Consider the following 144,179-nt stretch of genomic DNA (forward strand, 5'->3'; position numbering starts at 1 on the left):
GTAGAAATCTCTAAAAAGATGTCCACTGAAATAAATGACCACTGAAATTGAGTTGGCTTTTGTAAAATCAACTAATCCAAGCTGAGAGTTTACACAGTGTGCAGTCAAAACTGACTTACATTTTTTAAAATGTCAACGTATGCATTTTCCATAAGCAAAAATGTTCCAGAGTGACCCAAAAATGAAACACAATCCAACAGAACAGTTGTCCCAAACAGTTTTAAATGAAATGGGACATTACCGCTGTGCAAAACTGCTTACCCAACAATAAGCAACCTAAAAACATCCATTCGTCCTTCATGTCGCCCGTTCGTGCTACAGAAATGTCCTTCACCTGAAGCTGTCCGTCAAAGTCTTTGGGTTTTCTGGACAAACACGGAGCCTTTTTTTTCACATAACTAAAGCACATTTTTCTTTGTCGTAATTTACAGGCTTCAATAAAATTGTTAGTTGTTAAGACTTGGAGGATTAAAAATGTGCTCCTTAAGTAAAACATCGTCTGAAACATTAGCCTAATGTCTTGCATCCCATTGGACGCCTCAGAAAAAGATAACTTCCTCCTTGGTGGCTTCGTCGGTAAGAGTGTACTGGATGGTGGGCTGGGAGGTCTGCTCGTGGGATTTGAGGACAGCGGGCTCGAGGCTAGACTGGGTGTCCGTATGCACATCTGGAGGGCTGAGGGAATCTGTAGGGGCGAGCAAACAAACACAGGCCTGTCAGCTGGGCCTAATGACTGTTTACACAGCGGGATACGGCTCGTTCAGGCTCGGCCGGGAATGTCGGGTGCGGTTGTTTGTCTTACCTGAGTGCGAATGTTGAGGTTGGTAGGGGCTGACGGACCGGCGTGGTTTGTGACCTCCGTCCGAATCCTCGATGACAGCTTGACGGGCAGCATCTGCTTCATGTCAACAGAACCTACGACAAAGTGAAGATGGATTTAGGAATGGCAAATTCGACTCCCAAGGAATGACTTTTGTTGGTCGCAAACAGACCAGTACTAACCCCGACTGTCGGTGCGGTGTGAACTCTTGCCTTTCACACTCTTCTCCTTGCCTTTGCTGAGGGCGGCGAGTTTGGTCGGTATCTGCTGCTGGACGCCGCCCTGCTTGTGCAGCTGGTTTGTGGTGCTGATGAGATGGATGGGAACCTCCGTCTTGGCGGTTAGGGTGCTGCAGGAGCTCTCACGGCGCGACTGGACTTCGGACGCTCCAGGTAGTCGGCCTGGGATGCGGAGAGAGAGGCCCGCAGGTTTGATTTTTTAGGAAGCTTCTGGTCCCGAGCTCCGCCGAGCAGCAGCTCACCGTTGAAGCTGGAGGAACTGGAAAGCTAAAAACACAAAGTGAAATGCAAATGTTAGCACTACATGTGGTGAATGTCTCCATCCAATCATTAATGAAACACTACCAGGACTGACGTATGTGATGGATGGATTTACGAAATGGATTTACGAACAATTGAGTTGAACGCAACGAAATCATCCAAACAATTCATGCAAAAATGGATTTACGAACAACTGCAACCACTTACAAATCGTTTATGGAAACATTAAACATGACCGCAACAATATACTGAGCACGATGAACAACTGACTTAAATTCAACAGTTAACGCAAGAACTGATTTGTGAACGTGGAACATGACGATATACAGAATAACAGATTTACGAAAAACTGAATAAATGCAACATTTTACACTTCATAAGACTGGAATAACAAATGGCTAAGTTGAACATGACATTGTACACACAATAAAAAATGGATTTGACAATTGGACTATATGTCGTAACTTCCACAAGATTGGATTTACGAACAGTTGAGTCAAGCATGGAAAATATACACAACAGATTAATGGAAAACTGAATTGAATGCATCAGCAATTACCAAGTAAGAGCTTTACAAATGTTGAACCAAATTAAATAATTTAGATGAGAGTGGGACTACAAGAGAATCAAATACGACAAATTATAAAATAATGGATTTCTGAACCATTTATATTTATAAGAACGCCTTTATTTACACTAAAATTTGTTTCTGTCTGTTGGAAAGATCTAAACTGTACAGGAAACCATTTTCACGTAATTTGATGCACTGACCTCAATGACACAATGTATGTGAAATGAATTTATTAATGAGTAAGAACGTACAAACAACTTTACAACAATATTGTTGCGTTAAATCACTTGTTTTGAACTGCTTCATGTTGTTCTTCATTACTTTTAAATTTCTTTGGACAAATGCATCCTTTAAATGAATAAAATCTTAAATATTATGGGCCAAAAAGTTTGTTAAGATGCACCGTCTGCATTTAAATTACTTTTTTTGTTTTTTAGTCAGCTTCTGAAGATCAACTTCCATTTTTGAGCATGACATGCAGGAAATGCCGAGATAATTTGCTGTGCAGGAAATCCAGAAGACTTTGGGATTTACAGGACAAAGCTAAATTTAAAACACATGCTGCTTTGTGTGCAGAACAAAGACGTTTGATGTGCTCTTGAGCACACTTTGTCAACACAGGCATAAAATGTAACACAAATTGAAGACAGCTCCACATGAAAGGACTAAGTTAAGCATGAGGTAAAGATTATTAATGCACATCAGCAGCAAGCAGTAACTTTCCATCCAAAGGATATACTGTACAATGTTCGGAGGGAAAGTTCACATGGTGCAAGCAATACTTGCTCAAGGGCCCATGGGTGATTATGCAATTTTTAGGATGCACCTAAGAGCGAACCTTGAAAATGTACGCAAGGAGTTCAAATAATTAACCGTGAAATTACCAACACCCTAAGTTCGTGGAAAAAATGTGATAATCATAAGTGTTTATCACATCTACAGTACTTAAAGCTGTGAAAATGGCCAATCTTCTCCACGCCTCAAAGATGTAATTGAAACTAGCGCCACCCTCCTCAATCTGTACATTATGCTTCTGAAAGTCCCAATTACACCCGCCAATTTCCATAATTTCACAAAAAATGTGGTTAAGGAGAACATCTAAACACTGGGAGGTGTTCATCATCTAGAGCTGTGGTTCTCAACCATGTTCCTGAAGCCCACCCAACAACGCACATTGTGCATGTCTCCTAAAAGGTGTCCTATCAGGCTTTTTCACTTTTTCAACTTTAGTTAGTGTGTAATGTTGGTGTTTGAACCGTTTGTTCGCACTACACTGCGCTTCTTACAGATAGTGCAAAGTCAAAATGTCTCTAATTTAAATAATTTCCACCCACGGGCAATGCCTGGTTGAGCTGTGCTAGAGAAGACAAAGAAGAGTAGCGAGTTGTTGTCATGTCAATGAGATGCCGTTTCTTTCACCTTGGTTCCAAAACCCCTTAAATTCGTTTTTGCAAACGTTCTGCACGTTCTCCTCTTGTTCACAAATCTTCACATAGGGTGCGTCTCAATCAGAATCCAGTCACTGCTAAGTATCCTGGATCACTGCATACTGGGACAGTCATTTCTCAATTTCAGTTGGCATGATTACGTACAACGTCAATGTGAGAGTCAACGTGCATTGTGGGATTTTTTTGGGAGCAAGCGTTCCAGTGCACTGGAAGGATTCTGTTATTGAAACAGCCCTTAAAATGATCAGTGCCCTGACTACTGAACTACCAAGTGGATTGAGATAAACCCAGGGTCTGAATCGGACAGAAATGTGTATGACAAAATTGACACCATTGTAAATATTAACAGCTGAGTAGATTAAATTATGGTAAATGGTGTTACATTTCCAGAACATGCTCCAAGTGGTTCACCAATCACATCACACTGGGCCAGCTAACCAATCAGAGCACATTTTGTGTCAGAAGGAGGGGTTTCACAGAAACAGTAGGTAAACAGAATGTTTGAGACAGACTGGGAAGAGAGGTGCTGTAATAATGTAAAATATGTGAACAATTAAGAGTGATCCATCAAAATCAATCAAAACCTATAACAGTACACCACAAAAAACAATTCAAATTTGTTTTAACAGGATCCCTTAAATCACTCCAAGACTTAAAATAAGCTTCTAGAGCCATACTTCTGAATCTGTTCAATAAGCTTCTTCAAGTCATAATTGCACCCTCCAATTTCCATCATCCTACATATATATATATATATATATATATATATATATATATATATATATATATGCATATTTAACTCCGTCATCCAAACCTAATCAAACACAACTGAATCGACTCGGCAGCTCAGTTAGTAGAGACTCCAACACCTGATCGGTCAGATAAGGAAGACATCCAAAATGTGTAGTGTTGGAACAGGTTTGGGAAACACTGATCTAGAGGTCGGAAAAGGCTAAACTTCTCCAACTGGCCCGGGGCAACATCATCTTGAACCATCACACAGCGTGGCCTTTGTGGAGCACGAGTACTTTTCCCAAACGCTGGAATCCCAGCACAGATGCTCCATTGTTTCCAGTCTTTAAGGTGCCTTCAGTAAATATAAGGTTTCCAGAGCGTTAAAAATGCGAGGGGTGTGCAAGATTTTCGGCACAAAGACTTGATTGACATCACATAAACAATTAAGATTGGCCGAATTCCAGCGCTGGTATTAATGAAAGGGTGCTGGCAGGTAATTATACGTTGAGGTTTTCCCAACTCAAGACTTCCCTGGATACTTCGAGCACATATACATTTGCTGTGCATGGGCTGGTCGGAAGGGCTCGCTGCTGAAAACGTGGCTCTTAAATCATGGTGCTAAATACCTGTTTCTGAAGGGTTGTTTTGGGTGTTTTTACCTCACGACGAAGCATCACAAATACAGACTCCCTGGAAACAGGAATGTGGAATATAAATCTTTCAAAGGTAAAATATACTCGGCCATAAAAAGTTGCTTTCTTTGGAACTAGAGGTCAAAGTTGAGCATATATGAATGAGAGAGAGCGAGAAAGAGTGGAGCACATGAAAGACCAAAATTCGATGTTGAGCCATGGTTTAACATCCGGAAGTGACTAAGACGGTAACAAAAGAACAGGTCAAACAACCCCCAATATATCTGTGATTAAAGCTGACAGCGAGATGGATAATAAAACAATACAGCGCATAATAAAACTAGTCGAGCGAACGGTGGAAATGCTAAACATAGACAAACGACCCAATTAGGAAACCGTAAAATTGTAGTGAAGTCGTAAAAAACTACATTGGCATATAACCTACCTCTATGTTTCAAGTCTGATTCTTTCTCTCAACTAACATTTAGTAAAAATCATTATTAGGTCATAACGAATTCACTTCTTTGAAGCTGGAACTTTCTAAACAGATTGAAAAGCATATGCCTTCATTTCTGCACGCCATCATAATGAATCTCCTCAATATGGGATTTATTTGAATAAGGTCTGTAGCCTGGCACCACGGGTAGACGGTTACTATGTACTGATAGCCGTACAAACCTGAGATAAGCCGAGATCACAGGAAATCTGACAAGGACGGGCATGACCAGACATGCCTCCATGACCTCGAATACACACAATGAACAACAAAGCGGTGGTAACTTACTGTCAGATGCTGTTTGTTTCATTATAACATTTGAGAATGCTATATGCAAATGATTCGTAGCCTACTTTACTAAGAAAGGATTAGGACGGTCACCTCTTCGGCTTTTTGATTGAGCTTGAATAGTGAGCTTATCTAAATTGATGGTTTTAGTGGTGGTGACAAAGGGAATAAATTAGAGACTTGCCGTCTCTGAGAGGGTGTATAACATGACAAAATGTGTAACAGTACCTGAATGTCCAAATTAATTTCCGGTACTACATCCATTAAAGCTGGGCTTTTCTGACAAATTCACAGACTAGACAATTAATGTCAGAATCTAAAAACAGTGATTATCAGTTAAACTACACATGCAGAACGACATCTTTAGCTGTTGCATTGCACCTGGTGCAACAGTGTTGCGTTGAATGTTAAAAAATACAGTACAAATTGATAATAAAAAAAAAAACTTTAGTACTTTTAAATTTGTTTTTAAAAAAAGTCAATAGAATTAGTAATAATTATATGCATCAAAAATAAGATTTATGGTCATATTTTATAGATAATTACAAAATATTTTGCCAAATTGTGCAGCCCTACACACCTCAAATCTCACGATTTTTTAAATGGATTTTAAATATTAATCAATCACACATTTTAACAGAAAAATCTTAAATTAAGTTAGATTTTAAATATATGATAAATATTAGAATAAGTGGTCGATTTGTTTAATCATATAAATGCGTATTTGATTAATGCTGATGGCAAACAAGACGGTATTATAATGTTTGCCTTTCTATTACGAATAATATAAAAGCAATTGTTACAATACTATCAGTATACATTAATTCCTTTGTTTAACCCTTCTATCCGATTCTGATTCTATCTGATTTATCTTATTATTAGACAGACTTCTATTTGTCTTTAGACAGAACTGTTAACAACGACAGTAAACAAGAGAGAGAGCGTGAGCACTTTGTGCTTAGGCGCTGCCGCTCTCAGCGCTGTCAAAATAAAAGTCTCGCCTTGAACACATCGACCAAGCAGAAAAACTATTAAAAAAAAAAGCCAAATATCGGACAATATATCGGCCTTGGCGATATATTGGTCGGCCACTAATTAGTATTGTAATTTTACAGATGTACTATAAAAATGTATAACCTCCTTTGCTTTGATGTTAAATATTAATGTTTAATTCAATGTGTTACTTGCAAATTTCACAAATATTTACAAAGAAACGATAAGCAATTTCTGAGTGAAAAATATCATACACGTTTTTTTTATTTTTTTTTTTTACAGCGCATGATCTTAAATCATTATGATATAGGGCTTCCTTAAGATTTTGTCCTTTAGACAATTCATTAACTAGTTGATTTTGAAAATATGCCATTTCTCACATCCCTACATGCTATAATAGTAGAAAAAAACCTTTTTCCACAAGTGTTGAATCATATTCATGTGTAACCCAGCAGTGCAAACACACACACCCGGCTGTGTCTGTATGATTTTGGACCATAAACTTTAAATGCACATTCCTTCTTAATATTATAAAATGACGAACACTGATGCTGATTGACCCTGGCTTGATTGCATTTCGCTTGGTCACTGCCTATTAAATCGCTAACGTCACGGCATTACAGCCATTAGGAAAGTTCCCAATTTCTGTTAGCTCCACACGCACGTTTGAACGAACGCTGAAAGACGCCTTGTCCGGCTCCTTAGACGTCCTTTTCTGAGTAATCGGTCAAAATAAGAGGGTTAGTCATCAAGTACGCACACGTGAATGGACAGACAGGCCACTGCGCTCAAATCAGTTTAACGTGATTGAAGGAAATCATGAAAACCCATGAGTTTGATGAAAAACAGATGATGGAGCCAGTCAAACTGTGTGCAAATGAGCAAGAAAATGCTAAATGCAACGTACATATTTCTATTTTCTAAAGAAATTGTGGTTATTTGCCCAATGTTTTTAGTGTGTTGTCATCTCTGGGATGGTTTCAGTACTGCTTAGAGCTACAAATCACACAATATGTGGCTTTTGTTATACGCTGTTTACACAGAGGCTGGCTTTTTTTTGTGAGCCGGTTTATACTGTTCAAACAACACTTGTCCGAGTGTCTGTTTTTTTCCCAGAGAGCAAGCTGGGTAATCTGGCAGGCTGATTGGCAAACAGGTAGGGCAGGGTGGCAGGTAGATTAGCAAAGCCACTGCTATGTAACCTCACAGTGCCACATTGTTCCCTCTGATTGTACTGGTACAGCGGAGCTGAAAAGAGAGCGTGGGAAAGGCAGATGCTCTCAGCTGGCACACCTACACATACAATTTTAATAACATGTGGCACTAAAAAGGAACACAGAGGTCACATCGTGATAATTTCATATAAGCCAGCTCCTGTTTCCAGCACATTTAAAAAAATATATATAATAGTGTTGAAACCTTCCTGCTGTTTTGATTCTTGAAATGGAAATAATCAGAGTTACAACGTAAACTGAGAATAAAAAGTAATTATTGTTAAGAGGCTATGAATAGTTTTTTCAAAGAGAACAATGAAAGATGATTAGAAAGATTTCTAAAGGATCACGTGACACTGAAGAATGAAGTAATGCTGAACACTCAGCTTTGCATCTCAGGAATAAATTACATTTTAAAATATGCATTAAATTATAATAATATTTCACAATTTTTACAGTGTTATTTTATCAAGTAAATGTAGCCTTAGTGAACAGAAGAGAGAGACATTGGATGGTTTTGATTATTTGGATCTATTTAGTAACCTGTGAGGCCATCCAAGAGAACCAAGGATTCATGTGGGGACCAGTAAGAAAGTGTAACATTATAATGAAGTGAGGGATGTGGAAACAACTACAGTCAGGAGGCATCTCACCTGTCCAACTTCCTGTGCATAGAGTGCTGTTGTATTTGGCACCGTGTTGTGCTTCTTCAACTTCCTCTGTTGCTCTAATCGCTCTTTCTCTTTCTCAACGACACGCGTGGACTCTCTCAGCCTCTCCAGGTCTTGCTGGTACGTCTGCCTTTGCCTTTCGAGTTCCTGCCTCTCCTCGGCCAAGCGCAGCTCCAGTCGCTGACACTCCTCCTCCCGCTCCTTCAGCCGCTGCTCGGCCGCCTCCGCCTGCCTCCGCTGCTTCTCCCGCTCACGTTCCCAGCGGGCCTGCTGCTGCCGATGCTGGCTCTGTAGCCGCTGGAAGTCGGCAAGCTCCTCGCGGTGCTTCTCCAGGTTGCGCTGCTTCTCCTGCTCCAGAAGCACGTCTGTGCCACGGTTCCGGCTGCCGGGACGCTCCCGCTCGGCGGTGAGGAGAGAGGCCCGCTGGAGCTCGATGTGGCTGTCCTGCTGAGAGATTATGGCCTGAGGGGGAAGGAGACAGAAAGGACTTGATGTTTGGATAGCTGTTAAGAGCTTCCTGGTAATGAAGGCTTAGTTTAGAGCTTCAGCTGCTTGGTCTTGTATTTGCTCAAACATGATTTGTGTACTGTATTGTAAGGAGCTTTGGTAAGAAAGTGTCTGGTGAGAATGTAAATTTAATGCAATGCAAACAGAATGAAAGGTTAAAAAAAGAAAGCATGGAACTTAGAGGACAACAGACAGAAAGATTAAAAAAGATTTAAAAAATAAGTCATGAAAGGTCAAAAGAACAAATAAAAGCGTGAATGAAGAAAAGGACAAAACAGAAAGAATTAAACAAAAACCAAAAGAATAAGACAAGAAAATTAAAGGATAAAAGGCCAGATAAAAAACAAAAGAAAGAACAGACTGTCAACAAACGAGAACAAATGAAAGACAAAAACAAAACAAAACAAAATGAGCAAATAAACAAGAGTTCAACAAAACAGAAAAATAAGAACGAAACAAATAAGAGAAAACAAAACAACAACAAAAAAAAGAAAATGATTAAAAGAAAAAAAAATGAAAAATGAAAAACAAAACAAAAAGAAGATAAAAGGCTTAAAGAAAACGGAGTAAAAATGAAAGCAAAAACAAAAACAGAAAAAAGTAATAAAAACAAAACAAGAAGAACAAACAAAATGAAAGAAAGATTAAAAAGACAACAAACTAAAAATAAAACAAACAAATTGACTGAAGACTGGGTTCTGTGTACTTTAGTGTCCAATCATTTTCAGTTTTCAAATGCTCCAGTGTGTATTTATGTTTCAACTCTGGAGGTTTCTATCTTCAGTGTCTTTTCACAGCACTGATCAACAGCCAAACGCTGGCATTTTCTGTTGATATGAATGCAGTGGCTAAGCGTTTAAGCTAGAGCCAACTCTATGCTACAGCCTTGTTCAGTACTGTGCAGTCTCTCATTATAACCAACAAAGTGTGACATGGTGTAAATCAGAGATTCATTGAGCAGTGTAGAGCTTCACTGATTATAACGGAGCTTTCTGAGATTGTGACAAACTGAAATAAAAACAGCTTAATAATTATTATAAAGGGAGTGCTCTTTGCACGCTTCTTGCTAATCAAAGTTGTGTTAATCACGATGCTTAGAGGACCAGTGACATACTGCAAAGATTCGTGCATTTATATGTGGATGTCACTATCCAAAAATATTTAAAAATAGATGTACATTAAGGCTAGGTTCTAATTTCAGTTTTGGTTTTCAGCATAGCTTTTAAAAATACAACCATTGTTTTTTACTTTTTATAATTTAGGCATTTAGCAGATGCTTTAATGCAAAGCTATACTTTATACTGTTTTTTACCAGTATGTGTTTCCCCTGGGAATTGAACCTGCGACCTTTTGCGCTGCTAACACAATGCTCTACCGGAACAACATTTTTGGCATGGTTAAAAAATGAAAAATTAATCAATGGATGCAAAAGTACACGAACCGACAGAACAAAAACAAAAATGAATGAAAGAAAACAGCATAAATGAAAAACCGAATGACAGAACAAATGAGAATCAAAAGAACCAATAAGAGTAAATGAGAACCTAAATGCAAAACTGACAGAAAGAAAAAGAAAATGATCAAAATAATGAGATAAATAAATAACAAGAGCAAATGAAAGACAGATGGAGCAACAAGAACAAATTTAAAGAAGGAGCAAACAAGCAAATGTACAATATGAACGAATGAAAAAAGAAAATAAACAGAATGGACTACTGAACACAAGTTATCTAGCTATTGTTTAACCACAATTTTAGGGATGTTGTAAACATCTGAGCAAACAAATGACCACAGCCTGAGGAACCTGCCGATCCTGTCATGATTACAGGAAGTGTGTGGCTGACGTTATGAGTGAGACATGAGTGCGGTCATTCTGTTGTACCTGTAAACTGTACAGCCTCTGGGACAGCTGCAGCACTCGCTCATAGAACTGGAAAAACAGGAAGACAAGGGCAACATTACTGGCAGGATGATTCAATATACACAGATTATTCATTATTCTCACGAGACACAACGCCACATTCCTGCCAAGTGAAGTATCGCTGCATTAACTGACGATTAGGTGCGGTGAATGCAAAGGTTACCATTTCAAATATGTATCGAGCAGGGTGTGAGAAATGATATGCGCCTTTTATCTCGTGGGAAACAAAAGTTAGACATAATCACCTCAATCCTAATCCAGTGTGCGCGCTTACCTCTGACTCTGGAAATGGACAGGTGGAACACATTTTGTGCAAGTCAGGTGAAGAGGCCTCGTCCTGGGAGAGACGACAGATCGAAATAAATTAAAAACAGTTGTCTGGATTTATTCATGAATATCAATGTTTCATGAGAAAAGCCCTAAATTAAGTTAATTCGTAAAACATATTCAAAGATTATCATGGTAGATGAGTAATGCATTTCTTTATTAGAGTTAATTATAGTAACAAACATTAACTCCCATTTCCCTGTCAAACGTGGAATTTTTTCCTGTTATACACTTGGGGGCGCCATTACGCATCTCCTGAATGAGTCAGAAACACAGACGAGGAAGACACAGAAACCTGTGATCTCATATGGAAGCAGAAGCATATGAATCATAATGCGATCATCAACAATGAAAGCCAACAACAACAACAGAAACTGCCTTATGTTAGCAAGTGAAATGTCAATCCAGGAAGAGGTTAAAGGACTGTGGAGCTTTGGGAGTGATCGAAGCCATCTACTTCATCTTTGCTTTGATTATATAACAGAATATGACCCTGATGTAGTATTTGATAAAAATGCTTTTTGCTCAATTTTTATTTTTTATTTAAACTTTTTTTTTTTATGAAGCTTACTTGCATTCAAGTGTAGAAAAAAATAATGCTTGATTTTTTTCTTTTTGTTTAAAAGTAGAGGCTCTGTTCTTTATTTTGATGTATTGCATGTTCAGATATTCATACAACAAATATTTTAGTAGTCAGCAAATGATCAAAAATGCTGGCAGTAGCCGGCAATCTTTTTCCAAAACGCTGGTGGGGAAAGAGTTAAAGTATAATGCACTATTAATTTTCATATTTTATTAAAACTCAATTTTTTTTTATTAATTCCACTGTTAACACATTAAACTGCCAACATTAATAAAAATAGTGATAAAATAATGTTCAAATGTTATAATATTTATAATCTTGAAATGTAAATAATATTTTACTATAATTACATTCGCTAATAAATATTTAGTACATATAAAATGAAAATACACACTAATATACAATATACATCTTAATATTATAAATACATAATGTACTATATATACAAATATAGTATGTATAAACATTACTATATAATGTAATGTGAAAAATATTGTTTTAAATTTTAGATTTTATATACATATATAATACCAACTACAAAAAAATAAAAAGCTACATTATTATAAACATTATATGTAATTATTAATTTTATATAAATGTATTTACATAATTTAAATGGCTAAATATATATAATTATAAATTATAGATACTCTTATACACATTTATTAATATATTTTAACAATAATAATACACTAAATAATATAACCATCATATAATTGCCAGATCTATAGCCTGACAATGACTAGTGTGACAGTTTAAAATGGACAAGTGATCTGATGTCATTCTCGTTTAGTAAACACGACCATGTTCTTGTCGTCTGTGGGACACAGGCCTGCGTGAGTGTGTTCTCTCACCAGCTCTTCCCGGTCCTGACATGAGTACACCTCTTTGAGCTGCGGATCAGAGCTGGCACGTTGACTCCTGTCCCTGGACCTGCCGGCCGCTCCAGCAACCTTCTTCTTAACACTGCCGTCTGATTCAACACACAAACACACCTGATTTACAACTTAAACTGGAGAGGTACAGAGCAGACCTGCACATGAACCACACAAAGCACCCATATACTGTAACAGAGGGGGCAGTGAATAATTAACAAAAAATAAAAAAATTTAAAAGTACTGTAAGTAGCTTTGGGATGTGTCTGGTAAGAATACAGTGAAAACCGAAAGCAAGCCAGAAGGAAGAGAAATAAAAAACCAAGGTCAGAGAACAAACAAACAAACGAAAGCATCAACGTTAAGAAACAAAATAATAAACAAACAAAGAAACGAAATCAAACAAATCAAAGAATGAAGGAAAAGAAAACAAAAGAGTGAAACTAAATAATAAACAAAAGGCTATCATAAAAACTAATAAGTGAAAGAAAGAACCAACAAAAGACAAAAAGAGCAAACAAAGAAATAGCAAATTAATAAAAAACAGAACAAACAAAAGAAAGAAAAACAAAAAAACAAACAAGAGTGACAAGCAAGAAAAAAAAAAAAAGGAAAACACAATTAATGAAAAAAAGATAGCAAAAAAATTTAAGAGAACAATGGGAATATTTAATGTGCTATTTTCAACTATGATTTAACGCTACTCAATCATTATCTTCCCCACTGCATAGTACAGATAGCACGCAAGCTGGGATGCACATCCTTTAAAATATGCAATGAATATGGATAAAAAGATCTGATATTATGCAACAATGAGACATACGTTAAAATACTGCCAACTAATCTCCATTAATGCGAGTGTAAAATCAGTGTCTAATCACATGTATTGACTCTTACTCTTAGGCCGTATGCTAGGAGTGCTATCATATCCGCCGAAGGTGTCCGCTCTGCGTGGGAGCAAACTCAAGGACGGACTCTGGTTCCCCTCGGTCTGTGGAGACACATCCCGAGCTAAAGATGCAAGGAGGTTCTGCAGGTTCTCCACTACAGAAACACACAGATATACATTACACAATATCTACACTGAGCTTTTAAATAATGACATCGATGCATAAGACAACTGATTAATCAGGCCATCAACCTGACATGTTACCTTCAGTAATGGCTCCTTTGAGCAGCTGCTCCCCCTGCTGGAGGTCCGAGCAGTCGCCCCGCAGCAGCAGACGGCGAGAGCTGGCGTCCTCTAAACCGGCCACAGATTCAGACAGCTCTGCAAACAACTGCAGCTTCTCCGTGAGGCTCTGCACAATCTGAGCGTCCTTCAACGCCAGGCGATCTACAGAAAAGAGTCGCAGAAGGAGCTAGTTTGTTTCTGTTTAACGCCAATCCAGATTCTGTGGCTATTTTCATGGCGAGAAATATTATGGCTGAAATTGATCATGTTTTTATCATTTCTTAATAAATGTATTGGGCTTAACTTGTTTAAAAATGTCCTCAAAAGAGTCGTCATAGATGGAGTAAAATATGTTAAATAGACAAAATCACTGATTGTAGTATTTACCATTTTTCAATAAAGGGACATTATAAATCTAACAGCAAAACATAATGCAAGAAACAATCTTTTGTGGAAAATCTGATTTTATTACAGGATTTTTTGATGAATATGTCAAGAACAGTATTAATTAATACATTTTTTTTTTACTTTTTTAATAAATAATTTTGTTACTTTTAATCAATTTAATGCATCCCTGCTGAATACAAGTATGTCTTATAAAATATAACTAAATTACATCAAGTATAAATTACACATTTTATAAATAACACGTGACATATGACATACACATATATTTATAATATTTTATATAAGTACATATATTTATCTTAATATATTTCTATTATATTTAGTACTCAAATGTTTAGTGTGTGAGTATATATATATATATATATATATATATACTCTAAATATAACTATATTAATATAATAAAGTAAAATTAAATATAATAATATTAACTATCAAGTTTAGTCAATTATAGTTTGCACAAGTATAATATATTAATATAATAAGCATTTGCACTAAATATACTTATTTTTGGCAAAAGGATTTGAAAGGCTTCAGTATGAAAACACAACTGCGCCCTCTAGTGACAAAAGATAATTCAAACCTTATAAAAAAAACAAAAAAACAATCACACATCATCAAAATGAGCAGAAAAACCATGAATGTCATTAGGAATCAAGTTCAACAAATGTGTGGCGTTTTACCTTGAAACTCTCGGAAGCGGGCGACTCTGGCTTCCTCTTCCTCGCTAAACAATCTCTCTTCTATATGTGGGCAGCTGATGGACAGGAACCGAAGAGGAACATTTAAAAAACAATGCAGACAGAAGTACAGACACAAATGTGATTATCGTCTGACACAGACCTCTCCACGGCCTGACGGATGTGGGTGATCCACGTGATGCGGTCTTCTTTTGAGGCAGTGTGGATTTCATACATCTCCGGTTCGTTTGAGGAGGCACAGATGAGGAACATGGCCCTTTCCTCGTGCGCCACCTCACGGACGATCAACTTCTGCAGTGAAATAACGGATGGCTTGTTGTCCTAGCAGGAAAACAGCACAGATGAGTGTGTTAACAAAAAAATTATCTTCTTGTATAAACCAAAAACAGTGTTCTCACACTTACCACATTGGAGAACACGTATCGCTGGTCCTTTTCTTGCAACAAGACGAGAACATCAGTAAGCAGGAGAGCTAGAATATCTGCAACAGAGCAATCACACATTTCAATTGTGCAGGAAACAAACTTATGTATATGGAGCCCCTAAGGGGGACAAAAATATATATAAAAATGGAGAAAAAAAAATATTTTGATGCTTCTGCGTTCTCTGTCAAAACGATATGCCTTGATGGGCTCTGTAAGTATGCATGGGTATTAATGCTCTCATAATACCTTTTAGTCGACCAGATGCAGATTTCCAGTTGACCGTGCCCTCAAACAAGAGCTTGCGGCGCCCCTGAGAAAGGTCCTCCTTCCGGAAAACGCGTCCATCTTTGATTTTCCCAAGGGACTTGGACTCCACCTTGGAGGCGATGTCCCTGAGCCGTGCTTCCTTCTCGTAGAGATTGACCTGTGCATCCACCTGAACGATGACGTCTTTGATTAGACTGAGAGCCTGTGCCAATCCTTCATGTTCCTCTGTCCCGGCTGCATTGAGAAGAAAGCGTTTAGAACCTTGCAGATCCACAATATCTGTATAATTTCAGTGGACTTCAACGACCAACCTTCTGTGTTGTGCAGGATGCGCTCCACAAGAACAGGATACTTTGTGATTCGCTGCGTCACCAGTAAGATACACTCTGGAACGCCTAACCGCCGCACTATTGGCAGACTGCTCATTTTCTAAAAAGTAAGAGGAAAAAATGATTTAAAGCAGCGCTGAGGACAACCTGGCAAATGTTAGCCAAATAAGATCTCAACATACTCTCATGAGGTTCTGGAACTTCTTGTTGCTCTGCAGCTGCTCTTTGTAGTAGTTGACTGCTTCAGTGTGCCGACTGCAGAAATCCCCATAACTTTCCTTCATTCGCTCTCCAAGCTCTCCGGAAAACTAGAAACAGACGCAAATAAAACTTCCTGTTTCTTACTTCCTTCTCAGTGTTTTCTTCTTCACACTTCCTGTCCAACATAACATGTATGAAGCAAGAAATGAAAACAGGAAATGTCAAGCTGGAAGTGTAGGACAAGAAATTTAAAGCAGGAAGTGCCCAGGAAGTTTAGTCCAGGAAATGTGAAGCAGGAAGTGTAGTCCAGGAAATGTGAGGCCGGAAGTGTAAAAGGAGGAAACAACATAGGAAATGCAGGGCAGGAGGTGTAACTAGGAAGTATTACAACAGCATGAAGGCAATGGCGAAAGTGTGAAAACAGGATGTGGGAAGCAGAAAATGTAGGGAAGGAAATGTAGCTAGAGGATGTAAAACAGGAAATGTGAAGCAGGAAGTGTAGTCCAGGAAATGTCAAATCAGGATGTCTGAAATAGGAAGCGCAAGACAGGAAATATGATAGGATATGTATAAAGCAAAATATTTAGGGAAGGTGTTATGAATCAAGGAGGTATTCCAACAGCAGGCAATGTTGGTGAAAAGTGGGGAGGACAGGAAGTCTGAAGGAGGAAGTATTAGGGAAGGAAGTGTGAAGTATTATAAAAGCAGGAATTGTTGTAGTGTAGGGCAAGAAATGTAACAACAGAATGTTTGAAGCAAGAAACGTAAGACAAGAAATGTGATGATGGAAGTTTAGAGAAATTGTGTGAGAACAGGAAATGTAGGGAAGTATGAAGCAGGAAGTATGCCAACGGCAGAAAGTGTGGGGCAAAAACAGTATGTTTGAAGCAAGAACCAAAAGATTGGAAATGCAAAGTAGGAAGCATAGGGCAAAAGGTTGACAACAGGAAGCTGGAAATGTAGGCCAGGAAGTGTAAAGCAGGAAGTAAGGTGCTTAATTTAGGGCATGTACCTGGGATATAAGGATATCTGAGAGTTTATGGATGGCATAGTTGTGATCACTGCCCGGCTGCAGGGATTCTGCGCGACGTTCCCGGAGGCTGGACAGGAAGTGGCTGTGCAGCTCCAGCAGGCTGTCCAGCCGGGGAAACAGGCAGTCCAGCTTCCTGTCGTCCAGCTGTAGCACCTCCCGCAGGTCTCGAGCGTAAACACAGAGCATGGTCTTGAGCGTCCGCACGTGGTGTATCTCCGTCTGGATGAGCTCTGGAGGAGACAGGAAACCCATTAGAGAAGATCTGGAAACAGTTTTTCAAGGTTCTCAAAGCAGTGTAGGTAGCTAGACAACTCTAACCATATATAACATCCTGTCTCTTGATCATTTCCTTCGAATGTTTCTTCAAGAAGTCCTGATCCACAGCCAGACTCCAGGACTCCACTTCGAAATCTTGCACGATGGCTTCCAGTTCCCCTCGTACTGTTGCGTAATATGCATCTGTGCACAGTTAACAAAACTCAGTACAAAGTGTTGATCAATGCTTTACAAAATCCCTGGCTTAAACTACCCATGCCACTTTATCATACGTTCTGGGTGTTCTCAACGTATTGGCTTTGATAATCAAGGTCTCACCTTCAATGATGAGAGACTCGGGCATGGTGGAGGCGAGAGAAAAGGTGTCATCAGTGGGGCGCTTCATCCTGAATGCGTCAACCTCATCCATCTCTCCGGTGATAGAGCTGCCAGAGAACATGAGCAGGCAAACACCACAGTCATTACGAGGGAGAATTAAGAGAACACTTTCATTTGTGTTGATTCATAAGCCTCACACTTCTACACAACCTAACTGCATCATGACCAACAGTAATAATAACACTAAAGCAAAGACAGAAATTAATGTTAAAAATACTACATTATATTATAGTGAACGTAATTAGTGTAGTTAAGAGTAGTGAGAATAAAGTAAATAAAACATAAACATATAACACATATAATAATGTAATAATAATACAATAAGATCACAAAACCACAAAAAAATGACTAAAACTTTGGCTAAAAATTATAATGCAAACACAAAATATAAAAATAAAATTGATTCAAAATAAACAAAAACTATGATAGAATATCATTGATTCTCAAATTTCACTGGTGTGTATTTAGTTTATTTAAACATATGAATCAATATCAAATATCATATTAATTAATAAATATATGTAAACAGATTAATGTTAATGAAGTGCCATGTTAAAACTTATGGATGCACAACATTGTCTGATAAGCATATAAGTAGGTATTGGTCAAATTATTATTTAATGTTTTTTTTTTACATTAACAGCACAATATCAGGTTAAACAGGTAACGTTTACAAAGAAAGAAAAAAAACATTATGGTACGACCAATCATAAAAACTCAATAACAAATCAATAGAAAAAAAACAGACAATTAGTATAAGCCAAATCACATCAATATGATAATAATGCATTTATAAAGTTAATTAAGAAGCAGGTCAAACTGATACATTTATAGTATGTATATAATGATTTTAGATTCTGGTACATCCCAAATTTTTTTGTCATTTACGGAGACACATTTGTTTTGTATTGTTACCCACGGCTTGTGTGAATCTCAGTATGTATGACTGAAGGCACACGGGACTCACCTGCTGCTGTTGTTGTGGCTGAGCGTAGGGTTGCTGGAGGCGGCAGGCTGGGGCGTTGTGTCCTTTGGGTGGAACGGTCATACCTGGAGCACAGCGAGACGTCCGGGACGAGCCATCGACGGGGGTCAGGGCAGAGCAGGGGTCCCTCAGAGCTGTGGAGAAGCGAGATGGGTCAGTGCGGTAGCAGTGCCTTAAAAACGAGCGCGGCATCGAGTCGAGGAAACGGCAGGTGAGTAAGTCACGATGGAGCAGGACTCGAACCCCGAGCCTACGGGACAGACCCCAGGAGACTGGGACACGAGCGCTCTTCCTCTGAGAGCCACGGGCTCCGGGTAAAGCCAGTGCCATGGTGTCTGCTTCACGCTGGATAGCAGAAAACACTGATGGAGAGGAAGACGCTGGGCTTTATAAAGTGGAGAGTAGCTTCTAGAAATCCCGCATGTGCCTTCCTCCTCACCTCCCTCCCGTCACTGTCCTGTTGAGCCGGAGGAGGTTTAGATGCACAGACGAGAGTCTGAGTCTCACCGTCTGATTAGTGCGAGCGTATAAACCATCAAGATCCATTATCACCTCCAGAGAGAGCCTGACACCTAATAATTATAATGATAATAAAGATAATCGTTTTTTCTACACATATTATATAAAAAAACTAAATTATTATATCTATTTTTATAAATAATAAATCATTTACAATCAGAAATATTAATAAATTCAAATTAGATAATCATCCAAAACGTACATTTTGAAAAAAAGCTGCATTTAGATTTCATAAAATTACAATAAACATGCCGTAATAAAATATGTAATAATAATAATATAAAAATGTAATAGTAGTAGTAGTAATAAAAGTAGTATTAATATAATAATAATAGTAATAATAATAATAATACTTGAACATTTGTTTTTTTTTATATATTGAAAAAATATGGATAGATTTTACTTCAAATTAAACAAACTCTACATCCATACTCAAAATTACAATAAGCATGCTAATAATATATGTAACGTGTTTTAATACCTCAAATATCATATTTTTACATTAATACATTTGAAGAAATATTAACTTTTTTTAGCATATGAAATCACATTCAGTGGGGACAATATTTATTTGATCCCCTGCTGATTTTTTAAGTTTGCCCACTTGCAAAGAAATGAAGGGTCTATAATTTCTATTGTAGGTTTATTTCATTTTAACAATAAAAATGTTCAGAAAAAAAATGCATCATATTAAGTTTAGAGACTGATTTGCATTTCAGTGAGTGAAATAAGTATTTGATCCCCTACAAACCAGCAAGAATTCTGGCTCTCACAGATTAGTTATGTGTCCATGTGGAACACAGATTAGTCTGTGACTTTAAGAAGTTACTCCTAATGTCAGCTCGTTAGGTGTAAAGGACACCTGTCCACACAATCTGTATCTTCCATTTCAACCTCTCCCATCACCATGAACAAGACCAAAGAGCTGTCAATGGATGTCATGAGAAAGGTCAGGGATCAGCCCCAAACTACATGGGAGGAGCTTGTTAAGGATCTTAAGGCAGTTGGGACCACAGTCACCAAGCAAAACATTGGTAACACTACGTCGCAATGGACTGAAATCCTGCAGCGCCGCAATTTACGGTAGTGGGTGGAGTTTTTGCGCAAACGGCAATCTCATTGGCTGGCGTTCACCTTTTATCACCCCCCGTTTTGATTTCAGCCAATCAGTTCAAGGGAACGCACAAAACCTGATTAATATTCATGAACCCAGCAGCTCATAAATCTTTAGTAATCCTTAGTGTGTTTTATAGTTCTTATTCTTAGAATCCATATCATTATCTTATCAGTATTTTTGTTAGTTATTTCCAATTTTGTTTACATTTTTTTTTATACAGAATCACTGAATGACAAGAAAGCACCATTACCAGTCCAGTTAAAATGTTCAGTTAAATGACTAATATGAATTCAAAACATGGTTATCAAGTTTACTTCTAATTACTATAGTTCTACTATGAAATAATCCTTTATTATAAAGCTTGACTGACTGATGTTAATAGTGTACTTTCAGATATTGCCAAGCTGTCTGTAGAGTGTTGCATGTACTGTAAAATCTTGGATGAGAACACTGAAGATGGGTCTTCCAGCATAACAATGACCCGAAACACACTGCCAAGGAAACAAAGGAGTGCCTCAAGAAGAAGCACATTAAGTCAGTCTCCAGTCCTCAATCCTGTAGAAAAACTGTGAAGGGAGCTGAACCTTCGAGATGCCAAACGACAGCCAAGGAAACTTGAGGATTTAGAGAGGATCTGTAAAGAGGAGTGGACCAAAATCCCTCCTGAGATGTGTTTTCAGTCTCTATACGTTAAAATAAACCTACCTTAATAATTACAGACCCACCATTTTTTTTTGTAAGTGGGCAAACTTACAAAATCAGCAGGGGATAAAATAAATATTGTCCCCACTGTAACAACCTAATAATAATTATCATTATTATTATTAGTAGTAGTAGTAGTAGTAGTAGTAGAAGTATTTATAATTTAATATTTTAATGTGCAATTTGTTATGTCAAAAACTAACTTTATTAGCCTACGCATATGTAAAATACATTACAAAATTGATTTTATTTAAAACATTTTTAAATTATTGTATATTGGTGTCATAATGAAACGTTTCTTCAATGCATCGCGATGCAGAAGCAGATGATTCGGTATCGGTTCAGTAAAACGGTGCCACCTGATGGTTAATAAAAAATATTTCATCCAAAAGCCTATGAAAGATGCCGTGTAGAACGAGGCATCTACCACATATTCAACAGATCGAGTCAAGTTACACGCAGAAATAAAAGCCTTACTGTGTGTGAGCTTGTGTTTTTTTAACTTTCTGCCTCTGATGAATTCATTTACCCATTAAACGGTGCAATTTAACACCAGAACGAATATCAATATGATGTAATAAAAGAATAATGTACACACATGAACTGCATATGACAAATATAGAATTTTTCTGAAATAATTTGTATTCTTCATATATCTGACTGCTTGAATTTATTGACAACATTTTATAAATGTGAAGTAAAACTGAAAATAGAGGATGCGGTGCATCGTCAATGCAATATGATGCATCGTGAAATCTCCGTTTTTACGCTATCCTATCTCAGCAGCAATATAAACAACGCAGACATAAATGCGGTAAAATTACCAAAATTCAGCTGAAGTCCCTTTATGCATTTATAGGAAGAGGTGCTTCCAGAAGGCTCTGGGTGAAGCAGGACATTTCCAGATGTTTTCCGCAGGGAAGTGAAGCATTACAGGCTTCATCCGCTCTTCTTAAAGCAATTACCACCTCGGCCACGGTCACAGCAGGAGCTGTTTAACGAGACGTCCAGAGCTCAGGAGTAAATCACCGCCCAGCACTACACTAGCAAACCGCACATCTTCTGTAGACAGAGGGTCATCCGGTTTATTTCATGACACAATCTTACGAAACAAGATGAACGGCTGGGAAGGCAGAAGTCACAGTCAGCTTACTTGAAATGCTGCTCTACTACCGCTGCTAAACACAGCAGCTGTCTATTGTGTTCAATCCTCAGCACGAGACACAAATCTTGATCAGATTTGTGCGGTAATTAATTGGGGAAGCGTGATTAACCTCTTAAGTGCTTCTCTGAGTGCTGGTGAGAACGAGAACAACAGCCAGATGATCTTAATTTGCTATCAGGGGACTCCGATCAGCAGACAACAAAAACAAATTAAACCGAACAAGCTCCTCGTGCAGCTGCGAGACTGGACCAAACAGCAGATTAGCAGAAGAAGAACAGAAGAAAGTGTTGTTTTTCTGATCATTCACTGCTGCTTATTAACCAGTCACTTCTCACTTGTAGTGCGTTATTATGTTTGTAATACTGTATCATATGCCAGTGTTATTGTTAAAGGGATAGTTGTCATTAATTACTTGCCCTTATGTCGTTTCAAAGCTGTAAGACCTTTGTTCATCTTATGAACACAAATCAAGATATTTTTGATGAAATCCGAGAGCTTTCTGTCCCTTCATAGACAGCAAGGTAACTACCACATTCAAGGCAATACTTTGTGTGCAAAAATAACGACTTTATTCAACAATTCTTCTCCCCTGAGTTACCGCATTTCGCCATTATGGAGCAGCATGACGCATGTGTAATCAGCTTCGTTTACGTTCAGAAGAAAGCGTGCACTATGCAGGATCAGAGAGCGCTAAGATTTAATCAAAAATATCTTAATTTGTTTTCCAAATATGAAAAAAAAAATGGTATTATGGGATTGAAATGACATGAGGGGGCAGTAACTAATGACAGTAGGGGTGCGAATCAGCACTGGACTCATGATTCAATTCAATTACAATTATGTCACAAATCATCACGATTATATCAAATTTATTTTGTGCATTTTTATTCAATTATATAAGCAGGCTACTTAAATTAATAACATTAATTCATTCATATCTATAATTGTTAAGAATTAAAGTTAACACAGCTTCAAAACATACAAGCAAATATAAAGTAATAAAGGGGGAAAAAAAGACAATTACAGGTGATAAACAAAAAGCACTTTCCGTATCAAGAGTGCTTTTAGTTTCCAGATAATCATAGTAATGTTTTTCCTCAGTATTATTGCCTATAATAGACTGCATTCACACTAATGCACAGATCTATTTCCACATATTAGATGCTTTGTCCAGTTCTAAAAACATAGCTGTATGAGCTTCAGGACAAACAACACAAAGCGCACATGTAAGTCTGTCAGTACGTGAGTTTCCTGAATCTAATTTCGACACCCCTATAAATAATAGGCTACTAAAATAAAACTGTCGCATGTCTACTCTCTCACAAACAAAGCATTTGGGAAATTCAATTTACTAAATTGATTTGTTCGAGTGAATCCTTCAAATGAGCCACTTCAAAAATGATTAACTCGCTTAAAAATGATTAACTGACTCAAAAAGAATTTATAGATGCAAAAAACATTCACAAATTAAAATGACGATTTACAAACTCGACTACGATTCACTAATTCATGAATGATTTAGCAATTCAAAAACATTTCACTGATTTATTTGACTCACAATCCTGATGCCTCTTTGACAATTTACAGTTAAATTACAATTTTATAGCATAAAAAAAAAAAAAAAAAAAAAATATATATATATAATAATAATAATAATAATAATAATAATAAATATATATATATATATATATATATATATATATATATATATATATATATATATATATATATATAAATCTAATTCTATCATTCATTACTAAGTCGTCTGATTCATTGGTGATATTTAGTGTAAATAACTAGTTTCAATTGCTGTGAAAACAATTCAGATAACCGCAGTGTCCCTTAAATAAATGAATGCCCCATTAAACAAATTCAAATTAAACCCCATTGTTGTGTTTCCAACAGCGACTTGACTGCAGTTTAACTACTTCCAGTATCACATACAAACATTTACCACAAAAATGTTTCACAAAGTCTTTTGGCACGTCATCGGATGAAACAAACCCTGATTTGATCATCAAATCAAAGAGCATCAAATACAACACACGTACAAAAAAATTAAAACTAGTGGCTAAGAACTGCTTACCTGGACTATGAGACTGAGAAGCAGCGTTTGATGTCTTCTGCGGCGAGTCTTTTGTCTGCGAAAAACAAACAAACATGTTTTTACTAACACGGTGCCCAGCTTAGTTTATCATTTACAACAAACCACACCCTGCCACTCCTTTGAACAAAGATAAACTCTTTTATCATCTGAAGGAACCGAATTCATTTGGTTCAAACAAACAGAGTGAAGTCTGTTCAACAAAGTCTTAATGTGAACGAATCTTACCTTGTTTTTGTTGCTACACTCGGGCAGCAGGTTCTTGCAGCTCTTGTGGACGTTGACGGCGCAGTCTGACGTCCAAACGCAGATCAAAGCGGTGGAGAGAGGGACAAGTTAGTGCTTTCCTTATCGAAACCAGTTTATCAGACTGTCCCATAAACTGAATTTACATGTGAAGGAGAGGACTTGAAGAACAGGGCGGATGTCGCAACACTACGGGACAGTTAATGTTTCACAATGCTGCTTTCATTGTAAAAAAATATCAAAGAAGTTACAGTCAAAACGCACTAATAAAACCCGGGGACGATATTTGTATTTAAAAGCATAATTGGATATGAAACAAGTGTTTTTTCCCATAACGCTGCAACAAAGAGATTTGATAAAACAAGCAAACCAACTATCTGTGCAGGTTTATCAGGGATAAAGAGCTTCAGAAGTGCTTTATTATCCCTTCAAAAGACCTCTGCTACATCCCTGCGGGCCATTTTCCACATTTCACACCGCAAAGTGACCGATTCATCCATTTAGGCACAAACCTCATTAGAAACACAGCAAACAGAGGCTCTGATCGATGCCTGCTGCTTCACAGGACCTCCAGAGCAGAAAACACTGACATCTGACACACTTCACGTCATGCAACATAACTTTAAGACACTTGATTTCACAGAAACATGAAAACTGACAAATATCTACCATAAAATCCAACAGTCCATGACTATTTGCTTTGAGCACGTTTATAGAAAAGCTAGCATGAATGCTGAATTTCCAGTAGACGTATACATTTAAATGTACTTTAGGCTAATTCTTTCTCATTCAGTTCGCAAGGGCTTATCAAATTTTTTTATCCAATACAATGCTCTCAAAAATAAAAATGTCCCTCCAGTTTATGCTAGCTGCTAGCATCTAGCCAGAGCTCGCTGCTTGAATAATTACTCAACAACCAAATAACAATCATTCATACTTGTGTAAGAAATGTGTAGATTAATTATAAAGCTCAAAACAAAGATGAATATAAATTTGATCACTGCATAATTTAGATCATGAAACAACTCGTCATAAACAGTGGTATGAATAATAATAATTATTATAATTATTATTACTGCTACAACAACAACTACTTTTTTATTATTATTTGTTATTACAATATTAATAATTAAATCATTCATAAGTCTTGTTTGTATAATTATATCATAAATATAATTTAGTTATTGAGTCAAAAAAAATAGAAATAAATAAACAAATAAAATACAGAAGTAAAAAAAAATTATATTATCCATATCATTTATCGGACATGAACATGGAATTATTTATATAAGATAATAATACTGTTACGTTCAAATTATTATATTAGAATATTAATAATGTACACAAATTAATACAAATAAAACAGAAGTAAATTAAAAACAATACCCATTGTCCATATCTGTTATCAGACATAAACATGGCATTAATTATAATAGATAATAATATTATAATAGTAGAATTATATTAGAGTATTCATAATGCATAATATAATTACAAATAAAACAAGTTAAACATTTTTTATCAAGTTATCAGACACAAAAATGATCTACCGTTAGTAATAATAATCATAATCTCCATCAGTTATCAGACATAATCATGGTCTTAATTATATATTAGACAATAATGTTAATTTATTGGAATATTAATAATGCACACAAATTAATACACATAAAACAAAAGTAAAAAAACAACAACTATTCTCCATAGCAGTTATCAGACACAAAAAATGAACCTTATAGCAATCATAAAATTTAATCGTAGTTGAGCTCTATACTTTAATAGTCATTGTGTTAATAAATAATAATAATACTTTATATATATATATATATATATATATATATATTTATATATATATATATATATATATTTATATATATATATATATATATATATATATATATATATATATATATATATATATATATATATATATATATGTCACAACTTTCATATTTTTTTATTTAAAATAATTCAATTATATTCTTTTAATTTTGGGGGGAATGATAACATTAAAAAGTAAATTAAATTAAATGTATGCTTTTAGCAGATGCTTTTATCAAAAACGACTTACAGTGCAATCAGGCTAACAGTTTTTACCTAACGTGTTCCCTGGGTATCGAACCCACAACCTTACGCTGCTAACACAATAACATAAAAATAACAAAATAAAACTAGCAGATCACATTTAAGTAAGTTCCAGTTAAGTCCAGTTAATTGCTAAATTTTGCAGTTCAGCAAACCCCTTTAATTCTTAGTAATATAACGGAAATAAAACACTTCTGCCTGTGACCAACATTAAGGAACTCCAGAGAAAGGTTTTATTCAGAGCACTTTCAGCTCAATGTCAAGATCAAACAAACGTCTAATGACTTTCTGGAACGTAATATACAGCTGGAAACGGAACAGGAACTAGAAGTCGCTCGACGGGAGGATAATCCTGTTATCTTCACATCACATGATCCGCCCGCTGGAATGTGAACGTGGGCCGAGTGTTATTTATCATCAAAGCACAGCTCCAGCGGAGCCGACGGGACGGTGCACCTGACCGCGCTCAGGCATGCGGAGGAGGAGAATCTGGATGAACGCAATTAACAGCATGTGACCGTCCAGCTTAGGACAGCACCGTCATCCAAACTACACTATTCCTCCACAGACACGTCCACAAAACCACAAGAATCACACGGTCAAGAACAATGAAACTAACTCTTGAGTTTTAAATGACTCATATTTGTTGCTTCCAGCTTCTGTCACAGAATAACAATCTTCTGAACAATGCAACACTGAGTTAAAGGAGTCATATGATGCGTTTTCAAGTCTTCCTTTTTCTTTGGACTGTTAGAAACTGTTCATGAATCGATTAGATCCCTAAAGTTGCAAATACTAAAGTCTCAAACCCAGACAGATATTCTTTATAAAAGTTAAGACTCGTCCATCCCCTCCTAAAATGGCTCGTTTAAACACGCCCCCACATGTCTACATCACTGTGTGGGAGATTTGCATAACGCAACCCAAATGTTTATGCAAAGAAAGAAGGTGGAGCTTTTTTGTTTTTCTCTCGTCACACCGGGACACAGCATCACAGTATGGTGAGGGGTGAAACTTTTCCGTCACACGCTTGAGGTATTCGGCCAATCACAATGCAGTGAATAGCTGGCCAATCAGATCACACCTCGCTTTTCAGAACGATGAGCTTTGTAAAAATCTACACGTTTCAGAAAGGCGGAGCATAAAGGAGAAACAATAATGTACATTATGTGGAAAATAATGTATTTTTTAACCTTAAGCCACATAAACACATTGCATTACACCAAATAATGTTCTTTTTAGCAACATCATATGACCTCTTTAACCACTGATAAGACAGGAGGTAATATTCAACAAACTGTTGTCTAATAAAATGCTCGATTTAAAATTTAAATCAGATTTATTAAATCAAGCATCTCTATTACTATTCACTACTGTTTGCTTATTTATTTTCAGATTTAAAAAAATGTGGGGTATTATTTTTTTCAGATTTACAAAAGCAATGGAATAATTTAAAAGTTTATTGTCCATTGATATAGTATAACAATAATTTACTTAAAATCAGTTCTATATCTTTGTTAATGCAGAAACAAAAAAAATCTGCATTGTAAATAAAAACTTAAATACAATAATATAACTTAACATAATATAATATCACTTAAATAATAATATGCAATAATAATAATGAACGTATAATGCAAACCATTATTACACCCTAGCAACCACATAACAACCAGCCAGAACACCTCAGCAACACATTCAAGTAAGTACCTTGACGTCATTATTATTGATTAGATGGGTCTGACGTTGTAATGTTTAACTTATGTGTTAAATGCTGTTGCTACACACAGTAAACATAATGTACTGTAATTAGCAAAAATGAACGGCTATGATGAATAATTAAATGTGTCTGAATCAATCAACATCAATGGTCTGAAGCTCCTTAAGTCCTGCACAACACTGACCTGCTCGACTAGCCAATCAAACTCAACACAACGGTCAGCAACTGAGCCAACCTTCAGTTATAAGGTTAAAAAGAGCCACCTGTAGCTGAACATTTCCCTACGCGACGTCTGTAGAGTTTGAAAGTGTTTTAGCGGCTCGGTGTAGATTAGCTCTGTTAGCAAACACCTGTTGCTCTGAACAAACTCACCGTTGATGGCGCGGTGGACGCCTGTCACGGGCTCATCACCTCAGACATCACTCTGGGCTCTCTGACAGCCGCACAAAAACACACAACACATCACCTGGCAACCTAAAAACAGCAGCGCCAATCGCGACCGCTGGATGTAGAGTGACGGACTGTCCCAGCACTGCGCCGCGCGGGATTATGGGACATGAGGCGCATTCCACAGGTTCACCGAGTCCCACATTTAAAGAGACAGGCGCGATTTTACAGTGGCTCGGATTTTCAATGTGTTTACGACTTGTGAGTCAATAAATAAATAAATAAATAAATAAATAAATAAATATGGACGGACGGACGGATAGATAAATAAATAAATAAATGGATAGATAGATAGATAGATAGATAGATAGATAGATAGATAAAACACATTTGAATATATATTTTATAATTTTAATCTTCTATATAACTTCATATATTTTAATGACTCATTAATGGAAATCTGTTCATCCGTATATATATATAAATATATATATATATATATATATATATATATATATATATATATATATATATATATATATATATATATATATATATTTAGCCAACCATCCATTGTATTAATTCACCAATGTAGATAAGAACTTTAAAAAAAAATGTTTTGTTTGTTTTTTTTTTGGTGTGAAAATGTGATCCTTATATGGATATAGGGACTTACTTTATATTTTTGTTGTAATATAAATATTAATTACAAAACACACATAAAATATAAATATACTATCATTCTATCTACCAATATAGATCACTGAAATATGGTAAAAAAATATTACAAATAAATATAGGGTTTTTATCGAAGTGTAAACAAGCAAACAAACAAGTAAATAAATAAATATTGATCCAATGTGATCCTCCTTGTATAGTTTTTGTTAATTTCTAAAAAATATTAGACTTTTTCATGCTATAGTATGAATATAAAATGCTAAATAAAAATATAGCTGTTACACATTTCCACTGTTATAACATCTATCAGAAGTCAGTTAATGGCATATGATGTTGAATTAGTTGTCTAGTGTAATATTTCAAAGTCAAACTAGTGATTACTTTATTTCTTCTGTAATAAACCTGAACTGGTGAATGATCATGACTGTTTAAAGTGAGAATCCCTCCTATGAAGCCTAAGGAAATACATCAGCGTGACTTGTTTAATAAGCAGTGTCATGCAAAGAGTCATATATAATATTTCCCACTCGCCGCCAAATGGCTTTCAATTTACAGCTTGGACTTGATGAGCATGCTTCTGTCACTCTGAATAAACACATGATATGAGTCACTGTCCAGGACACACCACACTTGCCAACAAATATTAATGTAAATAAATAAACAAGATTCAAAGAACACAAATTAAGATGGAAATATGCAAAAATATAAAAAAATAAAAACTATTTTTAACGTTCTTATTTTTAAAGAATAGAATATGAGGGGATTTCCTACAGCATTAAGTGCCTTGAAGTAATGGAGCATAACAAACAAATTAAATACAGCAATACTTCTGTTTCTCCTTTTCTCTAAAGTCTCTCGGCCAGCCAACATGGACAAAGAACTGAGTATAAAAAGGTTTCCTAAAATAGGGAAATAAACAGTCTACAAATGAACACCTAGTTTCCAAATAAGCATCTTCAAGGACTTACTGAGACTACTTGTGACTTGACTTGAAGTGACGCTAATGGTAAACACCAATGTGGTGCTCAATTACCAATCAGGATGTCTTGTAACTCACTGATTCTTAAAGGGACAGATCTCTTGAACATGAATATTATAGCCTTTCAAACCCGTGTAAACCTTTCTCTTAAGTAGGACACAAAAACAACTCCAGTCCACATCGTCTATATATATATATATATATATATATATATATATATATATATATATATATATATTATTATTATTATTATTATTATTATTATTATATGAATGTTTTCATTATTTTCAGTATATATATATACTATCTTATAAAATAAATAAATAAACTAATATTTTAACAAATAAACAAATTAATAAATAATTAAAAGAATCTATTTTAATGCTATAGTATGCATGTTTATGTGTGCATCTATCTATCTATCTATCTATCTATTTAATTCAGTTTAAAGAAGACCAGGGCTAGACGCTATACATAAACGAAAACTTTTATTATGGATGGGATTAACCGCGATTAATCGTTTGACGGCACTAATTACAATAAAAATTTGAAATAACAAAGAGAAAAATTATAAAAATGACTATCTGAATTTAGGGTGACCTGTCCCTTTAAGTCTCAAGTATGTGCTCTTGTAAACCCCATCAGTCACTAGAAACCTGATCGAATCAAACTAGTTCATTTCTCCGCAGCGCAAAGCGGGTTGCAAAACAGCCGAAGCTCGAGCTACGCCGCGTCACGTGACAGTCTGAGTCAGTGGGTCAAGCGTCCGATAGTTTATCAGAACTCTTAATCTAGAGAAACCCCGTGAGAGATGCGAGAGCTGCGTGAAAACTGGCAGCAGCAGCCTGGGGTTGACTGGGACATGCGCTGTGGTGGAGCAGGTGCGAGTTTGTGTTTGTGGTCGTGTGTTACTCACTCAAACACTGCAGGCCATGCTTCCTCTGAAGGGTCTTGCTGCACAGTGAACATGTCGCCCAGGTGGAGAACGAGCCGAGCACGAGCTGGTGGCCGCTCACGCTGCGCCGCCGCACTTTCTCACGCTCGTGCAACTCTTTCTCTTTCTCTCTCTCTCTGTTTTTCTCTTTCTGCTGCTCTTTGTCTCGGGTCTTACCCTGAAAACAGAGGAATCAAGGGACGTGTTATTACCTTCTGATAGTTCTGATAGCAAAAAGACCGCCTAAAAACCTAAAAGTAAAGCAAAAGTTCAGCAGAATATAAATTTAATAAATAGAATTATATATGATTTTGTAGATATGTATAATTATATATACTATTTTATTTTATTTACAAAAATAAACAAATTTTTTTTTTTTTTAAATATAAACTGCACCGAGCACATATCACTATTTGTTTCATGTAATGTAATTCCCGATGAATTTTAATGTAATTATTCAATAACGTTTAACTTAATTTTAGGGAAGGCTGGATAAATTTAGGGATATATTTAAGGTTTTTCTTTATTATTAAACTAGTGCGGTCAAACGATTAATTAATTAAAATAAAACATTTTGTTTACATAATGTGTGTGTGTGAACGCTGTAAATGTATTGTGAATTTGCAAATACACGCTCATGCATGTATATTTTTGTGTGTGTATTTGTATATCTATATATATATATATATCTATATATATAGATATATATAGATATATATATATAAAACTTATTTTGGATGCGATTAATCGTGACTAATTGTTTGACCGCACTAAAATAAACAAAATATATAAAATAGAAAGCATAAAGTACATGTGAATGTGATTTTTGCTGAATTTGAATGTAATTATTTTAATTTAATTTTTATTTATATTAATAAGTGTAATTATAGGGAAGAGGAGGGATAGATAAAAATGTTTTAAATTATTATTTTATTTTTATTCCACCTAATTATCATTACTTTGATAAAAAAAAAAATTAAATCAATGAAATATATATAGAATATTATTAATATCTTCATTCTTTTTTAACATTTAATTTAATTATATGTTAGAGTGGGGACTGATGCTAAAATGGTTTATAATTTTTTTTAATCATTTTCCATCAAATGTACTTTTTTGTGTGCATTACGTAAATATTTTACTCACCTATTTTGCTGAACTGATATAGGAAAAGCATATAAATAAGTCCTAAAAATAGACTAACACTAACATTTTACAATATATCAGCTATATAACCAAAATAATCAATCATATCTGTTTTAGCTGATCTCTGTTTTAAAAACAATTTGACTGATTAATTAACTTGTGCATTATATTTTTTAAAAGACAGTATACAATTGGCACATTGTCTAGCTCAAAGATCAGGTCAGAACTTCCCCAGTAGTCTGCATGGGCGAGCTTAATGTCTCTCTACATTTAAGAAAAGGAGGAAGTTGCAGAGGTGCAGAAGTTGCTGCAAAGTTCAGTAGAAATGGACATGTTTTTTTTTTTCCCCCACAGTCCAGGCGAGAATGAGTGATGACAGCATGTGTGCGATTACTTTGTCTTTGTTGAAGGATCCGGTCACGCGGTTCCTCAGTGAGCTCAGAGTCCGCTTGACTTTGGTGCCTTTTTCCGGACGCTCTGGTCTGTCCTCCTCTTCTTCATCATTTCTACGAAACACATCAAACCAGTTTAAAATTCTAAAGAACAAGAGTATGTCAATGTGATTATTATATAAATAACAACATGAAAAGGTCAATGACTTACTCAATGGCAAGAAACTCGTACCATGTGAAATTCCCTGCCGCCTCCTTTTTTTCTGTGCTTGAAGTTCTGTGTTTAGCTCTGAGGGAAATCCAAGATAATCATCATCAGATTAGTATAAACTCAGTACAAGTCTCTCCACTGGCAATTTGCCTCTCTGCAAAATTATGCTGGATATGTTTGGAATGCAAACTACCATAACCTTATAGTTTTTACGGTATGCAGTATCTCGATAACGTACTATTTTGCCAAACTGTCAACCTTCCATACTACCGATTGATTTCAAATGCATTTTTGCCTCTTTACTGCATACTTGACCTGTTTGATTGGACTTGCAAAAGTTTTAAAGGAATTTAAAACAATAATACAAAAACTTTGCAAAAAAAGAAAAATGATAAAAAGTACATGCAACATGTTGAGGTGATATGACAATGTGCATACTACTGCTTAAACATATCATGCTGTAAACATTAATACATAGTGCTCAGAAGGCAGTAAGCAGCATGCTTGTATCCATTTTTATGCTCGGAATAGAATAATACCATATTATTTCTGCAGTATGCAAATTTTCTGCAACCCACAATGCAACATGTTTAAATAAACCTTCAATTTTTAGAGTGGCAACTCTTTAACATCTCTCGTCTCTCTAGTGTACAGTGTAGTACACTACTTTGTAATGTACAAATGCAAGTATGCACTCTAGTTTTCCATTCCGAACATACGCTCTTGCTAGTCTGCTGTTAGAAGCGTCAGTTACTGTGCACATGTGTCATGACCTTGTTAAAAGCATGCTTTGGTTTCTCATGCAGATAAACCAAGTACGTCCTAACCAGGAAAAGCCCCACCAGGTTTAAAGATACAGCAAGAGTTGTAAACACAGAAGACAAAATGCTGCATAAATATAAGCAAACATACACAACATGTTCAAGATAGCCAAAGTGAGAAACAATGCTTTCTATTTCGGGCCTGAAAACCAAACGTGGGCCGCTCAGTTAGTCTGTAGGCGAGCACGACAGGCTCCTTCACACTGTTTACTTACCCATGATACTGCTTAAGCTCCTGCAGAACATTCTGTACCATCAGCCTGAGACAAACAAGACACTGAGGCTAAGTGTGTGTGGCAGCGGCAGGGCACACAGTGGGCCGTTGTCCAAATAAAACCATCAGTAAAATCTACTGCCTTGTTCACGGGCAGACCACAGCCACGGTGGGATACAATCAAATCACACATTTTTGTTTAGATCAGTTCATCTAGATTTCTCCCTTTAGTTCCTATCTATTAGCCTTTAGGCCTAGCTATGCGCTAGCATGCTTTAAAAGTTGATCAATTTCAAATTTAAGTCTCCTTTAAGAAAACAGACCCAAAATTTTGATGACATCATCCTGCACTGTATACTTGTCCAATCAGATGGCTTTCAAGAATGAGAATGCCCCTCCCCAAATACTAGCTGCAGTTGCAAACAACTATTGGCTAATTAAGATAAGGAAGAAGTATTTCGATATGCCCCACCCTGCAACAGGAAATACATAAATAGGACTGAAATCTATACTTGGTTGTGTTTGTTATTAGAATAATAAGCATATACACATTTTGAGGACTCATAGTTTTATGCAGATAAAATAGGACTCCTATTCAGGTATTTATACAGTACTGGTGTTGCTAATCCAGCTATATGCTAAATGAATTCCAGGAAGCCATAATGAAAGCTTCTTGATCGTCTTGACAGATTCCAAGGTCCTGCAGTAATCCTTCAGAATTATGTAACTTCACTGACTCAAAACAACCTTGCCATGGTGCTCTTAAACAAAACAAAGATGTGAAATCTTACACATGACTCCGTCCTTCCTCTGACTGCAGCCCCTCTTCTGACCCCTGCTCTTCTTCTGCAATTCCAAAGCAACACAAGTCAGGATTACATGTATTCTGTTGTTCTTTGTAGCACTTTAAGATCAGTTTTCTAAGCAGAAAACATATATATGGCAGTAAAGGGTTCTATATAGAATTATAAAGTTTCTATATAGTTCCCTGGATGTTCAGAAAGTTCCGTTTCTGGGTTAGGGTTAGTAACAGAACATGGTTTGTTTAAAGAACTACAGAATAAAGAAGGTCTCCTTGAAAGACTTTAAATGGAAAAATTTGCTGCAGAGCAAGATCCCATGAGAACCTGACTGGATTGGAGAATCACTTCACTAACCTCCGGCCGCTCTGGCAGCCTGCTTAGAAGTCTCCAGTATGCGGGAGACTCTGTCAGCTTGGGATTTTTCATCAGTCGCAAGGATCTCAGATCTGGAATATATTGTCGTTGCTGTTGTGGTTGGCTTCTGTCATTAAAACCAAAGCATGGGAAATGTTATCAATGAGAGTTACGACATAGGAAGCCAACCCCGCTCCTTGAGTGCTACCTTCTGGCTAGAATTCGACTCCAACTCTCCAACACACGTTATTTTCAAGTGATCCTGAACAACTTGATTAGCTGGTTCAGGTTTGATTAATTAGGGTTGGAGTTAAAGTCTGCAGGACGGCAGCCCTCCAGGAGCAGGAGAGTGGTTTATAGAGCTGACCGAAAGTCTTGTTCTGGTCATATTAAAACCGAGATTGCAATAAGGACAGTTACTTGTGTTTGGGGTATTTCACTTTCCACAGCGCTGGTGGTTTCTTCCACTGAGCTTTCGGAGAAGGAGGAAGATGGTAGATGGGGACTTTTGTCCAAACAGTTTACCTCTCTTTCCCCATCACTGTCAATGCCGTTTGTGTCTAGACTGAATCTACACAACATAACAATGTTTACAGACACACATAGATCATTGTGACAAGAGAAATCTCTGAAAGAATAAGTCTTACCTTCTTCCCATGTCAAAGGGCGACACTGGCACTTCCCAGCTGTGTCTACGTGACGTGGACATGGATCGAACCAATATAGGAAAGTTATCTGTGTCCGAGTCCTCATCTTGATCGGATTCCGGATAATCCTGGAACTCCTTCTGTTCTGAGTTTCTGATAGAAGCCAAGCGTTTCATGGCTTCCCCTCCAGTGGAAATCACAGTGTCGGCCGTCTGGAAAAGTTGATGGGTGTTGAACCCGGTAGAATTCTGCCTAGATCCACTTTCTGAGGGGCATGCAGGAGGTACCAAAGGGGCAGAAACCGGTGCAGTTAAAACCGGAAGTTGTGAGTCCAGTGGTTCAGTGGATCCAAGTTGCAGGTCTCTGAAATATTCTGAATCTCTCAGAGAAGAGCAGAGGTCTAAAAGGTCCTCTTCACTGCTGCACTGGTTGCTCTCAGTCAAGAAATGTCTCTGAATGTAAAAACCCATAGGCAGTTGGTTTATCACAACAAAAAGGTCACATGACCCATGAATAATAATGTGAAGTCTAAGTAAGTCTCAACTAGTGTCATTCATGGACTGAAAGAGGATGCAGTAAACTTCTTGTGTGATACAAGAGGCACTGGCTAAGCCAGCGGTTCTCAATTGCTAATAACCACCCCCGAACCTGCTAAACAAGGTCTTAATAGGTATACCTGAAACTCCCAGGCAGGTGTGTAAGTTGGAGCTAAACTCTGCAGGCCACCGGCCCTCCTTGAGATATTACACAGCTCTTTTAAATTAAATTTCAGTTCGTTCCTCACACAAAGCTATGATACAACTTCAAAAAGGCATATACATAATGAACAAGTCAGATGGACTGATTTTGCCGAGTTCCATATATTCCTGGGTCAACATCATTCACCGTATATTAAGAGTCAAGCTAGGGTTAGGGTCTTACCTTGTCCTCAGGTGAACTGCTAAAGAAGACGTCTTCTGGGATGGAGGTTGGGGACAAGGATGAGGAGGAGCTGGGTGCCAAGACTTGGGCTTGAAGTTGAGAGCATGGCTTGCAATCTGAGGCTGAAACACAGAACAATCCACCAGGAATTTAGCAAGGAATATTATCCACAATTGTGAGCTCTTGATCTCAGACTTACAGTGTTGCTTTTGCTCAGGTGTATTATCAAACATTGTTGCTGTGCACCAGACAAAACACATTAATAGTGGTGAGACATTCTGGATATCTAATTACGTCATATCTATTATGTTTATTCCTGTGAGATAGCAGTAATAGAGATAGGGGTCTGGAGAGCCAGTATGACAGCATACTCTAATTAAAATAGCCTAAATAGCTACTGCATTCTGCAAACATTTCCCTGTAAATAGAATATCTTAATCTGATGCACTAGTTTACAGAAGCAAAACTCTGGGTTGTATTTCATAGTTGGTATATAATGGCCTCCAGCATGATGCTAAAGGAGAACCCAAGGTTCTTCAGAAAGCCATCAAGAGAACCATATTACCAACTGTAAGACCCCCCCAAAAACCATTGCAGAACCTGTATTTTTATAAATACAGGCTTAATGTTCTCCATCAACTCTCAAGAACCTTCCTTTGGAGTTAAATTAAAGCCCACCACTACTGGGGAATTGCTTAAGTGACCTTTCCAAAACTCAAGGTGATTATGACAATAATAATATAGACTACGACAAAACCCAGACACCAAAGTCCAATCCAGAACTGCTCTCCATCACCAACTGCCTGTCCTTAAACGATGGATGAATGAACTGTACAGTACTTTCTGGCATTAATCATCTTGGCCCTAGACGAATGACAGAGTCTGAGAGCAGTGCAGGTTGTTTGTCTCCAAATTAGACACGTAATATGTAAACTATAAGAGCACTATGATGGTCGTCAATGTTCAAATATCCTTTTATGGCCGCTGCTTCGTACCATACGCTCCAACATAAATACTTAAACAAAGGTACCTCTGAGCTTTTACAAGGGTTACTGTAGGTCTACCACAGAAAACATCTGTTTTTCTCACACCATCTGAGGTCGGAAACACACGCTATTAAGATGCAAAGTTTTATTTTGGTCTGAGTAAAAGGAAACGGACTCGAAATAGCCTAAAGCGGGCCGTGCACTTGAGTATCCGAATCCCTGGAGGAAGTTAAAGGTTTGCCAATTGCAATTTGCAGAATTATGTTATGTGAGTCTTGAGTTTTTCCAGGAGGATAACAGGAGCAACCCCAAAGCTGTAAAGAAATCAGAGGAGGTACTCTCTAAAAATGCACGCAATATTCGGAGCATCATTAACAGATGATTTCAAAAACTCAAGTACACTAATTGTGACTTCTGCTTATCTATCTATCTATCTATCTATCATATATAACTGTTATTTATAATAGACTAAACTAAATTAATAAGAGAAAGATGGGGAGCAGAACAAGGAAATTTGAGAGCAAATGTGCTAATGGCTAAATACTAAAAGAGCATATGGTTCAGTTTTATCTTGTTTTTTCTTTAAAGAAGAGTAGAGCAAAGAGAGGAAATGACATAGGATCAGGAAATTGCACATCAGAATCAAACTTGCATGACTTGTTCCGAGTACCATGTCTCAGAGTATACTGTAACACGCTAGCCGCCTGGGTTCAGAATTGAAATGCATATCCAAAATCCCTGTTTTTGAGTCTGGTGGTTTCCAGTTATTCTGTCTTTTATCTTAAAAATACAGTAATTACATAATTACACCCAACGGATAAGTATGAAAATGTGGTTTTGTATGTGCTAACAGATAGCGTCTGGTCATGGGAGCTGCATGCAAATGCTCATTCTGTTAGCAATGTGACCGGACCTCTTGAGCACCGGTGGTCTGACAGACCGCAGCTGCATGTACCATAACATCAGTGAGAGTCTCAACCACAAGCAAACAAAACACCTCCTCAGCTATTTGTATTTGAAGACAAAAAAAAAATCTCCATTCTGCACAATTCTGAAAACACATGGCCAATTCAGAAAGCCAAAATAAAACACTAGGCATACTTTCAGAGCGGAAATATTCTACTGACAGACTACAATTATATATAAAATAAGAACAAAATATTTATTAATTATTTATTTTATTTTAATTGTATATTTTATTTTAAATAGGGTAGCACAGGAAAAAAAAAGAGGAAAGATGCTAGAGTTCCAGAAAGACGCAATCATGCCCTCTACCTCTTTTGAAGGACCATCGTTTCATCCATGAGAACGAGGGCCAGGAGTTGTGAAGAGGTGGATCTGCCATGTGGACAGTGTGAACTTCTCCCAGAGGAGTTAATGACCAAGATATCAGGAAACTATCCGATATAAAGATATCCGTCCCACAGCCGGATCAGAGGAGGGAACCGCTGGGGATTATCTAACATATGATTCAAAGTCAAGAGGCACAGCGGTGGGGGCTCACAGTGGGAAAGAGAGAGAGAGAGGGAGTAATAAAAGAGAGAAAGGAAGCACCGCTTGATCTGAATGGGAGGGAATTGTGTGTGTTTAATACTACCCCGACAAAAAATGGCAGAGTGAGGTATTCAGGTGGTAAATATCACCGTATTGTCCCTTCAGAAATTTGGACACTCCACTTTATCAAATCATAACAGTTTGCTCCGCCCCACAACAGACTTTCTTTTTTGCTGACATCATCAAAGCTACTTAATTTTAGACTCCTCCTCTTCAATAATTTTTTTTTAAACATTACATCTTGCTCCGCCCCCAAACAACTTTCCTTTTCTGATGACATCATCAAGGCCTCTACTTTTAGACTCCTCCTCTTCAATAACTTTTTTTTTAAACATTACAACTTGTTCCGCCCCCAAACGACTTTCCTTTTCTGATGAGATCATCAAGGCCTCTACTTTTAGACTCGTCGTCTTCAATAACTTTTTTTGTTTTCAGAACGTTCAACTTGTTCCACACCTCAAAGGGTCTTTCTTTAGCAAGGAAACATTTTTTAGACTCCTCCCCTTTAATAACCTTTTAATCAAAACAGAACAACATGCTCCACCCCTTAAACAACTTTTTTCTTTTCTGCTGACATCAAGGCCACTTATACTTTGCCTCCTCCCCTTAATAACCTTTTATCAAAAAGTAACAACATGCTCCGCCCCTCAAATGACTTTAATTTTCTGCTGACGTCATCAAGGTTACTAAGCTTTAGACTCCTCTTCAATATTTTATTTTTTTTAAACGTAACAACTTGCTCCGTCCTCAAACGACTCTTCATTTCTGATAACATCATTAGACCACTTAATTAAATCCTCCCCTTCAGTAATCTTTTATCAAAACGTTACTTGCTCTGCCTCTCAAGCGACTTTCCTTTTCCACTGACATCATCGAAGCTACTTATTTTTAGACTCCTCCCATTCAATAACTTTTTATCAAAATGTTCAACTTGCTCTGCCCGCCAACTTTTTTTTTTTTTGTACTAACATCAAGGCCACTTATTTTTTTTAAGACTCCTCCCTTCAATAACCTGCCATATAGAGATATTTTCCTCTCCTATCAATCCCTAATAATGGCCCTATATCATTTTTTGGTTCCGCTTTGTTTTAAGGTGTAGATGCTATTACGCAATTAAGTACTGAGCAATATTACTTAACTTCAGTACATGTACTTACTAAGTTTAGGGTTGACTTTTTTGTAATTTTGCATAACTTACGGTTATTAAACTCTAAAAAAAAAAGCTGGGTTAAATACAACCCAACGGTTGGATTAAACATTTAACACACCTGTTGGTTGAAAACAACCCAATAGGTTTGACCCTATTTAACCCAGCATTTTTTAGAGTGTACTAAATCAAGTACATGCAACATGTTAATATGTCACATTAAAATAAACTGTTACTCATCTGAAATATCTCAGATTATGGGAATAAAATTTAAAACTGTTGATTTTAAATGTGTAGCTCAAACACCCAATTACGTTTGGGGCTAATATACTGTATAAACCATGTTATTGTGTAACTGACACATTCATGCAGCCACCATAGTGTTGAAAATATCATGGCATTCTTGGAAGTACTGTAACATTTACTATGGTACATGGTATAATACCATCACATGCCCCCAAAAAACACAGTTAAACCATGGTATGTTTCACATATGAAATGTATAACGGTGTGCGTGATCTGGTGTATAATAGTGAAAGTGGAAAACACCATCTGTGAAGTGCAGAAATGAGCATCACAACGGTTGCTCTTGAAAAACAACAGGTTTGTTTATATAAAAGAAAAGACCCGACCAACACCAAGTATGATTTTCTACACTTAGTCATTGAGTTGCACCACTGTGAACTGCATTTCTGCTTAGGCAGTTCCTTAAATGATACCAGTGAAGCAATAATGGATGAAAGCACCAGTGAAATCCATCTGGTCGAGCTCAAGTTGGGTCCTTACAGCACAAAACATCCAACCTTCATTCAAAAACTCAACGCATTAAAGGTTTCATGATAGCTTATCTAGAGCTGCAGAACACAATGCCTTACCAGAACAGTGGCACAGATTTAGTTCAAATCATACAAAGTTAGCATTTTTATCATCTATTAACTATGTTTTATGTACTCACCCCGATCCAGAAGTACAAACAGCACACCTAGCAAAAACGTCCTTCTCTGAATCTAACACAGCGCTTTCTGGCTCTGAGAAGAGCAGAGTGCTGCGTTAACCACAGCCTGAAACACACAGCACTGCTACAACTTCCTCTTCAGACTGACACTCAGTGCAGACACATGGCCTTTACATGAACACACACACACACACACACACAGAGGCCCTTCTTTCAGAGGTGTTACGATCAAAACGTGTCGATGGTGGAAGCTTGAATTCAAACTGAAGAAAAGCCCAGCCTTTCTGTGCCTATGCTGTGATGACTGCATAGTTCCCATACTAATGAGTGCACTACTTGTGCAGGCGTTCGGAGGAGATGAGCAGAAGCGCTGGTGGTTAACGTGGTGAAGGAACCCTGTGAAGAGCTTGTTTCGCTTAAACTAGATGCTGTTCACACTTTATTGACTACTAGAGATAAAACGTGCCATTTCCTGCTATCTAACTGTACTACTGCTCTTATGAAAGAAGTCTCTACAGACTTGAGTGTCTTTTTATGGTTTAAAAGATGTATAAATATGGTATATGAATAAGGCAACCATTCAGTTCGAGAGTGTTACTCTTAACAGTTACTAACACATTATTCAAATCAAAAGTTAATAGAGCTGTGCTGATTTGAACTGCTTTTTTTTTAGTCTACAGTGATTAAATACTGGAGGAAATATGTTTAATACATGATAAACAGGAAAATTCTGTAGTTTTTTTGAAAATCATCAACATTTCCACCAGTGTCATTTTTTACCACATTTCAGATCATATCTTCTGATATGGAAATGATGGTGGAAATGACATTTTATTATTAAAAAATAAAATAATTCCTTTGTCTTTTCTAATGCTGATTTTTATAGCCTTGCATCCCAAATTAATTAAATAATCAATTAATTCACTCAATTAAATAATCTTTTCAGTCTTCTGTGTTAATTCAACAAAATTACAGTTTGATTGGAAATGGGTCTTTTTTGGGGGGAAAAGAATTGTAAAATGATATTAATTTGTTATATATTTATATATGTATTTATATTTATTTTACAACAATAGTTTAAGATGTAAGCATAGAGTATACAGTAAGTAAATCTGTTCATAAAATGTCAGAACTTTACAAAAGTTTTTAATACGATATATTTACTTGTGAAGAGGTATTCACATTGTACAAAATTTTGACTAAAATTGACAAGTCTCTCTAAATCTGTGGTGCAAAAAAAAAAAAAAAAAAAAAGATTTCTTATAACAGAAAAATAACACATTTACAATACAGCTAAATCTTGAAATAAATACATTTTAAATAATTTACTCACCCTTATGTCTTTTCATTAATTTCAGTATTCCTTTGGGAAATTAAATGTCAATTTTTGATTTTGGTTGTTCTTTTGCATTTAAGGACGGTTGCCTTTATCTCTTAAATGTACAAATAAAAGCATTTATTATCTTGGGAACAGACACAACTGCAAGTCATTTTTTTCCCCCAATAATTTTTAATTCATAAATTTCATATAAACAGTTAATTGTTGAATAATTTACACACAGCAAGATTCATTTTCATTCCATTCCAACATTTGCTGTACATGTCACTGCTTGGCTTTCCTTGAAAAACTAAAGCTGTCTATTCGTACTCATTAATCATGGCACAGTGTGATCGTGGTCTGATGGATGTGTTGGTTTGTTTAAATAAGTGAAGGTGGTTTCTATGTGCAACATAAATGGCACATATTCAACCAGCGACGGGAAAGTTTTGATGGGAAGGTGTGTGTTGGTGATTAAATAACATTTTCTACAGTAAAGGTGAATGATGGGACAGGAAAACAGCTGTGGGGACCGTCTATGTGCACAGAGGTAAAAGCAAAACAAAAAACAAACAAAACAAAACAGCAGGGATAAACGAAACAAACCAAATGATCAAATGTTCAACTAAACAGAAAATTGTACAGGACAACAGCTGAATAAAATACACAAGGGCGCTGATTATTTGATGTTGAAACGGGCCAGACAACCTGAAACGTCCATCACATATAAGACCCCAAAAGATGTCTGATTTACATAAGAAACAAACATTTAACACATACAAAAAAAAAAAAAAAAAAAAAAAAATTGATGTTGTATGGTGCTTTTATTCAAAGTTGTTCTCTGTAACCGATGGAAGCTCGTTTCCGCTTAAAAAATAAACTATCACCTCACATTGCAAGTTATAAATTCACAATTCTAAGGGAAAAAGTTAGAACTACGGGATATAAACTTAGAATTTTCTTTTTTCTAGCTATTCCAAGTTTTTATCTGGCAAATTTGTACTTTTCTGTCTGAATTCGAAGTTTACACCTTATAAATCTTTTAATTTTATATCTTATATCTTGTAATTTGTCGCGTTAGTATTTCGTAATTCTGACTTTTTCTCTCACAATTCTGAATTGTTTCTCACAATTGTGAGTTTATAATCTGACAAAATGTTTTTTTTCCACACATTTCAGATTTTCTTTTTTAAAATATCGAGTTTACATTTCAAAAATTTACTTCTCAAATCAGACTTTTTTTCCCCTCACAATTGCGCATATATAAGATTTGCGCAAATATATACAATTGCGCAAGACTTAAAAATCTCTTTTTTTATCTTGTGGCGGAAACAACCTTCCTTATCAATCATTTCAGATATCAGCGATATCTTTATTTTTTGTGTTATTGTAGCTTATAATAAAGTCTGCAGTGGTCTTTTCCAGTTTTTCACATTGAAAAACAATTGTTTATTCAAACGTCACCTTCATGAACGTAGAGGAATTGTCCGTATTGTACAAAGAAAAGGGTAACAATTTACAAATACAAAATGCTGACAAAGGATATGCAATCATTTCTTGGATGGCAAACAAGTAGTTGTACATGAAAAACAAAAAAAACAACAATGCAATGTCATACAAAGAACATCATTGTAGGCCAAACCTCTGAACGGTTCGTCATCCGATCAGTTTGTAGAGTAAAATCGATGTCATTCATATCTCTGAATCACAGTGTAATGCCATGAACTAAAGACATCACAATTTCATCGAAAAGAAATCTATATACATTGATAATGTTAATTCCGTAATGTACACGAATAGTAAAAGTTTACAGTCAAAAAAGTAATTGAATTTGCCCTCCCTATTTGGACTAAAAAAATAGAAATTAATATCTCTAAGTGTAATACTTTTTCCTTTTAAGAACAATAAAATACATACAATGCCTTGCGCTCGACCTGTTCTGCTTTTCTAGCTTGCTGTAGGAAACCGCATTAGGGTTTTTGTTACTAGGTTAAGGTCATTCATCAAAATTATATTCTCTCAATTTAGAGCTGCCAAAGTTGTTGTTTTGGGTAACAGTGAATCAATCGTACGACATTAGGCGGTTTGTCAAGCCACAAAGCAAGCCTTAGCATATCCAAGAAGAGACAAGTTCAGCTTAATTAAAAATAAAAATAAAAGAATATCATTCACATATAACAATACAGTAAAACTGAGCCAAGCATTGAGCCAAAGATGTGCTAACCTGTCGAGAAATCTGTACAATAGGCTCCAGTATTTTGAGGATGTTGGGTGAAAAACAATCCGTTCCAGGGAGTTTGTTGGCCAGGTTTGGCTTGGAGGATACTTAGGTTTGTGCAAGGCACTATGGATCCACCAGGGGGCGCTCAATTTATTCCCCGAAACACATTGAGAGGCAACGAAAGATGCGAAATGCTTTAGAGATGCACGACTGGCATCCAAAAGGCATCGTTTTTGCAGTTTTCCATCCGTTCTTCTCGTACGATTAAGCTAGCAGTGGATAAAATTGACGCTCCTCCAGATAAACAAAACCCAACGCTCACATCTCCCTGAGGAAAATAAAACGTTTCTATGGCACATAGGATTGTCCGCGAGAGTATTTATGAATGCATGTGTAAGGAGAGGCAGGTGAAGTCCGTGTTTACTATAAACTATGGCATTGATAGAAATTTTCACAGTAGAAAACACATGGAACAAACAAAAGACATTGACAATCACAGTTGGTGCAAACCAAAAAGAAAAAAAAAAAGTTTTTGTATGTGAAACTACTTAACTTGGGGCATCAGAAAGTTTGTTCGTTAAGATACTGCAGTGAGCGAAGAAGAGCCGTTTCACCTAGTGAATCACAAATGGTTTTATGCCCACTGTAACTACATAGCCAATTTTTAATATGCAATCATTAAAAAAAAAAAATTCGCAAAATGTTTTTGGGCCATTTATGCGCAACAAACTGTGATTCAGTAGTCTCTCAGGAACTGACTTCAAAGGTTAAACTGAGCTTAAATCACAGAAAACATGCATACTAAAACGTTTGCAAATTAACAAGTGGCTTTACGAAAAATATTGTATTATTCAAATAAGTGCTTCATGTAATAGACAAACAAATAAAACTCTATAATACCTCATTCAGATTAGCAGAACCAAACAATGTACCGTAAAATTAAAAACCAGTTTTCCCGCATACTCAAGGTTGTACCTTAGTGATACTCTTTTTCGTACTCTTTTTCATTTGGATAAACGTAACTGCTCTGCGTATTTCAAATGACTTGATAGAAAGACATCACCCGTTAAAGTGAATCTTTGGGTTCTAAGCTTTCTCCAAAATTAAAATCGAGTAAAGGGAAGTGATCCGTAATCATAATTGTGAGACAGAACCTCTAGTGGCCGAATTTGGGATTGCGGACATAGTTTTTGCTGCCCCAAAACAAGCCTGTTAAAGAAATTCAAACAACTAAAGAGAGATGCACTTAGCTCTAAAACATTTCTAACAACATACTGAGGTAGACTGTGTCCAAACAACCAACAGAAAGACATTAGCGCTAATAAACCAACTGCGTTCGTGACCTCGCCAGCTGTTACTCTCTTTAAGGAAAAAAATAAACAACTAAAAGACTAGTTTTACCCGCCTTAGAGTATTGAAATAAAAGTTAGCAGGGATTTACATAATTATGAGGTTTATAGAATAAATAAAAGATCAATATTTGCTTTTTCAAATATATGGTTATCTTGTTATTTAGGAAAAAAAAATCTGCTCACTGCTACAGTAAAAAAAAAAGAAAAAGATTTGTAATAGTTCAAGAAAAGATACAAGCACGTTTGATTTCTTCGATTCTGCTATGTACATTTAAAATTAAGCCAATGGGACCAAGAAAGAGAACATTTACGTTAAAAGGCTACGGTAAAAATAAAAAAAGAGCAAGGTGAGAAAAAAAAACAAAGCATAAAATGGCAAACACGCTTACTAAAGCTTATGTGTGAATTTCAGCCTCGTTCTGTCGTTTTCCTCCCAAACTACCCACAAATAAATATAAATACACACAAATATACACGCACACAAAGGAAATGTGCACATTTTTGATGATGACAAGCAAGATCCAGTAAAAGCGCCATTTCTCTTGCCTCTGGCGATCGGAGAAGGCACAAAGTTGAGGAATTGAGCATCTGCCTACGAAAGCTGTCTGCTTTTTATCTTTAAAGGATTATTTGGGAAAAGGCGGCATTATTCTGACAGATAAGGAAGTTTACTTTCCCTGTGGTCTTCTAAGACTTCCCTTTCTCAGAACTAGAGCGTAAACGTCGTTATTATGTGAAGCCGTGCGAGAACTACACTCACTGTGATACTTTAACAGATACCGGAGCCTGATCGGGGATAAATTACAGGAATGTTTTAATGATCCAATTTAAATATTACCAGGTCGAATATTTCTGCTGTCGAAAAACGAACAACCTAGAATCGCTCGGTAAAGTATATCTTTCACAACAACTTCCTAAATCCACCTGAAAATTTTCCCACAGGAAAAAAACAAAAAAACAATCCATAACATTCCCAAAACATTCTCCACTACAGCTTTTGGAATCCCAAAAAATGTAACTGATAAACATCCTACAAAATCCAATTTAGGACAGAAAATTTGAACGTTTATTCCCTTGAATTGAGCAATCAACTATTTGTATCTTTAAATAATAATAACAATGATATTTAATTATTATTATTACGAAATGAAATCAGTTGAATATAGGCCAAACCAAAAACGCTCCCCACTGTTCGCTGGAACTTGACTGTGAGTCAACTCGCACGTTAATTAATGAGATTTTTGTTTTTGCTTATAAAAAACAAACAAACAAATAAACGGCTCATGAAAAGAGACAGTTGCAAAAAATATTGTATAAGCAAAGCTGATGAAGACATTAGAAAAAGACATTAGAATTATGTACAAAAGTTCAGATGTTGTGAATAGTATATTTAAAATACTGATACCAATCAATATTTAAATATATATATATATATATATATATATGTATATATGTATAAAATCAAATACCCACTATATATCAGAGCAGCAGCTATTGGTCAGTCTGAGGAACTCTTTTGTCCAATTCATAACTGTTAAATATCCTTCAGCCGGTAAAAAGGACACAGGAGTAAAAAGCTCAGAGAAAAAAAATAAAGCGAATAAATTAAACCTCATTCACAAGAACACCGTGTGAATATCATCTATGTGAATTCAGGAATTCTCCAGGACAAAATAAAAGTCATTCCTTTACAAAACAAAGGTTTGTTCTAAAAGAATATAAGCCATCCCATAGTTCCACACTGTAAAGTCATTGTTCTAAAGAAATTAACACAAGCATTGATAGACACTTCTCTTTTTATAGGCCACTTAATAAAAGGCCACTATCTTAACAGATTTCCACTTAAAAATAAAAATTAGAGAGACAGGAAATAAGCATCCGAGGGAGAAGGAAGTGGACTTTGAGGTGATGTAGCCAAAGCAGCTTTTCTGGTTGATTTAGTCATGTTCACAGTTTGCTTTTCCCCACCGCCCAACCAAACTGTCTTGGAAACTTGGCAAAAGTGTAAAAGTGTCAGAAAGCGATTGGTGTGTGTCGGTTGATGGGCGAAATAACGTCCGTTTTCATTGTAACCATACTAGTGTAGCCGTGAGACGGAAACAACAACAACAACATCGACAACAAAAAAGACCTGAGATCTGTATCTTTAAGGGCCTCTGCAAAAATAAGCCATTTAAAAACTTTTCTTTAAAAAACAAAAAAAACAAAACAAAGAGAAAAAGCTGAAGCAAATGTTAGGACGGACTAGATCTGGGTAAAGACAGGATTCGGCCGTTTTTCTTTCCACCGTTCATATGCGTATAGGGCACGTGCTCCTCGTAATTGCCCCGTAGGCCCACAGAGGGGCCGTTGTCTCTACTGAGGCTCTCCTCGCGTTGGGAATAGGATGAGGGGTCCAGTGGTATGCTCTCCATGTTCTCGAAGTCCATGTCGAACTCCTCGCTCTCAGGAGCTTTGTTCTCCTCGCTGTAGAAGAAGGAGACCTCTTGGAAAGTAGGATGCAGGTCCTCCTTGATCATCTCGATGATCTCCAGGAAGGTGGGCCGCATCTTGGGGTTGTACTGCCAACACATCTGCATGAGGCTGTGCCTGAGAGAAGAGTTAGAGCGAGAGAAGACCATCTTAAAACACATAAACCTCATTCTCAACGGGTCTCCATGATGGATGTAGAAACAAGAATGTGTTTTTTTTTTCACTTGTAAGATTTTCACATTTAATCAATAAATTCAATTTGAATAATAAGATACTGTTATAAGAAGCTGCATCTTGAGTGGCATTTAGATGTATCTACAGCCTAGATGTGACTTGAAAGTGAGTGACATACTCGATATCGTCAGATACAATATTATCATAGTAGACAAATATAATTCGGTATCATACATACTTGGATTTTTGAGTTATAGAAAAAATATGGACGTGCCTTGTTTTCTGCTGAAAGATCAGATTATATTGCATTTTGGATTGGGATGTACCAAAAAAAAAAAACTTTTGAGATTGAAATTGTTGAACGGAAACAATGCCGAAGAACGAAATTGTGCACGTGCACTTCTTTCAATTTCTGTTTTTCAGTAAAAAGAAAAAAATATATATGCACTTGTTTTGGATACTGGATCCCGACAAGGAACGCCAACCGCAAAACTTGTTGACATGCTTTCTTGCTGAAAAGATCAGGATACAACTGCGTTTTCGATTGTGATGCACTACATCTCGGAAACCCGAAATTTGGTTGAAAAAGCGAAAAAGAAATTCATTTTCACTTTCAGCCAAAATTGCTTTGGAAACTAACTAAAATAATGCTGAACAACTTTACTACTTTTGGTTTATTATTTAAGAACACAAAATACTGCATAGCATAAAATAAAATACCTAAATTTGGATACTGGAAGCCAAAAAGGTACATCAAATGGTTTCTTAACTTGCGAAGCCATCTAAACGTACTCGTTCAACCAGCTACAAATGATGGTCTAATATGATCTTAGCAAGTTTTCTCTCTACATCGGTACTTACATTCTCTCTGGACAGTTCTCCGGTCTGTCCAGGTAGCCTCCGTCCATGACAAACTTGAGCACTTGCTCATTGGACAATCCCTGGTAAGGCTGCTCTGCAAGCGTGCTGATCTCCCATAATACCACTCCGAAAGACCTAGGAGTCAACAGAATTTTTATTACAGCACTGCCAGCTCATTAGGCTGGGTGTGCATTCATTTTGGTGGACCCTCTGTCTTGTAACCCAAGAATCTTGCTCTTAGAGGGCCAGTGTTAACCAGCTTCAACACACTTGCTCTGAAGTTTATATTAATCCTGAAGAACTTGATTAGCTGGTTCAGGTTTGTTTAACTCTGCAAGATAATGGCCCTCCAAGAACAGGACTGGACACCCAAAAGGACTAGCAAAGCACTTCTTGACTAGCATCGTAAAGGGGAGCTGAATGATCTTCTAGACAAAAAAATGACAAAGAAACCTCAAGATATACCCACCAGCAGTCTGAGTGAGCGGTGAAGACGCCATCTTTTAGGGACTCTGGCGCCATCCATCTGACAGGCAATAAGCCCTTTCCACCCTTGCGATAGTAATCAGTCTCGTAGATGTCTCGCGTCATACCAAAATCTGCAAAAAAAAAAAAAAAAAAATCAAGACTTTTCATCCTTCGAAACCTGAGTTTCACACGAAATACGTTTGATTCTGGCCTTCTTACCTCCAATTTTCACAGTGTAATCTTCAGCCACCATGCAGTTTCTGGCAGCGAGGTCTCTGTGGACGAACTTCTTAGCGTTGAGGTACGCCATGCCGTCTGCGATCTCAGCTGCCATTTGGATCATCTCCTTCAGGGTTGGCGGTGGGCGACCTGGGTTATTCTGTAAAAAACAACAACAACAACAACTGAAATCAATGGTCACAGCTACAGGCTACTGTGAACGATTGATTCTGATGTTTCTAGACTCATACAGCCATTTAAGATAAAGGAAAACTGGATTATTTATCACGGAATGACAGCATTTGGTCTATTTTACTGCTATAACACCCTCAAGTGAGGTGCAATGAAACTGGGGGCTCGTCCGGGATACAACGATCGGGGATTGGGCTCATTCTACATTAGGAATATGAAGACTTGCCTCTGAATCAGGTCTCAGACATCGCAGGTAGCTTTTCAGATCTCCGTGCGTCATCAGTTCCATCACGACCAATGACGGTTGCCCCTTAGACACCACACCGAGCAAGCGGACCTAGGCGAACGCATTGAACGCTTAGACAAGGTGGTTTTTGCCTTGATTATTATAGTTCTCCAGGGTTTCCACACTCACCACGTGATGGCAGTTGAAGGCTTTCATGACCGAAGCCTCGTTGAGGAACTCAATCCTCTCGCGCAGGCTCGCCGACTCGTTGACGGTTTTAACGGCCACTCGTGTCTCCGGTTCGCCCTTCACGATGTCTTTAGCAATACCTTCGTACACCATTCCAAACGATCCCTGACCGAGCTCTCTCATAACGCTGATCTTCTCACGAAGCACCTCCCATTCATCTGGGATGTACACTACAAACACGCACATTCAAATTTTCGACAATTATGAAATCGAATTCATTTTTTGCCTTTCAACAACAACTTCAAATCGAAAGCTACAAAATTAAACTAAAGGGGTAAATATTAGCTAAAATAAGCACAAGCGTATTGACAATAACATGAGTTCACAATCTTTCATTATCAATTTAATGAAGTGGATTAAATCTATAGTATCTTACCATCATTTGCACTTAAATATTCTGGGTTCGAGGAAGCAATCAGTGGACCAGTCGGTCCTTCAGTTTGTCTGAGGGAAAAGGTATTTATAAATGAGAGCATTGTCTAGATGATAGGTAAGGGATTTATTTAAGAGTGTCTAACACATACTTCTTCTTAACGACAATGAAGATTGAAGTGGCCACAAACAGCATTATAATGAAGCAGATAAGCGGGCCGATAATGATTTTCATGTTCACGTCTCCTGCAAAACATGCATATTAGAGACCACAGTGGCAAAAACAACAGTAAAAAAAGTAATAAATGAGTGAAGCTTACTGTCTTGAACAAAGAAGTATGCAGGCTCCGTCCAGGAGCCGTTGCTGGCCAGCGAAGTGGCACGTATTCTCACGCTGTAATTCCCAGGATGCCCTACTCGTAATCGATAGCCATTCATTTTTTCATAAGCGATTCTGGACACACAGATCTGATCCTCCTGAAGAAAAAAATTCAGAAAAATATAAACACCTTCTTGAACAAATACATAAAATACATATATATGCATACATATTTAAATACATTAAGAATTAAATATATTTGATGTTTTAAAATTTTCCAAAAATATAAATGACTAATAATTATTGTATAAATTTAGGTCTTTTTTTTATATCTAAAAATATAAATGTTTAAATAAATAAAAATATTTATTCAACAATATATAGGCAAAATGCTATAATATACACATATTAAAGTGTGTGAATTTCTAAGAATGAATTGAACACCTACATAGTTTTCTGACATCCTCATGTATTTGACTTCGTACAGTATTATCATGCCATTGGGTGCTTTTGGCTCCTGCCATTTGATGTAGACAAATTCCGGTTCATCGGGGACAAATTCATGCGTCACTTTCCCAATGATGTTGTCAGCTTTTACTAAGAACACAAATGGAAGATGACACATTAGAAGGTGAATCCGAACCAAAAGAACAGAAAGGAGTGGTCCGGCGGTCTTACGTTCAGGCAGGGTGCGGGCGTTGACGTATGTGGGCATGCTGCAGCGGTTCAGATCCGAGGGATGGTTGCAGGCCAGGATCTCGATCTGGTAGCTGGTGAAGTGGACCAGGTTGGAGATTACCAGGAACTCTTTGGAGTTGGCTCTGAATTCCATCTTCAGACTCTCTTCCTTCTCTGGGCTGGACGTGGTGAAAAACTTGGGCAGGCTGGATGATGTGCTTGCAAAATTAGGCAAAGTAGCATTGGCCACGCCAACTGAGCGCCGCCGTCGGTGGGGTCTGTGGGTTAACAGTGAAGACCGAGAATCAGTCGGAGCCATTGGACCAAAATAAACACCCAATGATTTTAGTTCTAATGCCAAATAATGAAGAGCAGAGAAAAGTGTGTAAGTAATGTGCTTTATTTATAACTTCTGCCACAGAGAGTAATGGGAAATGTTTAGGATCTGATAAGAAGTAGTAAGAAATATATGCATTAATATTAATTCCATTACAATCATGTTATATTTGCATTCAAGTTTAATATTATTATTATTATTTTTTTTATATATTGATTTAAACCCAAGCATGTCAAAATTCTTCTGTCTCATGTGAATATAATATTTATATTTTATGTTATTTCCAAGATTATATTTTAATATTTTAAGGTAAAATTTGAGACTATAAATCATTAATAAAAATAAATAAAAAAAACCTGTAAAAGTGTGATACATTTGATTCTAGTGCTTTGAAAATCGTTGTCTTTCGACTGTCTTTGATTAATTGGATAAATAGGCCGTATTTTCTTTCCAGATCTTTACTTAAATTACGTTGATTTCATTACTTAATACATGTGTATAAAATACAATATATATAAAAACTAATACCAAACCAAATAAAATAATCTTGAACTGAATAAGCTGCATTGTGGCCGATGCAAAGCAATTAAACCGATCAACCAGAAGATGGCGCTATAGACCCTTGATGTTTCACGCGTCAATATTAGAGCGATAATCAATAACCGATCCAATAGAAACAAAAACGAAACTGAAATAAATTAAACCTAAATAGTAATATTCAAAAAATAACAAAAAATTACAAATTATTAAAAATGTAGCTAAAATAAACTGAAATTAAAATATGAAACAAATACCATTAAAACAAATCATGTTAAAATCTAAAATTAAACCTTAAGTATTTCTGACATTATTTCCTGTCTATAGCACATCACTATTCACAAGCCTTGTGTACCTGGGCTCAAACACTTCATTATGAAGGTAGTTCTCGAAGGTCTTGCGGAACTCGGTCTCTTCGGCCTCCTTCTTCAGCTGCGTCTCTGTTTTGGGACAGGCGCAGCAGCCGCCCTTCGGGTCGGACGCCTCTGTTTGGTTCCACTTCTGGTCTTCCTCGATGTCGTGGTGCGTCGGCGTATGGGACGGCACTTTCATCCCTGTTTGGAGAGAAAGAGGACAGAACCGTAATCAGCGGTTGTGCTGTGGACGTCTGGGTCTACGGATGCTTTGACGGATCAGGACCTTGCTGGCAGTAGTCGAACTTGTAGTGCGTGATGTCCTCATCCTGCTTCTGGCAGTAGACGATGTAGTGGGTGATGTTTCCGTTGGGGTCGGAGGGCGGTTTCCACTTGAGAATGATCTCGGAGGAGGAGTTGGACCAGGAAATGGGGTCCAGTGGTACCGAGGGTCCTGTTACACGTCAGAAACAGACGAATCAGCTTTCTGTTCTCAGGTAGCAAGCTTTCACGAGTCATTTCATTCACAGCACGCTACAGGGCTGATGGACTCACAACAACTGAGAAGAAACTGTTGCTTAACACACACACACACACACACACACACACACACACACAGTTTCCCATTCATTACCTGTGGCGGCCTGCCTCGGTCTAATCTGTCCCGCCAGAGTTTCATATTAAACCCAAAATATATTTCAACTTCTCATTGTAATATAAAAGCTTTTTAACACTGTTTTGCGACATTGCTTTGGCAGTATATCTGACAAATGAACTAAAACCGAAAGCACAATAGGTCTTTCTCAAGTTTGCGCTGGGTGTTTCAAAGCACCACTGCAGTGATAAGCTATATATATATATATATATATATATGAATATATTAATATTAGTTATATATGTCATTTATGTATATTATATATATATTTTTTTATGTGTGTCTCTTGACGGACTGATCGCACATTGCATTTCTGCACAGAACAGACGTGTCCGTACATTGACATGATAATGAATGGATCTGTCTACAGTAGACATAAGAAGTCAGCGGGTGGTTGTTTTAGGTTATTATTTATTTTTGGCATCTCCTTGTGGTCCTGTTCGGTATCGCAACTTGACTTCTCTGAAATGTGGAAAGGCTCTTTGCTGTTGTATGCACACACCTAGTATAAAATTCAGATTTGTTTTTCTTTCACATCTGCTCATATATGCGTTCCTTTGGTGTCCTTTTGGAGTTTGTTAGTGTCCTTTTTTGGAAAGACATCTAAATTTATCTTGAAAAAAGCCTGCCGAAAATACAGATTTTGAGAATCACCCTTCAATCTTTTGTTTTACTTTACTGGATGATGACAAGATAAACATTTGAAAAAAGATAAACGGTCTATGCTTAATTTCATGAAATGTGCGATTAAAAACTGTAATTGATTGACATCCCAAATATAACATATTTCATATTTAACCAACATTTTTCTTAAATAAATACATGCGTATGTGTATTTATATATACATAATAAATATACACATTACACACATTATGGAAGTAAAAACTTATTTTGGATGCGATTAACTGTTTCACAGCACTAATTAGACTTATGAAATAATTATATGTATACAATTAATATATGATATTATAATATCATACAATTTTACGTATAATTAATGTTTTATATATATATATATATATATATATATATATATATATATATATATATATATATATATGTGTGTGTGTGAATAAAATATCTATGCATATTCAAAATTGTAAAAAAAAAACATTTACTATGCATAATTCACTTAAACAAAATGATAATGTACATTACGATAACAAAACACAAAACAATTATCAATTATATATATATATATTACATATTTAGATTTATTATAATTGCATAATTTACTATTTTATAAACAAATGTACCTGAAAATATAATACAATTATACATTGAAAAGTAATACGTGTTTTTATGCATATAAATACTAATACATTTTATGCATGTATATCTATACTATTTTAAAATTTATAATGAATTCTATTCAAGTACACCCATAATATTTTATTGAAAAAATATACGTGTTAAAAATTAACACGCTTTTTCCTACCAACCTTTATTATATGTATGATGGTATAATATACATTTAGAGATTTTTAGGCGAGAATGGCGAGCTGTTTAAACGAAAAATATGGTGTTAATTTATAATGATTCTAAAATTAGTTTTTTTTCATACTAGGGAAGCCAATTGGGACCATCAACTATTTGGTGACCAAGATTCTTCAAAACGTCTTCTTTTGTGTTCTACAAAATAAAGAAACTCCTAGCGGTATGGAACAATATGAAGAGTAAATGATGATTTTTTTTTAGGTGAACTGTCCCTTTAAGAACCAAATAATGGTAAGAAGCGGCTGCTGTTGGTTTCTTACGGGTGGCGTTGGTGCGGACGTAGATGATCTCGCTCTTGGCCCCGCGGACGAGGTGGTCGTCAGAGGCGGCGAGCTGGGTTTTGACCATGATGGCGTATTGGGTCCAGGGCTTCAGAGGCATGATGAGGAGACCCGGCTCGCCCTGGCCTTTCCCCTCGGAGCCGCGCTCAGGAGGCTCCACGTCTGCGATCGCCCAGCTGTTCGAGCCACAGGCGTCCTGCCCGTCGTATTCAGTCACGTTCTTATAAGGACTGAACAGGAAGAGACAATCTTACACAGCGCTTCAATGCTCTCTCTGATTATGTCATTTACACACGTAGGATTTTAACCGTTTTAACATATCTGAAAGTTACAGTAGATTAGCAATACATATAAACAAAAATATAAAATTATATACTATACAGACATATACACACACATACACACACCCATATGTAATCATGATCAAAACACAGTGTTTTAATTATTTCAAGTTAGTATTTCAAGTGGCTGTAATCCAAGCATGCACACAAAATAACACAGAACATTTATATGAAGTATAGTTAAATAACAGAAATTATTTTTCAATATTAGTATTAAAATACAAATGAAAACAAAAATAAAACTAATCATCGCACACAAAATAACATTAATAAATCAAAATACAACCAAATATCAATTAAAAATAAAAACATGAAAATAAATAAATAAACAAATACAATGTTAATGTTAATAGCATGAAAACATTAACGCAATCGTAACACTCACGCTTCCTTGTAGAAGACCATGAATCCCAGCAGGTCTCTGAAGTCCGAGGGCCAGAACGCTTGCCACTTAATCAGGATTTTGTCGGACATCGTACGGATTTGGGTAAAATTAAGAACTTGGTTTTCACCTGAAAGAGAGGACTGATAATCAGATCTGGTTTGACGTCAAACTCAAGCTGCGCTGAAACCAAAAGCGCGGTGGCGAGTCTTACAGAAGGCCAGGTCCGCATACGCCGGGATGTTGATGTCGTTCTTCCGGTCCTTGGTCCCGGTCACTTCTTCCATCCGGAGGATCTCGGACTTACAGAGCTTGGAGTTGTAGCCGAAGTACATCCTGCCGTTGACGATGGTGAGGCTGTGCTTGTGCCAGTCCCACAGCTGTCGCAGGTTCTGGTTGTCAAAGGCATTGAAAGAAAAGTTCCTGCGAAGATCAGAAACGAGGAAGTAAGCGAGCTGTGAGCTCGGCGCTAGAGCTCGGCGGCGGATTACTTACTCGTTCTCCAGTGTTTCTCCGCGGATGACGCGCAGCTTGCGGAGGAAGGAGAGCGAGACGAGAGCGTAGGCTCTGCGGATGCTCAGATAGCCGGTGATCTCCTCCAGCTGACCCAGACTCGACTCCAGCTCGGCCGCGATATTGTCTGAGGAACACAAGACTGAAGTGTCTCCATATGCTCCACACATACACACACTGACACTTAGAGACATATTACTGGATGTGCTTTTTATTTAATTCATTTAAAATGTTATATGTTATTAATGTAAATTTGCAAATGAACAATATTTACGATATTGTTTATTTTATCTTTATAAATATAAAGAAAATAGCATTTTTACTTGTATATACATTTATGAAAACTTATATTTACATAATCTATAAACTGAACAATTAATCACAATCAGATGAAAATGTTTTTTAAAAATGTCACGATTCTCATTACACGCATTCTATGTATTTGAGTTCATATTCTGCTGTCTACTCATAATTAATTTCAATTTATTTAATATATATTAAATGTATTAAATGACTTATATCATGTAATATACATGTATGTACTGTTGATTATATATATATATATATATATATATATATATATATATATATATATACACACACACACACACACACACACACATATATATATATATATATATATATATACATATACATACATATAAATACATATATATATATACACACACATATATATATATATATATATATATATATATATATATATATATATATATATATATACAAAAAACACACACAAAAATATTTACATGTATATATTTATATAATTTATTACATATAAATATATTTATCATACAAATACAAAATATGTTTCTTAAATATATAAATGCATACATACATAATAAATATAAACAGTACACACACGTTATGTAAACAAGAAAATGTATTTTGAATGTAATTAATCAAGATGAAACGTTTGACAGGACTAAAAATTTTGTTACAGTATCTATCATTTATAATCTGTAATTAACATTTCAATATATTTCTAATTTGAAATATTTTTTAAGAGATGTTTTAAATATTTTTATGCTACTTAAAAATTATTTTGTGTGTTTAATGGTTGGACACATTTAATATTTATATTTGCATTTGTCTAATTAATCATATTTATTTAAAATGCTATTATGTTATCAATATAAATGCATTTTTTTATGATGTTCAACTAATAATAAAAGTATACATTTCATTTTCTCTTTATAATAAAATGTTGTCATTTATTTAGAAGATATTATAATATGTGCCATTTTGTATTTTATGTAACAAGCAAATCTTACATAAAGGAAAAAAACTTGCACGATAACCATTTTATGCATCTATACAAATAAAAAATGAAAATAATATTACTTAAAAATATTAATTTAAAATAATACTACAACAAAAAAGACAACCTGCACGTAAATACGATCAATGCGCTCGCATTTGAATGCACAATACTCACTTCCTTTGCTGATCTTGATGGTCAGACTGCCGTTGAGCACCGTACAGCCACGCAGAGCTTGAGCGGCGGTGACAGAGTCCACCGTCTTCACCCCCGTACACAGTTTGGGACACCGACCAGTGCATGGTGTGCAGTTCAACCTGAATGAACGACAGTGACGGGTTTGAATCAAGATGCTCAAAGCCAATGACCATTGCTTTACACATGCATTTGCCATGATGTCAGCAGCTGGCAGCACTTTTCAAGATTGCCTCGGGGACAAACATATTGTTCCCTGCGTGCTGAAGTCTCATGTCACCTGCACGGTTGTCAGTGTTGTGTTTGGAGCGAGCCCAAACGCGCTAGAATAGACTTGTGCTGCAATGCAGCAGTGCATCTGAATGGAAAGGGTCAGCGAGGGCACAATCCCACTGAGACTCAACTAAATACCACGAATAGTTATGTTGACTTTGAAGTACGCGACCTCCGCATGCATCCCGTATGAAGACATGACTCTAGAGACGAGGCCTTTTGATGCAAGAATCGGTAATTGCGCTGAAAGACGCTGTGGAAAGATCTAATCGTGAAACGGGAACATAATGAATCCCCGCGGTGCAGAGCGTTTGTATAATTCTGTTGCTTAATTTGATCAAAACAAGAGAGTAACATTGCATAATCGCACTCGAATCTTACTGAAATGTTGCAGGAGTGGGTGGGAGGGGAATACATAGCTATCTTTCTAAATTCATTTAGAGTTTCACCATTTAGACTTCAGCTTGATTTCTTTTCTGATTCCACTAGAAAACAAGTCAAAACTGTAAGGAAAGAAAGTAAATAAACATATTAATCTACACACTGTCTTTTGATTCGTAAGTTGTTAACTGTATGCGTTTGATTCACTCACATTCATAAGAGTCGTTTGTTCGGGAATCTGATTCAGTGGTCGCTCTATGTTTTTGATTGACTACAATGAATCAGCAGTTGAATCACTTGTTCGAATCATATTAAACTGGTTGTGTTGAATGCTTCTCATTAGCTATGTTTACATTCAAAGATTCGTGTGCAAAACTGAATATTGCATAAAAAAAAATTGTGAATGAAGTGTTTCAATTCAACGAGTTAGTCAAGTTATCCCATCTTATAGCGCAAAGTCACGACTTTTTCAATGTGCATGGAGAAAATGTATTCGGTAAATGTGTTTCCATCATAGTTTGTGCACATTTTTTCTTATTGGATAAAATGTTTATCATACTCAAATGTGCATATTTTTTTATGTGCCAGCATTTTTTAATGCGATATTCCAAAATGCATATAAAATTAGGTGGATGGAAACATAGCTATTGACTTAAGATTTAGTTGTACACGATCATTTGCTTTTTCATGTAAGAATCATTATATTGGGAATCAATTACACTGCTTGTGCTGTACGTCACAAATTCACTAAATAATCGGCTCAAAGAGTCATTTGTGTGGGACTTGTATTACATTGGGTCATGCTGTATGTTTTTGGTTCACTAAAAAGGCTCACAAGAGTCATTTGCTTGGGATATGTACCTCACGTATTGCACATTATGTTAATCTAGTTTAGATTCAGTAGTTCAGTTTTGCAGCGCCATCGAGAGTATTTTAGTACAGAGGTTTGTCAGAAGAACGAACCTGCGCAAACTATTAACTGAACCAAGCATCACCCGGTTCTGGTGTTAGTTAAAGAGCAACGGTTAACGTCTCAAACCCTATTCAAGAGTATAAGGTGGGGGGTGTTGGGGGTTTAGAGTTTGACTGAACTCTTTTCAACTGCAACTACAAAAAAAAAAAAAAAAACACTTCAAAGCATCACGCATTTCAGGAATTAATTGAACTGAAAACCCCCAAACAACCCACAGAAATGCTCAGCAGTTCATTCACAAATTAGCGTTTTCTCTCGTAGGTTTTTAAGCTCATAAACCCACTCTTTAACTCCCTTTCCAGTTTTGGAGATCCAAGCCACGCAGATTTGTTTCAAATGCACACCGACGCCGTGAACCCACGGTTTTCATATTTTAGGCCCTCTGAGCACCATTCACGTGCCGCTGAATTTTCGTTCACACTGCTTTGTCTTCTCCTTCGGAAAATAACAGGGATGTAAGGATGGGGTGCCCAGTTACGAAACTGGACTTACTGCCGCATGACCGCCTCTCAGAAAGGCGAAAGGTGGCCGAGGAAACGAGAAAAACAAGCCAATGACGTCACTTCAAAACCAAATTCCTGGAAAACCGAGATCCCATCAAGCTTCCACAACTGCAACGCTCCGACGTGGAGACAAAGGAATCAAAAGGCCAGTGAAACAGCCACCTTTTTAAAGCCCCCCGAGACCCCAGCGGACTCAAACAAAGGCTGCCATTGTTCCCACGAGGTTGTGTTTTACTCCCGTTCGCAGTGTTAATTCTCTGTTTATTTGTGCGTTAATAATTCCCACACATGAAGCTGGATGTGCAAACCAGCATGCGAGCAAGCTTCCGGACATTCCCGGGCAGCCAAACAGACTCGGGCTCAGAAAAAGGGCCACTAGTGTCGCTTTCCGTCACGCAATGTTGTTTTGGTTTGGCTCATTATACTTCCGCTTAGCTTGACAAATTCAGCCCGACTGCAAATGACTCGGTAGGAATAATCAGGGTGGCATTTTATCACGCTCTTAACACTTGACACCGGCCATTATAATCTGCTCATTTTCAATTTACCGTGACTGACGAAAAGACTAAACGATGTTATGATACTTCCAGAAGAGTTTTCTCTTCTCCCCGGTCAAGTTGAGCGTGACAACCGGTTCGTTAATTTTCTAAACGATCAAAACAAATCACAGCGTTAACCAGAAAATGGTACTTCATGCCTGCAGCACACAGTTCACTCTTTAAACAGTCGTTTATAAAGAAGGGGAAAGGGTCTCACGAAACCTGTCAAAAACAGTGTCAAAAGAGAAATTATATTTTTAATAAAGGACATAAAATTGTATTTTAATAATTATATTAAAATAATTTAATAATACTTTTATAACAATTTAACTTTGTTTTTTTTATTTGGGATTAATAATTTATTAATTTTAATAAGTATATATTTGTTTATGTAATACAGAAATGCAAAAAAGTCTTTATTTTCTTTAAGATTATTTTATACACAATTAAACGCCATCTTTCTTAAGTATTTAAAAATATTATTATATATTTAGATATATTTCATTTTAATGTATAATGCTAGAACAATTTAGAGGGAAAATGTGTTTAATTTATTCAAATAATTCAAATTAGCACAAAAAACTAAAACATTGCTTAAACTTTTTCATTTTTCGTTAATATTAGTTTTGTATTGTGAAATTTTCATGACAATTACATGTTCTGTGTCACGATCGCTGGCTAGTCATCGCTATTTTCCCCCTCATTTATACTATCATTTAATACTGTAAAACCTATTTGAATTCAAATATTATTAAAATATAATTAATTTAATATTTTAATTAAATCATTTCATTTAAAATGTTATTGCGGTGACTGAAATTAAAACTTCTAGAAATTAAAAAATAATATAAATAGTAAAAATAACCCTATAAAGTAAAATGTATTATGCAAATAAACTTGAGAGATTATGAAAATGTCAATAAAAAAAAAAAAAAACGAAAATATTCCTTTATTTCTTAAATAAAAATTTATTTCTTTTTCAATTTTTTTCTTGTGATTTCATGGTGAAATGTGGCCTGTGAGCTTTTGAGACTCACTTCCAGTTGTTAGACTGATTTTCATGAACATCCAGTGATACAGTTTATTTTCTATCATGAAAAAACAAAAACAAACTTACCGTCTTGGCCCTTTAATTCAACTTAGTGATTTATCGTCTAACTCATTCTGCCGCTGTTTTTAGTCAACTCATGTTTAACATGGAGCGAAGTCTGATTAGAGTTGACTGGAAAGTGTAATACTGTTTAATGGCAGCAGTCTGGCTGCTGTAGTTGCATTTCTTTAAAAAACTAAATGTGGTACTTACGAGGTTGAGTTCATGGTGGTGTATCCAGAAGGGCATTCTGGGATACAGGCTCCGTTGTGGATGACGTATGCGTGGCAGTCACCGCTCTTGCCTTTGCACTGGTTGTGGAGGTCCTGGCAGAATTTAAAGGACACGCAGCGCCATCCCTTGAAGGTGTAGTAGCCCGGCGGGCAGCGCTCCACACAGGTGTCACCAAACAGGAAGTTACGACAGGCCACGCATTTGGTCGAGTTTCCTGGCACAGAGCAGCCGCCCAGACACTGGTCGTGACAGCACTCCTTATGGGGGGTACAAGCTCCGTGGACACATTCAGAAGGGCAAACTGTGACGGGAAAAAGAGTGAGAAAAGAACTTGTTAGATTCAGTGTCTTTAATGCTGCAAACTACATTTAAAAACAATGTCTTTTGTTTTGTTTTTCATACACTGGTCAATTTTGAGATCTTTATTCATAACATGTTTCAGTCCAGTGGAAGGAAAACATCTAAAATGGCCTTCGTTTTACAGTTTACCTGTGGATTTCGATTCAACTTTTGTGTTTTTTCACAATACAAAAGTTTTTTCTCCACTTCAGCAGCGCTCACATACACCAAGACTTAGAGTTTTATTCTTGTTTATATTCTGAAGGATTTTACTGAGGTTTTTTTTTTCATATAGCATTCAGAACATTTTATTCCTAAAACAAGGTTAAAATGCAAATTTATTTGGCTGTTGAAAGTATTTTCTGATTTATGGAGAGATAAAAAGAGATATCCAAAATCCCCTCTGTAGAAACCTTCGACTCTAATATGTGAACAGAATTAAACAAGAATTTTAAACCCAGCTTTATCCGATGTTCTGGAACATTCTGTAAGAGAACGTTCAGAAACTCTGAGAACTAGAGAATGCTGTGCTTGTATATTTAAACATAACACAAAAACTTATAAAACAAAACAATATTTCCAATTCTTAATGCATTCAATCAACTGGAGAAGCACGAAAAAAGACAATAGGTGTAGAAACACTGTTTTATGAGAAATTGTGAGTAAATGTCACAATTACTGTACACAGAAATGACAAGTAACACATTGAAATAAACGTGACATTTTCAAGTAGAAAGACAGCATTTTCTTGTAAAAAAAAAAAAAACATATATATTTATAACTTTATATATAGTTAAATTATAGCAGGTGCTATGCTGTGCCAAATGTACGAAAAAACTTAATCTGATAAAAAAAAAAAGTGATTAATACATAAAAAGTCTTTACATTTTATTTCACTTTTAATTAATCGTTTATTAAAGACATTTTATATTTGGGTAATAATATTTAACATTGGTAGACAAAATTTGTACATAATTAGCTCATAATATAAATTAAAATATGTTATTTTATTTAACATCAATTTCTAAATATAACCAAGAATCATTATATAGATGCCTAAAAATAGGCAAAATAACTTTTTTTTTTTTTTTACAGTGTGGTGATGTCTATTAGTTTTTTATTTATTTAATTTGATTATTTAATTATTTTATTTAATTTTTTTACCCTGTTCACCTGAGGTGTCAACATTATTTCTTGTTTTTCAGTTGAAACAAACATCGCGAAACATCGCAAAGTCACGCATAAGATGCGCGAAAAGGCGATCCGAGGTCAGCGGCATCGCTCTACTCCCTTCGTCAGGCAGAAAGGAAGTGATTCAGTCGTGTTTGGCCACAGGGCCATCTGGAAGTGAAACTTGTGCATGGCAGGGTGCGAGAATTAATGAATACAGTGGTCTGTAAGTCATCTTCCTCGTCTCGCACTCGCTGCCTGATAGACCACAACAAAGACGCTCCGGGACAAATGTGTTCCAGAAACACGTAAAGAACAGCACCCTACACATACATTAGTATACATGACGCAATCAAAGATGTCAAAATAAATAGGTTATTAATAAAAATTATGTTAATACACTTTTGTTTTATTTCAAGTAGCAACTACACAGTACAAAGGAGCACACATGTACTCATATAAAGATCCATCTAAGCATGTTAACGCGCAGCATGTCAATGCAACCAAGCATTAAATTCAGCCCGAGCAGAAATGCCGCCTCCTGAGACTATTTCATAGATGTCGGACGCGGCCGGCCTTCCAGGTTACAGTGGAGAAGCAAATCTGTTGGACTTCATTAGTGCCATAAAACCCTCCATCATGTGACACCGGGCCGCCCCATTAGAGCAAAACAACATGGACCCTTCTGCCTGACAGCGACGGGGCGGACCATTCCACTGCCTGACAGAAAAAAAAAGGGCAAATGGGGCCGATAGGTGATGGCGAGTATGAGGATAGAAGATCCTGAATGCATTCACAACAGACAAGAATCAGAAAAATGCAATCCTAAAATTTTGCAACAGGTATCAATTTTAAAGCATTTTAGCACTTCTAAACAAGCATATATTTGAACACAGTCTGCCTCAGTTGCAAAGGCCAACCACGTTTATACATGCCACAATGTTTCCAATCCCAATCCACTCAAAACTCCAGTCCAGGTTTCGGCAGCAGCCTCAGATCCGCCCTCACCCTTAACCAATGTTTTTGCTGTCCGTGGAAGGCAGCCATTCAACGGCCTCTTCCAACAGAGAGAGATATCCGCCCAGCATTAACCCCCGACGCGCCGGCAGACAGGCGGCAGACGGATGCAGCGGTAACGACACGAGGACAGGCAGGAGCGAGCATGCAGACGGGCGCAGCCTCCACTCTCGCAGCATTCCTTACATACGCCAGCGATTGCAGGACGGTGTAACCCTGCACAAAACACCCCACCCCTCCACGACGCCTCCGAGGCGTCTCCCCAAGGATGATCCCTGTGTAAACACACACATCTTCTCTCTGCGGCCTTTGTAGTCCCTCCTGCTCTCATTCAGAAGCACTGTGAGGGTTTTGATGTCTGATTTCTAGTCCTTTTATGGATTTCAAAATTAAAAAATATTACACTATTAACGTATTTATTCCATTTAGCATTATAATTAAATTCTGCAACCAGAACCTTGTCCTTCCTGAAAATATTTGTCAGTAAACTTGATGTCAACAAACTTGGGATGTGTATGAATAATCGATTACTATACCTTGTCTGATTAATTTTATCTATTAATTTTTTATTATTATTTTTTAATGTCAAACTCTTAAAGCAGGCACTACGCTGGGAGAAATTAGTATGTTGCTAGAGATATAAAATTTGAATCTGATCACAAAAAATAAATAAAATAAGGATGCATCAAAAAGGAGATTATACTATTAGTAAATAAAAATTATTATTAAATGTATAAATTAATAGATGTTACATCAAGTTTGATGTTCTGTGTATTACTAGGTATCATTATGTAGTTGCCTATAAATAATTTAAATAAATAAAATATTATACAATTATAGCAGGTGCTATGCTGTGCCAAATGTGAATATTACCAGTTATTTTGGTAGTGATATAAAATTTGAATCTGATATAATAAAAAAAAAAATAGAAAAAAAATAATAAAAAGGTAATTTTTTTAGTATATTTTAATGTAAAATAATACTTTTAATTAAAAGTTTATTAAAGATATTGTATATTTGGACAATATTTAACATTAGTAAAGAAAATTATACATACTTAACATAACAACAAACTAATATATGATATTCAATACATACAAATATAAAACATTAATTTCTTAGTATTACTAGGTAGGAATTGTGTATAGCTGCCTATAAATTAAAATGCAAATAAATAAATAAAATACTTAACTTAGAATAGCAGGTGTTATGCTGTGAATATCCACAATAATTTTAGTAAAGATACAATTTCAATCACATAAAAAAAAATGATGAATAAATAAGTGGTTTTAATACAATATATAATTATATTATAAAATAAAGTATACTAAAATAAATAATCTAAAAAATTATTATATTACTGATAACAATATGCAATATTTGTAGAAAAAAAAATACATATTTAAGAATTATATGTTTTATAATTATTAATATAAATTAATTGCTTGGCTAATAACAAATAAACAGGGGAAAAAAAGACTATTTGGTCAAAAACCCCTTGAAAGGCATTGCAAATACAAACATATCAAGAACCAAAAGGTTGAAAAACATCAAGACATAATTGTTTTTGCCATATCGCAGAGCCCTAGTGACATGTGAGCGCGACACGGCCCATAAACACGCTTCCCTATATTCACTCTGAGGTCAAGGGTCAGCAGCATTCACAGAAAACTCATGCGGATTCCCCATAAAAACATGCTAATGCATTCACACGTGCGCACTGGAGCGCTTGGATGGCGTTTTACTATATTTGGCGGCGCTCGCATGTCTCAAGCCTCAAAAGATTTACTGTAAACGCTACTGATCATTTGTTCAGAGGCGTGCGGCTTACGAGAGCCGAGGCAGAGCGAGGAAGGCGGGGGAGGGGAGGCTGGAAATGTAAACAAAACAAACCCGTAAATAGGGGAGGGAAGAAAGCCTCCAGGCGCTCGCTTAGGAGAAAAGGAAAGAAAGCACTGGAACGCGGCCGAAGACTAGTTTATGCAACCTTGCCCTGGAAAACACACAGAAATGTGACAAACACACAGGCCGGGTGACCCGTCATTCAAGGTTCATCGGTCCAAGAACTCGACAAACAAAAACAAGCTTCAGAAGTGTCACCCAGGCCGCTGATATCACCAGATTACGCAAGGCAGGTGAACAGGAAGTGCAAAGGTTATGCGCTATCAGGCCGCCGTAAATTCCAAGGAGTTTAACGGTTGCTAATTTCAAAGGGAAGAATCAGCCTCTGAGAGGACAATTAAAATTATTTGTTTAATCGGTCAGATGATGTCGTTTTGTGTTTTAAGGGTGCAAGTGTGCACACTTTATCTCAGGAGTGAGCCGTGGACCTGCTTGGACAAGTCTGTAATGAAAACACGTCCCACAACACCTGACCGGTAAACACACGAGCACGGGCAGAACGTCCGTCACTTAGCCAATAATCAAATGCCATAACTTTGTTCTCTTGGAACAAAAAGATTCACATTGATTATTATTGTTCTTTTGGAATCTTGAGTGGTTTGTGTTTATTTTGAGATCTCCACGTTGGGTGCGTAAAAGTACTGTAAAACAATTCAGGACGAGCAATTTTCACGAATTGTCTTCAAAAATTGGTACTTTTAAGGTAAAAACTAAAATGTTGGTAAGTTTTTTTTTTAAGTGGAGGTTACGATAAGAAATTAACAACTGAAGCAAATGTAGCTAAGATAGAACCAATAAGTTATTTTACAACATTATTTTTCATAAAAAAATAAAAAAATAAAATAGCAAATATGGAGGTTACGATGAGATATTAACAATGAAAGTAAATGGGACCAAAATATAGCTTGTATATTTGTATTTTAAACATGGTATGGTAAAAAAAAAAAATAAAAAAAAAAAATAAGAACCACTCTTGTACATAGCAGGTATTTAGTTGGCCCAAATTAATATTCACAATCATTATGCTAAAATTTGAAAATGCAATTAAAAAAAAAAGTAAACAAGGAGGTCTCTGTGGCAATTGTTTTATTTTATGAATGTAGTATAAAAAAAAAATTCATATTATTTTTGGTCAATAATGTTTCATATTAGTTTAATAACAAATTAAATTAAATTAAATATAAATATAAATAAGTATATATTTTTTATCAATTACACCATAAAGTCCAAAACAACTATACAAATTAAGATTTAAACAGTATTATTACAATTTTTTTTACAGTAAATAAATTTAAGTGCCTTAAAAAATATATTAATCTTCACGTTTGTCATTTCCTCAAAAATTACATCCCGCATATAATGCACAAGGAAGTGTTTTGAGATCCATTTCTTGAAATTACAGTTGGGGTTTTCCCTCCATATTTGGTATAAACAAACATTAACCGATTTTAAATATCTAACTATCTTTCACACACAAACTGCTGAACAATTACCAACGTAGACTCTAACACACTAACCAAACACACATGACCGTTTCAAAATGGACTCATTTTTCAAGAGAAGTTGATACGAATGAGAAGATTAGCATCTCTACACACCCAAAGTTACACCATTTGATTAGGCCAATTAAAAGAAAACATCAGCATTGGCACCTGCTATACACATTCAAGGGTCATTCTCGGTCCTAAGCTTCCAGTCAATGACACAAATGTGATTATGGCACCGTTGGAAGGGGCCAAACAGACCATCAAGGCCATGCAGGATGTTCTGTGGCCGAGACAGTGATTCAATTAGAGGTTCCTGCAGAAGAACAGTGAGTCACCTGTTATCTAGATGGTTCCTCCGTGAGGGCATCTGTCTGGAAGGACTTACTCACAGCAGCTGCTCTTCCAGTGACTCACAGTGTCTCTCTGTCTCTGCTTGCCCTTCTATTTGTGTCTCTTTCAGGTAGTTTGCATATTGTGCCCACAAGCTGTAGCCAAACTATTGACAGTAAAGTCATATTTTATCCAAGTTTGCAGTCTAAACAAAGAGTGATAAGATCAAATGTTTGTGCATCACGGGGCTGCACGCAATAACTTCCAACGATGCCAATGCTTCATGAAGATATGACTGTCACGAGCCGATTCTTTTCAGTGAATCCAATACGAACAGTGGAGTCAGAGTTAGAGCGGTGCGTTTTCGAGTCGCTAAAAAAAGAATCAGTTCATAAGAGTCATTTGGATGTGAATCAGACTTTACTGGTTGTGCTGAATGTGTTTGATTATCTAAATGGAAATGTTCATTAGTTTGTGAACCTTCATGAATCATTCGAAAAGTCCCACAAACGAACAAGTTACTGTTCAAATCCCTCAATTTGTTTACAATATGACTAACTCTTCATTGTTCTAATAAAACTATTAGGCTACACATGAAACGCAATGGTGATGGCAAAAACGAACATCCATCAGGACTAATGGTTATTTCCTCCCTCAATTGATAAAAACTGGTTTCCAGCTTCTCCTTTAGGTCCAGAATGGGGCAGGCCAGACTGGACACTCGGATGACAGACACAACCGGCCAGTGAATATCATCGGGGGGAAGGGGAAATGATTACAATTCAACCTGGAAAGAAACGTGAGCGTTACAACAGCTGGAAAAAAAAAGCAAGCGAAATGTGAAATCCAAGAAACGTACAGTCCATCCATTGCTGTTGGTTGCCAACCTTTTGTTAAAGAAACCAATGCACTTGCTAGAAATAGCTTAGCCTCTTAACCCACCATCATAATGCTGTAGGAATTGGGCTTTGGTGGAAAATATATATATATTAGCTTAATCCATGTAACTAGATCTCCTCAGTTTAAAAGAGCTAGTCATGAGCAGGGCATATTTATCAGCCTCAAAGCAAACTGAATAGGCCATTATCTTCTCGAGTGAACAAACGAAGAGTATCCAAACTCGGGAAATGTCTGGGATTCGGGGTGGCCTTTATGCAGGTGGAATTGCGCCGTTCCAAGTCGCCGTGCCAAATGAGGACAGCGGGGAAAACAGATCTTGAGCCTCGTCTTAGCCTTTTTTTTTGGCCAGACTGCTGTAGTGGTTTCCATGGTGGGAAGGTTAACAGAAAACGGAGATAAATCCAAAAGATCGCATCCGATTGGATTGGAGCCAGTGCAGTACAGGAGACTCCAGAGAGGTTGTACATGTGCGGACAGGGCTGATGGGACGGGATGGGTTGGGTTGGGCTGACCCTGCTCTAGAAACCTGCGGCACTGCAGCGGCTGCATTGCAGATAGAGAGCTGCTTCATATTCAGGACGCAGCACACCGAGCCAGACACGGCCCTCGGTCTGGGATCACCTGGCTTTCTCTCGCACGAGCGCTCGTCCCCGGCAAAGAGAGCGCGACTGTTTCCAGGGTTACGGTGATATCCGAATAATCTGGTTTCCTTGTCAATGACCTCCGGGTGAGCAGGGGAAAGGGTTACGCATTTGATTGCACAGGTGCTGCCATTTCCAGACGAAGTGGAGAGCGTGAACTTTTCCCCTCGAGGATGTTTCTGTACATTTTTTCCGTGTGACGTTTACAAATCTCAGCCCAGCTGCTCGTACGAACTCAGAAAAACATTGATTTCCAACATTACATTAATCCAACACAACTCAGGGTATTTTATTGTACGTAAGAAATTACTGATGAAAATGTTCAGTTTTGGGATTGACAAGAAAATACAGATGACCATGATGAATATAGAAATGTAATGAAGTGTTGGGGGAAATATGACAACAATGTGAGTTTTTTGTAATTTATTATTATTTTAAATTTATTATTATTTTGTCATTGATAATGACAAAAACACATTTCGGTGATGGAAACAAATTCATCAAAACATTAATACATTGCTAATATTTGAATAATAAACTATACATTTGATCAATTTTTTTTTTTGTCACTTAAAAAAACGTATTAAAATGTTAAATAATTTTAAATCAAAACAGTGCATTTCTAATATTATGCAATGTTTTTGTAGTCAATTTGATCAACACCAAGTTTTTTGTCATTATTAATGAAATGCGCCTTACAACGATAAACAAATGATTTTAATTTGAACGTAGCGTTGGCGAAAATGACGAAATATGATCAGTGCACTAAATTGTCATTGATAATAAAAATACGCTTCACAATTATAAATCTAATTAAAACATAGCACATTCCTAATATTTTGTCGTATTTTTTCTCGACAGAACTTACATTTTTTGTCACCAACGATTAACACGCATCACAATGACAAATGATTTTAATTCACATGCTGTGTTGATAAACAACAAAAATGAACATGTTTTTGGGAAAATAAATATCCAGAGAGAATATGATTGTTTCAAATAATCCAATAAAGTCAATAATGACAGGTTTTCTAGCCAAGTTTACTCTGATTTAAGTATATGAATGACATGACAAAAATACGGACTAAACTGAACAAGATTTTCATCAAAAGACTGACTAAATCAAACAACAAAAAACCCTGTAAAATTTGAACGATGTATCGAACCCATTATTATTCTGTTGTAAGTGCCATGCTCTATAGTTTAACTAACTCAATTTCCTGGAATATGTATTAATAAGAGCTGCTTTGAGACTGTCAAATAATGAAAGTACAGCTCAGTTGGTGAGCAATGCCAACGGAGACTATGACTCACTTAAAGACAATAGGACAGTAAACGCATACAGCCAAGGACAAACAGGAAACAGTTTTGTTTTTTTATGTCAGGAAACTGGAAAAAACACGTCCTTGTAAAGCCGTGTGATACTGTATATTTGTCTCTCACCTTCAGCATCTGTGACCTTGTTTTTGGATCACAGAGTCTAAATATACTGCAACTTAAGATGAGGAAAGTTTTATGCACTCTGTAGTGTACTTGGAGCGCACCTAATAAAAGAGGTGCTGAATCCAAAATAATTCAAACAGGAAATGGCCTGTATATGCCCTCTATATATGGAATACTGGGATATGAAACACATCTACCATTGAGGAAATGGGGAAGTCTATAATGTGCAACATATGAAAATGTTTCAGTGTCGATGGTGCTGCTTACAGTGCAACTAAAGATGGCAACTACCCCCGAGAATGGCTGTAAATACAGTTCCTGGCTTATGACTTGGTGAAATTATTCCAGAACCCAAAGGGATGTGGTGGGGCTTTTATAATGGCCATCTAATGCAAGGTTTTTAAATGTTCATATTTCACACATTTTCTTATATAAATTTTCTTGCTTAAAGACAATGGCTACTTTAGGGACAATTAATTTTTTTGCACACCCATGCATTAGAAAATAGGCTTCATTTTCTTTACGCAAGACATATTTTCCATAATATTTGAAAATACATTATTTTTATTTCTATAATTAAGAAGCTGATTAAACAAAATTTCCATTACAAAAAAAAAACCCTTGTAATTTATTCACACATAATGGTGGTATTTGTTAAAGCAATTTTATTTAAGTTTAAAATGATTATTTGTTTTGTAAAAAAAAAGTATTATGATAGACAAACCAGTTCAAAAACATAAAAAAATTTACTCAATTATGAAAAGTCCCAGTGCACAAATATTAATGTTACCAGAATTATGCAAAATTATAATTATAAACTTAATATTTGAACAAATATACTACATGAAATATAAAAACTTATATTTTTATGCAATGTTTTCCTAATGAATACCTGCTTCCTTTTAAAAGCGTTCAATGTACAAAAACATTTAAATAAAATTGGCTTATGAACACTAAAACAAAGTACTAGAATTGTGCAAAATATAGTTATAACCTTATATATATATATATATATATATATATATATATATATATATATATATATATATATATATATATTATAACAACTAATGTTCTTTATGCTTTTCAAAACAATTTCTTCTAGACAGATTTCAAACTAATTATTTACTAAAAACTATTATTTTTCTTATTACTATTTCTTTTTCTTTGAAATTAATAATTTTCTTTTATTAGTATTTTTTGGGGGGATAAAACCAGCACATGTAATTCATCAAATCAGTAGGCTTGTAAGAGCACAAACGGCTAGACGTCTGCTTGAATAAACTGTTAGATGTGAAGCGAGGATGGCGGTCAGTGCCCAGCATGCCGTGCGGTTTGTTCAGATGGAGGCCAGTGGGCAGAATTGAATGTTAAAGATTAACCGCCGCCCCGCCGACCCACAGCAAAGTGATAACAAGAGCTGCATACGGTCACCTGACCACCCCGGCCCGGCCCTTCACACAAACACACAGACCAATGGATGAGGAGGAGGAGGAGGAGGGGGCTGCGCAGAAGAAGAGGCCACAGCGAGGCAGCCGTGATAAAGCTGTAAACCGTCATGGCGTGAGACGAGCACATGGCCTCACCAGCCAAAACAATTATAGCACAGTAGCCGATTATCAAAACAACAGCAGCGACTAACCTACGAACAACTCGCACGTCGATATCAAAACCAATTTCATCAACAGAGAAGAGAAGCGTTCTAGTCCAACACAGCTAATGCTAAAGCCCTGTAGTGAGCTCCTTGCTCCCTGATGCCTACACAGGCAGCATCCGAACTCAAACAAAACATCATGTGTGACTGATCTGAAACGCAAAAACATTAGGAGGATCGAATTATGATTCAATTTCAATAGAGTGTTTCAAGCTACCATAAATTTATATGCACAAATCATTATTTTTATGTAACTATTCTATATTCATCTATACGTCAGAATAAAATACAAGTTATATAAGTTGTATAATAATTAGTCAATAATTTGAGTCATCACTTGTTTTGCTGCAATATTTTAGATTTGAAAAATTTATTAGTTTTAATATAACATCATCTACATGGTTTAGAATAAAAGTTAAGTAGCTACAAGTGGAGCTATAATTTAAATTTTAATATTTGAATTTGTATACACTAATAAGCATAATTATTTGTATTTGTTTTTATGCCATATAACTTAACTTGAACCATCATATTCCACTGTATTTAAAAAAAAAAAGTATATACTAAGAATTACTTAATTTCATAAAAACTCATCTGTACCGTTCTGAATAAAATACAATTTACATAAATTATCCAAATGTAATATTTTCATATTTTTTATACACAATTTTTTTTTAAATACATTTATTATTTTTATACAATTTCATCTACACTTTTCAGAATAAAATTATTTAAGGCAATATTACATAGTATATACGTTTTGTTAATTTTTTCATATCTGAATTAATTTTATGCACAAGTATAAACATTATGCTAATAAGTATAAATTGTTCTCAATGTATTTTATAATCATTTAATGCGGCAATAAGTATGATTTATTATTTTTTAAATAACTATTCCAAATATACTTATACAAGTTTCCATATAAGATTAGTACATTTTTGTTGTAATATTTAAATAGTTCCAATTATTTTACACCCGTAAACATACATACGCAATTTATTATTTTTATGTAATTATTTCAGCTATACTTTCCAGAATAAAATACTTTTACATTTTGTCATTTATCAGAAGCTTTTATCCAAAGCGACTTACAAATGAGGAGAACAATAGAAGCAATGAAAACTTACAAAGAGCAACAATATGCAAGTGCAAATGACAGGTCTCTGCTAGTAAGTACACGTTAATACACGTAGCAAGGAATTATATACACACACACACACACACACACACACACACACAATAGTGCAACAGTGATAGTGATGTTTGTCATACGCTTGGCTAATAACCGGTCAATCTCTCTGTTATAATGACTGTCCGTTCAGTGCTGGCCGATAACAGCCGTGAGGATCCTGCCATGCCTGGCATTGTGTGCTCTCTACTTACACCAATTAGTCTACTGGCAGGACGGCTCATTGTGTCACGCTGGCAGGCCATTAATGAAAACACACTCATTCCTAATTAGAGAAGGTCTGTTTTATTCCTGGGGCCAGAGGAAACCGGTCCCACACGGGCAAAAACAGAAAAACACACTGCGAAATGTGGGATTTTATTTCGGCGGGAGATTGCAAAGGCTTGAGGTGAATCGAAACCGGCAACATCATGTACTGATCAAAGAAATTTCCCGCTGAGCAATCAGAAAGAAGTCATACTGTAGAAGTCGAATGCATTGTGAATGTTAAGACTATTCTACAGTGCATTGAGATTTTGTGTTTTTATGGTGCTGTGCATGAACTGGATGCAATTAGGACTGCGTGTTCTCGTTCAAACATGAAAAACAAGCAAAGATACACCGGAGAAGCGCAGCACATCAAATCTGGCTTATTTCCTGCACGCTCTCTTTTGTGCCCCTTCAAAACACCATGTGCTGTTGATCTCGCAGACCTCCATCTGATATGACTAAAGACATTTTCAGCCTAATGACGGGACCCACACGAAGCGCTTTCTGCTTCTCCTGCGCTGATTATGAGGAGAAATCTGCACAATTGTGTGGAATAGATTAAATACGGGAAAATGTGACGCAGATGAGCGTTCTGCCGTCTGTCAAAGTCCAAATGAACATAATTCGCATATTGAGAAGATTATCAATAAAAAATAAAAAAAGACTGCAAAATGGATTTCAGACATTCTTTTATGAGTTACAGCTGGAGAAGAAAAATACGCAAAATAAAACCAAATTGCATATTAAATAAATAAGCATTATTACTAAACTTTTCTGGGAAAGTTACTATGAAAATGCATGCAAAGTGAGTGAGTGAATTCAATTTTTTAAATTATTATTATTATTATTATTAAATAATTACTAATAAAACAATAATTATAAAATTTTGTAATATATATATATATATATATATATATATATATATATATATATATATATATATATACACACACACACACACACATTATATATATATATTTGTACATTATTTTATATATATATATATATATATATATATATATACATACATACATATATATATATATATACATACATATATATATATATATGTACATTATATATATATATATAAAATGTACAAATATATGTACATTATATATAAATATATGTAGAATTTTTTCCCCTTCATTCATTCACGTTTTCATGATAAAACTCTCCATTGTATAGTTTAATTATAATTTTATTATTATACAAACATTTATCTAAAGCTGCAGTCCATAGCTTTTTTTGGTTTAAAATAATCCGACACCAATATCTGAGCCAGTGCATAACCAGCCAGTGTTCGAAACTATTGCCTTTAGTCCGGCAGGTTTTCGTGGGAAATTACATTACATCACATCTGTAACCATAAAGAAATTGTCCCGGCTACTGGGCTATCGCATGTGAAGATATACTGTGACGATATACTGTAATGCTTTTTTTCCTCAGTTGGTCAGAACAAACATGGCAGACTTATTACTTACTTTTTCAGATGATAATATCTGGTGAAAATTCTCATTTGGGTCATATATTCATGAAGTACAGTGAATATCCACACTTTGAAAATTAAAACTGTAAATTATTTTTTATTAAAAATATTTTTAGAACAAAACTATTCTTGTTATTAAACTTTTACCATGAGAAAGTGTCAAACAGACAAAGAACAGCATGCTTATTAAATAACTGAAATAAATGAACAAATATTTTCATACTTTTATTGGCAGCGAAGTTATAATAATTAAATATAATAATAGCTATAATTAAATCAGTTAAAGTTACACTTATGTTTTTGACGGTAAAACCGCCACAAAGTGAGAGAGGCATACAATAAAATAAACAACAAAATATTTATTGTAACCCACCATATTAGCAAGCATTACCATACATAAAATAGTTCCCTTATAAGATCACAGTGTAAACAGTAGGGGACAAATAACTTATAAGGGGCCATTTTAAGCAAATTTCTATAGGAAATAAGTGCGAATATTAAGGCTGAAAAGATATTCAAACACAATAGTGAGTATAGTTGTTGAGTATAACATCACAAAGGGAAAAAGCATTAGAACAAGACCATGAAATAAACACAAAGACCCGTTCAAATTAATCACACACGATGCACAAAATGTGTCGGTCTCATTTACATAAACTTCATTTACACCCAAGGTAAGGGAATCCTCGCACGCAGATGCTACACGCAGCAGCGTTAATGATAGCGCAAGTGCTAATTTTTTTATCATGATATGATAACCCAAAAATACTCTGCTGTGAACCACATGTCCCCTGTTTCGAGAGATCTAAAAATATTTATCATCCTAAGAGCTCCGCCGAGTGTTTGTGTGCTCATCCCGCCTATAGTGCTAGAGATTGGGATGTTTACATGTTTTCTTGAAACAACTGTGAACTGGCAAGCATCTGGAGGCTCAAATTGGATCAGAAGAGCATTTTTTTGGGGTCTGACTCACAGTCCAGGGTTGAGTATGGCACGGTGACAGAATTCAGAGCTTCACTTAGCTTTCCCTTCCCAAACTTGGCTGATTTAGGAGGGAATTCCCCCAGACTCGCTGCAAGGTGACTCTCCACAGCTGTGCGAGTCGCGGCCAAACTCGCGAGCCTCACGCGGGCCAGGTGTTCGGGGCCGGCTGGCTCCATAATTACAGTTTAAACGAGCCGGCGCACTCTTAAATGGAGTGAGGGAGCTATAAAACTAGCCGTCGTTTAGGTAATAGCCAAACAGAGTAAACAAAGGCACATCCTGATACGCAACAAATCGAGAGTTCGACGAGTCCCAGACGAGTCTCAGAATTCAGGAATTTGGGATTTTAGATTAATGCTCGAAACGAACTCAGTCCCCTCTAAAGCGGACTGAACTTAAAGGGATAGTTCACACAAAAAAGACAAACTGCTTTTGCCCGTAGTCAGTGGGTACCAATAAAGACTTCCATTGCATTACCAAAAATAATTGATAATGCACTGAAATTCTGGCAAGCGGAACAAATCAAAATGTGACACGAAGTGAAACAAAACAATACTAAGTGAAGTGAAGTAAAACAAAAACAAAACAAAGCAAAGAAAAACAAAACATGAATTTTCATTGTCAAAATAGCTTTGGATTGTCGAAATCTTTGATGCTTTTTTGCCCCAAAAAGATTTAAATAAATAAATAATTCTATATCAAACAAAGACTTTTGTATGAAAAAAATCTTTGATCAAAACAAGTGACACTTAAATGAATGCTTTTTTGATGCGTTTCTTACCCACAGCGTGTCTTAGCTTATTTTACTCATGAACGCAAAATTTTGGGTGTTTCTTAAAGAAAATAAAGCTACAAATTAAGAGTTTGACTTCCCAAAGGAGTCTTTGAAATTTTTGCGGCAATTTGGAACAATTTTTACGAAAAGTTTTTTTAAGATTAAATTTTTTGCCAATATCTAAAGCTTATAAATATTATTGACCAAAATACTATTCAAATATCACTCAGATAACAGCAAATAAATGTAATATTATATATATATATATATATATATATATATATATATATATATATATATATATATATATATATATATATATATATATATATATAGATAGATAGATAGATAGATAGATAGGAGAGAGAGAGAGAGAGAGATCATTAATTGATATTAACTTTGTTTACATATTTTTATTATATACGATTATCTATTCTTATTGCTAATTGTTTAATTATCTTGCTGTGCTTTGGCTGTTAGATTCATTTTCATAATTGAACCACTTTGAAACATGACAAACATATGATACCGAAAGTACATAAATACTGACAGTATTTAGATTTTTGGGCGGGGTCCACATATTACGTCCTTTGTGAACACAATTTTAGGTCCAAACAGAATAAAGAGTTTGAGCTTTCTAAAAGCGGTTTGCAATTCAGTTTAAATGTGAACGCGACAAACAAACTCTTCAAACTCTTACAAGGCTGTATAAGTTCTTAGTCAGTTTGGCCTCGCTTTTTAGGTGTCACTTAAATGCTGCAGACACGGCTACGGATACAGTTAGAAATCACAAGAGTCTATCATGTTTCAGTGAGCAGAACACTGGAAAGTTTGCGGTGACTGCTCAGCTCAGATCCTTCGACCCGAAACCTTCTGAGCTGAGGCAGTGCTCGGTGTGGGAGCGGCCACAGCTGGTTGGTACTCTCGGGGAAGCCTCACGCTTTGATCAAAGGCCCGTAATCAAAAACTACCCACTGTCCTTTGCCCAACATTGGGGGGGACGAGCGTTCGGGCGAAGCCGGATCTCTGGGTTCTTCCATTCGTCACTCTCCAGCTGTGGGGTTTTATGATGGAGGCACCAGGCGTCCAGATGTACAGCAAAGTGGAAACGACAACAACAACAATAACAACAGGCCGGGAAAAACAAATTAGAGGGGAATCTCTGACAGCAACATGTTGCATTCATTTAACATTGCCTAATAACAAATGGACAAGTGATATATTCGCAGTAATGATTGTGTCAACATGTTTCTGGCTTAGAGTACAAACACGTTGCTTCATGTGGCGCAACAAGCGCCGGTAACCCAAGAGCCACGGCCTGGGCTAAGACGGAAACGCCCTTGTAAATGATCTCAGGGTTAAACAATAGGTAAGTTATCACCTGTATAAATGGTTTTGATGCTTTTGCTTTTGTGTCAGAGTGTCGATCAAACTTAGGTCATGACTTCAACCCAATTCGTAACGGATTGAGTCATTGGTTTGAAAGAGGAGCGGCTGACAAACATTAGTCAAACGTTTCGAGAGAAATCTCACATTGTTTGTCAAGCAAACAAGATGCTCCTGCTGCTAGACCGGGACACCGCATTTGTTTGGTCCACCAATGACTACTAGTCTGATGGGGTGGGAAGATGCAATGGCGGTTATGTGACACTTTCGAGGGTTGAAAACAATCCTCTCCGTCACCCGCCAGGAGGGAGGGCTTGTTTTGCTCACAAACAAGTTATGCAATGCCTCCTCCTCTCCTCAAATCATTAAACTCTTCCCTTCGGGCAGCTTCAGGCTACTTATTTTGCTCTCTGGTCCACACGTGCTGACACTCATTAACAATTACAGACGCCCCAATACGCTCGTTAAAACTTATTTTGGGTTTCAATTCTTATTTTTGGAAAGCCGTCAAGCCTGTTTTGTCTGTTTAATGGCCGATGACAGTGGCAATAATTAGGGACAAAATTGGTGAAATATAATGCATTCTTATTTTATCCAATATTTAACATAAAAAAAAAAAAAAAAAAAAACACTGCTCAAATATTGGAAAAATTTATATTTAGAACGCAAAGGACCAAGAGTTGTGAAAAATATTTTTGGCTTCTATTCTACCAGTATTGGAGATGTGTATCCTCTGCATTTAATTGGCATTAATTTGATTTGTATAAAAATGTTAAAAATTAATAAAAATACTATGCTGATACCTGAGCAATGTTTTCAAATAAGAAACTTTTATGGAAAAAAAATTACAAATGCCAAATATAGGAAGTTTTGGATAAGAAATCGCCCAGAAAGGGCAAAAATTTCTGGAAAGTGCTGAAATCCAGATTTAAATCCACAATGAACAAAATTGTGAGGAATTCTTTGGAAAAGAATTTAAATGTAAAATGTACATTATTTTGATTTGGTCGCTCAAAATAGTAAAATTTGCCGAAATATAATAACATTTGTGGATGACAGCAGTCCCAGTTTGGCACAGATTCTGGTAAACCAGCTAATTATGTAGTGTACCTAATAACCCTCTCCAATCGTGTCCATCCATGTCACTTCCACAACTCCCCTGAGACTCTGATAGCTGTGGAAGTGTGAGACGCCTCACAAAGACAGGAAACAATTCCAAGAATCTTCTGCACACTTCACAAAGATTCCGGATTCCCTGTCACTGTAGATTTGGTACGGTTTCTCTTTACATGAACACACATGCCTTTAAACACTCGCTCTTCATCACAGCCGCTTCACTGCTGCCTGGAAATCCTCAAAACAGGAGCTACCGCGTTTCCTCCACTAATACAACATCATGATATTACATGATATTCCCTACTATTATTAAATATAATTGACAAAAACATTTGCTCAAATATATATTGTATATTACACATTAGTATATAAATACTAAATAAATAAAATAAAAAACAAAAAATAAAATGGCAATAATATTGCATTAAAATGGTGTTATCTAAATCTATTTAGTTAATATGCTAAAACCAAATAACAAAAAATGTAATGATTACTATTATTAAATATTACTGACATATTATTAGCTAGAATATAAATAGTATATCATTTTAAAGGGACAATAAGTAACTTTTTAGGTATTTTATTATCTAAAATCAATATTTTTATTCATAAATATGCCCTCAATGGTGTGCAAATACCTATGCCAATGTTTAAACTAATCCTCATAAATGAAGAATTTATTATCTTTATATACATGGGATGGGTAGGTCGACGGAGGCTTCCATGTAGTTCCGCCATCTTGCAAAACTATAATAGCAGAGAGGGACAAAAAGTACTAAGCCAACGCGTTTTCGGTCAGAGCCAGAAAGGCAGGTGCAGAGCAGTGAGAGGCGCTTGAAACTGCACCGGCAAGTCTGGATTGCATTCTTATTATGGACCATTCATATGCCGCGCCACAGGAGAAGAAAACATCGTCGCCAAAACAGTCAAAAATAGAACGTAAAAGGAAACGTGACCGTAGATTACAGAAAACAAGAGTTAATGTCGGGGAAGCTTTTTCTAGGTGGAAAGAGCTAATGCTGGATAAAGATTTCAAAAGAGACGCTGAAGTGGCCTGTTTTCCTCTCGACAGGTAAGTCAGTGTTTGATGATGATATCTAACAATGCACATAATTCAGAAAATATAACGAATAAAGAAGACATAACTACTAATTACAATATTTTATGTTTTCCACAGTCCGTAATTCATACTGTAACATTCGTTTGTTAGTTGCCATGTTGCAGTTTGTTTGAAATAACACACCTGTTCACCTGAAGGAAAACTCGACGAAGTGCTATTAGAAGACATCCTGTCAAAGCTTTTTGGTATATATCGCCTACCGTAGATGCAACGCGCATTTGAAAAAGCGAGGCGCTGGAGAGCAAAATTAGTTTGAATGCAAAATACAATTTCACCACTAGATGGGAGTAATTCCTACTTACAGTCCCTTTAAATATATTTTTCATATTTTATAAATTTTTAATAATTTGAACTTTACAAATTTCATATCAATTTATATAATTAGTACACAAAAGGCCAAAAATAGTGCTATAAATATTTTTGACCTATACTGCAGTCAGGGGGCCAAGAGTTATATTTTTGTAAAAAATCAGGTTCTTCGATATTAAACAACTTTTTGTACCCACAAAAATAAATAAACAAATAAATACATTTCATGAAAGAAAAGCATGGTACAATAATAATTCAATGTTGCATTAAAACTGTGATAATTAATTTGCAAAACAGAGTTCTTTTGAAACAATTGAATGCTTCTATTCAGCAAGGATGCATTAAAGTGACATTTATAATGTGTAGTCATATATCAGTAATAATTAAACATAATACGGTAAAATAAAACATAATTAAAATGCTACAAAAGATTTTAATTTCAAATAAACTCAGTATTACTGTTTTTAACGGTATTTGTGATTAAACAAATGCAACCTTCGTGAGAATAAAGTAAATTAATAAAATATTTCCACCCCTACTGTATTATCAAAATGCACATGAAATAAAAAAATCTATCAAAACTGTATAAGATTTTATCATACCACCCAAGCCAATAATGAGCTGAGATTTGTTTGCATTTAACTGTCATTAGCCACATGCAAACACGTTCCCTCGGATATTTCCCATGTTTACATGCGTGTCAGAAGGATCTAGTTTCTGAAACTGTCCCTGCAGCTCTTCCTTTCCTTTCTCAGAAGAGCATGAAGCAGCGGGAATGAGCGAGTGCTAGACGAGAGAGGACGGGCTGCCTGTGAGAACAGCGTGTCAGTGGCGCGATGCAAATGTAGGGCGTTGAAACGCTGCCATTGATAACGGAGAGGACACGAGCTCCTCCATCTCCCTCAGGGCTTCCTGTTCAGCTAATGAATGGAAGTTGGTGTAATCGCAGTCGACTGCACAACCACGGAGGAAGTGCAGCTGCTAATGTGATTCTTCGGAAACAGCTAATCCAACACAGTCTGCACTTCATAATGCAGAGTCCACACTGCATGATATTCAAAATCATCGGATCATCATTGTTTTCACACTGCACGTCTATTTTGGGTAGTTTTCAGTTGCTGATAGATTGCGAACGAGCAATTTCGATTCCGCAAAACCTGTCGGCGAGTGAAAATCAGGGCTAAAATAATGCAGTGTGAACTCTGCATACTCCAAACACAAACCACAAGTTTGTCTCTGATCAAAATAGTAATACATAAAAAAATAGAAACATTTACGCATTGTATTTTTATGTATATATTTTACTTACATTATTGTTGTAATGCAATGATTGTAGACTTTAATGCTGGGTTCAGACTACACAATATTTTTGTCGGTCACGATAGTCGCCGTGTCAAGATTACACGATTGTGACTCTTGTTGTGTCACGGGCAAGAAACGTGTCAGACTACACTGTTGCTTCCCGACCATTCATCGCGTGCCGTCTTTAATGAAGTGCGTGATGTCATCAAGAAGGCGGAACTAGCGACTGACTTCGGGGAAAATAAAGGTGTGTAAACATTGCAGAAGCTCTTCCGCTATCGTTCACCAGTACTATTGCCACAGCTCCACGAACCATTCCTCCATCTCATGATTTTACCTAGCCGCACAATCATCTCTCTTTTGTTTCACTATGTTTGAAAACTGTGCAAGAAAGAGCTTTTATGCTGCTATTGGTCAACGTCACCAATGTGATGGAACTCGTTGTGGATGACGGAAAAAATTTAACATGCTAGTCATTCTGTCATGATGTCGTGAAGCATTTCAGATGCGGAATCAGTTCTCATCCACTATTAGACACTACATGAGCTGAAACAATGAAATCTTGCGTCCCGACGCCATTGTTTTTCACGAATCCCCACAACACCCTAGGTCAAGCAAATCATGCCAAAATCTGGCTAAAATTGTTAAAGTCTGAACCGGGCATTAGAAAAATATATATATTTATATAATATGTAATGTTGTCATCATACATATTAAAATAATTTTGTTGGCTCTTTCAAATTGCAATCGTTTTAAAGTTAGAATTTATGCCAGTAGCACCTTCCCTTACGATTGTTTTTAGAAATGTTTTTCTAATTTAAAAACTCATGTTATGATTCTAATTTATTTTATTTTTTCTATTTTATTTTCATACATTTAACTTTTTAGGAAACACATTCTACATAAAAATACACACATTCAATATTGCTTTATTATTTATATCATTATTGAATAAATATATCTTTTGTAAATCACATCTGATGCTTGAGCGTTTAAAAAAGTTTTAAATAAGTAAATAACAGGTTGGTGTTAATGATTTTAATGAGGAATATACTAAATATATGTATGCTCAATCTAACACACAGACACACACACATATACATATACATACATTTTATATATATATATATATATATATATATATATATATATATATATATATATATATATATATATATATATATATATATATATATTTATTTATTTATTTATTTATATTGTGTATAACTATTATTATACACATTTAAATAAAATGTAACACTTTTTTCTCGCATTTGATGATTGCAGCTAGTTCACTTTGGACCTGTGCATGCAGAGCAGAATGCATTTATGCCTCGTGCAGCAGTTTGTTGCTTCACTGTCTGTGAGGATCACTGGCTGGCAGCTGCCAGAGGGCCTCATACTTCCTGTCCTGACACAACATACACTCTTTACCTATAGGCACACGCATACACAAACTGCAAAACCAAAACAGTTCACACATTGACTTCCCCTTTACATACACAAACGGTCACAAACACTCGGGTGTTGCACAAGCCAGTGTTTCAGTGGTGCTAATGGGTTGGACGACTTCAGGAGCCTATACGATGAGAAAGTATCTGTGTCAAAGTTCAAACACACGGGTAACTAAAACCCCCGTGTTCACGTGCAAGCCGATCTCCGAGCGAGGGGATCATGCTTCGCCTCCTTGGCTCCTCGATCAAGGGGGCTTTGTGCAAAAACCACAGATTTAGCCTTCATAACTGTAAGATTAAAGGTAAAAAGTGGGAGGAAATTCACTGCTGGATCACAAAATCCAAAGAATGTGATTTCAGTGCGGGTTATTGCCACTTACAAAGCTAAAGCTATTCATTTTGAATAGATAAACATGTTTTTATATGTATAATTTAACGCTAAACAATTCAATAGGCAAAAAATGAGAAATGGAAATAGAAATCGTCAGTGTATTTCAATATAAGCTAAACAATAGTCAACAAAAATACAGCAATGACAAAAAGGACAAAAGGCGGGACTTGATGTTACTGATTACAAATGGTATACGATAGGCAGTCGGGGGGCAGAGCAAATAAAAAGGGCCTGATGATGAAAGTCATTTCAGATATAAGGAAAGCAGATATATATGTTTTTAAGACGACAAAAATGCATAATAAATTTTACATTATTCGTGATCACACATCGGTGTGAATACAGTTATCGTTCTTAGTGTGAATGCGCATCAAGACCGAAGTATAAACATTTAACAATAACTGATTAAATTAACACAATTTTCAAATACATTTTACATTGAATCGGAAAAAAACGAGCACAGAACACCCATCAATTATAAGAATTCTGTAAATTATCATCATGGTGTGTGCACACCAAAAGCAACGATTTACGATTTAACTCACTGGACATAACAAAAAACATTTACTATATAACTTTCGCAATCTTTCGACTCATTTGGGAAAACGACATATTACAAACAACCAAATGCTTCAACAATGAAAAAACTGCTCACAAATTTAAAGCAGCAGAAAACTAAAATGCACAATAATCATTATGTGTGTCATAATCATGTAAATATAGTTATTGTTTTAGTTCTCTTTCTTGGTGTGAGCAAAACTTAAGACTGGGGTATAATTAAAAAAGTAGAGTTAACATTAAATGAATGAATGAATAATAGAGCGCCAATTAAAAAAAAAAAAAATTTATTTGGAAAAAAACAATTAGAACGCTTCGGAATGTTGAAAAAAAAAAAAGCAGTACTTTCAGATCTGGTTAAGAACTTTTACTGAGTTAAACTCATTGGATAAAACCAATGGACAGAAAGAGTCATATTTCAATGTTCACTACTTTCGTAAAATTTCTAATTTTGAGTAAAATAACATTGCAATGCATTGTAATAAAAATAAAATTAAAAAATGGTGACAAAAGAAAAATCAAACAGTCCTATGACAATGACGATGGGAAGCTACCGCTTTCTTTCAAAATTCGAAAAAGAAATGTTACACTCAATTGGAATACAAACAATCGGAAGAGTAATCGTAAAAATTCCACTGATTATGTCTTTTGTTTGTTCTAGGCTAATTTATGCTAATTTGATGACCCTAACAAAACCACGATACTTTCGACTCTTACAGCATTCTTTCAAAACTTCAAAAGAAATGTTACATTTAATTAGAAAACAAAGAGATGGAGAATTCGAGATAGGTTAAATAGTAAAAATTCTGCAAATTCTCTGTCTCAGCACATTTTTTAAAAAAATATTTAAGCTAATTTGACAATAAGAAAGCTATACTTTAAGCTCGGTTTTGCTGCATTTAAACTAAAAAAAAAAAAACAAGGTTTTATCTGGGCCTTACTATAAGGCTCTCTGACTGACAGCAACCAATGAGTTCTCCTGCTAAAGAAAATCAAATCAAGTGCTTCAAGCGACTTCTATTCTGTCAGAAGAGGAGCCTGGAGATTTTTTCTTCAAAATTCGGAGAAGCCCCACAATAAAGCTTACAAACAATAAAGCTGTGGCTTGCTCAAGCTGTGCAGACGATGCCAATCTATTTTAGTGTGAAACGAGTGTCGGATACAGTGGGGAAGAGAGCAGAGAATCCTCACGGCTCCTTATCTGTCTCGCTGAGGGCCTCTTTACTCCGAGGTGGGAAGTAAATGACCCACTCTTAGACGGTTAGGAAATGCACACTTACCCTCCGGCACTTCCGAGGTGCTGATACTTGGAAAAGCGTTTCGCCTAACAGCAGACGGGAGCTATAGCATCCACCTGTCCGCAGGCATCACCCGACACTTCACGGATTTATGCACCATAGTTAGGAATTTAAAGGAGTTTGACCTGCAAAGTGTCCTTGAAAATCATTTTAAACCGAATTCAATCTGATTTCAGGGTCACCTATCTGGCTTGAAACGCCTGGAGAAACAAAGTAAGTATACAAGCAACTGTAAAGGGTTTCTCAGTCAAGGTCAGACTGAAGATCAGGAGATTCGATATCAAGCGCCTTCCAGAATCTTTTACCTGGACCATGAAAACAGAAGAAGAGCAGCTTCCTTGAACTCACTCAACCCTGTTATCTTCGCCGAGGTGAATGTGTCGGAGATTTATGACTGGACGTCAGCACTTGTTGAGCGCCACATTTTTCCTTCTGTTTTTATGGCTAGTTTTTTCCGCCTCCTTTTCTAGGAAACCAAAACACAGCTAAAACTCAGGAACATACCAGTGATTGTTCTACATCCTTTATACAATACAAATATATAACTAATAACATGTTGATAAAAATAATAATCATCACCATCATCATTTATATTATTATGTCATATAAAAAATTATAACAATAACACAATAAGAAATTATAATTTTTTTTACTATTATTATTATTTTAAATATTATATAACAACAAAGCTTAAATTTTATCTAACATTTTTCATATATAAAATATATTGACACTACTACACTACAAAAAAATAATGATTTATATAATTCTTTATATATTTAATAATATGCATTATTTTTATTATTATACGTTATAATTTTCAATTAAGTTTACAATTCTTATTTAAACATATGCAATTTTAATATCACTGCTAATGCATTGTTATTATTTACTTCTATTACGGTAATAATATTAATAACAACAATGATCCCAGTTATTATTTTAAAATAAAGTATTGTTGTATAACACAATATATTTCTAGTAAAACAAGAAAATAATAATAATAAGTTTGTATTATTATTTACTTTATTATTAAATGTTGCATTTATTATTAATAGTAGTATTTATTACATTATGATTATTCTTCATAATAACATGTTGATAGATAATGAAAATTTCATTTAAATTATTATGTAATAATATATCATATGAACTGTAACAATTATAAAATAATAACTAATAATAAAAATAAAATACTACTACTACTACTAATAAAAAAAATAAAAGTTTCCACAATTCAAAGCAAACTAAGATTTATGATATTATTAGCTTCTGTTCATTATTGTTCGAATATTACGTTTAACAAGCTGTTAAAGAACATTTCAGCAGTTTAGAGGAGTAGTCTCAGATTAGTAAGTTTAGACGAAAAACTAGTAAACGGAAAAAAAAAAGTCATTCTTGTCAAGTTAATTCAAAGCGACTGGTCCAGATGAACACTGACATCACGTCCACAAAGCTCTGAGCACAGAAGAACAAAATGGCTATGACAACAAAAAAGCGCAAATCCGCGGCTGCTGAACTTTGACCTGAAAACGTCCCGGTTGCGCAAGAGCCGCTGTCGGCGCAACAGAACAACGCTCACAATAACAGAACACGCTGTGCCAGAGGAGCAGATAGGACTTATCTGAACAGCTCATCTGTTTGTACTGTCTTCTGTAGAAGAGAGCCTTCGCCTCACGCTTTGCGTTCGTGACGCTTTTATGGAGAACAAGGAGGACGCATTTTAATGTTGTTACACAAGAACCAAGCTATTTATCTGAAAGTATTAAAATGAATGACAGATTTCTTTTGTTGAAAGAAAAATAAACGTTCCCTGGGTAACAAATGAAGCAAACACTAAACATTTGCTTTCTACTTGAAGCATGTGGAGTTGTTTTTTCTTCATCAAGCTAAGAATGGAAAGCGGCGCTTACAGAAACACCTGCACAGATTTTATCTTTGCACTCAAGCTCACGTCTACATCCACCGGCTCGATCTTAAAACACTTCCTGACACTGAACGCCTGCTTACACTCAAAACACTCACTGCATTCATGAATGAATCAAGGGCTCGCGCTTTCGCCACGAGAATTCATTTGCTGGACATTTTTACTGATTCATTTTTACTGATTGTCAACACAAAATGTTTTATGCATTTATGAAGTAATGCAAAACAGAATTTCCAGTTATATTTCATTGGTTATATTTATAAAGAATTGATTAAATTGTGAAAAGTGGGACAAGACCTGGATAAGTTAAATTATCATATGGAATTACTTAGCTATTTTCTTTTATTTAGCTATTACTTAATATACTGTGCTGACTGAATAACATCAAAACAAAATATGAAAAAGGAAAATAAACAAAAGGTATAATTGCATGAATAAAAATATTAAAAATGAATTTTATCAATGTTATAAATAAATTGCACAGCATAAATAAATGTTAAAATAATACACTACTAAAACATTTAAATATAGTCCACTATATTATTAATATTTGTAATAAATAACCAATAAAAACTTTTAATATTAATAACAATAAATAAATTGATTAATAAACAAAAACAATTATATCACAAGTTAGAATTACGATCTATAAACATAAATAAAATACACAAATACATTACTAGATTTAAAAAAAAAATGAGGCATAATTATTTTTTTATATATGTTTACTACTATTACTAAAAAACATTTAAATATAGTCCACAATATTGTTAGTCCATGTGATAATTAATCATCTAATGAATCATTTTTATTAAATAAATAAAATAAGGAAATAAATAAAAGGTAGAATGACGTGCATAATATAATTATGAATATTATGAAGGAAAAAACATACTGCTAAAAATAATAAAACAAAGATATGAATAAATAAATGACTTGCGTTTAAAATAATTAATATTTTAATGGTGTAATTTATTATAAAATATGATTTTTGTATTAAAATAATTAATATTTTAATGGTGTAATTTATTATAAAATATGATTTTTGTATTAATAACAACAACTAATATATATATATATATATATATATATATATATATATATATATATAGTCCACAACATTATTATTAATATTACTTACATTATTATTATTATTACTACTACTATTATGGTTGATATTGTTGTTTATCGCCACAACATCTTCACAAAATAAGATATTTTGAAGAATGATGGCATCAAACTGTTGACGGTAGCCATTGACTTCCATTGTATTTTCTTCCATACTATAAAAGTCAATGGCTACCATCAACTGTGCGGATCTTCTTTTGTTCTCAACAGCATTTCTGCTACTTACGTTTACAAACAGAGATGCTATTATGATAAAATATTATGATCATCTTTTTTGCTATTAATAGCGATAAAAAAGATATTTAAATATGGTCCACAACATTATTATTAATATTAGTTAAATTACTATTATGGCTGGTGTTGTTGTTTATCACCACAATATCAGGAGATGCAATCATGCCACACACTAAAACAGGGTTACATTTGCTTTTACGTTGGCTTGAAATAAAATAAAAATGGAAGAACACACCTATGTAGGAAACTTCCTTCTGGAATTAAATGCAAAGGAAAGTCAAAAACCTTCCATCTGGAACACAAACCATTTCCCCTTATTATTAGCTGCGGAGGAGCGAGAAAACATGAACGCCAGGCTAAACAAACAAACAAACATGCACAGGTTTTGTTGATTTGGCACGGGCGGAGAGCGCCTGTTTCTCTCGGGATCTGGAATCTTGCTGTAGGGTTATCTACAGATGCTGTAGGGTTATCTACAGATCTACGAATGCAGTTGTGATTTCACTCGTAAGGTTTGTACAAACTACATACTCGCAAAACCAAATGCTCACTGGGTAATCTGAACATCAGTCTTAAAGGAACAGATCACCCAAAAATGATGTCTGAGATGTAGCTAGATGAGTTTCTTCATGGGAGAAGATTTGGAGAAATTTAGCATTATTAGCACTTGCTCACCATTGAAGTGAATGGGTGCCGTCAAAATGAGAGTCCAAACAGATGATAAAAACATCACAATAATCCACACCACTCCAATCCATAAGTTAACGTCTTGTGAAGTGAAAAGCTGTGTGTTTGTAAGAAACAAAAATTCGTCAGATTCAAACCGTTGCTTCTCGATCCATAATGTTGCTTTCTCCAGTGAAAAAAAGTCATCTCGTCTGAATCAGGGGAGAAATCTGCACAGATCGAACAGCGTTTACAAGAGAAAACTGTTCTAAACAAATACGTTCGTGGATTTTGATGTGAGAGGACAACAACAGGAGATTTTTCTCTGCTGAAAGCAATTTTATGCATTACGGAGTCATGTCTTTGCAAAATGCAATGGTTGTAAAGTTAAAACTTCTTAATGATGGATTTGTTTCTTACAAATGCACAGCGTTTTGCTTAAGACATTTATTGATGGACTGGAGTCATGTGGATTACTTGTGGATTATTGTGATGTTTTTATCAGCTGTATGGACACTCATTCTGACGGCACCCATTCACTGCAAAGGATCCATTGGTGAGCAAGTCATGCGATGATAAATTTCTCCACACCTAACAAAGAAACAAGTTCACCTACATCTTTGGTGAGTAACTTTTCAACAGATATTAATTTTTGGGTGAAATATTCCTAAAAGGAAACCAGCAAATACAGTAGGTTTAGATTTTAGCTGCATGAAATTACATCTTTTAACTTGTTATCGACTGATTCCTGGATACATTTTAGGCTGAACAGACGCACTGAGCCCGTCCATATCATCCCCCTCCAAAAAAGGTGGAAGTAAACAAGGCACTTGAGCTGAATCAGGTTGAACGGGGTGTGAGGTGAATAGCGAGCAGGCGCTGTACACGTTGAACCGCCAGATGAGATTTGTATTGGCAGACTGTCCTGTAATGTACCAGAGAGGCTACCTCCAGCCAAACACCAGCAGCTTTGACTTGCAAATCAATCAGACCTATGTTTACTACAGAAACCTTCTCCTGCGTATTTCTCAGACAATGTTCAATATATATCTGCTCTAAATCTGAAAAAATGGGTGATTTTTAATCTATGGAACCTTCATTTCTACCAAAAAAGGCATTGTAGCCAAATAGATACGGACGATTTAAAGTGACAGTTCGCCCAAAAATAAATTCTATCATCGTTTACTCACCCTCAAGTTGTTTCAAACCTGTATGCGTTTCTTATTTTCTGCTGAACACAACAGAAGATATTTTGAAGAATGACGCTATCAAACTGTTGACGGTAGCCATTGACTTCCATTGTATTTTCTTCCATACTATAGAAGTCAATGGCTACCATCAACTGTGCGGATCTTCTTTTGTACTCAAAAGCATTTCAGCTAAACACAAAATAAGATATTTTGAAGAATGACACTATCAAACGGTTGACGGTAGCCATTGACTTCCATTATATTTTCTTCCATACTATAGAAGTCAATGGCTACCGTCAACCGTGCGGATCTTCTTTTGTGTTCAACAGCATTTCTGCTAAACACAAAATAAGATATTTTGAAGAATGACGCTATCAAACTGCTGGTAGCCATTGACTTCCACTGCATTTTCTTTTCCACTGACTTTTGGTTCCTTTTTAATCGAAAACATAGGCCTACTACCGTCTCCCAAGGAAGCTGAAAAGATGTAGTAAATAAATAAAAACTGAGGACGACCGTTACTCTAGAAACTTCAAAAGCAGCGCTGAAAGAAGAACAAGCACAACTTACTTCTTTGGCAATGGTTCTGGTTCCAGCAGCGCTCGCCGAAGTTCCCGTTGATGGTGGTTTGTTTGCAGGTGATGGTGCCCCTGATGGTTCCCGGGCAGATGTCTCCGCACTCCCGCTCATCTTTGTTAAACACGATGTAGTTGTCCTCCACAGAGTCGGAGATCTTGGACCAGTCCAGAGTGGACAAATAGCAGAGGTTGGGGTTCTTCTCGATGCGTACGGCTCCTCGCGTGATGTTGGTCAGGCTGTGGAGGCCGATCTCCTTCAGCTGGATCATTTCGAACATGACCAGGGCGTAGTTGAAGAAGAGGTTGTTGCCGCGGATGACGGTGAGGTTCGGGAAGAGCTGACCCAGACTCTCCACGCCGTAGACACGGAAGAGGAGCAGGTAGTCGGTGATCACCACCAGCTTCGGGAAGCTCAAGCCCCGGAAGTCCTCCAGTCTGGGCTTGAACATGAGCAGGATCTTCAGGTGGCCCTCGATCACCGTGCAGTTCTCCAGAACGCGCAGGTGGGTCGCATTGTTGCGGATATCCGTGCTGGGGCAAACTGCAATGACAGACAGAGAGGAATGCTATTAGGAAAGGAACGGTTACTTTTCTACTGGATTACATTTGGAGGAATCAACCGAAAATGAAAACTAGGTCACACACACAATCGTTGTCCCAAACCTCTATGACCTTCTTTCTTCTGTTGAACAAAAAAAATAAGATATTTAGAAGAATGTGTATGAAAAAAAAACATTATGGAAGCCATTGGTTACCATCTAGTATTTGGTCACCAACATTCTTCAAAATATCTTCTTTTGTCTTCAACAGAAGAAAGAAACTCATACAGGTTTGGAGTGACATGTTTAAAAAAAATTATGATTAAATATCCATTTTGGGGTGAATTATCCCTTTAGTTAAATTGTTAATGTTTCACAGTAGATTGGTATTAAACCATAAATTCAGCAAAACCTAAAAAAAAAAGACAAAAGACTTTGAGTAAATAAAAAAAAATGTCATAGGGCCCTTATATTGTGAATATTTGAATATATCCCTACTTATTAATTCAGTTGATCAGACGTGTGTTTTTATGGTTAAAAGTGCATTAAACCATTAAAACGGAATTATATTAGAAAACACAGGATTCCGGGAAAATTTAAATGGAATTGTTGTTCAGTGTAATACATTTCATGATTTCAATTAAAGAGACATGCTTTGTGATGATTACAATCTAACTGTCAAAAATGGGTAAAAAAAATTGAATTAAATGTTTACATATTAAAATGTAATTTAAAAAAAATGTAAATGCAAAGTAATTACTTTTTAGAAAAAAAAATATACTGATTACATAGAGGCCTAAAAGTCACAGTAAAATCTATTTCAGACAAAAACTATGATTTCAAAAGCACCTCTAAAAAGAAAGAAAGAAAAGAGCGAGAGAAGTTTGAAATATCCAAAATGTCTAGCACAGCTGCCTCTTGTCTTTTATTCTATTAATATTCACTGCAATAAATTAAAAAAAATTATAAATATTTATTAACAACTTGATATAATCTTCATTATCAAAGCAATGTTTTTTGTTTATAAAAATAAAAATGGTGCATTCACAAAAAAAATAAAATGTAAACATTTATAATACAAACAATTATAATAAAAATGCCATTTTAAAATTCTACAATATATATATATATATTTTTTAAATAATATACCTAATCTAACTTATCAATATTTGTTAACTGCGTCTTAATATTTTTTCTAAAATTTCTGCATGCGATACGGAAAAAAAGGACTTTGAGATGAAACAAATGTGTATTCAGCTGCACTTGATAAAAAAAAAAAAAAAATGCAAAAGCCGCAATTATTTGCATGACAGCTGACCTCCCGCCACAATTTGACGACGGTGACAGCCCTAGTGTAAACATAGAGTGCGTAAAAGCGCACGTGAAGGCCGTCCTAACAGGAGCATGAAAGATTATCAACACTGAATAATGCATAAAGCGTGTCTCCGCGCAGCAGCTTTTCGGAGTTCATTCATAATCCAAACCCGCGCACGCTGAGACGAGGCCGAGAGAATTCATTAGCAAAGCGCTTCGCGACAAGAGAGCATCTGCTAATGGATAACATCAAGAAATCCTTTCAGAGCTGCTCCATTGATTCACCATCAAAAGAAATCTCTCAGGCCTTTTTCAAGGGGTGGGGGGGGTTTCCTCTGGTTTGGCGCTGGAAATCATTACGAAATATTATTCACCGCGGCCTATTCATGCGAAACGCTGAAGTGTACAGAAACACCCATTCGAAGACATTTCCAGACGAGATCATTCAAAACAACGCTGGAACGTGCAATTTAGAGATTAGGACGAGTTCTCAGAGGCGAGATCTCCACTCAAAGGACATCGCAGGAAAACAAAGAGCTGTTCTGTCGACTGTGTTTCTGCAGGAGACAAAGGGAGCATGTGATTTGTGGTGTGAGCAGGTGTCAAAGTCTTTGAGGCTCGGCTGATCTCAACAGACTCGGGGTTTTCTTCCTCGTTTGTGCAGACAGCAGTTATCAGGGTTAATGGTTTTCACACCGCAGGCTGGAATGGCAGTTTTACCTCGTCTTATCACGGTGTGTGTGGATAAAACCAAAAATAAAACCACAGAGTTGCTGTTGAGAGATTCACAGAACAAAACTCAAGCTCATTGAGATTCAGGTGCTTCCTTCACGTGAAGTATTACTTTTTGGGTGAATTTTACAAAGACCATTTCAAGGTCGTACTACACTCAAACAAAACAACAACAACAACAAAAACTAAACAAAACTAAACAGAAAACCACAACAAAACAAAAGATAAAACAAAAGATAAAACAAAAAAAAACGCAAAACAAATCCATTTTGCAGAAAGAAACTTTTGGGGTGATTCTCAGAAAGAACGTTTCAGATCATGTTACACTCTAACAAACAAAAAGCAAACCCATTTTACATAAACTTCACGTCGAAGAAAAAAATAATTATGTTTGTAAAAAGTGTTAATTGTCTTTCAATTTAAATTAGTAGCCTATCTATCTATTTTTTTTTTTTTTTACTAAATAATATATTTGTTTTTCATTACAGTAATGAGAATAAAAATTGTTCATAAAACTCAAACTTTTTGGATATATTTCACAATAAAACATCCAGGTCGTTTCACACATTTTACACACACACACAAAAAAAATTACACTTTGCATAAAAAAAAAATAATATATAATAATAAAAATATATAAAAAGTAAATTAAAATATATATATATTTTAATTATTTGTTTAAAAAGTTAAAATTACAATAATTAAATATTAAAAAATAAATTGTAAACATCTATTTGCTATATTATACTCACCAAAAAAAAAAAAAGAAAACATCCAATTTGGCATAAATCAATCCTTCAGGTTAAAATGAACATATATTAAAGGCAGTACAATTTATAGCACCATTATAAGAACCATTATATAAAATATATATGAATAATATACAGTTTGTTTCAGATAACAGTAATGAGAATAGTACACAAAGCTCTAAAAGAAGTTTTTTAAATAATAATATTTTAAAATGTTTAAAGTTAAAATGACTATATATTGAAGGCAGTACAACTAATAATAGCATTACAAAAAATAAAAAATAAATATTAAACATTATACCATTTGTTTTGCATTACAGTATCTAACAGAACTCTTACAGAACTCAAAAATCCTAAAACCAGTCCTTTAATTCTTTCAAATCTACTTCCTTACTCTTTTATTTTGATTATGAGGTATAATATTACCTAGATATGTCCTTCAGGTTCTGTGAGATCATCACTTAAGCAACTGTGCAAACTTGATTTCGCTAAAATAACCGGCTGACGCAGACTACAGAGAAACCTGACTGACACAGAGACCATTGATCTCATAAAGGTCAGAAAAGCAGCACTATCGAGACGAGCTGAAGACCCTTCACCCTCATGACCTGCACACACACACACACACACGAGAATCTGTTACATCAGCTCCCTAAAGATAATTGAGCAAACATCATAAAACTGCAACATCTCTCCATAGCAACACGCAGCATGCAGCAAACGTTTGCCAGACACAAACACACTTCAGCCTGTTTACCTCGGAGGAAAAGTCTGGAGGGGAGAATCAAAATATGACCAGAAATCACAAATAATATCTTTACAACAATCTGGTGCCAAAATCCAGGACTGCCAGAAAATAATTCACACACAAATCTGATGAAATATCACATAAATAGGGTAATTAAAGCCTGAAACTCTTCAAAATGTGTTTTCTATTTTAAGAAATAGTCAACAATAGGAGGTGGTTTTATTTTCTGAGATTTTTATGAGATTTACAGCTTTTTGCAAGCCTGTTTCCCAATCTGGGATACAAATATTATTACCATTTATTTATTTTATTTATTTTATTTTTTTACATAATAGATCTAGGTCTACAACCTATTATTGTGTAGGCCTACTAGTTTTAATTAGAAAAAAGGTCATTACAAATATTCATATTATTCATCTGATGTTATTTGAGCAATGAACCTTTAACAGAATTTAATTAAAAAAATAAAAAACATGAAGAAAAAAAAAGAGATGAAAATGCCATCTAGTGACTTCATTATTTTTTGCTGTGAAATAATAAATACAATAATAAAAAAAGAAAGAAAAAATAATTAAAATAATGTTTAAAATAAAAAAGTGAGTGAGTTTTATTTTCAAAAAATATTTTTTAATCACTATCTGATCTAATAACTTCGGTAAAATAATTAAATTGTTAAGCATAAATACTACAGCTGTAATTTGTGTGAAAATGAAACATTTTTATCTTGTCATGCTATAAAAATTTTACTAAAGTGTCAAAATTTGAAGAATTTTCTTTGTAATTCTTTTGAGAAAAAAAAAAATAACGCAGTAACAGGGCTGCATGCAAAATGTCCCATAAAAAATAACTTTAATATTTAAACCAACTTTTCATTACTACAACATATTAAAGTTACTAAATAATTTTTTATTGAAATAAGTTTTTATTGGTGAAAAAACAAACATAAAATGCATGTAAACTTTTCATAGACTTTGTATACATTTAAATTATTGTTTACCTTTTTTTATGGGAACAAAAGGAATATTTTTCTCAAAAACACTAAAACATCTTAATCATAGCGTTTACAGCATTTTTACAAAAGTTTTACAAAATGCACGCAAAACTGTGGTTCATTGAAATAAATTCGAATATTTAGACAACAAACTTAACAGACTTTATGAATGAATTCCCATTATGCTCTATTAATCTCTATTGTGGCACGGCACTCAGATCTGAATGAGGACAAGGTTACATTTTATTGTGTTGGTCAACATTCCCAAGGTCGGCTGTAAACAGATACAGCACTTGTTTGTGTGATCGTATGAGACCTCACGCGCCCGTCTGTTCACACGCTCCACAAACTTCCTCTTTCCCTCTCCATCAAACCTGCTCTTCCCCCGTACGCCGTTCGGGGCGCGTCCTGCCTCGGCCCGACTGAAAGCAGACACCCAGCCGTCATTTAGGAGCCTGATTTATAGGGTGTCACTGCGGTGACGTCAGGTTTTAGGTTGCTGCCCGTTTACACCGCGCTCTGGGAACGAACACGGGGGGCTTTTGAGCTGCTGAAAAAAAGCTGGTCGATTGATCCTGATGAAATAAAGATGAACTCCTCATAAGTGCTGAAAAAGACAGAGAGTACCGAAACTGTACGAGAAATATCAGATCTGCGGTATGTACTGATCAACAAGTTCAATATTACACCAAGAGCTGCAGAGTCGAGGAAAACAAGCAAGAACTAGTGCATGAAGATCTAGAAAGATCTAGAGATAAACAACTGGCAGCGTGTCTGAAACTCGACGATGCGCTTATCATGAAAACCATCAACCAGAGCACAGACGAGTGTCAAAGTAACAGCTCTGCATTCAAACACACACCGACTGTCGTGCAAAACAACGAAACAGCACCTGACCGCAGCCGAGAGGGTCAACCGACGCTACCAACTGCGGAAAATAGACCACGGCACATTTTTAAATAAAGTCTGAGACGCTGTGTGCTGCTGAGGTGGAATAGATTCACAAAACAGCAGAAACAAACGCCTTATTATTCTTATTAAATTGTGACTGCATTCAATAAATATTAAGGACATAAGACTGTCATAAAAAATGTCCACTAGTCCGTGTGCTAAAATTTTCTTAAAATAAAATGAAATAAAAACTGGTAAAAAAACAAACAAACTGCTGAATCTACACTAGAATACAAAATAAAACTAACATACAAATGACGACAAATTATTTTAGTTTTACATATATACTATATTTAGTTATAATTTAAAATCTGTGCCACTAAACTACTTTAATCAGTATTATTTCTATGTATTTATTTATTTTTATTTAGATTTTTCCGAACATTTCTCAAATTCCAGAATATTTTTAATTGAAAAATTGAATGCATTGTTTAATTGAAACATTTAATGCATTTATTTTTTTCTTAAAATAAAGAAAAAAACTAAAAACAAATGAACCGAGCTAAATAAATACATACATAAATAAATACATTACAAGATACATACTTAAAATTTTTACAGTCAACACTGTGTAAACATTTAGAAAATAAGTATATTTTCTTTACTTTCTATCATGCTGTAAAAAAACAGTAAACAAACAAACAAATAAAATCTCAAATATAGTATAACTAATAAATAGCAACAAACAGAATCTTTTTAACAAAAAACATACATGAAAAAGTAACTAACCCCAAGTAAAAATAACAAAACAAAAGAAAACCCTAACAAGAAAACACTAATATCAATGATAGAATAAAAAACGTAGGAAAGAATGAGCGGAATTAAAAAGGTATTTTAGTTAAAAGACAAAAAAAGTACAAATATATAATCTAAACAAAAACAAATGAATTAGAAAAGCAATAATAAACATGTATAACAACAACATCAACACTGTTCTGATAGAAGATACAGATTCTAGAATGTTTCTTGAAATAAAATTAATATTTTCATCTAGTTGTCAAGCAAGCATGTCTTGTTTTCATTTAGCTTAATTTGATATGTACTTAAATAACTAGCGCTAAAAATCAAAATAAATAAAAACTACAGACATTAAAAACATAAAAATAACAAAAACACAACTAAATTACTAAATGTAAACAGAAAACACAATTCAAAACTGTCCTAAAACACCACTGGCCAATCGGCATCCAGGACGGTTTCTAACCACACATCTGACGGCGGATTCATTCTGCGAAGCTTCTTTGGGTAAAACCCAAAAGGTCATCTTTCCAAAAGCTCTCAAAAGATCTGGGCCAGCAGCTTGTGAGACACCAGAGCAGGGCCGTTAGTGAGTTTACACAAGAGCCCAGGGCCACACCAGAGAGACGAGGGGCCCGCCGAAGGTGCGCTGCAGATTAAAACCATTTCTCTTCCCCATCGGCCGGATAAAAGAGGGACACTTAAGCTGTAACATGAGCCGTGCTATCCATGACGTAAGGCGAGCGGGACGGTTAGCGATCACACGCTTGAATGGATGTGCCAATAGCCTCTTCTGTGAACACAAACACACGCGGACAATGCCGCTGGAAATGTGACTTCCATAACAGGCCTGGAAATGAAGCTCGAGGGAGGAATCCTCAGCCTTCAACAGCCACTCCAGGATCCGGTTTCACACTCAAACCTTCGCGCTTCAGACTTATTACACAAGAAAACGCATTAGCTGTGTGACGATCACAATAAACAAGACGTCAAGAACGACTATCGAGGCTACGATATCCTACTGTTTACATGATGAGATGCTTCCTTATTTTTAGCCTCACATTCCCAATGGAGAATTTAATACGCCGCTAGCAATAGTAACTAGCGCTTGGAAATGAGAGCATGATGGTTCTTACGCCAGATGTCAGGAAGATCACGGCCACTCGGAGAAGACTTCGCGGATGCAGCTTAACTTCACTTGCCTTGGTTTCCACAAATTCAAATTTATGATGTAATGAAGTCTACCACTGCTGATTTGACTGTTTAAATGGAGTCTTATGAAGAATATGTCAACAATATTTAAAAAACAAACAAAAAGAAAAAAACAAACAACAGTTTAATTCTCAGTACTGTAATGGAGTAATCAAAATTACCGTCTGGACAAGGACATTTCGTAAAAAAATAAATGCATAAATTTAACGTGACCACAAATCTTATATAACAAATATTACTATTACGTGTAATAATTTCAGTTGACGACTAAAAAAGAAAAAAAGAAAATCTGTATTATTTTTATATACATTTATATATATTATTGATTTTTCAGTAAAGCCGCGTTCAGACCGCACGATTTTAGCCAAGTTTTTGGCTCGCCGACAGGTTTTGAGAAATCGCCGAAAAATGCCCTAAATCACATGTAAATCTGAGCTTGTTCACGCGAGTGACAATCACGCCGTGTGAATGAGCAAAGACGCGATCTGAAAGAATAGCAGACGAGTCAAAATCATGCTGTCTGAAAAGTGTTCAGACTGAAAACTACATCTGCAATGACCGACAGCAAGTCAGCAATATCAGCAAGTATGGCTTCATTTCAGAAAAAGGCTTTCTTCTCGGTCTATTTGGACCCATGAAATGGAAGATAAATTAGTGTAAATTTAGCAGGAGCACCCGTGTCTGTTTGACGTTTCATCTGAGCTATCCCAGTCTCACGTGAAAACTCCGGTCCTGCACGTGTGATATCGCGTTGTTTCCTCATCAAATCTCGCGTGTGTTTGGTTATGAAACATAGTTTGCGTGCCAGACAGAGTTGTCAGTGATTCCTCCTATTGTAAACTCATGCATTGTGAAACCTTCTGTACGCCGATCCATCGTGAAGTGTGAACACAGCAGCGACTGAATGCTGGCCAAGATAGTCATGCAGTGTGAAAAGAACAGTGACCCAAGTCGACTACTTTGAAAATCGCGCAGTCTGAACTCAGCTTAAGTTGAACTATAAACTAGTCTAACTTTAAAAAAAAAAAAAATTAAATGGGGATAAAATGTGCTAAATTGTCATGAAAATATAAACTTACACACACAAAAAAATAAAAATAAGATAAATCAAGCTATCGTCACAAAATACCACATATATAAAAATATATTTTGGTCCTAGAATAGGCCTTATATTCTTGCTAAATAGAACTGATTAGTTTTTAAAATCCCAAAAAGTGGATAAAATATATTAAATGTCACAAATGCAATATATATATATATATATATATATATATATATATATATATATATATATATATATATATATATATATATATATATATATATTTATAAAAAGGTCCTAAAATAGGCATAATTTTCTTGCAAAATATTATATATATATATTCTCAATAATGCAATCTGAATAGATACATTTTTACAATTAATATTGGCAGAAAAAAAAGTATAACAAATACCAATATGATGTATACTAACTGTTGACTAGAAAAATTCTTATTTTATTTTATTTTAAGTTTATACTAAAGGTTTATCTAAACTTTAACCACAGTATAACCCTGTAGTAATTAAAATTTAGAATGAAAATGATAAATTGGAAGTAAAATGTAAAACATTTACCTTAAACATTAATCTTAATGTTACTTGTTAAATGTTAGCCTTATTTATTTCTAAATATGAAGTATTATTTGTATTAGATATAGATGTATACCGACTGACAGTCTTCACAAAATGTATACATAAAATGAAGCAACAGCTTTAAAAGACATGCTGAGGTTCTGCCTCCCACAATGCAATGAGTCTATTTCCAAACATCTCCTTTAGTTTACATAAGCTATTACAGAGAAAGGTCTGTTTGCTTTGTGCAAAACTCTGACAGACTCAAATGCTGTCAAGTCATCCTTTAGTAGAATCACTGAAATATCATTCGAAACGATACAAAAACCAATCACCGTTCCCAACAAAAGATGCAAAAAAACTGAGAGAACTGCAAAAAGACGTCCTCAAGCATTAGCTCGAGAACATCCTCATTTTCTGCATCATGCAAACGTGTCGTCAGCAGGAGCCAGGGAATGAACGGCTTTTTATTTAGGCTAGCTTTTGACCAGCAGAAAATGCTTTTAGCCTAAACACAGGAAAAAAAACAGTCTAGGTCTAAAAAGGCTGAAGGATTCATCCGTCAGAAGGCCGGGTCGCTACAAACAAGACATGAATTCGGTCCAAAACACGTTGCTTTTTGAGCAAACAAATGCATGGCGAAACAAGGAGCGCATCAAATCTGGATAGCTGTGGGGTAATTACGCTCTCTCTGAAAGGCTTCTGCCCCCATTAACACTGAAGAGATGCTAGAACACATTTCCTGGTGCTTCTAAAAGCAGCGGCGAGGCCCGCGGGTCATCGGGGACGGTATGAGGTACGTTCCTCATAGCACGCCGCTCCAAAACCAGATGGGAGCTGGCATCCTGACTATTTGGCTATTTCTCTCAAAGCCACAGCCTAGCCAGAGCAGGCAGCCACGTTTCTCACACGCCTGGAAGAGCTAGGCTTTCTCTAATAACCACCAACAAGGACTCACTTCATTAGCCAGCTCTAGATCGCCATTTTTGAACTTTCAAGCGAAAATTTGACAGCTGGGACAAAACTTTGACACACAAAACTAATATTCAAACTCTGTGTGAGAATCTGAAACAAACGTGCCACATTATGAATTGTGCTCGGACTCATTTCAGAACGTCAGATTGCTTGAAATCGATCTAAAAATATACATATTTGTGTATTTTTACATTACATGCAGCCGACATGCTCATTCCAAAAACAAAAAACAAAAAAAAGGTAATTTTTTAGCTAACATTTAGCCTTATGATTGAAGCGATGCAGAAAATCTGGATGGAATCACAAAATCCATTCATAAAATTGGAATTTACTGTAGAACATGAAATGTTCCAGAATTTGACTGTATACTCACCACTGTATAATATATTTTTATTAAAACATAAATCCAGAACAATTAAAGCAGATAATAATAACAACAAAAATAATACTAAATATAATAGTAAAAAAAAAAATATTGTATTAAATTGTTTAGATATTGTTGATTATTAAAACATAATTATACCATTAAATAAAAATCCAGAATTTATTTTATTTTATTGAGAAATAAATTAAACCTGGGCAAATTTTTTGGTCAATTTTCCATAAATAATTGTTAAATTGTGTAGGTCTTGTGGTTTTTATTAATACGATATGCTTTTTGTTACAAAAATGTAAACCATTAAAATAAATTACAGAAAAATGAAAAGGCAAACCCCAATTTTTTTTTTTTTTGAAAAGTATTGTACAAATTTATAAATTATTAAACTATTCAAAGCTCTATTAATTGAACTGATCAGACAATACTTGGGATTATAAATATTTAACTATACCACTTGATTAAACCAACCCAGAATTTTGGAAAAACACTGATCTCACAGGGCCCTAAAAATGTATTTTTTGTTCAACTTTTAATAAATGGTCCTTAAATCATAAGGGGTCCTTGTGGTTTTAAATACTCAGACATGCTTTTTGATTACTAAAATGTTATTCAACAATTTAGACGGGATCCAAAAAAAAAAAAAGAAAAAAAAAAAGGAGTTTGGTAAATAGTAAACACATTTTATAGAGCCTGGGTAACTGCATAACATCCTAAAATATGTCTGGGGAATGTTGTTGTTGTTAGCACGCTAAACGTTGCGTCTCTTAATTCAAACCTTTGGTAGCAGATCCATCGCTTTCAACAAATTTTCAAGGCAATTACTGTCAGACTTTAAAAATATTTCAGCGATTCATCAGCAGTAATGACTTCGCTCATAGCATCACATCAAACCATGCGTATTGTATTGATTAAACACGTTATGCTGTGTTTGAACACACAAACGTGCTTTGCGTCGACGCTTCATAAGAAACACATTTCTACAAGCTGCAGCACATTTTATAGCGCTGCACATGAACCTCTTATGAGGACAAAGGCAACTCACGCTACACAGCGTAGTTTGTGTAGTGGGGCAAGAGAGAATAAAGGATTATTGCGATGTTTTGCTACGTCTAGCGTTAAGCTCCTGTGCGAAACACGCGATCCTATCAGCATTTGCTGCAAACGTGGTTGCAACACAGCATCTTAAAAGCAGCTGTGAAGAGCCGGAGAGACAAAAGGCGATATTGATGAGTTCCTGCCGGGCGCAGTGTGTTTGGGTGAGAGCGTGCCAGATGAATATGGCCATTGCAGTGGCGCCCCTCCCTCGCAGCCGGCGCTGGAATCAGTCCACACAGTCACCGCAGGGACAGGAGCGGCCCGCCGGCTGCAGGGAAGCACAGGTCACTTTAATGGGCTGTTTGTCTGTTCTGGAGACCACCGGCTCAGACTGACTGCTGCCGGGTAAGACCACGTCTACCCATGAACCCACACGCTCTGTCAGACTCTGTGGCTCATCGCCGAGCAGCTTCGGGAGGCGTGTGTTTATCAGGGGTGAGCGACGACTCCAGTGAACCCGGAGTCGAACAAAATCGAACAAAACTGACTTCAGTGTTTAAAGAGTAAAGAATTCAATAAAACCAATCTGGACAGAATAGACAAGCACAGCAGAGCCAAACTGAACAGAAAAGAAGCAAAAAAAAAAACAAAAAAAAAACAAACAGAACCAAACCCAAGAGAATCAAAGAACATGAGACAAACAAACAACGCCAAAAGGAAACAAACAGAATAAAAATGAAAGAATCAAACAGACAAACAGAACTGGAATTAACCAAATAGAAATCAAATCAAAAACACAATTAAATAAATAAACAGACCCAACTGAAAAACAGAACTGGAATTAACCAAATAGAAATCAAATCAAAAACACAATTAAATAAATAAACAGACCCAACTGAATAGAATCAGGCAGAACCAAATCATATCTGGATATTATATATATTAAAAAACTGATTTATAATCAAACAGAAGTGAATCCAAAAGAAACTGAATCAAACAGAAACAAATAGAATAAAATAAAAAAAAAGAAATAGAATCCAACAGGCACAAACAGAACTGGAAAGAGCCAGATAGAAATCAAATCCAAAATACACCGAACTAAATGAATAGAATAAGGAGGAATTTAATAGAACCAAATATCAAAATACTTGGATTATTTTAAAAAGAAGCTAACAGAAATGACTTGGGCAAACTAAATAATAAAATAATTAAAAAAAAAAACAACAGAAAAGAAGAAGAAAAAACTGAAAAAAAAAAAAAAAAAAAAGAAAGAACAGAATTCAAAAGACGCAAACAGAACTGGAATTACCCAAATAGAACTAAACCAAACAGAACAATATCCAACAAACACCTAAAGACCTGCCTCGCACCAAATGGAAATCAGATTAAAAAACAAAGAGAACCAAATTAATAGAATCAAGAACAGCCAAACAGAACTGCAAAGTATTTGGAATTATCTTCAAGGAAACAGAACCGGACAGAACAGAATCCAACAGAAACCGAATCAATTAGAATCAAACAGAATTTAATTGAATGGAATCAAACCGTCAAAACCGAAGGAACCAAATAGATTGAACAGAACAGAATGAATCTGAAACTTATAGAGCCAACCAAAATAAATAAATAAATAACAAATTATATAAAATTAAAATGAATTAAATAAAAAAATAAAAAAAGTCACTGTCAAAATAAATCTAACAAAACAGAAGCTCATCTCCAAGAGTAGATGTCAATGATTTATTTTGCGGCATTATCCTTCAGCACCAACCTCTCCACTGCAGACTATTTCATAGCATGAAGGAGCCCCTTCATAAACAACATTCAACATTCAAGCATTTGTGAATATTAGAGCATGTACCTGCAGCATTACACGGCAATGAAATATCAATTCATTACACTCATCTAGCAGCTCAACTAATATTTCCACTATTTGTTTTTCCGTTAGACTGCCCTGGACACCAAACAGTTTTCGATTTTCAAACACACGTGAGCATGTTGGTTTTTCCGTTCTGGATATCCTTAACCCAAGCAAGGTGGGACACGTACAGAACCTACAAACCTCAATGGACCTAACAGATCCCAAACCCAAGTCTGAATGGACCAAATGGTGCATATTTGGATTTATTTACAAACAAAGAAGCATTTGCTTCACAATAAACGCCCAATTTATAGAACATCTCTGCAATGGATGGCAGATTCGTATGTGACGCCACCTCCTAAGCGTCCCGCCGTCTACACATTCTCTCATGGGCAGTTAGGCACTTGACGGACAGCTCAAAGTTTGCTGCTTTTAAACGTGTAACATGGCAAACGAAAAGGGAGAAAGAGACTAAGCAAAGCAAATAAATAAAGCTGTGCCGACTGTGCTTTACTTTATTAACAATAGATACTCTGTTTCCTTCGCCACTCTAGTAAACCACGGTTAATTTCTCGCCCTGGTTGGCTGCCAAGTGCAGTATGAGCCGTCGCCTCGGCGCTTGGCTCGCTGCAGAGTTTGGACACATTTCTGAAGTTTTCCTCTCACGGTGAAGCTTCTGACACAATGAAAGCCTAAAACATTGGGAGAAAGATTGCGTCACGAAACGGCTCGGTCTAAAATGATGCATTATGGCCGCGAACAGGTGATGAAAGGCTGAATATAAAGATATAATATAAATAATATAATATAAACATTACGAGAATTAACTAACAAAACAGTTAAGCCATGGCAACCAAATATCACGTTTCCCGCGTCTGACTGGATCAACAAATTAAGTTGTATTTAAGATGTCCGTTTCAAAAGAATACAATTTTTTAATGAGCTCATATTTCTGTCCAAACCTGCGCAGTGCGTATATATATTTAAAAAAAGTTTTCGAAGTTGGATTAAAATGATTATTAGAATATGATTTCAGTTTTTCTACCGCAAAATTTCAAGTTTGATTTAAAGTACTTGCTGTTTCTTTTTAATTAATTAGTTAATTTTACGTGCAATTTTAAGTTGAATTGCAGCAATAATTTTTTAATCTATCAATTCAAAACAAAGTTCGAAAAGTGTACTTTTTTTAATTCGCTAAATATTATAATTTAATTAATTATTAGCGCTTGTAAAGATTACTTTTAAGTGAGAATTTGATTCATTTGAATTGTACTGTATCATGGTTTTCGTAGAAAAATTAAGTAGCACAACTGTTTTCAAAATTGAAAATAATAAATGTTTCTGAAGCAGCAAATTATCATATTAGAATGATTTTCGAAGGATCATGTGACACTGAAGGCTAGATTTATGATGCTGAAAATTCAGCTTTGCATCACAGAAATAAAATTACATTTTAAAATGCATTCAAACAGAAACGTAATCATATTTCTCAATATATTTTTGATCAAATCAAGCCTTGGGACATCTTTCAGAAACTTGTTTTTAATTTTAATCGTTTCAAATTTTGACTGTTAGTTTCTCATTTTGTGTTGACTTTGAAACCGTAGTCTAAATACAATCAAAAAGCTACATGAAGAGAAACCAAGTTTACCGACCAAACATTATTTATGCATAACTGGACTGGTGGAAAACAAGCAGGCGTTGTAGGTGAATGAGTTTGTGTTCACACTTACAAAGCGTCCAGGGCCGGATTATTGTAGCCGCTCATTGTTTGTACGTGTTATCCAGGCAGGGACGGCTGCAAATACGTGTTGTATGAGGGGAAAAACAAAACGGTGAATGACAGTGAACTCTCTCACCTCCCTTTAAATGAGAAAAACTCTGGGACGACGTGCTGCCTGACAGCAGCGCTCGGGCACCAGGCCATAAACTCACAAAGACGGCCTCGGGTGGGGAACGCGGCCCAGTGACGGGAATGTTCACTTCTGTAACGTGGTCTATGGATTTAGAGGCAGAACAGAACTAAATATAAAGCAAATAACCTCTGATTTCTCATTTCCCGCCTCTACGAGAAGAATTAAACAGGTGGAGCGATCCAGTATAAAGAATCTAGACTCACTCCAGTTAGAGAGCAAAGACCGACGCTTCCACATGAGATTACGAGAGCAACTCAAACTTGGACTGCGTCCCGCTAGAGCGTGATCTAATTCTTCATCTGCAGCGATGTCTCCTAATGCGGTCAGGCTCAAGGCAATGAGATTTCAAGCCGAGAACAGAGCAGAGCGTAATACGACAGTTCATTTCAGGTCAAATTACTGGACGGGATTGGAGTGGGACTCTTCTGAAGACTTTAAACGTTCAAAGTCTAAATCAGACCAAACACCCTCCATTAGTTTTCACTCTTAAACTACTTGCTAAAAGCCTCCAAAACCCAAAGGCAAAATTAAACAGCCGCAAACTTTTCCATAACATGCAATATTTCTGTGTCAAGACTCAAAAGATAGGAGGAAAAACTTTAGTGAAGACAAAAATGCATCCAATGAATAATATACAAGTCCAAAACATTAGGAAAGTAAATGCAGTCAATTCTGAATTCATGTAGACTTGAATGCAATTATGCCTATAATTTCATAAAGCCTGTATTTATCAAGCACACACACTTCTTAAGCAAACTATAGTACTTCCTCCTAATGCCTGCTAACTTTTGTTTTGCTGCACGTACAATTGATGCAATTAAGTTACAATTTTAGCAACTTCTAAATCTAAATTGAGAAATTTCAACATTTAGACATCTTTTTTTTTTTTTTTCTCTCACACTTTTAAAAAGAACATCAAATTGAGGGTTTTCTCAAGACTGGTTGGCAAAAAAAACAAAAAACAAAGAACTGCTTCTGACAGTCCATAATCCATAATAACACTTATTCCAGTGAAAAAGTGCATCCTCTGTTGTCCTTTCAGATCAAAATCTACTTTGTAAACAGTGTTTGAACTGAGCATATTTCTCTCCTGATTCAGACAAGAGAACTTTTTCACATGACAAGATTGTACTTGATGGACTGGAGTCATATGGTTTACTTGTGGATTATTGTGATGTTTTTATCAGCTTTTTGGACTCTCATTCTGACGGCACCCATTCACCTCAATGGATCTATTGGTGAGCAAGTGATGTAATGCTACATTTCCCCAAATCTGTTCCTATGAAGAAACAAACTCATCTACATCTTGAATAGCCTGAGGGTGAGTCAATTTTAGGCAAATGTTTCTTTTGGTGAACTGTTCCCCTAAAAGCTCGTTTTCATTCATTACTTCGGAGTGTTTTCCTCCTGAGCTAACTGATAGTATTTACTTGCAGTGAGCAAGGCGAGAAAATCCTAATTTCATTTACCCGCAAAGTAAAACAAATTAATGTCACCCCTTAACCTTGTTGAAAGGTTTATTGGCAGAATAAAGATGAGTATCGCTCACATTTACGGCTGTGTAATTGAGGGAACAGCCGCGTGTTTCACCACACACATCGAGATATGCCGCTCAGTGCAGAAAAAAGGAGCCTGTCTTCACCTATTAAATTATTTTATATAATACTTCCTCTAAAAACAGCACTAACCTCTGAAGAAAAACAAAGGCTCCTATAGCTCAGCTTTCAAAATACATCATTTAGCTTTGATATTTAAGCCATTTATATTTCAGTTATTTATGACTGTTTAAAAGGCGACATTTAGTTAACATTGACTTTCATTTCTTAAAGGAACAGTTCACTCAAAATGACATTTTTCTGAAAATGTTCTCACTTAGATGAATTGGTATCTTCAACAGATTTAGAGATATTTAGCATTACATCACTTGCTCACCAATTGATCCGCTGAACATTAAAGCATTTTTGGTAAGTATTATTAATAGATGACTAATGCCAACAAATAGAGCTTTATTGTAAAGTGTTACCAAATGGTTTATTCCAGTTTCTATTAAATGCAACAATGGAATATTGCCGCAAAAACAGCAAAAGGCTTCAAAACAAACCACAGAACTTCAATTTTGATTTCTCCCTTGGGATCCGATTAAAAATTGAGGTCAAAAGAACCTGATTTCAGCAATATGCCAGCTCTCAAAATACATGTTAAGCCATCAGGTAGCGTAACGGAGCTGCCAAAATTCTCTAAAGCCCACGAATGCTGGAGACAAGCTGTCTTTCCACCCTCTCGTATGAGCTGAAAGGGCCCCAACTCAACGCTTGCTGATCCCCGCATTACTAGCATGGTTTGACAGAGACATTATGGCATGAGATCATTGACAGATAAAGCCGGACGGATACAAACAGCAACCGGCTCATCAGGTCAGATTTTTCAGGCGTGTTGTAAGAGGCACTGACCTCATTCGTGACCCACGACCCAACATGGAGAACGGTGTCAATACAAGAAACAAAGCTGCCGTGAATCTTTAGTCAATGAATATTGAGCAGAGGCGGGACTATGTTAAGACTGAACGAGTCAGTCGAATACTTCGATGGAGATGATGGCCTCTGAGAGCTGGAATAAGGGCAGGTTACTCGGGTCATGTCCTGGAACATCTTGACACGGTAAAGTGAGGATGTAGAGTTAAAACTGATGTGTTTGTAATAAGATCACAAACTCAAAGACTGGTTTAAAATGGTCTAATCTGCATAAAATAATAAACTAAATTTTCCTTGATTTCTCACCAAGTTAAAACTCAATATGAAGTTATATAATCAATATCAAAAAGTTAAAAAAATGTTGCTTGTTCATTAAATAAGTGTTAGCTTATCTTTATATAAAAAGATACAGTTGTGCATGAAAAAGTGATTAAACAATAGAAACCATGATTAAAGACACGTTCACACCAAAAAAAATGATAACTATATAGACTTCCACACCAATGCAAAATAATGTTCTGTTTATTATAATCACGCACTGCAGTTTTGTCATCTGTCACTTTAAATTCTCAAGCTCTTTAAAGCAGGATGGATCTGATTGGCTGTCAGAGTTTGCATCGGTCATCAGTTAGAAAACGTTGTTCTGAGAGCGATTCCAATTATGTCGTTTTTCTGTCGTTATTGTTTCAGTTTGATGTGAACTCTGCTGTTGTTTCAATTTTCGAAAAAAAAAATTCAAACTTTATCGTTATAGTTATTGTCCTTCTTGTGCTGCTTTTTGCAATTTTATTTGAAAGGAAACGTAGATGAGGGGTTTTTATCCACAAAAATAAACAGCAACTTCTAAAACATACAAAGTTTACAAAAGGAACAACGATTGTTGGAACAAAAAAAGTTTTGCAAGTTAAAGGAAGTTTTTATTGTTCCTCTGTGCCATCATAGTTATAGTTGCGATGTGGACAATGCTATTCTTTTAATATTAAGAAACCGATTTTTAAAACTACATCGTTCAAGTTATCATCCTTAATGTAGTTTTATTTTTTTGCAGTTTAGGGTTTTTGTTTTTAAGGAAAATAAACAACAATTGTGCTTTCCAAAACATGAAACAGCGATTGTTACTTGGCACTGTTTCTTTCGCAAAACTGCAATTGCGTTTTATCTTTCATTAAACTACTGTGTGAAACACTACTTTTTTTTTAATGAAAAATGCAACATCTGTGTATTCTTTTCATATTAAATGATTCATGAAATTTCCTTTATACACATAGATTCAAGCATTTTAATAGTTAATATAATGTAAAAAATAATGCATCCATTTTATGCATATATTCAAAGTTTCATAGATCTTATATATGAACAATGAAAAAATAAGTTTTGTAGAATGAACTTCTTTAGTTTCTTAAACATCTCTGGTCTTACTGTGGATAAACCATCACTTTATTATATTAAACAATGTTTACTTTCATATTCAGTCATCAAAACATAACTTTCGCATACGAATTTACATTTCCACTGGTAAACAATGAAAAAATAGGTCAAACACTAAAATCTGATTGGATGAGCCACAGTCAAAGTCATTGTAAAATTAACATTTTTAATAAATTCATTTTCTAACCTTTTATGCATGTATTCAAAAAAAATTTCCTTGTATGTAACTGTAGGACAAATAATTTTTTAAAATGTGAACCTCCGAGAAAATGGCCACACACAAATGAACAGAAGCCTGCGAAAATGCTCCGGTTTCCTGGGAAAAGCCCACCCTGGAAATTCGGAGAGCTGAACATAGAGCTCACATGCTACATGGCAAATGTTCAGATACATGACCTGGAAGACAAGAGGTCAGCAGGCAGCAGACACCGAAATGAGTCCCGAAACCCTCAACGGCAAGAGCACCTACAGGGTGGGCCACTTCAAAGACATTCCACACGCTTGGAATTCTGGGAGACATACCAAGGCAAACTACAGAGTGTCAGAGGATCCCAAACAGGTCCATGGAGTCAGGGAGGCAAACGGTAATGTTAAAACTATTCCAGCTTATTTTGACGTCCTAATCTTTGAGACTGCAACCAGGCAGAGTTTTCCAAAAGTGCAACAGTGAAAAAAGATGAACTCATATTTGGAACCAATCTTGGACAAACTGTATCAAATAGAATAGAGCAAAACATTCAAGAATTGCTCATTTTGCCAAGTTTCTTTACATGAAAAACAAACAGATTGCATGAACATTTATCAAGTTTCTGATGGAGAAACCACACCACCTGCAAACACCTCATGTTTTCCCAATCTACATTACAAATGGCTCGCTGGGATGCAACGGTTACCTATAATAAGGAAGATCTAATTATCTCCAGAGCATTATTTATAACACCGTGTTACTATTGCAGGCATCAGTCCAGCACTTTCTTGAGACAGCAGCTCTACTAAACATTAACAGCCCGCTATTGTAAGTGTGCCCATGAAAGTGCCTGTCCTAAATTTAAAATGATATTCAGAAATGGAAAAGCCGAAGGGGTTTAGATACAGTGATAAATTTCGCAGTAATAAAGTATCTAAACATGTGCTGCAGCCACTTTATTTAACATGTAGTTAATGATTAATACTTTGTTAGATAAAAAATAAAGCAATTTAGCACAAACCTGTAAACACTTAATTATATACACAAACACATAAACACACATGTATGTACGCGTACACTCAAAAATGTATCCGTGTCATCATTTACGTCAAATTCTTACATTTGATCAATACATCCAGTTAGAATAATAAGACTATGTAGGGTAGTTACCATTCAAATGAAATCACTTTCAACAAACTCCAAACTTGTCTCAGGAACAACTGAAGCTGCATAGAAAGTGCCATTTAGACGTATTTACACAGACTGTTTAATGATGATAAGAGGTTCCATAAAAGCATTTACACAGTAAAAATGCAAATGCATAATGTTAAAAGATTAATGTTTTACGTTTTTATCGTATGCAGTAAATATGAAATGTTGGAGAAATGCAATGGTAGTTTTAAATATGAAAGCAAACCACCAGTAGGTGGCTTCAGGAGTGAGTCACTGATTCAACCAATTCGTTCAAACAGCTGATTCATTCAGTAAATAAAGCAAGTGACTGTCTTTATGAATGGCTCACTGAATCACTAAATCATTCACGGATTCAATAAAAAAATGCTCATTCGTTCAGTAATGAAACACACTGCTGTGTGTTGCTCGGAGATACGCGACTGTACTGCTTTGGCTTTGCTTAGAACTATTTTCGTTTACAAAAATAATCAATAATGTGTCTAAAATGTAAGTCAGTTAACTGTTTATTGAACTACTGTTGTAGGCAACAAAATCAATGTCTCATTTGCAATAGTGCTGGTGTTAGGTCACGTGATGTGACCAAATGTTATATAAACTATTAAAAAAATAAAATAAAATTATATATATATATATATATATATATATATATATATATATATATATATATATATATATATATATATATATATATATATATATATATATATATATATATACACACACACATACATACACACACACACACTTAAAAACATGTAATATATACACACACATTTAAAAAATAAAACATAGGGATATGACTTAATACAGATACCTCCAGTTAGAGCAAGACATGTTAATAACTAACATGAATAATATAAAATAATATACACAAACCACGGTTCTGTTAATAATAATAATATTATATTAGATTAAATAATTATTAAGAAGGAGTGATTTAAAATATCATTGCTATACAGCTCTTATGAAAATTAACCATGTTTTTTTTTTGGCGTATTGATTACCATTTCTATTATTAATCTGTTTTAATACAAATACCATGATTAAACTATGGTTAGTGCAGCAAAACCATGGTTAATTTTTGGTTACCGTGGTTTAACTATAGTAAACCATAGTAAAACTATAGTAAAAAAAAAAAATTTATTTTGAATTTGTAGTAAAACCACGGTAAATTTCCGTAAGAGGTAATTAAACGTTAATAAAAAAAAATGATCCAAATATATAATTGCAAACACAACATCTTTTCCTTCTCATTGGGAATTCCACAGTTGCTATCAAACAGAAGTCGACCTGGGAGGAGACCCAGTGTAAGCTAATCCCACACTTATGGGATCTGGGAATCTTCTTAGGGCCTGTTTACACGCTTCCAGATCGAACGTGAAGAACGTGCGCCCGCGCGGCTCCGCGACAATCCAGGCGTGCGTGGTGCGCTCGCGAATCCCGCCGAGTCCAGTCACGAGCGCTAATCTGGCCTAGAACGCCAGGCCCGAGGAACGGCCCATTTTTAGCGGAAGCGGGGGGCGGGAAGACATATAAAAACACAAGTTTGGCTACAAAACAATACGTTTTCATTCCACGAATGATGTGAATGGCTCCTTTATGAAATATTTCACACATAAAATATGTTTCCGAATGATCAGATTTCAACACACAAGCCATTTTAAAACAAACAAATAAGTGCGACATCCCTCGCCAACTCATGTCGGAGCGGCCGAAGTCTACATGGAGTGAATTCCACAAGTCCTATCAGTTGTAAACTATAATATTACACACAGCACATCAATATTTTGCGAATTAAAACGTTAAAGTGTGTCACGACTTACTTTCTCCATGTAGAGGTCCGCAGAGGCACACGATGTAGGCGAAAGTGACCAAAACAACCGCAGATGTGTCCAGCCGCATTATGCCTCGCGACACGTTTTAGTTTTCTTGGAAAATTAAATCCACCTCTGGTGTGTCCAAAAAAAATGGTTGTTGAGCAATAAAATAAAAATAAAACCTTAATTAGCTTATATCCAGGCAAAAAAATGTCGGGGACAACTTAAATGAGACCCCCCAAGAAGGGGACCCAGGGGTCCAGCGTGCTTCAGTTGAAAATAATGTTCAATTAAAGTTGTTGCATACACAGCGTGAGCATTACACAACACGATCTTGCGCCCTAGTAAAAAATAAATTGATAAAAATCATTTTGAACTATTCCTCGGGTTCATATTTGCTTTCAGTAGATCAAGCATGAAACACGTCCATGCATCTCTTCCGTGGAATCAGTCCCACACTTCTAGGAATGAGGTACCCTTAAGGGTGCAGTGCATTGCAACTTTTTCATAACCCGATTTAGCTTGAAAATGTATGTTATGTTAATAATAATAACAGCAAAAATAAGGTACCCCAGGTTGCTTTAAAAACATAAATATTCCAAAAAGAGTCCCGATGTCAAAAAATCCCGAATTTTAACATCTCTGAGGAAAGAAGCAGGAAACAGGCGTTATTCCACAGGTCGTCTCATGCACTGCCAAATGTTTCTATTTTAAAAAAAATGGGCATCTCCTCATCTCCATATACACATGCTTGCACACACACACACAAAATATTTTTTTGCTCCTCTAATGACAAAAAAGCCACCGTCCCTGATATTAAACATCCACACACGTCTGTGTATATTCAAAGCGTTTAGACTTCCGATAAAAAATTTAAAAAAAGAATCTGGATGTCCCCCTTAAGCCTTTGCTTCCAGCACAATGCTCCAGAAGTGTGTGCGCGAGCGAGCGTATGCGCGTCACGGCCGCGTTGCGTTTTAATCTTCCACGTTAATCAAAAGAGCAGCGTCCAACGCGTGCGCGGTTTGCCCATAAACCCACTCAAATCCGTGCACGAGACCCTGGTGTGCGGTTTCGATGAACTCATTGGCGTGGGAATGGGCTGAAAGTGGGAAAAACTTCTCTGGTGTTGTCGGCGGTATGGTTTTCCCCCTCTCGTCTCTCCCTGTGTACCTCCACCAGTAAACAAGTACTGCTAGTCAGCTGGGGCAGAGCGGCGGCCACGCGCAAAACACGGAGCGGAGCCGAGTGGAGCGGAGACTGGGACGCGCACGTAAAGAGAACGCAGGAGTCGTGAAGTAAATATAACGACGCCTGTCCATTGTACTCGAGGGTTAACGTTAAAAATATAGACGGAAGTTAAAACGGATTTTGGTGGTTGGAATACGAATCACCGTGCAATAATTTACACGTGCAAAATGACTAAATGTAAATGTATTTATTGTTAGTTAATCAAAAGTATGGACAACATTTTAAATATTTTTTGTTGTTGTTTAATTATATTATATTATATTATATTATATTATATTATATTATATATATTATATTATATTATATTATATATACATTGTACTTAGGTCTGAACAATTAAAACAGAACTTTGTTGGTTGGAATCTAAATCCATGCATTATTTCATTATATTAATTGATTTATGAATACAAATATATGGTATTTATTATTAGTTGACAAATTAAATGGGCAACTTTTTAATGTTATTTTTGTTTAAAAAGTATTATATTATTGTCTTTCCATTGCATTTAAGACTTTACATTAAGACTATTCACTTTGATGCTTACAATATGAATAAATGCAATATTTTACATGTAAAAATGATAAATGAGTAATTTAGTATTTGTAATAATATGCAATTTGATTTACATTATGCATTTAATATTAGTCGGCAAATAATTTGGAAAACTTTTTAAAGATGTTTGGGTTTAAAATTTATATTATATTATATTATATTATATTATATTATATTATATTATATTATAGCCTACCTTTCCATTGTATTTAAGGCTTAACATTAAAACTGAGAATTTGGAAATTGAATCCATGCTATATTTTACATGTAAAAATTTAAATTTTAGCTCTTTTAATTATATGTAATTAAAATTTAAATATGCATTTATTGTTTACAAAATGAGAACATTGACAATGACGTTTACACAGTTTGATTGTTTTAGTGTAAAAAGTATACTTATTATATTGTGTTATGTCATATTAAATTTCTTAATATATAGCCCAAGCTTGATGAGATGCTTGAACTGCAAAATGTGAAACTGAAATGTAAATTGTTTGTACATGATGACTTTTAATGTACTAACAAGTGTGCATTGAAGGCAATGATTTGCCATTGATCGCTCCTAAAGTCAGTGTTGCACAAAGGCGTCTCTTTAATGTAATTGGACAATTTAATCTGTGAAAGCACACCGGAGCAGAACATCTCGCTTGCTTTAAAGCTGTGATTAATCTATCGGTTATACAAGAGCTCATACAGTGACAGTTCCAGCATCAGTAATCCAAAATGATTTCTGTGATCAGATTACTGCCGCCCCCCTTTATCAACCCAGCCACATACACACCTGTCAGCCGCTGAACGCACATGTCATTTCCTGTGCAAAATGTAAATACATTTAAATAAATGAGTGTGTATGGATAGATAAGTACAGATGAGAAGGAAAACTACTATTGATTTACATGACCGCACCTGCACAGAGACGTTTAAACCATAATTAACCAAACAAAACACACAAGCAAATGTCAAATGACTATTATTAAACATTGATGGAGCAAATATTGATTTGCCATTTCATCACTAACACGCCTTTGTCAATAATGAGAGATTTTTGCCAGTGGGATATATTGACATTGTATTAGAAGAATGAATGGATCTGATGATGTCCACTTGACACAGGAATGTTTGATTAGACACTCCTGAAGTATATTTGAATACTTGTCACGTCAAAATATAAGTGCTTTCACTCATGCATACAAAAGAGCCATATTAGTTATTTTTTATCAAGTGAGCTTTTTTTTTTTAAGATTCTTTGGTCAGTTGTAGCGCCTTAAAGGAATATTTCATCCAAAAATTTTAGTTTGCTGAAAATCTACTCGTCCTCGGGCCATCTAAGATGTAGAAGGGTTTTTTTTCTTCATCAGGACTGATTTGGAAAAATGTAGCATTGTATCACTTTCTCACCAGTGGATCCACTGCAGTGAATGGGTACCGTCAGAATGAGAGTCCAAACAGATGATAAAAACATCACAATAATCCACAAGTAAATTTATAAAAACATAAATATATTTTAAACTTGCCTTTGGATAAAATACAAGTCCATAAACCATACAGTGTAAAATTCATCCTCCTGTTGTCATCTTACACCAAAATCTGATGATATTTGTGTTTAGAATATTTTGGATCATTTTTACTTGTAAACGCTGTTTAATCTGCGCATATTTCTCTATTGATTCAGACGAGATGGCTTTTTCTTTGGAGAAAGCAATATTATGGATAGAGGACTTGCATTTTAGCTGGAAGCAGTGACTACGTTTACATGCAGCCAATAACCCGTTCAAAACCGGAATATTAGCAATAACCCGGTCGCGCACGGCCATGTAAACACCGGCAAAAACCTGGATATGCTCATATCCCGGTTTTTAAAAACCGGAATATTTGTTCTTGTAAACGCGTTTCGGCATATCCCCATCAAAATGTGTGTTCTGCGCATGTTCTATTCGCAAGGAATCTTGTTCTTTTGAGTAGAGACGGCGCATAAAATACAGGAAGAAGAATCGGAAATGAGGCATATTGCATCTTAATGTTGTCCGTACGTCCAGACGCTAACCGTGCGTCGCCGTTTACATCGGGATATTGGCGACTGATTACACATTCCATGTACACAGGAGTAACTCTCTCTGCTCACGTATGTAAACGGGTTATCCCGAATGTTTCAGAAACCCGAATAGTGACCTTAACCCGACCATAACCCGAATTTTAACAGCTTGTAAACGTAGTCAATGAAGTTAAAAGCATGTTAATGATGGATTTGTTTCTTACAAAAATGCAGCTCTTCGCTTCTCAGGATCTTAATTAATGGGCTGGAGTGGTGTGGATTTTTGTGATGTTTTTATCAGCTGTTTGGACTCTCATTCTGACGGCACCCATTCACTGCAAAGGATCCACTGGTGACCAAGTGATGTAATGCTACATTTCTCCAAATCTGTTCTGAAGAAGTAACAAACTCATCTACATCTTAAGGCCTGAGGGTGAGTAAATGTTCAACAATTTATTTATTTTATTTTTGGGGGAGGTGGGGTGAACTATTCCTATAAGACAACCTCTGATCAGTTTGCGGTCTACGTGGGAATAACAGAGATGTTTGCACACATTTAGAAGTCATGATGATTTTAAAAGATTAGCAAACAGCTGTTGCCAATATAGAAACACAGCTGCTGGTTTTTTGCGGCTTGATTCATGAGGAGCTGTGTATATAAATATAAACATGTTGGCAGCACATGTCAGCGGGTTTTAGCAACTCATTTCAGTTTTCTATATCTGCATGGTGTCTATCTATCTATACTTCCTCTAAACATTACCATAAACAAAATGGTCTCAAGATACACCTTGATGAGATGACTACACTTGGCCACCTCAGTCTCAAAACATGATGAGGTTATTTACCACAACACCAGGGAGGGAAGACTGAGAAACCAGGTAACCGAACAGCTTCCTGAACAACTTCCTGAGTGTTGCTCACCATTAGTGTTTACAGAAGGGCAGATCCCCCATACCACCCATCCTGGAGGACCGACGGCGTAATTATACCGGCTCCTTCTGCGAGGAGCAGCCGAGGATCAAAGCAGAGGAGCGTTTCCCACACTGCTCTTCCTGCTGGGGCATGTTGCAACAACTCTGTTTAAAACAAGCCCTCTGCCCCCCGCACACCACAGTGCCGTCTTTACTCATTCACCGACTTCAAAACTTTACATAAACCCCACATAAAAAAAGTCTCGACTCCATACATGACTCATAAGTGAGTTGTGAAATATGCACACAAAATTGTCTTTTTTTTCATTTGTTGGACACATTTGACCTTAATTTCTTCAAGTGGAACAAAACCTTTGACGTTTGAATCGACCTTGAGAAGACACAACAAGCTGCTTTCTGAATTCAAACATCGGTTTTGGCAGGTTCTCAGTCGTGACTAGAAATTTTATACTGTTTTTTTTGTTTGTGTTAATCAAGTGAAAGCTTTTCCAGTTATCGGTTAAAGAACGCATGAGAAGGCGGGTTCACAGTGTCTTAATCTCGGTGAATTTGAGTGGTTTCCAGGAGCTTTGCAGCACCTGCTGGGTTCCCCAGGGGTTGAGTGGAGGCCCGCGGCCGGGCGGAGGTGTCGCTTCAATCCCTTCACCCCAGCTAACCTGCCACCTTCCAGCCAGATCACAGCTTTCCCTGTCAGGAACCGCGAAATTAAAACTCACAGCTGCTTTATCTGCTCGCTTTACTTCAAAGGTGGGTTGACCTGGTTTTCGAAAATTAGGCCTTTGGGTCCACAGGAGTCCTGTGTCAGAGTAACCATGCTTTATGATGCATTAGGGGACTGCTAAGCTAACAGCAACAGGGGTCATAAAGAACATTATCCCAAAGTGCATAAATTTCCATGTACATCAGCATTTTTTTTCCGAACATAACATTTTTGGTGAAAGACGTAATGTTGCTTCATGAAGTGCAGTTGGGTCGTTCCCACCAAGTGAATAGATCTCAGGATAGGTTCTTGAACGTTAAAAAGATACAGTTCATTCACTCAAGGCTCCTACATATTCTCCATTTCAAAATTCCATACTTTTCCAGACTCAAATTTCCAAACCGACTTTCAGACCATATTTAACATAAATGTTTCATGAAGCATTATTTTCAGCTTTAAAGACCTATTTGGTGTAGTATAGTACAGTAATTTGTTAATATTTTCTCAGGGTTTTAAAAATTTATTTTCTCAAAGTAACAGCATACAAAATCCCTAAAAAAAATAAAATAAAATATTAAATAAAAAAGTTTAACATGCACAAAAAAAAAAAAAAAGTTTTTGTGCCCTTGAGTAACTATTCACATGTGTGTGGGAATGTTTTGCATGCTCACGCATTACAATTTCTAGTTTTATATAACCCATTTCCTTTGTGCATCACGGTCATCTTAAATAAAACAATAGCATGGATGCACATGAATTGACAGAGATCGACCCACTCAATTTTGCTTTTCTTATGGTAGTACCTCTAATATCAAGGTCTAATGTCCAATTTAACTCCTGCGGCAGGGGAGAAACGGACAGAAAATGACACGAAATGGGCCGATGGCATAAAATTGGCCAAGTTCAAGGGTCTATAAAAAAAAAGACTGTTTTAAGATTTGGCTTTCATTGGGGCAGTATGCCATATTTCAAGGCCTTAGGTCTCTTTAATGCATAGTCTGTGGAAGGCCAAAAAAACAAACTGTGAAATGGACCGATGGCACAACAGATAGCTCAGTGTGCATGGTGCAATGCTGAGTTTAATGGTTTCTTGTACTTAAAAGACAGTAATCTTTTTTTTTTTTTTTTTTGCAAAGGTCCTAGAGGTCATGTAATATAGTCCCAAGAATACAGAATACAGTAACTTTTCCAAACCCATGTAGGAACCCTCTTTACTACAGTGGGGCCTGTTGACAATGCAATTCAGCAAAGTTTAATGTATGGAAACATTTAAGGGTGACATACGAAAAGGCCAAAAAATTAATTTACTAAATTATATTTAGAGATAAAATAATTGCAAGATATAATCTCAGGATTTCAGAGGGGGGAAAGCCACAATTGCGTAAAATATAATAATTTTTTTAAATTACGAGCTGTAAATTCAAAATTCTTTCCCACAATTCTGAGTTTTTGGCCCTCAGAATTCACATCTTGAAATGGTTTTAAAAAGTCTGAATTGTGAGAAACTTAGACTTGCGAGGAAAAGTTCTAAATGTGAGATGAAAAGTCGCAATAACCTTTATTTTCCTGAATTTCGCTTGCAAAAAAAAATAAAAAATAGACAAGTAGGCAGATTGCTAATTATTTTATTAAAATAACACACCCTCCTGTTTTTTCTTCACAGACAACTTCGAACACATCTGATAGAAAGGAAGAGTAGCCTATGACCATCTGTTCATGTGAATGAATTACAGGAGCGAAAATAAACACACGGACAGATAAACGATGAGCCATGTGCTATATAGGGCTGCTTCAGATGAACATTAAGATCCATCAATAGAGCTGCGCAGGGAAACAAACACGTTAGCCATATCTGAGCAATACTTAATAGGCTACTCCGTCCATGTGCTATATAGGGAACAAGCACGAATAGATCGTTAGCAGCTAAATATGGGCCATTTACTCTCTGGGTGGAGAAGACAGTATCCATCTGTGCTTCCGACGGGCAAAAATACTTCCTTCTGTTTGCCAGAACATTTCCGGATCGACGAGGCGAGTCCGGACAAGTCCACCGGACCTTAAAACAGATCGGTCCGTTTTTATAGCGATCATACAGGAACTGTCAGTCATTTGTAGCTTCTGAAAACGCTCATATATAGTGTCAAAACCCATTAGCCTGTATTAAGCAATATTAGCCTGTTGGAAACGCGTCTTTTAAAAGATGAAAACGTCGGTCTCAGAATTAGTATTGAGAACGTTTGTCGTCAGATTATGTATTTAAATGACTGACGAACAGTTTGTGGGCTAGTTATCAAATACTAACCGTTAATAACAACCGAATCATTTAAAAACGTTCTTCACAGGGATTCGGCGCGAGTTCGTTATGACATCAACAATGGTTTTCGCGGGAATGGCTGAAGCTGACAGAACGATCGAGGCTGTCAATCAAATGTATAACTCTTTGCTAGTGTCTGTAAACCTGTTGTAATAGATAAATTAAATCTAGCGGTTCTTGTGGTGATTAACATCATCTGAGTCTCGGGAACAGTCTTATGAAGAGGATCATGCTGATGAACGTGAAGGAGACGACGATTAGCATCAGCCACAGGAACCAGTTGACGGATTTCTTGGCGTGCTGCTCCAGACGCTCTGATTCGGTCTTCAGCTTCTCGAAGTTCATGTCGGCCTGACGCATAGACTGATTGAGAGTCTGAGGAGGAAGAACAGCGTTTAGACTGTGTTCACGCTCAGTCAGATTAACACTGCATGTCAAAGGTTTGAGTTTAATGGCACTGTTGGTAGCAAAATCATTCAAAAAAGCTTATACTAGTTTATATACTGATTTGTAACGCCATGTTGCGCTGTAGTAACAGCACACTTACTGTAGGTTTGAAAGCTCAGTTATGAGTGTAACACTAATATATTGCTGCCCTCTAGTGGTCACACAACAAATACATCAATGATACGTCATGAGTCACTCTTTTTAGGCAGCTACTTTGTGATTTTCACTCGGAAAAGTAATCATATAATAATAATTATTATTAATATTACAACATAATATTAGAGAATATTATTATATTCATATATTATATAAGATAAATATGTGAAAATATTTATAAAATGTAATTATAGTATTATTATATTTTTTATAAAGTTGAATATGTTGATTTAAAAATAATCCCTAAAATCAGGGATTGAAAGGCATGAAGCTGGTGCAAGTAAAGAATAAAAAATTACATTTATAGAATATATACAGGTATTATAAAGTCAAAATATTTATTTAGTTTATTATCTTTGCAAAATATATAGTTTTTTTCTTCTGAGCTATATTACTGTTATATATATTAGGGGTGCTCCAATCACGATCGGCTGATCGTTATGCGCATCTCGTCAGTAAAGCCGGTTCTCTAATCAGCGGTTGATTCCATCAGGTGCGTGATTTCACATAGAGCAGCTGTTACTACATAGAGGCATTGTTAATAGAGAAGATGCGCAAATACACTTCATTTTCAGCGTTTTTTGGCGCATCTTCTCAGTTAACAACGGCTCTGTGTAGTAACAGCACCCCTAATATATATATATATATATATATATATATATATATATATATATATATAATAATTTTATCTTATTATTAGAATAAATATAATAATAATAATAATAAAAGCAATAATGGTAATATATGTAATAATGTTAACAGCATGATTTTATTAAGGGAATATATAATATCTATTATGTCATAACTATAATGTTATTATGTAATATTAACAACAACAGTAATAATAATAATAATTACAGCAATAATTATAATTATTGTTATTATATACTTATTATAAGAACATATAAAAAAGTAATGTCTTTTAATTAAAAACTATTTCTACAAACAATGTTAGTTATAATCTTTTGTACTCCCATTAATTAATTTGAAGTAGATAATTGGTGACCTTTTTTTATTTTGCTAGATAAAATATATTACATTAACAAGAATTGAATGTCATTCAAGAATGAGAAGGATAATGTTTTTTTTTTTGCTCTCAGAGGATGTGCATTATAATCCTAAATCTGCACAATTCTATTAACTACATCAGACCTGGTTGTCCTGCTTGATGATGTTCTGGGCCGCGAGCGTGTTGTTCTTCAGGTTGCGAGCGAGATTCAGCATGTCATCAGCCAGTTTCTCCTGCAGGTTGTGATGATGCTGTAGAATAGCGTCCAGCTCTCCCGCCGACTGCCGCTCATCTACAGGAATACTCCTGAAAAATCAGCAGAAATAACTCAACACTGTAGATTCCAGTGACACGTTCACATCGAAAAAAAAATCTATGCGAGAGCGCCACCTACTTTCTGTGTCTGAGATCCATATCCAATGAACCTGGCCATGAAGAACAAAGAAAAGTAGTGCTGTCAAATGAATAATCGCGATTAATTGCATCCAAAATAAAAAGTTTTGTTTGCATAATGTGCTATCTAAATATATTTAGTATACAAACATAACATTTTTCTGAAATATGCACATGCATGTGTGTGTGTATTTATACAGAAATAATCAATATAAACAGCACACACACATATTATTATGTAAAACAAAAACGTTCAACTTGGATGCGATTAATCGCGATTAATCGTTTGACAGCAATTCAGAAAAGGCATGCTTAATAATATCTGTAATTTAATTTCTCAAAATGTAGCATTATAATTACAATAGAATATACATCTTACCAGAACTTGACACAGCCTGTTAGGAAAAAAAGCACAGATAAAAGATTAAAAATTAAAATTTTTACAATGTAAAAAAAATTATTTTCTTAACCAGTATATATATCCTCAATCTGAACATCTTTAAATATATATAAGGATGTTCAGATTTAGGATTTATTAAGGTACAATTATGAGATGTTTCACATCATGTTTCCATAAATACATGAAAACATAAAAAAGCACATTAGTAGCTGAAAGAGGAAAGTGTCGTACAGTGCTCATCAGCTCCTTCCTCATTTCTCCAACGCATCGCGCTTTACTCTGGATGTGCACCGTCTTACTGGCAGGCATCCTCTCGCTGGATATCGTAGGCGTCCGTCCAGGAGCCAGAAACTGATTGGCCAGAGACTTCTCTGCTGGAGACGGCTGGATACAAAGTGTTTTTTTAAGTTACCATCACAGAAAGATGACTCATTGTACTCGCACTGAGCTAGTGGTGACCAAACAGCATAATTACTGACCAGTTTGTCTGCCTCTAAGAGACCCTTGAGGAACTCCACCTTGCGGTTGTAGTCCGTCAGTATTTCCGGTGTTGGTTTACTGAGAGAATAAATTCGATATAAATCATGACTCATCATCTACATCAACATCTGTTCATATCACAGCTGTAGGAGAAACACTAGTAGACCTTTTTTTTATTATCTTAACATCACTTAGACATTAATATATTTCTCTTTCATACATTAAATGTTGAAATGGTTATGTTTACACTTAAAATATGTGAATCATTAATGTCTGTAATCTTCAATAAACGTACCTTGGACGCTTTTTAAGGGCAACAAGCATCTCCTCAAGGGCACCAACGTACTAGAAAAGACAAAAGTAAATCTACTGAATATGATTTTATGCTTAAAATGATAGAGATTATAATACATTAATAATTGTACAAATATCCACAGCGAAGATAGAAAGCTAATAAGACATTAACTAATTAATTCTAGGGCATTAGGTGTAAATATGAATGCGTATCTTGTTTTTGACACGTAATTCATATGTAAATGACGCTGGCAATATTGCTTTGTTGTATCATGCAGAATTTATAACATTTACTTCAAAAGCACAGAAGTACACGCAAATGCAGAGCTGTTGTGCATTACCTTCTCTAGTCTCCATTCGGTCTCATTTCTTTTCTCTGAAGCCAGAGATTCACAGCGCGATAATAGCCGGATAAAATTAATCTCTAGTCTGGACGTGGCCATGTTTGACGCTTGAATGTTTGAAGGGGAAGTCGCGCGAGTTTTGCGCACAGCAAGGCGGAGCAGAGCGACAACTGAAGAGTCCCGGATGGTTACGCACGAGCGGTTGGTGGTAATAACCATATCCTGTATAAAAACAGGTAATAACTTCTGCAAATGTATTATAGATTTAAAAACAAACACATAAAAACGTGTACTTGTAACTTACGTTCATATCTAGATCTTAAAAATAGGTAATAATGCAATATGAGAAAAAAGCAAATTAAAAGTCCCCAGTGATTATGCAATAGCTCTTTCCTTTTACAAAAAAAATAAAATAAAATAAATAAAAACATAATTACATATAATGTCAGTCATGATGATTTAGGAATTTATAACTGTATATAAAGCTTGGCCATAATCTAGAGATCATTCATGCAGGCATCAGACTGCACACTCCTGTTAAATGAGAAATTACAATACATTTCTATATTTGGGATCTTTATTATTATTATTATTTATGCAAAATTCTGTAGATTTAAATTATCCAAACAATTTGTTTATCATTATTTTGTGCTTTTCTAAAGACACGTTTTATGGTACTAGACTTTACAGGACTAGAATAAATGTATTAATCTGAGATCTATTCAGAAGTCTCCCAAGATTGCAGTGAAGATACATTATAGCTAAGGTATGTATTGTGTTTTTATTTAGATGTGTGACAGAGGAGTAAGATCCGTTCAGACCAGCAGCGCTGTTGTTTCTCCTCAGATCCACTGACAGATCCTGAATTTCTACAAGTTCAGCCAAACTCTGTATCTCTTTATACTGAGAGATTGTGTTGATTTATCGCTGTTTGCTTCAAATGATCAGAATTGAGTGTTAATTCCAGTGAGAAAAACTGGTGGACTGGACTTGAAGCTGTTCTTCAAGCTGCACACAGAAGATCCACCTAATCAGTCTGAAGCTTTTATACAAGAAAGAGTTGGATGGATCTAAGCCATGCCATTGCTGAGCATTGAGCAGCAACAGCACTGAAACATGTCGAAAAGGTTCATTTTAATCACAACACCAGATCGGCCAACCTGTAACGTTACACTCTCACTCAAGGGATGGACGATCTGACAGGATTGTTACTAAGAGGTGGATCTCATCTAACGTGTATTATAAAGACAAACTCACCGCGTCTATCTAGTCATGTTGAAGATGTACATACATTTCAATTTCAGCAGGCAACTATTTTTATAGTTACATTGCTGTTCCAGCCACAATACATCACAACAATGTACATACAATTACAAATAATTATATAAAATTGTCAGTTTGTTGTTTTACACTCATGAGATACAAGAAACATATGGCAAGAAATCTGTAGACTCGTCCATAACAACAAAAGACAATCCTTTATTGAAACTTTTTATAAATGTGCGCTGCAAAGAAAAGCATTTTTGACGATCGTTTCTGTCCAGTCCACTCGTTTTATTGCATTTAACCATAGCTGTCATCAGTTTGTTTGTCTGGCAGTGGCAACAGATATGCAATCACATTACTAATTTGAGGCTGTATTACGTCGATTCTGGTACACAACATTAGAACAAGATGATATTTTAAGCTCGTTCGTAGCCATATCTGTGCTGGTTTGAGTGGGACACCTCCAGTTTCCCCTTTGTTTAACCTAAAATAAAACTCCAGAAAAGTGTACAATATGGGACCTTTAAAAGCAAAAAGTATCAATTAAATATTAGTTGAAAATTGTGAACAGTTGGGAAATCAGGTTATTTTAAAGGAGTACTTCACCCAAAAATGAAAATCAATTTCAAGTCCATAATCCATAATAACACTTTCTCCATTAAAACGTTGTCTTGTCTGAATCAGGAGAGAAATATGCACGGATCAAATATTATTTACAAGTGAAAACAGTCCAAAAAAGTTATAAACACACAGGACCTGACTCACATTTCACTGCTGGTTATATTTTCTCCTTATAACCGTGCATGTGACGAATACAAATCTTGAATCTTGAATTTTGATGAGAGGACGACAGGGGACGGACTTTCTCACTGGAGGAAGTGTTATTATGGATTATATTTGTCCAGATACAATGGTCTAAAATGAAAAAAAGTTTCCTGGACTTTTTCCTTTATAAACACAGAAAAAGATCTGACATGATTTATCTTACATTCAATTTCAAAGACTGCTATTTTAATAAGAGTGTGTAGCATGTATTTTGTTTTTACTTTGTATTTTTTAACAAAGTATCTCTGTATTTCGTCTGAAATATGTTAAGGCAGCAATCATAACTGGAAAGTTATTTTTAACATCTATAACAAGAACTTCAATCTTCAGAATATGATGCAAACCCACATGGTAAACACCCATTCCTCAAGAAAAACATACATTTTGGCAACTTCCTTTTGTTCTATACTAGATTCATGAAAACAAAAATAACATTTTATTTATTTAGCATATTTAGTTTTGACTTTTTCAAAATGAGTCATTATTTACTCTAGTAGCAGTAACTAGAAAACAAGCGCCAGTGGGGCCAGTTTAAGTTGAACTTACGTCACTTCATCATATTTGAATTATTTGGTCTTTTCTGCATCTCAGCAGTAGCACTTCCTCTAAGAGACACTATAAAGTTCAACCTGAACACAAGTTTAACCTGAACACAGTTCAACAAGCTGAAGAATGAAGACACTGCTGCTGTCTCTGCTCTGTAAGTTTATTTCTGTGTGATTGAGTGTGATTCTGTCATGATCAGATGATCTCAATGACCTGTTTTCTGTTTCTTCAGGTCTGTGTGTGTGGAGTCAGTCCACAGAAGCTTTAACTGATCAGCAGGTGCTTTTAGGACACAATGTGACTTTAGCCTGTGAGTTTAAATGTAAAGCCGCTATATGGTTTGTGACAAAACTACAAGCTCGTCCAGAGATGATAATGCGAACCTTTGGATCCACCGAACAGGCAAAATATTACCACTACAAATTCAGCAGCAAATATTCAGAGGGTGGCAGGAGCCGCTTAATAATCAATAAAGTTAGTGTTGATGATTTAGGAATTTATTACTGTATAAAACCAGGGAATGATCTACAGGTCAGTGTCAGTGATGGTATCAGACTGCACACCGCTGGTAAGTGATAAACTGCAATACATTAACACAACTAAGATCTTCATTATTATCAATATTTATGTTGTACATTTATGATTTTGGATCACAATTATCCAAACTGATTATTTCTGTGATGACAGTTATGGTCCAGACTGTGCACCACTGGGTTGTGTTTCCCAAAAGCATTGTTAACCATATATATGGTTCAAATTCATTCAAGGTGTTTCTGGTGTCCGTAGTTTCTGTTTGTAGTCGAGTTTACACTCTCGACCTGTGGTTAGAAGTTTACTAACTATCCAAACAATTAATACTTTGCTTTTCTAAAATAAATGTCTCTCAGCAACCGTATCAGACTGCACAACATTGGAAAGTCATTGGCAATAAATGTATTTTTCTGAGATACTACTACTACTACCACAGAATAATAAATATTTGTTTCTGTTATTATTATTACTAATGCTTTAAGAGCTCTCAACGTGGGGTTAGGAGCATAGTTTCTTGTTATTATGATGTGAATAAAATCAAGCACTTGTGAGCAAATTAAGCAAACTAACATGTAGTACAATCTTTATCTTTCATTACATTTATCCTACGTCAATTGGTAGAGCATTGGCTTAATAGAGCAAGGTTGTGGGTTCGATTCCCAGGGAGCACTTGATAGGTAAAAATTTTTAGCCTGAATGCACTGTAAGTCACTTTGGATAAAAGCGTCTGCTAAATGCATAAATTTAATTTAATTTAATTTAACTCAAGCAGCATGTTAAGGGACGTACTTGCTCAGCGAGGAACACCGCTAAAATAATTGAGAACAAAAATAGCTACAGTAAATAGTCATCAGATTCCATGTTCATTATTTACAAACCAAAACCTGAGATTACTGGATGATTAACAGAAGTTAACGTTAGTTTTTAACAAAGGACAGATGTTCGACAGAATCCCTAAGTTTTCGTGAAACAGTCAAAAACCAGTTTCTTATTGTACTATTAGTTACTGTGCTGTTCAGGAAATGCACCCCTGGTTATCAATGAATGAATAGATCTGAGTTTTATGTTATTTTTGTTAGTAGAAGCTAGGGGTGACCCCGAATAGTCGACGAATCGATGCTTTGATTCGTGGAGCCTGATTTCACTACCAATCTAACAGTCGAATATTCGCGGGGTGTTATTGATTATGCCATTTTGACTATATGGGGGAGCTCGAAAGTTTGATTTCACATAGAACTACCAGTTTTCTCCCAATAAGTTAATATACAGCCTATTATTTAAAAGCTGTAAGAATCAGAAAAGAAAGAAGCTTCAAATTAATATTTTACAGTGTGTGAATAAATCCAACCACCCCTATAGATTTATGTTTCACAAGAGGAGCATATTGGTGGCAGGGATTTAAAACTTTACCAAGACTCAAACTGACACAGGCAGAGACTGTGTTTTTTCGAACAGGTAGGATAGAAGTGATTTCAAAACATTTCAGCTGGTGTATATACATTGTGAATATATTATTTACCTGATATAAGATACATTTGGTTTTGAGTCAAGCGCTTCATTGTAGTACTACGGTGATATCTCTTCAGCGCACAGCGCGAGCAGGTCAAACTACAACGCAGAATATTAATAACTATGACTGGGACTGTTATATACATACTATTATAATGAGAAGACCATTATACTAAAACGCTATGAATTTTTTGAGTTTAGCTGCCGTGCTTCTGCACATTGTTGTGTGAAGAATGCGTCCACAAAAGGAGTTTGCATTCAACGTTTTAGGCTAACGTTATAATGAGAGCACTATTGTAAAAAAAAAAAAAAATTTATACAATTGTTAATTGTTATGGTTTCGCCAATGCTAAGTGTTAGCTGTCTGTTAATCAAAACATTAAACATTATTTATCTGCAAGGTGTTCGTTACACATTTTCCCTGTGTGTTAACATCAGTAATTATGTTGGCTGAATGTCTGACTTGACTCTTGTTAATGTATTTTGCCCCACCCACAAACATATGATTAGACTATCAGTCAAATATCGGCAATATTCTAAAATTCCGATTCGACTATGAAAACCTTAGTCGGGGACACCCCTAGTAAAAAGTCATAGTAGATTATCATGTAATTATTAGGGGCCGAGCATCAAAGGTGCATAGGCAACTATTGTATCCGATGGCGTTATTATTTTTGTCATTTTTCTTTGATTCCTTGGCTCAAGTTAATTCGATTACACTATATGATATAATTTTCCGTTATTTCCCCACCATTTTGAATTTGATGAAGAACTTACTTTTTCGAACTCCTCCTAGGCTGTTGATCTGATTTTCATGAAAATTGAACCAGATCATCATCAGACGATGCTGAAAAAAGTTATGGAGTTATTAAGTTGATTTGTGACCAAATTTTTTGTTATGGTTGTGAAAATAGGCGTAAGGCTGTATTTCCTCAATGGTTAATGTATTCAGACCAAACTCAGTCCATGTCATCACAACCATGACCTGAGATTACATTTCAGCGCAGCACCACCTAGTGGCCAGAAGACATGAACAATTTCGATTTTTGCTTATAATGTTTGAATGATTTGACCAAAAATTAAAACTGGTCTTTAGATTCAGTGGAGCATGCTGAGGTGAACCATACCCAATTTTCCCATGGCATTGTAATGAAATGGGTCTCAAAATATTTCTTGGGTCATGCCGAGAACAGAGATATCAATTATGCAATTATAGTCGACTGAACAAAAGCCTATAAAATACCAAGGAGGTGACACTCATATAGCTTTGAATGGAGAAAAATAAAACGCTCAATATTGCCGCTCTATCTAACGAAGCCCTGCCTTCTGAATGAAGGAGCCAATCACTAACCAGTAAAGTAATCACATCTTTTCAAAGATGGCCGTCCGAGTGACGTGACTTGTCTTAAAGACTTGTCTTCCATTTTTCTTAAAAACACACTTTTTTACCTCCTCCTAGATCATTTGTCTGATTGTCACCAAATCTGGGTCAAATTTGAGAATGCTGACAACTAGTTGTGGATTTTGTGTCAATAGATGAAACAACAAAGTTGAGGCATGATGCCATAATGACTCTGAAGTTGTATCTCTGCAAAGCTTTGAAATATTGACACCAAACTGTGTGTGTGCCATTGTCACCTCACCCAGAAAATACCACATCGATTTGAAAACAGTGTCATCTATTGGTCAAAAGTGATAAGCCATTAAAATCACATTACTAGAGGTTTAAAGCCATTTTGACTCCGATCAATCTAAAATGGCAACTCATTGTTGCAGCTGGTCTGATGCTCCATGCCATAATTAGCTCCTCATTCTGCCTCCTCATTTGTGGTTGTCTCCTTGGTTGCTGTGTTTGTCTTTTACTTTTCGTCCCCTTGGAATTATAAGGTTCTATCTGCGTTCTGAGTTGTTTTGAGATATTGAGCTTTAAAGTTTTTGTGTTCCACAGACTTCTGTAGATAGAACCTTTTTGTTTTTTCAAAAAAAATCCCAAAATGTACACGACTTAAAATAAAACATCACATAATGTAAATAAATTGTCACAGAATAAGAATATGTGAATAACTCAATTTTGACAAAAATGTCAGATAGAACCTTATAATTCCAAGGGCACGTTTTGTCATTTATGAAATTATATTTATGCAGATTTGTTTCCAATAAATAAATATATATAAAAAAATATCTAAATGTCATGAATGCATAGCATTTATTAAATTCTTCTTACAATTATTCAAACATTATAGAAGTTACCGGAACATTTTTCTAATAATTATAGAAACATTACAGAAGTTACTTTACCTGGCTGTAGAAGATTAAACTTGATATTTTTCTCAAAAACACAGAATCTCCCAGAGGTCACGATGAACCAGAGCAAAAAAATCCACCACAAGATCAGACAACACTTCAGATTCCCATCATTATTTTAAGTCTGTTGACTGTTGCGCTGTTTGCTGCAGTGATAGGTGAGTAAAAAATCAAGACCATTATATATTTAAACTATGTGATGAAAAGATATCTAAGCTTTAAAGATTTTTTTACATTTATTATAGATATTATAGATGATATAAAATAATTAAAACATATTTCTAATAATTATATTATAAATTATATATAAAATAATAATGAATATCTAATCTAATCTAATATTAAAGTACAGTTTGTTTGTATTTCATTTATAGATTAATTTAGCAGCATTTAATCAAATATTGTGTTATTTTAGGTTTATTAATGATGAACCATAAACTGTCTAAGAAAATTCCTAAATATGTCAATTTTCATCAGGTAAGATGTTTCTTATTGCTGTTTATGTTAAAATGTTGGTTATTATCACTGCTTTTACAAACTTTTTATATTCCAGAAAACAAAACAAAAAATGTTTAATTAAATAATTAATGTGTAAACATAAAGAACTTGCTTGATAAATGGAAATTATGGAAATGTTAGATTTTTTTTGTCATTTGTTTAGATTTCTACAATGAAGTTTGGTGAGAGTAATAGAGGAAAAACAGATCCTGTATATCTAGAGGTGCTGCCAAATATCTAGAGGTCCTGTGTGAAACAGTGATTTGTTGCTGATTGCTTCAAATGAGCAGAATTCTGTGCTGCTTAAACATGTAATTAAATTATTTGCGCTTGTCTGTTCATAATAAAACATGACTAAAATCTTTCTGAGTTGCTAAAATCTGATTGTATTGGAATGCAGTAACAGTAATGAGTTTATTCTCTCTCCTGTTTGATCATGTGACAGTGAATGTAATCATGAACAGCACTGATTACATTCACTGTCACTCACCATCATGAACAGCACTGTGACTGCAGTGGAGTCATTCAGGTTCCTGGGAACCACCATCTCTCAGGACCCGAAGTGGGACAATCACATTGACTCCATTGTTAAAAAGGCCCAGCAAAGGTTGTATTTCCTTCGCCAGCTGAGGAAGTTTAACTTGCCACAGGAGCTGCTGAAACAGTTCTACTCAGCCGTCATTGAGTCTGTCCTCTGTTCTTCAATAACTGTCTGGTTTGGTTCAGCAACAAAATCAGACATCAGAAGACTACAGAGAACTGTTCGGACTGCTGAAAGGATTATTGGTGCTCCCCTGCCCACCCTTCAAGAACTGTATACATCCAGAGTGAGGAAAAGGGCTCAGAAAATCACTCTGGATCCCTCACATCCAAGTCACCCCATCTTTGAACTTTTGCCATCTGGCCGGCGCCTCAGGGCCGCAAACACCAGAACAGCAAGGCACAAGAACAGTTTCTTCCCCCAGGCTATCTACCTCATGAACAGTTAAATGTTCTCTACTTATGCTTATAAACGTGCAATATCCTTATATTTATTTGTTAACCCTCCATCCTAGAACATTCCCGCATCTCACTCAATCCTATTCCATTATCATTTATAGCACAATTGTTTATACACGTATTTATTTGCTAATGTGTAAATCTCTTTTTAATTATTTTTTTTTTTTTTTTTTTTGTCTCTGTGTTGTTGTCTCTGTGTACTGGAAGCTTATGTCACTAAAACAAATTCCTTGTATGCGTAAGCATACTTGGCAATAAAGCTCTTTCTGATTCTGATTCTGATTCTGATTCTGATGTGAATGTAACGAACAAACAGCTTTTCATTTCACAAGACATTAACTGATGAACTGGGGTGTTGTGGATTACTTTTGGATTATTATGATGATTTTATCAGATGTTTGGACTCTCATTCTGCAGACTCACCCATTCTGAATGAATGACAGATTCAATATGGTTTATCTTTTGTATCTTTTTACTTTCTTCTGTTAAACACAAAAGGAGAAATGATTGGTCACTGGGGATGAAAATCTGCTTCTGTGTTTCTCAAAGGACAAAAAAACTTGGTTATGAGCCAAAGGAAATCTATTGTAAACAGTAGAGTTCCCTTTCGATACTTCACCCACACTGCGTATAGGGAAAAGCTCCTTTTTTCCTTGATACTGAAGCCATTTTTCAATCACGCAGTGCAATTGCACTGCCATTAGTTTAATCTGTAAACTTTTTGAAACCAATGACATCGCTGCATAGCTGTGCGAGTCTGTGGCGATGCAGCGCTCCAAAGCCAGCCAAAATGGTCGGGGCGAATGGCTATATAAGCAGTCAAATCACCATAGGAAATCAGATATCACTCTTTCAGGGATGACTTCACTTTGCTGGATCCCGACTGAATGCCTTCGCAGGAATGAGCTTTCGCCGTCAAAAGAGCGATTTCTAACATCGTTTTAACGGCGCCGGCCATGCCACACCACAGCTGTGGCACATCGGCACCCGGATTTGGGTGAGCTCACGCCGGCTCAGCACCCGCATGCCTCACCCTCTCCAATGAGAGAGCCATCCCCTCTCCTCTTCTCATGGCCAGAGCAGCGTCCCTCGGCTGATGAAAGCGACCTTGTCTCTTTTGGCGGATTGGAGGACGAGCTGCTTGATGACTCGATGTCACTCATGGCTTCAGACAAGGAGGATTGTGCCGGTGATTCTGACCCCGCCCACCTGTCAACACTGGAGCCCATCGACGCCAGAGCTAGGATCGACGCCGAGCTTCTCCGCATCTTCTCCAAGGCCATCGAGGAACTTCAGCTGGAGTGGGCTCCCCCTGAAGAGCTGATGCGCAGCAGGCTGGATGAGTGGCCCCCCGCCAGTGCTCTGCCCCATTCTTTCCTGAGGTTCATGATGAGCTGACCAAGTCGTGGCGCAACCCCTACACATCCCGCCTACGCACTTCCTCCTCTGCAGCTCTCACCTCAGTAGACAGCTCTCAGGAGAAGGTCTATGAGGAACTGCTGCCCCTGGACAAGGCTCAAAGCTGCTTCAGCACTGCACACCATGGACATATTGCAAGTGTTCCAGGCAAAGCTTCTCCATTCCCTGGATGAGTCTAGCCCTCATGAACCTGCTTTCCGCAACCTCCGCAGTGCCACGGATTTGACCCTACGGGCCACAAAAGCCACGGCCCAGGCCATCAGACGATCTATGGCCAACCTGGTTGTGCTGGAGCACCACCTCTGGCTCAATCTGACGGAGATTAAGGAGAGCGACAAAGTGGCCTTTCTCGACGCCCCAGTCTCTCCATTCGGTCTCTTCGGGCCAGCCGTAGAAGGTTTCACAGAGCACTACACTGCAGCACAGAAGTTGTCCCAGGCCATGCGACACTTCCTGCCCAACCACTCTAGCTCTGAACCGAGTCGCCCCAGGACTGTGCCAACTCAGCACCAGAGCAAGCCTGTCCCTTCTACCTCCCAGGTGGTGCCCACTAAGGAGCAGCACCCTGCTCGCCCCGCTAATCGCCCTAAACCGCCTAGACGTCAGGGCCCCCGGCAAAGGATTGTGCTGGACCCGATGCCCTCTAAATCCTCCTGATCGTTGGGGGAAAAGAAGAAGAGGCAAAGTCCTGCCGCCGCCCCCAGAAGCTCTTTCGACTGCCTGCTATGCGACCTGGGCCCGCCGTTGTTGCGTCCACATAGCGCCATTATTATGTCAAACACAATGAATATTTCACATTTTCAAAAAGAGAGTGGTTTTCCTCTTCCACACTCATCAGTGTTCAGGCCCCTAGTCACCGGCCTGGCATCTGACATTATCCAGCCTCTTGTCACGTGGGCCGAAGCCTGGCAGGCCATCCCCGGAGTGTCCAAGTGGGTGTTGGGGATTCGACGAAAGCCTCATGGCCGATCCACCTGAGGCGGGACCTCCTCTCTCAGGCAAACAGAACAATCTGGCATTCACGGCCAGAACTCTGGGCTCTGCATGTATGGTCCCTTGATGGGAGCCTCTAACCCCCTCGGGGATGTGCTACACACCATTGCTCAGGCAAGAGCCCCGTCTACAAGACGCCTTTACGCCCAGAAATGGTCAGTCTTTGTCAACTGGTGCTTAGCACAAAACGAAGACCCTGTTGAATGTGACATATCTCAGATACTGTCATTTCTCCAAGAGCGTCTAGACAAGGGTCTTACCCCTTCCACACTCAAGGTGGATGTAGCAGTCATCGCAGCATTTCGTGGTCCTATCACTGGCCAATCTGTGGGTCGAAACAGCCTCATTGTGTGTTTCCTGAGAGGTTCTAGGTGGTTAAAGCCCCAGCATCCTCTCACTGTTCCCACTTGGGACCTCCACACGGTCCTCAGTGCACTCAAAGGACCTCCCTGCCCTTCGGCCCCTAATGCTCAAAACCGTTCTGCTACTTGCTCTAGCATTGGTCAAGCATGTTGGTGACCTGCAGGCCCTCTCGTTGAGCCCTGCATGCCTTGAGTTTTGGCCCAATAACTTGAAGGTAATTTTAAAACCCAGGCATCGCTACGTCCCTAAAGTACTCTCGACACCGTTCAGAGCACAGGTAATTTTCCTCTCGGCTCTGCCTCCTTTGTCAGGTGAGCGAGAGCTGGATTTACTCTGTCCAGTGAGGGGTTTGAGAATATACATTGAGCGGTCACAGCCATTCAGGCAATCTTTGGGGGCCGCACCAAGGGGTCTTCGGTCTCAAAGCAAAGCCTCTCATGTTGGATAGTCGAGGCTATCGCTTTATGTTGCTCCTCCATGGGCCTTGAGTGCCCCATAGAAGTAAGAGACCACTCCACTAGAGGGATGACCTCTTCTTGGGCTTGGTCTAGTGGTGTCTCTATCAAGGACATCTGTGAGGCGGCCGGCTGGTCCTCGCCGTCCACTTTTGTCCGATTCTACAACCTGGACATCCTGACCTTGCACACTTGGGTTCTTTCGGTTTGATGCGATGGCCTCTATCAGAAGGAGTAATCATGCCACCTCTAGGGAGTTAGCTCCCTCTTAGCAGAGTAGCGTTAAGGGATCACCGGCTCCGGCTCTCTCACTTATCCCCTGGACCCCAAGGTGTTCAAGATAAGTTTTTGTTGTTCTCTACCGTGGCACAGCGGGGTTGAATTCGTTTGAATTTGACATTGCAGCTTCAGTGTCCTCACTTCAGTAGTATGAACTGAATTCCTATGGCGATTTGCCTCCTTATATAGCCATTTGCCCCGCCCATTTTGGTGGGCTTTGACTCGCTGCATCACCATAGGCTCGCGCAGCTATGCAAGCACTGTCTTTGGTTTAAAAAAAGTTTACACATTAAACCAATGGCAGTGCAGTTGCACTGCATTATTGAAAAAAGGCTTCAGTATCGAGGAAAAAAGGAGCTTTTCCTGATATGCAGTACTCGTTCCGTATCTCAAGGAACCGAGGTTACGTTCATAACTGACTACGTTTCGTGTATGATGTGACCGGGTAGCGATTCCTCCATAATGATCAGTAAAACAATAACCAGGCACTTCTTAGAAGAGTTAAAATTAGGGGCGCACGTAAAATATAAACGTAAAAGTATACTTGACTTATACTTACAAAAATTTGAAATATATTTGAGCTATACTCCTAGAATCTGTGTTTTCATTATTATACGTTGGAGGGCGCTAGTACACATCTTCTGCACAGAATTTCCAAAAAAAACACAAGTGAAGAAGAAAAAGGAAACACCAGATACTAACACATGTAACACGATCATCTGACATGAAACAGCGTCAAAACTGTAACGTTATGGAATAAAATGTCGACCGATGAAGAGGTAATAATTACAGTGAAGCTTCGGGGTGTTAATCAACTCCATCTATGTTTTGATTATCATTCTGAATCAAATTCACAGTCTTTTTTCAGCTTTTTGTTCAAAATGTTATTTCTTTATTTTTTATGAAACACATTAAAGTGTAATAAAAAGTTTTTTCTTATAAACAGAAAAATATCTGACATGAATTATATTACATTCATTTTCAAAAGACTGCTATTTTAACAAGAGTGTGCAGCGTGTATTTTGTTTTTACTTTGTATTTTTTAACATAGTATCTCTGTATTTCGTCTGAAATATGTTAAGGCAGCAACCATAACTGGAAAGTAATTTTTAACATCTATAACATGAACTTAATCATCAGAATATGATGCAAACTCACATGGTATACACCCATTCCTCAAGAAGGCAACTTCCTTTTGTTCTATACTAGATTCATTAAAACTAAAATTACATTGAATTTTTTAGCATATTTGGCCTTGACCTTTTCAAAATGAGTCATTATTTAGTCTTCAACCAGTAGCAGTAAATAGACAACAAGCGCCAGTGGGGCCAGTTTAAGTTGAACAGTATAAGTGTCATTTACAGTATTTGGTAATTTCTGCAGCTCAGCAGTAGCACTTCCTCTATGGAATGTTAGAAAAGTCACCCACGATCCTGAACACAAGTTTAACCTGAAAACACATTCAACAAGCTGAAGAATGAAGACGCTGCTTCTGTCTCTGCTCTGTAAGTTTATTTCTGTGTGATTGAGTGTGATTCTGTCATGATCAGATGATCTCAATAACCTGTTTTCTGTTTCTTCAGGTCTGTGTGTGTGGAGTCAGTCAACAGAAGCTTTAACTGATCAGCAGGTGCTTTTAGGACAGAGTGTGACTTTAGCCTGTGAGTTTCATTTAAAAGCTGTTATCTGGTTTGTGACAAAGCTACCAGGTCGTCCAATTATGATAATGCGAACCTTTGGATCCCCCAAACAGGCAAAATATTACCACTACAAATTCAGCAGCAAATATTCAGAGGGTGGCAGGAGCCGCTTAATAATCAATAAAGTTAGTGTTGATGATTTAGGAATTTATTACTGTATAAAACCAGGGAATGATCTACAGATCAGTGTCAGTGATGGTATCAGACTGCACACCGCTGGTAAGTGATAAACTGCAATACATTAACACAACTAAGATCTTCATTATTATCAATATTTATGTTGTACATTTATAATTTTGGATCACAATTATCCAAACTGATTATTTCTGTGATGACAGTTATGGTCCAGACTGTGCACCACTGGGGTGTGTTTCCCAAAAGCATTGTTAACCATATATATGGTTCAAATTCATTCAAGGTGTTTCTGGTGTCCGTAGTTTCTATTTGTTGTCGAGTTTACAGCTGTCTTTAGAGTAATGTGGTATTTCCCTTTAAGGCTGGCGCCTCCCCTCATGATGTGTAACAGAGAGCACGGATAGGGAAGCGAGGCAGTTGAAAAAAACCAAGTGTACAGAGCAATACAGTTAATGCTTACGAAAAGCTACATGGTGTCAGAAGTGGGATAATATGGCCCAGGGACTCTGCCGTATCGATCCTCTGATCTTTGATGACAACATTGCCAATAACTGGAGAAAGTTTGAAAAGGAATGGTGCATATACTGCTATGCTGGCCTGTCAGATAAATCCAAGAAAGTACAAGCCTACACATTGTTAAACCTCGCCGGTTCCTGAAACGGTTGACAAGTCTGAAATTTTTGTGTATGATGAAGGTGAAGATCATGAGGATCCAGAGGTACTTCTAACTAAATTTGCTGAATTGTGTTTACCCGCAAAAAAACGTCATAATGGACAGACACGCATTTAATACCGCTGTTCAAAAACCAGGTGAATCTGTGCAAGCATACGTTTCCACTTTGAAAACTCTGGCAAAGAAATGTGAATTCGGATCACTGCAAGATTAACTCATTAGAGACCGCATAGTTTGCGGTATAGAAAATGTCACTGTTCGCAAACAGCTACTCCGTGAAAAAAAACTCACCCTGGATTTGGCTGTTAACATATGTTTGCTGCATGAACATTCTGAGAGAAGTCTGAAAGAACTAAGAAAAGACACGGAGGTATGTGCTCTGCAAAAAACACGTTGTTCAATCTGTAATGGCCAACATCCTTCAGACAAGAACAAATGCTATGCATACAACAAACGCTGTAACAGCTGTGCTAAACTAACCACTTTGCGAGATGCTGCATGTTAGCACCAACTCAGCAAATAGGTGTGTGACGAGTGGGGCGGGGCTGAGGGATGTGGGAACGAGCGAGGCCAGTGGAGTGATTGGGAAATGAGCGACACCTGCGACCCACCACCGGTCTCGAGTCCCCACAGAGGAGATGGAAGGATATAAAACTGGAGCGACGACAGTGAAGGACGAGAGAGGACCAGGCCTGGGCTTTTAGTTGTGTTCGCTTTTTATTTGTGCGCATCAGTCGTCCGTGAGGGGCTGATGCGCTGTTTTTTGTTTATTTTTGAATTATTAAAGTTTCAGTTTGATTGTCTGCCGGTTCCCACCTCCTTCTTCCGGATGAATATGAAGGTTTTATCATTACAAAGTGCAAAAACAATGTATCAGCCCAGGACCCAGCTAAAAGATAGAATACATGAGTTGGATGCACAACCTGATGAAAATATGCAGGACACTTTTTTTCTGTGACCCTGTTGAGCTCTCTAGTCAGAAGGGTGAAATTTTCACAACTCTGAAATAAAAAATGGAAATGGCTAACTGAAAGTCAAGGTTGATACAGGCATAGGGTGGCCATTTGTGCCATTTTTGCAGGACATGTCCTGGCCAGGATTTTTATATTGCCTAAAATATCCACGTTTTGTCTTTGTTTGCACTGCACAGACCAATGGCTTCTTGTGCTTTTGAATCGCTCTCACATTTCTTTGATGTCATACAACGATCAATGCTGCTTTCCAGTCCGACACTGAAATATACACATATTTGCATCGCTTTGACTGTTCTCTGTAGATCCCACCTTCTCACGCACCACGATTGGTCGATTTACGTACAAAGTCTGCAGGTTATTGGTCAAATGATCTTTCCGTCATTAAGTTATGTAAACAGGAAACCAAAGCCAAAACCTGGATATTTTAGGCAATATAGAAATCCTGGCCAGGAAGTGTCCTGCGAAAATGGCATGAATGGCCACCCTATACAGGCGCCAAGTTCAATGTAATATCCAAACGGATGCTGAAAGGTTTGAATCACACCAGCCCTACCAACATAGCAGAGAAAGTCAATCTGGTGGCATATGGAGGAGAGACAATCAACACTGAGAGAACAACAGTGTTGCAGTGCGTCCATGGGGAATTTAAATTTCATGTGGTGGATCGTGATGCAAAACCTATTCTTGGCCTACAGGATAGCATTGCTATGGGACTCATCCAACTGGGACCGAATGTACACATGCTGCATCATGAGGCACCGGAGGTACGTGAATACAGAGACCTTTTCGATTGTGATGTCATTGGCAGCTTGCCAGTTTTTATCACATGAAACTGGATAACACAGTGACCCCTGTAGTCTGTGCACCCCGTTAAATACCAATTGCCATGAAAGAAACAATAAAAGCAGAACTGAATCGTATGACTGAGCTGGGTGTGATAACGTCCGTAACTGAGGCAACAGAGTGGGTATCAGCCATGGTTGCAGCCCAAAAAACAGATGGGTCGGTGAGGATTTGCATAGACCCAGTTCATCTTAACAAAGCCCTCCTCAGACCACGGCACCCCCTAAGAACAGATCATTGCAGACATGCCTGGCACTAAAGTGTTTACCATTCTAGATGCTAAATGTGGATTCTGGCAAATCCCCCTTGATGAAGCGTCATCCAAATTAACCACATTTATGTCCCCGTTTGGCTATAATAGGTTCTTGAGGATGCCATATGGAATCTCAACAGGCAGTGATGTCTTTCAGAGATCAATGGAGCAATTGTTTTCTGGAGAGCCTTGTGAAATTGT

General features: G+C 36.3%; 2 protein-coding genes and 1 pseudogene across 2 annotated transcripts; all 3 read right to left on the reverse strand.

Annotated features, from left to right (window-relative positions):
* Positions 1–47: 47 nt before the first annotated feature.
* On the reverse strand, positions 48–41,678 carry LOC113099709 (rho guanine nucleotide exchange factor 18-like; annotated as a pseudogene).
* A 2,605-nt stretch (positions 41,679–44,283) lies between these two features.
* Positions 44,284–117,314, reverse strand: LOC113099711 (insulin receptor-like). The gene is made up of 21 exons (XM_026264642.1): positions 116,112–117,314; positions 93,253–93,801; positions 63,011–63,332; positions 59,021–59,160; positions 57,544–57,688; positions 57,263–57,471; positions 57,052–57,178; positions 56,305–56,555; positions 54,178–54,345; positions 53,894–54,092; positions 52,665–52,942; positions 52,435–52,583; positions 51,988–52,144; positions 51,820–51,913; positions 51,672–51,739; positions 51,236–51,465; positions 51,047–51,157; positions 50,629–50,788; positions 50,411–50,540; positions 49,942–50,076; positions 44,284–49,023 (listed from the first exon to the last, which is right to left on the reverse strand). The coding sequence occupies exons 1-21, from the start codon at positions 116,188–116,190 to the stop codon at positions 48,669–48,671; spliced, it is 4,056 nt and encodes a 1,351-aa protein (XP_026120427.1). The 5' UTR covers positions 116,191–117,314; the 3' UTR covers positions 44,284–48,668.
* Positions 117,315–123,919: 6,605 nt separating this feature from the next.
* Positions 123,920–127,560, reverse strand: LOC113099713 (vesicle transport protein USE1-like). Its single transcript, XM_026264643.1, has 8 exons — positions 127,411–127,560; positions 127,071–127,120; positions 126,775–126,853; positions 126,527–126,679; positions 126,275–126,290; positions 125,897–125,927; positions 125,646–125,808; positions 123,920–124,265 (listed from the first exon to the last, which is right to left on the reverse strand). Exons 1-8 carry the CDS (start codon positions 127,510–127,512, stop codon positions 124,083–124,085), a joined length of 777 nt encoding a protein of 258 aa, XP_026120428.1. The 5' UTR covers positions 127,513–127,560; the 3' UTR covers positions 123,920–124,082.
* Between the last annotated feature and the right edge of the window lie 16,619 nt (positions 127,561–144,179).

Source organism: Carassius auratus, unplaced genomic scaffold (assembly GCF_003368295.1).
Source record: "Carassius auratus strain Wakin unplaced genomic scaffold, ASM336829v1 scaf_tig00217023, whole genome shotgun sequence".
NCBI classification, from domain to species: domain Eukaryota; kingdom Metazoa; phylum Chordata; class Actinopteri; order Cypriniformes; family Cyprinidae; genus Carassius; species Carassius auratus.

Excerpts from the sequence above, each read along its gene's own strand:
- LOC113099711 (XM_026264642.1), bottom strand. The coding sequence starts at position 116,190 with ATGCGGCTGGACACATCTGCGGTTGTTTTGGTCACTTTCGCCTACATC. Across the intron at positions 52,943-53,893 it reads AATGAAGTGTTTGAGCCCAG|ACCCCACCGACGGCGGCGCT; the intron begins GTACACAAGGCT and ends GTTAACCCACAG. Across the intron at positions 50,077-50,410 it reads ACCGCTCACTCAGACTGCTG|GTCTTTCGGAGTGGTATTAT; the intron begins GTGGGTATATCT and ends GTTGACTCCTAG.
- LOC113099713 (XM_026264643.1), bottom strand. The coding sequence starts at position 127,512 with ATGGCCACGTCCAGACTAGAGATTAATTTTATCCGGCTATTATCGCGC. Across the intron at positions 126,680-126,774 it reads TCTTAGAGGCAGACAAACTG|CCGTCTCCAGCAGAGAAGTC; the intron begins GTCAGTAATTAT and ends CTTTGTATCCAG. Across the intron at positions 124,266-125,645 it reads TCATCAAGCAGGACAACCAG|ACTCTCAATCAGTCTATGCG; the intron begins GTCTGATGTAGT and ends CTTCCTCCTCAG.